At 34.5% G+C, this 144,179-nt stretch overlaps 6 protein-coding genes across 10 annotated transcripts; 2 read left to right on the plus strand and 4 right to left on the minus strand.

The window, feature by feature from the left end:
- Positions 1 to 6,449: 6,449 nt before the first annotated feature.
- LOC129901542 (SWI/SNF complex subunit SWI3C) lies at positions 6,450 to 22,826 on the minus strand. The gene is made up of 9 exons (XM_055976754.1): positions 22,629 to 22,826; positions 21,918 to 22,445; positions 19,547 to 20,082; positions 18,536 to 18,899; positions 18,378 to 18,451; positions 15,853 to 15,992; positions 11,187 to 11,260; positions 10,927 to 11,111; positions 6,450 to 7,375 (listed from the first exon to the last, which is right to left on the minus strand). The coding sequence occupies exons 1-9, from the start codon at positions 22,645 to 22,647 to the stop codon at positions 6,920 to 6,922; spliced, it is 2,376 nt and encodes a 791-aa protein (XP_055832729.1). The 5' UTR covers positions 22,648 to 22,826; the 3' UTR covers positions 6,450 to 6,919.
- An 8,583-nt stretch (positions 22,827 to 31,409) lies between these two features.
- On the plus strand, positions 31,410 to 34,987 carry LOC129899155 (aspartic proteinase Asp1-like). 2 transcript variants are annotated; one of them, XM_055973991.1, is made up of 9 exons: positions 31,410 to 31,742; positions 32,687 to 32,804; positions 32,957 to 33,183; positions 33,409 to 33,630; positions 33,709 to 33,847; positions 33,922 to 34,116; positions 34,200 to 34,272; positions 34,537 to 34,621; positions 34,715 to 34,987. In XM_055973991.1, exons 1-9 carry the CDS (start codon positions 31,531 to 31,533, stop codon positions 34,800 to 34,802), a joined length of 1,359 nt encoding a protein of 452 aa, XP_055829966.1. In that variant the 5' UTR covers positions 31,410 to 31,530; the 3' UTR covers positions 34,803 to 34,987. The 2 variants fall into 2 exon arrangements, with proteins under 2 accessions (XP_055829966.1, XP_055829965.1); XM_055973990.1 differs by having other exon boundaries at positions 31,411 to 31,742; positions 33,397 to 33,630.
- On the minus strand, positions 34,840 to 76,646 carry LOC129899154 (kinesin-like protein KIN-7C, mitochondrial). 4 transcript variants are annotated; one of them, XM_055973987.1, is made up of 26 exons: positions 76,298 to 76,646; positions 76,117 to 76,214; positions 74,906 to 74,995; positions 74,066 to 74,118; positions 70,208 to 70,273; positions 70,043 to 70,096; positions 64,815 to 64,874; positions 63,236 to 63,314; positions 57,942 to 58,009; positions 56,487 to 56,546; positions 56,185 to 56,289; positions 55,852 to 55,956; positions 55,578 to 55,685; positions 55,333 to 55,476; positions 54,707 to 54,889; positions 54,355 to 54,525; positions 51,722 to 51,958; positions 46,213 to 46,353; positions 45,984 to 46,109; positions 44,767 to 44,817; positions 44,613 to 44,660; positions 44,224 to 44,532; positions 43,409 to 44,131; positions 37,331 to 37,420; positions 35,820 to 35,879; positions 34,840 to 35,109 (listed from the first exon to the last, which is right to left on the minus strand). In XM_055973987.1, the coding sequence occupies exons 1-25, from the start codon at positions 76,534 to 76,536 to the stop codon at positions 35,859 to 35,861; spliced, it is 3,429 nt and encodes a 1,142-aa protein (XP_055829962.1). In that variant the 5' UTR covers positions 76,537 to 76,646; the 3' UTR covers positions 34,840 to 35,109; positions 35,820 to 35,858. The 4 variants fall into 4 exon arrangements, with proteins under 4 accessions (XP_055829962.1, XP_055829960.1, XP_055829961.1 ...); XM_055973985.1 differs by having other exon boundaries at positions 64,809 to 64,874; XM_055973986.1 differs by having other exon boundaries at positions 34,840 to 35,125; positions 64,809 to 64,874.
- A 23,336-nt stretch (positions 76,647 to 99,982) lies between these two features.
- LOC129899508 (replication factor C subunit 3) lies at positions 99,983 to 107,920 on the plus strand. Its single transcript, XM_055974502.1, has 9 exons — positions 99,983 to 100,240; positions 100,318 to 100,534; positions 100,841 to 100,920; positions 101,003 to 101,162; positions 105,397 to 105,478; positions 106,473 to 106,602; positions 106,707 to 106,770; positions 106,844 to 106,912; positions 107,601 to 107,920. Exons 1-9 carry the CDS (start codon positions 100,060 to 100,062, stop codon positions 107,698 to 107,700), a joined length of 1,083 nt encoding a protein of 360 aa, XP_055830477.1. The 5' UTR covers positions 99,983 to 100,059; the 3' UTR covers positions 107,701 to 107,920.
- Positions 107,921 to 108,394: 474 nt separating this feature from the next.
- LOC129899507 (protein CELLULOSE SYNTHASE INTERACTIVE 3-like) lies at positions 108,395 to 118,167 on the minus strand. Its single transcript, XM_055974501.1, has 6 exons — positions 118,100 to 118,167; positions 114,656 to 117,719; positions 110,736 to 113,274; positions 109,461 to 109,915; positions 109,012 to 109,128; positions 108,395 to 108,779 (listed from the first exon to the last, which is right to left on the minus strand). Exons 1-6 carry the CDS (start codon positions 118,165 to 118,167, stop codon positions 108,618 to 108,620), a joined length of 6,405 nt encoding a protein of 2,134 aa, XP_055830476.1. The 3' UTR covers positions 108,395 to 108,617.
- A 2,684-nt stretch (positions 118,168 to 120,851) lies between these two features.
- LOC129900835 (probable polygalacturonase) lies at positions 120,852 to 127,433 on the minus strand. The gene is made up of 5 exons (XM_055975908.1): positions 126,692 to 127,433; positions 125,741 to 125,861; positions 123,413 to 123,587; positions 122,843 to 122,913; positions 120,852 to 122,145 (listed from the first exon to the last, which is right to left on the minus strand). Exons 1-5 carry the CDS (start codon positions 127,151 to 127,153, stop codon positions 121,514 to 121,516), a joined length of 1,461 nt encoding a protein of 486 aa, XP_055831883.1. The 5' UTR covers positions 127,154 to 127,433; the 3' UTR covers positions 120,852 to 121,513.
- Between the last annotated feature and the right edge of the window lie 16,746 nt (positions 127,434 to 144,179).

A 144,179-nucleotide genomic window follows, 5' to 3' on the forward strand; every position in this document is an offset into this window, starting at 1 on the left:
GAAAAAAATTGGTAATTTTGAGGCCTTTTACTTTGGTAGGTAAAAAGTAAATTTAGGAATAAAAAAGAAGAAGATAATTGTTACAAAAAAGTTTTATTCACAAATAATTAAAGTAAGTAAAATGTGTTTAAACACATGAAATAAAATTTCCAATGCAAAATGTAGTTGAATCACATTTAACGATGCAAAACTTCCTAATTAAACATCGAACAAAAAATTCAACCACATTTAAAAAATTCTTTCACTTGCAAATATATGTGCTCATGGTAAACGAAAAATAGAAACATTGATCAGTAGAACTAAAGAAAATAGTCGTATGATAACTCGATATTTTCTATCGTTAAAGGTTATGATTGAATAGATAAGATTCTTCAATCGTTAATCAAATATACCATGTTTAAACTATAAAAATTAAAAAATCTTAAATAGAAAATATTGTTCAGACATCATCACATACTATATATTTTACAATTTTTTCTCTATTGATTGACTACCAATAAATTCTAATAAAATAAAATAAAAATTGTATGATGAACCAACTTGGTGTCTCAGATAATTAACATAAATAAGGCATCGAGACAACCATCCACTTGAAAGTCAAACACACATTGTCCATCTCAGTGACACACAAATATAATATTATACCTAACAGAAAAAATAAAAATAGAAAATATTACTTTAATATTGTCATTTCATTTATTAAAAAAAAAACCACTACAACTTCAGTTGATGAATGGTTCATGTGAATTTAGCAAAATGTGAAAGTCCAATTTTCCAATATCTTAATGAACCCTTTTTACGTTTTGTTTATATAAATTAAAAATAGAAATTTCAGTTGTCGATTGGAATTTGAAAACTTACCATCAAATTAAGGGAAATAATTTGTTAATTATCAGGACCGTCTCGATCATAAGGTCACTAAAGCAACTGCTTGGGCTTCAAATTTTTTAGGGCACCCAATTTTTCCTAAAGAATATATATAGTATTTGTTTATTTTATTTAATGTGGAGGTCGTTGTAATAATTGAGAAATTGAATATTATTTAATTAATTGTAGCATCTATTTTTTACGTGGCTACCTATTTTGTTAACTTATTTATATTTTGGTGATTATCATGAAACACGATACAATTCTTACATTTACCTTTTTTATTCCCCAACCAATTTTTATTATCTCATTATTGAATATTCTAACGTCTACCAAACGGTCAAACCTTTTGCATTATGAAAAATCTATTGTTTTGTGTTTATAAAAAGATCAAATTTATTTTTTGATGTATTCTTTAAATTTTAAGCACTGCAACAAATTCATACTAGTATCATTATATAAACTTTTTAAATTTTGAGTCAAATTCTATTATTCTAACTATATATTATATTTTTTGATTGAATATTTCTTGATTAAATGGGACCCGGTATTATTAAACAAAGAACCCCAGTATGAGGAGGAGCCAGTTGCAATTCGTGATTGTGATGTCCAAAAGTTAAGAACCAAAGAGAGCAACATGGTTAAAGTGCAATGAAAACATCGTTCGGTAGATGAAGCTACTTGGGAGACTAAGAAAGACATGCGACACAAGTATCCTCGACTGTTCGACGAAACAGGTACTACTCTATCTCTTTTTTAGCCTTGTTTTTCTTAATTAGTCACTCGAAGACGAGTGATGGGTATATTGGTATCTATTGTAACTACATGTCTCATTCGTTAGGAATAGGCCAATAGGGAAAGATTTCGGGCCAGAAAACTTCGAAAAAATTTAGCCTAGGCCAGACTTGGACGAATTCTGAATCAGATGAAATCTAGGGTGATCATGTGATGGGAGGTAAAATCTCTAATTTGATTGGACAGGCTGATAGCCAAGACGATACAAAGCATTTACGGTTTTGCGAAATTGCATTCGAACGAGTAAAACTCCTGCAATCAAAGTTGGCGTGAATGGTATATTTTAATACATCCTTGGAAGGGGGGGTGTTGTGAAATGGTGTCTTGGATCACAAACTTCGAGCTCACTATTTCCGCATATCCCGCCAGAGTGGAATTAGTCCTGCTAGAGCGGGATGGGTCCCGCCAGAGCAGGACAGTCGTGACTTAAGTCGTGATAAAGTCCAAAAATGGTCCTTTTCTGCAAAATCAATTTCTAAGACTTTGAGAGGCGACCTAGGGCGACTTCTATCAATTTCCCACGTATTTCCACGCATAAGATAAGGATTTTACTCCATAAATTCATCATTTGATTCCTAGAACTTAGAATTTATGGTTGGCAATCATTGGAGGAGGGTTTGAACTGAAAACTAATTGTGAGAAATAGCCTCAGGGTGGGGTTAGGATCATGTGTTTGGCCTAGGGTGTGAATTGTGTTATATTTCATAATAGTTAGGTCATGTGTTGATCCTTTATATGTGTTTACTATTTCTAGACCAAGAACGAGAAAAATAAATTCGGAAAGAAAAAGTTCTTGCATTGTAAGGTTGTTGAAGCGTGAATTTGAGGTAGGTGATGGTATAGTTTCCCGTATGTGTTTCATATACTTGTTAAATTGCTTCATGATATGCATGTGTGTATATGAATAGGGAAACCAGTTAGATTATGTGTGAAATAATCACTTGCTGGCCTGTTTTGTGATGAACCTGTACTTGGCGGTATAATGTTGTAAATACTGAATGTATTTGTGATTATAGTGTGTTTGGATCGGGTTTCATATTCCGACATATAATTGGATCGGATGTCACATTCCGATACATATTTGGATCGGGTTTCATGTTCCGACACAAAATTGATTGTTTGTAGGTCTCTTGAGAGGACCTTTGTATGAAGTTATAGCATGTGGAAAATATGGAGTTGTGATATTGCTGAATATGGTTGAACTTGAAATTAGTTGACTTATTTTGTATATGTATATGTCTGTTGTGTGGAATTTATTTGTCTATGATCCGCTTACTAGCTAACCGCGTGATCCTATTAGTACACCATTGTTTTTGTGTACTGATACTACTCTTGCTCTGCCATTTTATTGAGTACAGGGCATATTCAGCCGGCTGCGGAGAGACCACGGTTAGAAGAGTAAAGCTTGTTCGAGTTCAAGGGTGAGTTGTTTGTTTCAAGCTGTCGTGAACTCTTCTTTGTTCTAGTCCCTTTTTCAGGACTCAGATTTTCAAACACAGTTTAGTTGTATGACTTCTTTTGGGAGCGTTCTTCTTTTTCTTTACATTGACATTTGGTTAGAGTTTTGGTACGGATCACGACTTTCAGTTCCTAGGATATTTTGCATTTCGTTGTTATTAAAATCGTTAGCTGAATTTATGGAAACTCAGTATTATTTCTGGTTTTATTCCTGCTTCGCAAGTCTTTAATTGTTATCTCTTAAGTTTGACCAGTTGAGCTGTAAAAATGGTTCTCCCATTGGAGGGTTATTGTGGGTGTCAGTCACGGCGGAATGGAATCGTGACATTTTTAGTCATATATTACTCCCTCCGTTTTATTTCACTAGCCCCTATATCAAAAATAGATGTTTTAATTTAGTATTTATCTAGTTTAGCTAATTAAGAGTTTTATTACTATCCTTAATATTAAATAACTGCGTAAAGTAAGAGTAAGCAAATTTAGAATTTGAAGACACCATTGATATGGTTAGTTTACTAAAATGGACTTTTATTTAAATAAAAATTAAGAAATTTATCTGATCAAAATGGGTTAAGTAATATAAAACAGCTGGAGGGAGTAACATTTTAATGCTTCTAGCTACCCCTTAGAATTGTGAGAAACTCCAATCTTATCTTAAAAGATCTGAATAATATACTCCATTTATTTTAATTTATTTGACCTATTTTTATTTTTAGTTTATTTCAAAAAAAAATCTTTTCTTTTTATCAACTCTTTAATTTTAATTTTTCACGTAATGAAAGACATATTTACGTTAGCCTCTTCACATAATTCGAAAATGAAGTTTCACAGCTTGTTGATTGGAATTTGAAAACCTATAGTCAAAGGAAATAATAGTAGGTTTATTATTATTTACAGTAATTGGAATACTTTTTAGTTTACGTCAAATAAATGATAAACCAGAATCTTACTCCAAAAATGAATTTTGGAAAGAAAAAAATGGTCCAGATTACTAAATTAAATTGATGTCTACGAAAACCACAAAATATTCTCTTTTTTTTCGCCTTTTTATCTTCCCCTCGCATCGAATGTAAAAAGTATTTACATGAAATCAATAATGAAAGTAACATATATATTTTCATACACACACTTATATCGACTGTGGTTAAACTATATATATAGAGAGAGAGGGGGGGGGGGGGTAGGAATTACACAAGTCACATAGTATTATCTCTACTCTTTTTCAAATTACAAAAAAAATTCTTAAATTTGGTGGAATCCGGATACATCGTCAAAACGCCCCGATACATTGCGTCTCGATTTCGGATACATCCCTCAATGTTTCCATACATCACGTCTTGGTTCCGAATACATCACTCACGTCCCGATACATCACGTAAAGTGATGTATCCAATCGATATATCATGTAAAGTGATGTATCCAACCGATACATCGCGTAAAGTGATGTATCCGAGAATAAGAGATAGTAGGGATTTTTGTAATTTTTTCAAATGGTAGAAAATTTTAGAGAATATATAAAATAAGTTGTGTATTTAGGTATTTTTTTCATATATTGTGGGGATTATATATATATATTGCAATTTTAACTTCTAAAATTAAATTGCTTGATTTATTATACTTTTTGTATTACTTTTTAGCGACGGACAAATTATGTAGCTTAACACCAAAATTTGTTACTACACGAATTATCATAATTCAATTTTGTTAGCTACAAGTAATTTAGCAATGGATTAGTGTCAAAATTCGTAACTAATTCCAAATTTTTTTCTCAGAGTTAAATACTAATTTTGAAATGAATTGGATCATCCACTTTAAGTAATAATCACCAAAAGTTCTTTAATTTTGTCAAAGGCACGAGAAAGAGCTTAAAGTATGGAAAGAAGAATTTTGTTACGTTAATTAGTCTCCGAAGTGATTAGAATCCTATTAATATTCCTATTGATTTCAAGTGAGAAAAGATATAAAAAAGAATCAGATGATGACTTTCTAGACAAAATTACTTGTACTGTTTGGTTACGTATTTCTTTAATAAATTATGATTCATACTCGAAATGATTATTTTACAAACATAAGTAAATGCGACTAATTAATTAGACATTAATTCTTCATAGTAGTTGTAAAAATTAGTCCCACATTTTGGACTAATCCTTGAGATATTTTCAAAAATAATTTAAAATAATAAAAAAGGGTCAACTTAATATACCAATGATATTTTGAACCAAAAAGGAATATTTACTGTTCTGGCTGAAATATGTAAATAAGGTGTGTTTGGTAAGAAGAAAAAAATGTTTTTTGCAAAAATAATTCATTTTCTAGCCACCAAACACACACCAAAAAATATTTTCCTTCTTTTCTTATGTTTTTCTCCAATAGTTCATTCTAAATATTTTAGAGTTGAATACTGAGGCAAAGTTTCTTCTGAAAATTTCTCTGAGATAACTTTTTCGTTCATACCAAACACACCCACATGAATTGTTTAGCTAGACAATATTTTCTTAAAAAGGAAAAAAAAATTAACTCCTGATGGCACTATTTAATTACGACATATTATAAACTAAAAATAAAAGAAAGTAATTAAATACCCCTATCGTCCTAATTAACGTGATAGTGTTTAACTTGACACAAAATTGTAAGAAACAAAGATAATTTTTTTATATTACTTCTCTAAAATAAGTCATAAAACTTGTGTGACTATAAATCTCAGAAAATTTTATAATTGGATTGTCAACTAAATATAAAAATAAGGTAAATTCTTTTCAGACTTATTAATAACAAAAGGTGTAACGCAGTAGCAAACGTTATTCGTTATTCGTATAATAGTGGATCAAAGATATACAACGGACAGAAGTAATGAGCCGACATCAACCTTAATCATTAACTAAGGGGCAATGACTAAGATAAAAGTACGTAATAATGGACCCATTGTACAATACTCATTAGTCAACTAGTTGAACTTTAACCAGTAGAGCCTACAAAATGTTGACCATGGAGCAACAAACAAACTGAAATTCTTCTTGCTTATGTCACCTTTGAAAAAGAAATAATTGTTCTTTTATAGCAAAATAATTATATATATTATATTACATTACATACATTAACAACATAAACAATTTAATTTCTCAATAACAAATTATACTACAATTCAACAGATAATATTATAATAAAGGGATTCAATTATGATATTTGGTTATGAAAAGGCCAGAATTTCAGTTGGTGAGACTGCAGTAAAGCTTCTTAAAGTTGGACAAGTTTGTTTGTTTTAAGCTGAGGTGCCATTTAGCCGAACCAAACTTGTTTGGGACGGAAACATAGTTGTTGTCATAGGTGGGTTGACCCTCAAAGCTTTAGTTAAATTACTTGGGAAAGCGGTTACAAATGTAGGAATCGACACAACAATTTTGTTACACGACTTCTATGATCAAGAAATTGCCATACTCCATTGCCCTGTTTTCTCCATCTTAATTACCTGTACTGCACAAAACTACATTTCTAGATCCCTAGTCTCATACTTCTTGTTACCAAAAGAGTGTTATTTCACAGTAGAAACTGAAATATAGTACAAGTTGTTTCTACGAATAAGTTTAGCTGCATACAGCAGCAACTAATGTGAGTACACCTGCTTGGGTAATCAGGCCATTGCACTGTCAGTCCGAGCTGCATCTTCAGTCGATTGGCATCATTAATGTCTCAATCCGTCTGACAGAGCAATGCAACTTGTTCTCTCGCCTCAATAATTGCGGAAATGGAGAGAACCGATCACTAAAGTGAAGAAAATCCAAAGCTCAATCACTATCTTCACTCAACCTAAACCAGTTTTTGTCCCAGATACAGGTCTAAGCATTGAGTGACTGAGAGCAGGCTGGGAACTTGCTGGTGCATTAAACATACTGGGTGTTGAAGAGGATGGGTGTATTGCTGAGAGTGGCAGCCGAGGCCCAAATCCATACATTCCTTGTTGCGGAATAAATGACATTTGAGGATGCATTGGTTGGTTGTTTCCATATCCAGCAATAAAATTTTGTTGTGGAGGACCTGAAACTTGTTGCCTACTATTTCCTGTGTTACTGACCACTGCTGCACCAGCACTAGACACACCCATTGGTCGGGATACGTGAACTGAACCAGGTTGAGTTGTCATCATCCGAGCACGTTCTACAACAAAGCGTTGCCTTGTTCTTTCCAATTGTTCACATTCTTTCATTAACAAAGTCTCCACCTCAGCAAACTGCTTCAGCTTCAGCTCTAACCTCTTTAACTGTATGAACGGGGAAAGTAGTAGAAAAGTCAAAATTGTTGCAAAGCAAAGGTCAAGAGAGATGCATCCTTAACCAAACGCGGTTCAATGCAAACATAGAGATCCACAAAAGAAGCTCCCAAACCAACGATTTTCCTAAAAATGCAGAAATAAGATGCAAGGGGAAGAAATAGGACATAACTTACAAACATGACTAGTAGGAACTTGAAATTTTTCCTCTCTTTTCTTCAATATACAAAACTAAATCGGACTAGAATAAAATAGTGTTAGTACCATATTACTTATACCATTCTCAAAAAAGGAAGTGTTTAGTATCATACTACCATCCTTCCTTCCCCAGTAAAGGACAGCTGGGGAATAAAACAGACTCGAGATTGTCTGTCCATGGCATGGAAGCATACAATAGACATGAAATAAAACAATGATAAAAATAAAATTAATATTAAAAATTATAGTTAACTGGCAAGTAGAATGGCAAACTTCCTTGACTTACCATTTCATTTTTTCTTCAGGTTATTTCCATTTTGCACTCTTTTTGAATTTTATATCATTTGTTTCACTTGGGGCTAGAAGGGATGCGGGTGAGGAGTGGTTATTATTCAAGTTACTTACCATTGATGTCAAGTCTATAGTCTCAAAAATATCAAGCAAACACAAGAAAAACTATACTCCTTCCGTCCCAATTTATGTGGCACTATTTGACTTAGGAACAAAGTTTTAGAAAGAAAGGAACAACAACAATAACATATCCAGTGAAATCCCACAAGTGAGGTCTGGGGAGGGTAAAATATACGTGGACCTTAACACTACCTCGTGAGGTAGAGAGGTTGTTTCCGACAGACCCTTGGCTCAATTGCAACAAAACCAAGTACAAAGAATAAGGAAACGGTTAAGAGAATATTGCAAGTAACAAGGAAACAGTGCAAAGCCAAACAGAAAAAGGAGCCAAAAACAACAATAAAATAATGTGATATTAAAAACACAATAAACAACATAATAGGATAGATTATTGAAAACAATAATAAACAATATTGAAAATCAAAAACAAGAACTACGAAAAATCCAACTAGTACCATGGCAAACACCAGCCACCCTAAGCAAGACAACACTACACTACCTACTAACCTTCTATCCTAATACGTGTTCTCCAACCCTCCTATCTAAGATCATGTCCTCGGTAACCTGAAGTTGCATCATATCATGTCTTATCACCTCTCCAATACTTCTTTGGTCTACCTCTGTCTCTCCTCATACCCTCTACAACCAACCCCACACCTTACTGATGTGTCTATGCATCTCCTCTTACATATCCAAACCATCTCAATCTTGTTTCCCTCATCTTATCCACCACAAAAAGCACTCTCAACTTATCCCGGATATCCTCATTTCTAATCTTAAACTAAAAAGGAAGACTTTTGAAATTTGTGGTCTAAAAAAACCTTAGACATTTGTGTGGCTATAAATCATTTTATTATGGGTATAGGGGGAATAATAAAGTTAATTTGTTTCTAATTACATATACGTGACTTTCTGAGACAGACTAAAAAGGAAAGTATGTCACATAAATTGGGACGGAGGGAGTAGTATCCAAGGGTTACCTGCTCCAAGGAGAATCTGAAATTTATCAACGATTTATATTACTAGCATTACATTTCACCATCATAATGTTAGAACACCCCACATAAGGGAATGGGTTGTTGTCTCCTTATATGATCTTGAACAATCCTCAACTTCCACCTAGCTTTTGGATTGTGTTAGGCCCAAGATCTATATTCTTTAAATAGTCTAAGTGTCGAGACCCATCCCTATTATTGGTTTATCCCATGTTATGTTGTGCACACTCCAAATGTCCAAATCTAGAGTGTTAGAATGTCCGTGGAGGCCTGAAAACAAGACAGTCTCCAAGTGTGTAGGCCCCACATGTTGCTCATCTCCCCTTGTTGGTGGTGGTCTTACAGTAGCAATGGACGTAGAAGGAATTCTTTGCATGGCTTTTAACGTTTGGGTTCAATAACATTCACCATAGAAATAGAGAATGAAATAACTAGAAAGGTTGTTAGAATCCCCCTCTTCTAGAAGGATTGAACGTGTTTATTCATTTTGACTACTTTAGCATATTTTCTCATACTAATTTCTACTCTACCCTCTCAGAGTTCATTCTCCGGGTAACTCAATTTAAATTATTCTGGTGGATTCTTTCCAATCTACTTCCTTTAGGATTTCGTTTGAAATCATATAAAGACAATTCCTATTTGATAGCAAGTATTTTACGGTTAAAAAGCAACTGTCTCTTGTACAGATCGTGTATTAATCTACTATAACTATAGGATAGTCCCATATTTAATAATACCCGAACTCTTTCTTCTGTATCGAGGATCATCGAAATAAGCAAGAATACTATTTCGACGTAAAATACCATTTACAGGGAATTCAATCGAGATACCTGAACAAGACTTCTTTGTCCCCATACCCTTTTTAGTGTTTTACCCTCCGAAGTCAGTCTTCTCAATTACTATCCGAGACAGTCACATCAGGACCCGGAATGGGTGGAATATGTACATCAAGTACTAAGAACCACCCCCACTGTGTCTGCCAGCTATGAAGTCCTAGGGCGAGACTTACTTAATACAGAGTTTTGTTTTTCCACTAGGGACCAGATTTCCTCTCTCTATCAACTAATTTATTCTTCCCGACCTATTTGACTCTCTGGCCGTAGTTATTTAGGTGGTATTCCGAGATCGAATTCCTCCAAAGAACACACGAAACAAAGATATGAACAGGGTAAATAGAAATGGAAAAGAGATCTTTATATGGTCTTGGACCAACAGCACCTCATAAGCTAATTTTTTGGGTTGAAATAAGCCAGATGATCATTTTCTTCACATGGAAATTTTCATCTTTTTAACCAAATTCAAATCGAGAAGAAAACTGAATATAACAAACCATGTCCTATGCGGACCTTCCTATACACCAAACCTTAGGTCGCATAATATGATGATTGAAGGAGATAGAAGAGAAACGAGGTAAAGCCTAAAATCAAATGGAGAAACATTATATTATAAGTCCGAAAATCAAGATATAAGTGTGACAAGTTAAAGAAATCCTTGTGAGGTAAAATATTTAGTATTGAAATAAAATGTGCTTTGAACAGAGTGGAATGAATAAAGATTCATAAAGTTGATCTCAACTAGTTTGGGATTGAGGCATAATTGATTGATCCATACCATCCACATAAGGTATGTATTATGATGAACTCATCAGAACCTCAAACCACAACTCTCCAGTTACATCCCTCAAACCCAAATTCTTCTAACTTTTTTTAACCCAAGTGAATCCCATCACTACTAGCAACAAAAAACAAACTTCAGCAGCAGTTCTTCAAAGCCTTTGTAATGCATCTATAATGACCCTAATAGTTGGCAAAACCCAAATGCCCGAAAGTAAAAGATGTCAATAAAGAGCTCAACCAAGCACAACGCAAAAGAAAGAGGATGAAATAGATTCAACAGGAGGTAAATTGGAGATCAGTAACTACAGTATCAGCAGATCACCTGATGGTTGACTATGTTTGCAGATAAACGTTGAATCTCACGTTCTTCATGGTCAGCAAAAAGCTTTGATTTTATAGCTGCAGCTGCAAGACCAACTTTAGCAGCAGCTCTTACACTTTCAGTGGATAATGGAGCACCTCCAGTATCATGTTGACCCCATGGACCTTGTCCTCCTGACTTTTCATCTGAGAAGATTATATTAGAAAATATTTGAAGGATAAAACAAGAACAGTACAGTACCAGTTCAAATTTACATCCACCTTTTAGCTGATACGAATTTCCAACATCTCCATGAGGACTTCCATTCTTTCCAGGCCTTTTTATTACACTGGTCCTGCAAGATTAAAGTATGTACCTTGAGATCACTAAGACAATTAGAAATGTTTCATCCGTTGCTCCACAAGAACCTAACACATTATGGTATTATCAATTGCTGAATGCAACAAAATGCACGAAGCCAAACAGCATTAATTTTTTTCTCATAATATTTGCAAAAGGAAAAGATGCTTCCTTTATGTTAAACACAAAATCTAAACTTGTTGGTTTTAGTGAAGTCTCCCTTTTTTTTGAAATAGATTTTAGTGAAGTCTCCCTTTGATGTGTATTTGAGAGAATGACACCATTATAAACTTGACTACCTCAAAACATGAATAGTTAAGCTAAGTTTTCAAAAGGACATAATTGCAATATCAGAAATGTGCTTACCTTTTGCCTCATCAAAGGTGGATCACATTGCATTATGGTTTCAACTATCAAAACAGTGTATTTGAGTGAATTGAGAAGTGTGACTGCTTCTAGCTCACAGCTAATGTTTGACATATTATTTCTAGACTAAATGGCCAAAGAATTACTTTACTGAAAATGATAGGAGGTGAATCTCACATCGACAAAACACGGGAGAGATGTTGGGTATATAAGGAAGCAACTCTTAAAGCCGTGTAGATCCAAACCCAAAGTGGACAATATCGCTAGTGGGTTGGGTTGTTATAAAGGGAATATGCATTACCCAAGGTAGCAAGTGTATTGTGCCACGCTATGTTGCTCGGACTCGGGTGTGAGGGTCTAAAACAGATCCAGCCAGATCTAGAGGCTGGATCCTTTTACAACATCATAATCAGTTCAATCCCACAAGTGGGGTATGGGGGATAGGATGTACGCAGACTTTACCCTACCTTTGTGGGGTAGAGGTTGTTTCCGATAAACCCTCGGTTCATAAGAAATGTCATCGAAGCAAGATAGCAAGAAAAATATACAACCAAATAGCACGATACAGAGGTCGGATCCTTCATGATCTAAATTTTAAGATTCGTTTTAAGATTCGAGTATACAGATCTAAGCACAGACACAGGTGCAGCGATTAGGCTAAAAGTAAATAAAAGTATCAAAAAATAGAGTTAGAAAAATATTCCTAAATCATGGTGAACAAATTGGAAGAAACGTAATGCACAAATTTTTGAGTGCGAGTTCGAATCGGTAATTATTATTAGTGACTATTATTAAGTACATATTAAGTTCGAACCAGAAATTATTGTCTCTCAAATTTCTCTATTGATTTGGGTCAAAGTACCCAAAATCGTTTGACCATTATCCGGTACGAATCCCACACTTACACCATACCGTGTCGACACAAATGCGGCACCCAAAATGAAGAGCCCGCACAACTTAGGTGCCACTGAAGCATTCATGAGCATAGGCAAGCACATGAACAATAGAAAGCAACAAATTTTTCAGCATTAAACCAACTTAATATCTAAAATAGAGTTTAATAGGGGTAGTGCCATTTTGGCTTCAGAGTGTTGACTAAAGCTAATGAGCAGGACAGCTTTTGACCGGTTATTTCATCCATAAGAGTTCTGTTATTGACTCTTCCTTCCATGTTTGGAGATGATAACGCATACTGTTTTCACATCATCAGGTCCTTCAATTATTATATGAGAAGAAGCAGCTTCAGAAACAAAGAGAAACAGTTATAGAAAAATAGGGTGAATTCTGTCATCCAGACTTTCCTTCTTTTTTTTTGTCAATACGTAAACCAAACCAAACCAAAAGCTAGCTATGATTCGGCTTTTATCTTTTTTATTCAATTTTTTCAGTTTGCCTATCTGGGTTTGTGCATATTCCAAACTTGGAGTTTTGTTGGGCTTATAATCTTTATCAAAAAATATTTTTTTTCCTCTTGGGGTTGGGCCCTATTCTTTACTTCTGATCTTCTTTCAAGCTATTGATACCCAAAATGAAACGATGAAGAGGAATTCGAAACCAAGGAAAGGAATCTAAGTACCTCTTTATCATTAATTATCTTATGGCTTTTTGTTTCAGAGAGTTCATCAAGGGCGAAATATACATGTCTTATAAGTAAATTGATTTCTTCTATCGATCAAAAATAATCAAGTGAATTGATTTCTTCTTATTGATCAAAAAATATCAAGTGAATTGATTTCTTCTAGTTCAAGATATATTGTAATTATAATCATTTTTAAAATTTAAAGTCCATTAGATTTGTATGGAAGTGGAGCGAGTATGATCACTTATAGTAAATTATTTTTTTTCATGACAACACTAGTATTTCTATAGAATTAAACTTACAATGGCAAGTCCATATTGCACCCAAGGGTGTGGCCTAGTGGTCAATGAAGTGGTTGAGAGCCATGAGGTCTCAAGTTCAAATCCCAACGAAGACAAAAAACACTAGGTGATTCTTCTCATTTGTCCTAGCCTTGGTGGACAAAGTCACCTTGTAACTGTTGACTGCTGCTGGTAGGAGGTGGCAGGTATTCCGTGAAATTAGTCAAGGTGCGCAAAAGCTGACCCGAACACCACGGTCATAAAAAAAAATGGCAAGTCAATATTAATCACTTGGGAAAACACTACCCAAGTTAGACAACAGAAGTGCACTATCTTTTTAAGTCCTTGTGAAACCAATTAAGCCTAATTGCAAGGATAGTAATAAAAGTCAGGCAGTTACACATCCAGCAGCATAGATAGAAGAGTAATCATTTCTAAATTGATTTCCTTTTTTCCTAATAAATAACGCTGTTTATATATGCCTAAAAATTCGGTGTTTCTCTTTCTTCAAAAGATATGAAACCAAACCAAAGAACCAAATTTTAAAAATCACAAACTGAAACTGAACCGAAGAACCAAGAGAGTTTGAAGTTTCAAATGCTTTCCAGCTAGGCAAGACATATGCATACCCTAGAAAAGAGTAGTGCTTGAGGAATCACAAGTTTCCCGAAACATGCACATCAAAGTTTCCCCTACTCATCTTTTCTAAGGTTCTGGTTTACCTATATTACTTGTCCCAAAAAAAGGAGGTAAGGATTACAGTAATTGCAGATTTCATGAGAAAATATAACCTGTATCTAACAGAAACAACGAAGAAAATATAACCTGTATCTAACAGAAACAATGAATATCATATGGACGAACTTAACAAACCATTTGCACAAACAATGGGAGGACACCAACAATTTAAGAGTAGAATCCTGGAGCAGAGTCATTTACAAAGTCTGATCGGGCCCACTTACATATAACATTAGCCCATTTTGTGTTCAATCGATGGAAAGAAACGAAGGATAACGCAAAGCTGCACGTTCTGCCATTGTAGTATCTCTATCACAGGTGTGAGGTGACAGTGAGAAGCAAGGCATGCGACCCACCTTATACAGCTAGGGATGCAGTTGTGTCCAATTAGAAAATCATACATGTGTCAGCATGCAACCCAGTTTATTGCATCTCAGATATTGGTGATAAAAAGGCAAAGCAACATGTTCTGTCACCCAGTGTTTTCAAAAGCGAAGAGAGGAAAATAGCTCTAGGGTCCACTGGGTATATTCCAAGACTAATAAATATAAGCATAAATAACAAGTATATGGATAAAGAAAATGATTTTCTTTTACGATAAAGTGAAATACCAATAATTTAGGGTCACCTCTTCGGGAAATGCTTATTCGCAAGGAAAAAATTGTCTTTTAGCCTTAATGAAGACACTGAAGCGCACACTAAGCGAGTCGAAGTGCTCGACATGTTTTGAGCCTCGCTTCAGGGCTTAAGCGTGCCTTTGACAACAAAGCTGTCACCATAGTTTCTCTACCACAGGTGAAAGAAACATGGCTTGCAACCCAGTTCCATGCAGACAGGAATGTTATGTGGCAGAGCAAGCAGTGGCAACAGTCAACACAACTAATTATGCACTGAAAAATAGCCATCAGAGGTACTCTTTGCTTCCATTTAGCACTGCATACCTGTGAATATAGTGGACTGCTCGTATCTCTAAAACTGAAGATAATCCAGCATCCCCTTAGTTACTCCAAGTTGTAACTAGCTCGGTAATATCAGCCAAAATGGAGCTCATAGTTGCAGCAACAAGATTCTTACTTAAACTCTCCCAAAGCACAGGGGTTGTGCAAATAACAGAGATTTGTTTTGACAGGCAAAGAGATGACTAAAAGGGAATGAGCAGTTGAAATGGTGAAATACAGTATTTCATGTAGCACAAAATACCTAATGCACAAGGTAGAATGAGGAGAAACACTTGGGCAGTTGGAAACGAATAAGAGAAGGTTGTGAGGATGTCAAAAGAGGTGTCTGATTTGCTGGCCAAGGAAATGGACGGAGAGTCAAGAATTCAAGTTTTAGGTAAACATATACAACAAAAAATAGATGTTCCCCCTGTTTTGCTTTCTTTAAGAAGTTCTTTTGACAAGGAAAGATTATTTAAATGTCGTTAAGAAGTTTTACCGAGCAGTACACACTAACTTATTCTTATTCTTATATTTTACTATTACTTGTTATTTCCTTTATTTCGGTTATCATATTATTTGTTGTTGCTACTGTTCATTTCTCCTTTTGTTTTTAGCATATCTTCTTCACTTCTGTAATTTTTTTTGGATGCTTGATGAAGAAAAAACAGTAGAAAATACACACCCATTATTTGTTGTGGATCCATCCATCTGAGTCACGTTTCCTGATGTAGTTAAAGCATCATCCTTAGATAATGCTGCCAAGGATGCATGGGCACAAGCTGCAGCAACTCTTGGTCCAACAGCAGATGCCAGAAAAGCAACCTACAGATAACAACAGAGAGCTAAATAAAGAATCCTCTTTTTGTTGCTACCTCAGAATAAGGGTCATCAGCATTCAACTGTCCATATTTCAGATGGTATGGCATAGTCAATTTAAATGTAATCCAAACAGCTGTTAATAATGCACACACATCAAAAAATTTCTAATATATCACAAGTTATGCAAAAGATCAAGGAGAGGTGAGCAAGTATAAAAGCAAAAATGTTAATATCAGCAATTTCTACGCCACCAACTAGTGGAAAAGGACTCAGAATGAGATATACAAGTTAAAAAAATCAAGACACTAACCACTTCAAACTAAGCAAAATCTCATATTCTATATTCAGATAAAACTTGAACCTAAGAGCAGGTAGTTCCAGGTCCAGAGCCTCAATATTGACAGGGCTGCTAAGGCCTTCCCTTATTTAATTCTACGAAGCCATGTACAGTTGCATATGCAGCAATGCAACAAATGTGAAAAGGTATAAGTTTATGATTTGGGATCTGATGGATCATTCCAGGATGTTAAACGGAACAGTGAATAGATTACAGTAGATAGAATTTAAATAATTTGATTTTAAAAATTCATATGAAAGCTGCAATAGACGAAAAGACCAAACAAAATGGGTCAGTCATATCTGCAAATTATATCATTCAGTTTTGGAAAGTAAAAGGAATATACCTAGACATATTAGTTTTATCAAATTCAACTCTGAATCTTCTCTGTTATGAAGCATCATAAGGAATTCCTACGTGTTTCATTGCTTTAACATTTTTACCATGGTGAAAGATCTTTTTAAGAAACCAACTCACATGGAAGACCTGAATTAATGTTTCTCAGATATATTTCATCTGCTAACTCCTATTTTGACGATTATCTCACCATAAGGAGATTATGGGACCGTTCAGCAAGTTAGACAAACAAGAATAGCCTAGTTCTCTACCAACCTACCCCAATGAAATAACTAAACTGAAATGGTACGAAGAGCCCGTCTGTCATAGTTGATTAAACGTAGTTTTAAAAGTCGAAGACTTCAGGATAATTTTTGGCCTCGGAAACAGATCTGGGAAACTTATGCTTCTTACAAGGAGATACGTTCCTCATAGTCGGTGGCTCATAAAGCAAGCTAGACACTTACAAAAAAAGAGGATGCCGATTATGATCCAGGTGCTTTTTGTGTGGATCCAGTTCAGTAAGCACAGATCATTTGTTTTTACACTGCTACATCACTGATCAATTATGCAACTGCTCCTTAACATGGTGGGACTTAAATGGAGTGTGCCCAGAGAGACGACTGGGTTTCTGTAAAGCTGGAACATCAAGGGTGAGAACAAGAAGAAAAGGAAATGGTGCTACACTATGCCTTCTTGAATGTAGTCTATTTGGAGAGTAAGGAAAGTGCTTTGAAGACAAAGAAGGCTCTATTCAAAAGATCAAGATGAATTGTTTACTTTTTGTTTTATCTTTCGTGTAAACAAAATTTAACCAGTGAAAAGTGAACCAGGAACTGTTAGATCTGATAGGATCCCTCTAAAAGAGAAGGGACATACTTGTTCTATTGATCTGTAAATGCTTTTTCTTGCAGCCTTGCACCTTCTTGGTGCTTTTTATCAATACAATTACAGATTCTTACAAAAATTGTTGAAGCTGATTACAAAATATACTTCAGCACTAGTTGAGTAAGGATAGAACTGGTTAAATTGATAATAAGTTGTTGGTGTGTGTGGTAAAAAGTCTAATAAGCACCTTATTCTTATAAAGTGCCTGAAATGCCATAAAGCTATTTACAAAAATAAAAATATTAGAAGCACCTCTACATGGAAATGACAACAATGAAATGGAGAGGAAGGAGGTTTTGTTTTGGAAGGGAATTTCAGGGGTCACAAAAAGTAACAGGAACAATATAGCATAATTTTGGTAAAAGCAAAGTGCTTATAAGCTGAAAGTCATATATTGGGGGGGTGGGAGACAAGCTATATCTTTTGGCTGATTTTGCCTAATAAGTACTATGCATATAGGCACATTTGGTAGACACCAACAGAGTAGGGTAAGTCAAAAAGTGTTTATCAGTAGGTTTAACCGGCTTCTAAGCTTTTACCCAAACACCCTCTAAAGCTCAAATGGAAATGCATTGCCTTCCACAATTTCACGCAGGGAGAGATGAAACAAAGAGGAAAAGGATACTAAAAGAGAAACAAACTATAGAAAACAAATAACATATTTGCGTTCTTAACAAGTGACATGTATTTCCCCATCCGACAAAATGAAGGCAGCTTTTCTCAAGAATCAACAGATATCGTTGGAGAAACTAGGAACTAAAGTTTTTTCATATGAAAAAGAGGAATAAACATTTCATAAGAGCATGCTGACAACAACAAAGTCCTACCAGGGACATTACTGGATTTCCACAGTTCTCAAATGGAAATTTGCTATCAGAATCAAGGTTTTCAGTGCTTGGTCCTGCATCATAAAAGGATGAAGCAAGAATATTAAAGATTCAGTTTTTGTATCATAATAAAGACAAATGAGAGTTCACTGTCTCACCTGCAAGATTCCCATTCAAAATTGAATAGGATTTGTTACGATCTTCACCTGAGCTAGAACTAGAGGGACCAGATGCACCTGGAAGTTCAATATTGTCTAATGAGGCACCATCCAAAGGCAGGCGGACAAAATGAAGGATGCACTGTGCCTTTGACTTGGTGGCAACATGTTCTGCAATTTGATTCCAGTTTTCATTGTAGAGTTGCATTCCCTCAAGAAGCAATAGTGTTTCCTGGTCAGTCCAAGTATCTCCATCTAGATCTCCATAATCTTTCATAGAGCTCACTTTGACAAAATCCAAGCTAGAGTGACCAGCAATAAACCTACCCTCATGGAAGCAATCCAAACACAATAGAATATCAATCTGTCAAAGAAAATGTAAGTTAGTGTTGAAGGCACCCACCACTCGGCAATATTGATCAAAGTAAGTCATGTATTCAACGCCTATGTGTCAAGTAAAACACAAACTTTTTAGTCGCACATAAATTTCTGCCCCAAATGATGTTGCTGAGAAAAATTTCATAATCTCAAATATCCTTTTTTGCTAGCAAGAGGTTCTTAGATTAATGTTTTTCCTTCTTTTGTTAACCTTTTCACAACCTCTTTAGTAAAACTCTGGTAACAGCTAATTCTAATCCTGACACATATCAGTAAACAGCAGACAATCTAATGGAATCTCACATCTCTCTACCAGACAAGACGGCAAAGGGACTAAAAGCTGATATGGGTCTTCTTCTCGCCTGATCAACAAGGTAACTTATTGTGCATTGAAGCGATGAGAATTTTTTACTGCACGTACACTTCCTTTAACACCAAATGAACAATATATATGTCTATTACAGAGTACTTAAAGCTCTCAAAGCAACTACTCTCTTTATCTCCACAATAGCAAATAATGCCTTGAAAATTTGCTCCACTAAGAAATACCTGAAAGAACTTAACAAGCATTCACTGATTCTTCAATATAAGCCATAACCAGCAAATAAAGACAGAAGTAGATGTGTGATATACCTCCTTCTGTGACTGATAGTACGCCAGTGAAACCGGCCGAGAACAACAATTGCATCTAATTTCAGACAAGAGTTCTCGGATTGAGTTGTCAAAATCAGATTCATCATCGGAGTCACGCACAAGTTCGGGATAAACATCTTTTGCCTTCAGCCGACATTTAGGCTTGTCAAACTGGACTAAGCTGTCAATAGACTTCAAACCAGCTACTGGAACACAGAGATCGCTGTTTGAGTCCTCGTACAAATATGTGCCATCTTTTGGGGCCTCATCTTTAGGAGCAACAGCACAGTAGTTGATGATCCCCCAATGATCAAGAAATCTTGCAATTCGAGTTACATCATCAGCACTGATACCAGCTACTATCCCATGGCAATCATCAACTAACAAGTGCTTTACAGGAGACTCCATGTACTTTGCAACAATACAATTTCTACATTCCATGTATTTTTCGGGTGTATGTTCAGCTGACTTTCCAGAGAAAAAATGTGGCACTACTTGTCTTTCCAATCTGTGCACAGTATTAGGTGAAAACCAATCTGCTTGCACAGGAATAACAAAGGACCAATTAGACAGAGAGCAGAGAGCATAAACAAAAACACATAAACGAGACACCAGTACAAAGATCTCAAGCAGTAATTGACCTACACATGGATACCGTGAGCGGCACAGGCGACATTCATTTTAAGAAGAAATCAATGAGTAATCTAAAAAGTACTGCAATGGAGTACTAAGCCACCATGTAGTCTCAAGAGTAGAAGAGAACATAATCCAAATATAAATCCAAGAATGCTACTCAATACTAGAAATAAGCAGAGCAGATATCCTTGTATCCAGAAATACTTTGTACTGCACTCAAGTCAAGTGCACCATGAATGCCAAGCATAGCATGTCCAGTTTTTTTTTCATATCGAAAAAATTCCCTGTGGACTTCCGACCCGACTCTAGTTGTCGCATAGGTTCGAAACTTCGAGTATGAACCTGCCCCATCCACCTTCCTCCCAATTTAAATACTAGGCTTTGACTGTGGCAGAGTTCAAACCTAACTGCCTAATGCATATTGCGTCTTTACCACCGAACCAAAGTCCCAAGTGCCCTTTCCAAGTGATTTTAAGAATTCAGATTCCCAAAAATCCACATACCACCATTTTTACAAACTATGATTTTCTTTGAACCTAACCAAGAGACGGACTTCTTATTCTCAGACAAATACCCCTTGCAATCTAGACAACTTTGTCAAAGATTAAGGATCGTTGGAATTTAAGAAGACCTTAAGGCAAACTACTTTTATAGAATATTGGTGCCTGCCACTCACCTCTCGAGATAAATCGGGTGATTCAAGAGGTTATTGTTTTAACCTTTTAGGACAGCATATTTAATTTGGTAAAGCCCATGCAAAAAAAAAAAATTGATAGAAAATGGCAGATGTTAATCCTAGGATTCCAAGTAAAATGAGTTTACTCTGGTACTCAACACATGCAAATCTTAGAATTCACGTCTTTAGTTCAGTTGGACCAAAAAAAGTCTTTAGTTCAGTAAGTTTCCTCTAGCATTTATTTCACAAGTATGCCATCAACATTAGACTAGGACAGTAAAGTACAAAAGAGGATTCCAAGTTCTTGTTTGCTCAGCTAATAACTAATATAGATTCATATTTTCCTGTGAGATATCACATACACCTCTTCTGACCTATCAAATATTCTATAAAATACACTCCTGGTGAAGAACGTTATCTTTGAACTAGAAGGACAGCAATAATCAAAAGAAAGTGGAAAGGGATTCATATATTCACAACAGTGTCTATAACATACCTCTTTAAGGTCCCATTGCCAGAAGGCATACTGATTTGATAGAATCACCGGCAATTAACCTAGATACTAAGGTCAAAGATTGATTCATCTCTTAAATTTCAACAAATTAGGAAGTAATTAAATCCAATGATCATAATCGCTGTTCGAAATAATAATAATAATAATAATAATAATAATAATAATAATAATAATAATAATAATAATAATAATAATAATAATAATAATAATAATAATAATAATAATAATAATAATAATAATAATAATGATATCATTGGACTTTGCAACTACCTTATTTCCCAGAATTAGTTTAAGTCCTGACAGAAAATGCAGACTTCTACTGTACAATTAAGAAACTTCCAACAGTTGACCTTTTCAGAATGCCAAAAAGGAATGCATACTACAGATCTTACACATACCACTCTAACTCATAGTCTATCCTTTCTTGCTCAAAATCATTATTCACCAGCAAACACGTATTTTGCTACTTAAAAGCACACAAAGGCTCCATCAACTACGGAGATGATATGCCACAAAATATCTCTATAAGCACATTGTATGAGTACCTGCGTGCATTGGAACAACATGGATTCGACCTGCACTACCATAATGCTTAATGACACCGCGACCCGGTAATATCTGTGGAGGAGAAATGACATATGAACCACTCCCACTACCTTCTCCTCCTCTTTCCTCAGTCAACAAAGAGTGACTATCTGCGGGCACAGCTGAAAGCGCCTGAAGCTGCCCATACGATATGTTTTCCAAAACCACCCCATTTTGCCTGCTCTCCCCACTCAGCCCAGCCTTCTCTGTTGCTACAATATTGAGCACAGATGAATGAGGCCGGTTTACAGCTCGTCTCACTACCAAAGGAAACTCACTAATCCGTTCCCTACTTTCTGACACCAACTCAACAGAGTAACTTCGATCCAATGAATTGTTAGGGTTTTGATGGTCATCTTCCATCTCCTGCTGCTGGTCAATGTCTTCCTCATCCTCTTCATCTTCAAACCCGTCATCTTCATGTTGGGTCTTGGATTTCCTCGAAATTAAAGGCTCCCGTTTTCGCTTCCTCCATCTATTCCTCGTCTCTACAACAACAACAACAACAACAACTAGTTAGCTTCGTCTATTTCAATTCCCAACACATGGATCCATGAAATTCTACCACAAAAATCAACCATTTTTTTCAAATCAAATTCAAAAATTCATTCATAAAAAAAAATGAAACTAGACATATTTATGAACAAAATGAAAAGGTTTTTTGTGTGCACCTGAGGAGGAAGCTGGCATTGCTGAGAGAAATTGGGTTTTTGGGCTCCTGAGGAAGAGGGGTTTAAAGGAGAGATTTGTGGGGTCTGAGATTGGTTGTTTTAGAGAGAGAAACAGAGAGAGGGAGAGAGGAAAATGGGGAAAGGGGGATTGTCTCTCTGATGCTTCGATGATAATTTTGAGCTCTTTTTTTGGAATTTCGCAGCTGTGTTTTTCAACAATTAATTAATTTGTTTTTAAGGTAGCCGTGTCAATGCACGCGCTCAATCAGAGGGTGAGGAAAAAGAGAGTAACGTAAAGGTAATGTTATTTTTTCAGTCCTTAATACTTGGCAAAAAGACACTTGTACCTGCTTCAAATTCTGTTTCCGTCCCTCTAACTTTGCGAATTTTTATTCAAATACCAGAACTTATTCAAAATCTCAATTTACGAAGCGATCTCTAAAATCAAAGACTGTAAAAATAAAAATATGTATTTTTCATAATTTTTTCTTCTTATTTTTTTATAATTGAACAATGAAAAGCTTAAAATGATCTGATTTATCATTATAACTTCTTTCTGTCACAAATACCAATAAAGCCTTAACTATTTTTATCCAGTAGAATTAAATCAAAAAAAAGCATATCAACTCTTAACCAAACTCACTCATCTTAGCTTCCTTTTGGTGTCATCACAAAATAACATAACAAATACTCATTGATTTTGCATTACATAGCAACATGTACATAAATAAAACAACTTTTAAATATTATTTCATTATTTTCATAACCATCACAAAGCATTATCTTAACTGTAAGGTTTTTATTATTGAGTTATTTTTTATCATCTTTTATAATAGTAACGACTATCATTTTATGAGCATCAAGAAACGCTTTTCCACTAAATAATTATTCCATCACCCTGATTCATTCATTTACCATTGAACAACACTCTTTTACCATCTTTCTCCTTAAAAAACTTCTCTGATTATCATTAATATTAGTTTATCTACTTTCTTAGTACAATCTCCGATCCAAACAAGAACTCAATTGACGACATATGTTTCATTGACACTCACTTTGTTGCCTATAAAGCCTTCTCCCGTATTATTTGTAACTATTTTTATAAATATAATTTTAACTAGTACTATTTGTACATCAATTTCTCAGCACTATCATTGACGTCGTTATAGGTGGATGGTAGTGTGTTGGTAGTGGCAGTGAACAGTGACAGAATTTTCATTAAGAGGGTTCGAAGTCTGAAGATAGACACATAAATTAGTTGAAAGGGGTTCGACATCTACATATATAAGTAAAAAATTATTTTAATCACATATAAATAGTATAATTTTTCGACGAAAAAGGTTCAAATGAACCCCCGAACCCAAGGTGGTTATGCCTCTAATTGTGGGAGGAAGAAAAATAATGAGAATGGAGATGAATTTGAGATTCTACTAAGTGCATAATTTAATAAAAATAAATAATAACATGACATTCTTACATAATATTAATATCAATGTGTTTCACAACGTGATTGAGAGACATGTACGACCAATGATATTTAAAATAGTAATTTAGAATATGTTTTGACGTTTGGATGAAAATGAATTAAATTAGATGTCGAGAATAATATTTCGTGCAGGTATAAGTGTCTATCAACCAAACATTTTCTTCAAAAATCAGGCCTAATCTTACTTTTAACCCAAGTTTAGTAATGTCAACCTAAGCTTATATGCAATTTATATTTGAATCAATTTAAAACTTTTAATCTTATAAAATCATCTTATTTTTTGGGGGGAGGCCAGGCATTTTCTTCAAAAGTCAACTCTAAGCGTACTTTTAATTCAAATCTAGTAATGTCAACCTAAACTTGAGCAACTTTTTAAAATATAAATTATTTCATAATTTGTATTTGAATCAATTTAAAACTTTTAATCTTGTAAAAATCATCTTAGTTTTTGCACTACAAACTTTAATGACATTTGAATCATTTTGATAGAAAAGATCTGCTTGTCGATATTTTCTAACTAAACTCATTAGCTTATTTTTAATTTCAATATTTTGCATTTTTTTCTATAACTCCTGAATACTTATTTATAAAAAATCCTTATACCTATCTTTTAAAAAAAATCGTATTTAATGCTTAAAAGTACCCCATAAGTCAAAATGGATTTTGAATAACAATATTTTATTAAACGAATAGTCTATTAATTATAAATTCTATATATCCAAGTGAACATTCAATTTCTAATTACTCAGCTAGAAGTGGAAAATTAATGGTATATAGAACGCATTGACAACCTTTGGTAACTTTTGTTTAAACATTTGAAATTACAATTCATTGTGATTAACACATGAACATAATAAAGTGTTTTTATTAGCTATATATAAATAATGGCAGATTTAAAATTTTTATTCAGGGTGTTTGAAAAATAAAAAAAGGTTAAATGTAAAAAATAATGTAGTTGGTGAGATTCATACTCTGGACACAAAGATATGTTTGGAAAGTCTTATACAACTGAGTTGTGTTTCATTTATTTTTTAGGAGGTTCAAATCTAATATATGTACGTAAATACAAAAAATATATTATATGAATACAATATAATTTTTTGCCAAGGGCGTTCGGGTGAACCCCTCACGCCCCGTAGATCCTCTCTTGTACATAAACATTAGTCTCACAAAGCCTCAAACATGTTATGATTGAGGTTGATGCATATAATTAAATGAGATGAAATATTTTACATGATTAACTTACCTATATACTAGGCGATTGAAAACATGCACAATTTTTTTTTATTTGAGTCAAAAAATGTCCAATAGTAGCACTTAATCATATGTTAAAATGGTCAATTGGAAAAAATTATAAATTTAAGTATCTAAATAAAAATTACATCGATGTAGTTCATGAAAATTAATTGTAAACTTGATGACATCACTAGTAATATTCATATTCACCAGAGAATTTGCCCCTACTTCACATGATATAATAAATCTGTTGAATTTAATTAATAATTTATTTTTATAAATTTTGAACAGATAAAAAACTAATTTATTTTATTTCTATGCAGGTAAGAAATATTAGAACTTGAGCTTAACGAATCACATTGAGCATTATCATATTACTATAAAAAAAAAAAAAGTAGTACTTTTGTGTGATGGTAGGGTATACTGTAATTCTACTATATGACTCTTAGAGTGGTTATATATTAGCATAATATATAAATGTGCTTTTTAATTTAATTTTAACTGTTATTTATGCTCTTCAATTTCAAATATGTACATATATGCATTTAGATTCATATAAAGTTGAACAAGTACACATATACATCCTATATGAAATCCTACAAATCGATTCGAATGTATATCACACAAATTTTAACCATTGAATTGTCCATGAAATTCATTGTGCACATGATCGAATCGTGAGTATTTCCTCCATGCTAATAGACACTATATCTTGTTATACGTCCCTGTGAAAAAGGGTACTTTTCTGTTCATTTTTACTTGTCAAAAAATTTTTAATTTGATTTTTTTTTTTACTTATCAAATTTGACAAATCAAGAAAATATAATTTTTTTTTTACCTATTATACCCTCAATTTATTAGAAAGTTAATATCTTTGGAATATGTAGAATTTCTTGAAATCTTAAATGATCAATTCATTTATAGACTCAGAGTACCAAAATGTTTTGAAATTTTGATTATGACTTTAGTGATTAATAAGGGTGAAATAGTAAACTCACTATATCAATCATTGATTTCTTAATAGGTGTGTTAAGTTAAAATTTGACAAATAAAAGGGAACAGAAGAAGTACTATAGTATATTTGAAGACATTGTAAAATCAATCTAACAGAAAATATAATATATTAAAAGATGAAGGTAAGAAAAATAAAGAAAACAAGAAATGTGTGTTTCAAGTGTGTACAATGTGATATCATTGTCACTATTTCTAGAATGATATTGAGAGAGGAATAAATTTGATCGGATAATTTATATAACGATAAGGATAAATTTAGATAAATAATCATTGTCACTGATTATTACTTGTTGTTTTGGGATCTGGTTCGATTGGGGATCTGGTGGTGGAGCTCCAAATGGTGAAGGGGGTTTGGGTGGTGGTGTGGCGGTGGAGCATGCCGGAAAATATGAAGAGGGGAAAAAAAAGAACAGTAGAGGGTAGAAATGGTGAGGAAGGAAGGAGAAAGAAATTAGGGGGTGGATGCAGGGTTGGGAGGGGGGAATAAAAATGAATCCATATTTAAAATTTTTATTTTAGAAAATGTATTTTAATTAATTAGTTAGTGTATATTAATTTTATGAAGTATTAAAGAATAAATAAAAAAAATAATAAAATAATGATGTGGTACTGATATGGCTACATTTTGGCACCTACATCGAGATGACATGACAGGTGAGAATGATATAATAATTTTAGAGTAATATTTAATTCACTTGAAAATTATTAAAGATGATATTTAAACATCAGTATAATTAAAGTATTAAAGTAAGTTTTGCTCGGCAAGTTTGGAGGTTTTATGGTTGGAAAATGAAACAAATCATTTTTTGATTTGGCATGCCAATACTCCCTTAATAGTAGTAGGAAAAAAATTGCTTATACTACTTTCAAATTATTTTATTTAGCCCTTATATTAAAAATAATTTTTTTATTTTTTTATTTTAGTAAATTAAGAAAAAAATCATTATTTTCAATACTATTTTTATCACTAAATAACAACATAAATACTAGTCCCTCCATCAATTTTTACTTGTTTGTTGTACTAAAGTAGATGTTCACTTTTACTTATACTATTTAGAAAATTAAAAGATAATTTATCACTTAATTCCTAACACATTCTTGTTATTAACTACAGTAATTCTCCAAAACATTGAATTTATTATATACAAAGTTGAGCCATATCGGGGGGGGGGGGGGGGAGGGGGGGTCACCAAGTTTGCGTGAACATATGCTCTCCTCCTTAGAACATATACAATATTGTTATTTTTAATATATATATATAAATATAGATGTGTGAACTCATGCTTGAAGTGTCATATAAGGCGATGATGATTAGATGCACCTTTTTACGTGAGGTTAAAAATTTAAATCTTATATCTATCTTATTTTTATTTCTTTCTAAAATTGTAATGCCTTTTTAAATGGTTATTGATAGAACTTTTTGCGTTTTAATTGATGATGTTTTCTTTAATTCTTTTTCAAAATTTTCAAGTATGTCATATTGAAAATTTCTAATATTTTTTTACCACGGTAAAATTTTATAAAATTAAATCAAATGTGTGTATCAAAACTAGTAATAGTAGAAGATATAAGATACAATGAGTTCAATCGATCTCAATATTTTCGACCCAAAATATAAATACATACATATATTTTTTGAAAATGCTATTTTAAAAGATAAGAATTAATTTTGAACCTATAATTTTAAAAGTTTAACGAATTTAATAATAAAAACTTAAGTAAAACTTACATAAATCACATAGTGTAAAGGACTAATTACCATTTTTCCCTACTTTTTTTCAATTTACAGAAATTCCTTAAAAATAAGATAATCCAGATACATTAATTTAATAATCCAGAATTTCGGATGCATTAATTCAGTAATCCAGATACATTAATTAGGATTTTATGTATCAACAGGTAACATTTAAAGCATGATACATTGAACATAAAGATAATTTATGAATATATTCGGACTACTGAATTAATGTATCCGAATTACTGAATTAATGTATTCGAATGAAAATAAAAGATTTATGAATTTTTTTGAAATGGATGAAAGTAATGAAAAATATGATAAATAAAAGAGTGTAATTAGACAATTTTAGGTCAAATCGGTCAAATTTATATCTTAAATTCACTCTTTTATCATAATAAATTCATCGTCTCAAAATTTTTAAAACGCCTCTAATTTAAAAGATGATATAATAAAATTATCATTCAATTTATTATAATCGGTCGGAAAAAATATGAAGTCAAACAGATTAAGCAAAATGAAACGGCCGGAGAGAGCATTATCTAATTAAGAGTAGTCATAATTATGTAAATTTACAGCAAAAGCTGTAAGTTATGACCTTGCAAGCTTTTCTAGAGAGGATCCGTTTTCACGTTATAACAAACGGTGACTTCATTTTCATATTAATATCCAATAAAGGCTCTCTATCTTCGCAAAGTAAAAATTAATACATCTTAATTTTTTTTAGATCTCATTGATCAAGATTAGAATAAAGTATATAGAGTGCGAGTTTAGTATCACATCACAACAGATAAATGGGAAGGAGATGATTTATTACATTAGTGATATCAAAGAGAGGAAGCTTCAAATATCTTGCATCTATAATCCAAGAAAATGGAAAGATCAATAAGAATGTCACACATCCTATTGAAGCCAAATAGATGAAATAAAGAATAATGTGTCACCACGACTTAAAGACCGATAATTAATTAATTTCTATAGAGTGATTGTTAGACTGACTATATTATACGAGATGGAGTGTTGGTCAGTCAAGAATCCGTACATTCAAAAAATGAGGATAAATAGTGGAGACCAGGATGCTTAAATAATGGATGTGTGAACATACAAGGATCGGAGTGACAAGATTACGAACGAAGACGTACAAACAAGGTGATAGTAGCCTCCTTAGTGGACAAGTGCGGGAAGTGAGTTTGAGATGATTCGGACATGCAAATAGGATGAGCACATATGCCTTAGTGAAGAGGTTGACAATGAAAGGTTTGAGAAGAGTAGGAGGTAGATCGAAGAAAAATTAAAAAATGATAACTAGATAGAATTACATGCCATATCTTTAGCACACCGATGATATGATCTTCGATAGGAGAACATGAAATATTAAGGATTAAAATAGATGATTAATATATAGTCTAACGTTTTCTCTCTTTCCATCAATGATAGATCACGATTTCTAGTCAAGAACACCTATTTATCCCCTTACCATTATTATTATTATTATTGTGCTATCATTATGTTATTTTTCCATTTTATTTCTAATGTTGTTTATTTTATTTTGGTTATCTTCACTATTTTGTTATTTATATTTTCATCATAACTTTTTATTCTTACATTTTTTTTCAAACCTAGTATGAAAAAATTCTCTTATATAATAAGAGGGAGTTAAGCTGCTCAAGCAGGCAGTAGGTCGACATGCCTGCTTGAGCAGATTGAAGATATATTTGTAATTGTTTTGTGGTTTTTTTTGTTTTAATTTGTTTGTCTTATATTTCAATTTTTTATATATTTAAAAATTGCCAAAAAATACTATAGATCATGATAATTGGCAGCTTAAAATATTTTTAAAAACATAAAAAAATTCGATTGATTCTCGAAATTATCTATTGGTGTCACATAAAATGGGACAAACTAAGTAACATATATTATTCAATTTGAAAACGACAGAATTGTGCCTTCCGCTGCTCAAGCAGGCTGTAGGTTGACATGCTTGCTTGAGCAGCTTGAGGATATATCTATAATTTTCAGTGGTTCTTCCATTTTAATTTTTATCTTATTTAATCATGATAATTGATAACTTAAAATAATTTTAAAAATATTTAAAAAATCAAAGTGTATCTGTGCTACATTTATTGGGACAAATAGAGTAATATATATTATTTTAAAACTACGTAAAAAATACTATAAATCACGATAATTAACAACTTAAAATATTTAAAAATATATAAAAAGTTTGATTGACTCTCGAATAAGTGCCGCATAAATAGGGATAGATGAGTAACATATATTGTTCGAAAATATCGTAAAAATAATATAAATCACAATAATTAACAATTTAAAATATTTAAAAATCATATTAAAATTAATCAATTCTCTAAATTCTATATTGACTCTTTAAATTCTATTTATGCCACATAAATTAAAATAAAAAAATAACACATATTAAACCCATACTAACACAAGCACATATATATAATAACTTTTATAAATTGAGAATCTATCGAAAACAATCTTTTTTTCATACCCCACATACGATATTGAGCATGTTTGTTGTTTTTACGTAGATGGGAAAGTGACAAATTATCTGTGCCATCGTATAGCGTGAATACGAAGATGTTCACTCAGCCACAATTCACAAACCTCTCCAAGTTGAGGATGTGGCTCACCAATTAATATCACAAACATTAACCCAATCCTATTCAATATTATTGCAAACATGCTCCCTTTACCTTATTTTATTTTATTTTATTTATACTTCAATCATCTCAAATTAAGTATTTTTTTAAAATTTATTTCATGGTTTTTAAAAAATATTTAATATAATTTATTAAATTATCCTTATTTATTATACATTTTTGAGAATTAAGTAAATAAATTCATCCAAACTAAGTATCAATTTATCCTTTTATAATTAAAAACAATTATTATTTTTATCTTAAATTTTTGGAGTAATACTTTTTTGGGATAATTTTTCTTTTGCAAAAACTTATTTTGGACTGAGAGATTACTAATATAAAAAAACACAAAGAAAAATAATGTCAATTTACTATAATTAAAAATAATTTAATTTTAAAATTCTTCTTTTTTAAGAAATGATTTACAAAAATATAAATATATAAAAATTGTATTAAACCATAAGTTTAATTTTTTGTCTCTTAAATATCATATCAAATCAAATGAATTAAAATGACACCGAGGGAATATAAGAATAATATGCTACTTTCTTTGTCCAAATTCATAAGGCATATTTATATTTTTAGTTTTTATTTTATTTTATACTTAAGGAGATTATATATAATGAGACATATTTCCACTTTAAAATTTTTGAAGTGGTTGTGCAGTTAAATGAACTCTTTATACTTGGCATGAATTGAACTTTTTTCTTAGCTTTTGGAGATCAAGAAAGTGCCTTCTTATCTGGATTTTGTTCCAAAATCACCATGAAAGTGATGCTGTTGGATTTTGGTGCAACCCCTTTTGGATTTTCGTGCTCTTGTTCCAAAATGACCATCAAAGTGATGGTGTTGGTGTTTCACTTTTTGCTACTACTGGAAAGCTGTTTCTGTGCTTTTAATCTTCCAATATGGAAGAAGCAGTTAAAATATGGTTCCTCTCTTGTGTTCCCTTTAGCTGGAAATGTATATCCTAATGGGTATTCCTCTTTTTCTTTCTAAAATTTGATTAATTCTTGAAAGGTTGTGTTGTAATATCATTTTTTTCTTCTAAACTATCATCTATTGTGTTTTCATTAATTTGGGGATTTTGATTGTCAGTGAGCTTTGTTTATTCTTGATTGAAATTCACCAATTCTTGAAGGGTTCTATGTAGTACTAATTAGTGATGGATGTTTGTTTAGTGATAAGGTATCTAATTGTGCTTTTCAAAGGGAAGGGCCATTTAATCACTGGTTTTGTTTTGTACTGCTTTAGTTAACTCTTTTTGTTTCCTCCTCCTTTCGATAATTGGCAGGTCAATTAACATGCTTTTATGGTTTGCTGATAGGGTAGAAATTGTGTGTGTGTGTGGATCTGGGAATTGGGGTTAGAGAAGAAGAGGATTCTGATATCATTCAAATGGTATTATTATCTAGTACAATGTCCTACTTCGCAATAAGAGTTCTAAATCTTAGCTATATGAAAGGAAATTAAAGGAAAGTACAAGAGCTGCAGGGATAGTTGTGAGTCTTGTGACTGATTTGAAGCTTCCAGAAGAGTGCTAAGTGTGGGCATTTTTCTTGTTTACATGACCAAGTAACTTTATCAACATGTAATTTTATAAGGTCTTACTAGCAGAGGGTGCAAATTCTAAATTAAGGAAGATATTATTATCTATAAGCACCAATCTACCATGGAACACCAAGGTTCAAATCTCAAATAAGGAAAAAAAAGAAGGCTAAAGTCATTTATTCTCCGTGTTTAAGTGTTGGTGCATATTAGCTGCCCAGACACCTCCATCATAAAAAGACCAAAAAAGAGGATTATCTGTATGTTTCAAGATCAGACGTTTATTTTTTTTCTCTATTCAAAACTTTGAAATACTCTCAAATTTTCTATACCTGTTCTTTCTTGTAAATCAAGGTGGTCTCTTTACGTGCAGGTATTATCAGGTGACCCTTGAGGTTGGCCAACCCCCCAAACCTTACTTTCTTGATATAGACACTGGTAGTGACCTAACTTGGCTGCAGTGTGATGCACCTTGTGCAAAATGCACCCCGGTAAATTACTCCCTTTTCCTTGTCTATAACTTAAATCTTTGCCTGAAAGATCATCAATTTATCTGATCTTTGTATACCATGATATCAAATCATGTTCAACCCTGAAGCATTAGTCTATGTTTGTCTTAATATCTAGAATATGCACCTTGCAGGCCCCTCACCATCTTTACAAACCACATAACAATGTTGTCACATGTAAGGATCCTGTATGCACATCCCTTCACTGGCCCGAGAACCATCCTTGTCATGACCCTAATGAGCAATGCGACTATGAGGTTGCGTATGCAGATAATGGTTCATCCTTGGGAGTGCTGGTCAAAGACACATTTCCACTAACATTCACCAATGGTAGCATTGTTGCTCCTCATCTAATATTTGGGTGAGAAACATATAATTACAGTACTTGTAGTTGACCTTAAAAATTGACTCGAGAGGCCTTTCTGTTTCTTTCACTTGTTCATTATTAAATATCCGATGCTTTTAATTTATGAGCTCCTGATTGAGTCGTCTTACGTACCCTTTGACACCAAGTTGGTGTTAATCAGTGACTTTTTGACTTGCCAAAAAAACTGAATTAAGTGATATTCTACAGTTGTGGTTACAGTCAAGAAGTGCCAGCTTCTACTCATACACCTTTTACGGATGGAATTCTTGGTCTTGGCAATGGAAAATCAAGCATCGTATCACAATTGAGTGGCTTGGGTCTTATCAGAAATGTAGTGGGTCACTGTTTAAGTGGGCAAGGTGGAGGGTATCTTTTCTTCGGTGATGATGTTCTTCCCTCTTCTGGAATTGCTTGGAGACCAATAGAGAAAACATATTCGGAGTATGTCCTCCACTATGTTATAGTATCCCAAGCTTTGGAACTTCTGAATAAAATGTTGATGCGTTTCTATTATTTCAGAAAGCACTACTCTTTGGGACCAGCAGAGCTCTTATTTGACCGGCAGGCCACAGGAGTCAAGGGTCTTCCAATTATTTTTGACAGTGGAAGTACCTTCAGTTACTTTAGTTCAAAAGCTTATGATATTTTGCTATCTTCAGTAAGTTGGGGAAGTGTTGTTATAGTCCTAAATGCTTGATTTTTTCCAGTTCTCTAATAATAATCTGTCTTCAGATAAAGAAAAACATAAATGCAAAGCAGCTGACTGATGCAGCGGATGACAAAAGCCTTCCCGTCTGCTGGAGTGGCTCCAAATCCTTCAAATCTGTTAATGACGCCACAATCTACTTCAAGCCATTTACACTGAGTTTCATGAAAGCCAAGAATGTTGAGTTTCAGCTTCTGCCTGAGGCTTATCTTATTCTTACTGTAAGTACCTTTTCAACTGTTCCCTAGGCATTAAACTATGGTTGGACGATATCAAAGACTGATTTTTGCTGGTGTTCTCTCAGGAGCATGGTAATGTATGCCTGGGCATACTGAATGGTGCAGAAGTTGGATTAGGAAATTATAATCTGATTGGAGGTACGAAAGTGCTGCTTAAAATAATACATTCACAAAATCAGTCAGTCCTAGAGACAGTGGCCTGTTAAAAGTACTTGCTTGCAGGGTTGCTTTGTCATAATGTTTAAAAATAATGATGGAGAAGTATTTGACAAAATGAAGAGAAACTTCAGTTCTTAATCTGCACAAATAATCAAGGAGAGCACTAGTTTTTGAGAAGAATTTTGTGTCCAAGTTGTTTGTGCACTTGATCTTTCTAATTCTGTTCGTTCTTTTCACTGACAGATATTTCTCTACTAGACAAAATGGTGATATACGATAATGAGAGAAAACAGATTGGATGGCTTCCAACAAACTGCAACAAACTACCGTAGACTTCATAAACTCTATTGTACATTTTCTTGCTATTCACATTACGGGGATAGTACGCTACTCAGCATAACCTTTTTCTTTTCATGAACAGCACCAGTCATGATTATGGGGAGGAATATTATGATGCATACCCTACCAACATAGGCATATACGAAAGGGATATGTCCTGCAAAGTTTGACTCTTTGAAGCAGAAGGCCAGAAATAAGGTGACGAAGTGAGATGCTAATGTGGCTTTGATGCCATTTTCTGTAAATGTTTAGAGTAACAAGTATAATTGACCAGTCATTGAGAATACAAATATATTACTGAAATGTTCCTTATGACCTACACCAAAGTAATCGAGTTTATCCCAAATACATACAATAGTACAGGATTAGCGCACGTCAAAAGATCATCTCCTAGCTTTGAATCTTTCAGTTAGATATACACTTTGGGCCCCCGGTTGTATCTGCTGCTACTACGAGTTGATGCAATTGGCGTAATACCTGTCAGAAATGGAAACTACATAGTAGATATATTTGAAACAATTTCTTGAGGGTAACATTAACATATAATAAAATGAAGTTGTACACTCAAAACGGCAATTTGGAAATTTAACAATGAAATCACAGAGTGAGGTATTAGAGTAGTGTTGAAACACAGAATTCATCTTTTAAATAAATAATACTAGTGTTGTCTTCCACATTTTTGGCTTCTCGAGATCCTTACAAAGTAAATTTTCATTTTCATTTAATATGTTTTCTTTTGCCATTTTGATATAAAGAAAATTGCAATTTTTAGTACACTTGATCTAGTTGAGTAGTTTTTGGATATCTGAATTTTACTTTTTATAAAATATCAGAGAGATTCACGCACAAGGGAAGAATGCATTTCTGAACAGCCCAGAGATGAAGATAATCTTTCCGGTCTACTATATTCGGTACTCTGGAAATAAAAGCTGGAGACCAACCTTAGCTAAGCACATTTAAGGGTTATGTTAACAAAGAATCGAAAAAGAAATCAAACTTCCATAGATTAAAAAAGCAATTCATTTTCATGAATAGAGGGTTTTAAATTATGTTATTATCTTTACCTATGCATTTACTCAATTAATCATAGGGACCAAATGACATATCTATCTCCAGAGTAAGAGCATCAGCCCGTTGGAGAATAATACTCTAAGAAAGTATATTTGCTTGAGCTGTGGCAAGCTCACCTTAGATGTCAGAGAGTTCAGGAACTCCTAAGTGAAATGCTATAAAACATCAATCAAGCACTGCATATTCAAAGATAAATGTCAATGTGAGTCCCAGGTGCAAAAATATAAAAAAATTAATAATAATTAAATTGTTTTAAAAGGTTTTTTCAGTTACAGCAAAATATTCCATGTAAAATATTTGACCCCCCTTTCAGATCCTGAGGGGAAAACAAGAGTTAAGCCAATGTACTTGGAGAAGGCCATTTGAATATGCTGAGAAGAAAATACTAATTGTCTCAACAACCTAAGACAACATGCCAATTCATCTACCCCTAATACCACACACCAATAAAGACCAATCGGACATCCTCGATATAAATGCGTACTAAGTTCTATTATATTGCTCATGGAAGGCTGAACCAATAAAGACAATCGGACATTCTCGATATAAATGCGTAGTAAGTTCTATTATATTGCTCATGGAAGGCCGAACTTTCTAGGACATGTATATCATAAGAAAATTTGATACCCTCATCTGAAGCAACTGTAGCTTCAATGATTCCAACTTCCTGGAAAGATGATGGATCAGCTGGCCAAGTTCCACGACATAATAATCTAATGAATGTAGACTTCTGCTCAATGCGATCAAACCCTCACAGAAAGATAAAAAATAAAAGGAACTACAAATCCTTGCACATTCTTGAGCCGAAGGTCTTCCGAAAACAACCTCTCTACTTTCACAAGGTAGGGAGGGTAAGGTTGTGTTTATACCACCCTCCCTAGACCCTACTTGTGGAATTACATTGGGTATATTGTTGTTGAGTTACTGCACAATAACACATTTTTCTAGACAACAATAACCATTAAGTAGTGAAATAAATAAGTTTTAACCTTCAGTTAAACAGTAAAAACACATGAATCAATGTATTCTGCACAACATTTCAACAGTCAAGCTGAAACCATCTTAAGTAATGAACAAATTAGCTCCCAGCTACACTGCAAATCTACAAGCCAAGTCTTGGAGAGAACTTTCAAAGATGGATTATGAGGATGCCAAAAACTGCATTAATCTTTCAACCCTGAAAATCACATTTTATGTAGAACTGTTCATGTATCCTACAGATGTCAATCCATGAGGTTGTTCCACAGGCATGCAGACAGTTCTCACTTAGTTATTTATTGAACTTTCACATATTTGACTTGCTGAGGAGGTTCCTATCTAAAGAACCTAATACTGAGAGTATCAAAGTAGTGTCCCTGAAGTGTAGTTCACTAAATAACCATATAATCATTAGACAGATTATCTACGACTGTCTTTTTTGATAGAGCATATATTCCTACGACTCAAAAGCATCCTCTATACTTCCCAGTAGATGCAAGTTTAGATGGTAATGCTTGCAAGACAGCATGAGTAACATAGAGGAATAATTGATCTAAAGATTCTTAAAAGAACCACAAATAAAGTGGAAAACAGAAGATTTCCTATTCAGCCTGTCAATTAATAAATTTAGTGCAGGGAGCGCTCTAACCTTTGCACGACAAATCTTGGTGATGGCCTCAACATGAAGGCTTTGCAGCTCTTCGAGTGCATTAATATCCAAGCCACCCAAATCATCACCCTAAATTTCAGTAAAAATGTAGTTAATCTTGTAAGGTCCAAATAAATGCCAGATTGATGAAATCATGTCTTGGGGGGAGAGTACAATACACGACAAGACTCCTGAGTCTTTAGCAGTCCTAGTTCTTCAAAGTAAAGCGCACAATTTACAGAAAATAGAAGTTATCATCATACTATTCAAAAAGTGGAACCCTAAGTTGAATTACCAAAAAGTCCATTAAATATTGAACGACCATTTTACCCTCCACCTAAAATTAAAATTACAATGCATTTTTGCTAATTCTAATACAGATAAATATGCCTATACATAGTGTGGTACAATGAATCAACATACTGGTAATTAAGTAGGTCACATAGCTAGATGACAAGATATGATGCTTAGGCTTCTTCTAATTATTGATCATGTAAAGGTCAAATCTCATAATAATGTAGAAGAATGTGAAAGGTATTATGCTTTTAAGTTTCTTAGTCTTAATAACGGCTATTTGGGATCACAAGGGTCTATTAGTTAGGACTATAAATACTAGTTATATCTGATCCTTCTTGGAAGTGAGAAACAATGCTCCTTTAATAATATTTTTCAATGTCTTGGAGTTGCTTAGTTGCGTATGATGTTACTTCTTGAAATCACTTCTTCAAAAAGTAATCATGGTATTTAGATAACTTTTATTACGTTTTTAATATCTTTTAACAAATCTGAAATAGTGTATCACTTTTTAAATAATAAGATGTCTCTTCATATCACGTGGAAGATCATTACTTGTATAGCAATGACCTTTTTTAATGTGGAGGACATTTTGGGAAATAATGAGTTTCTCATTTATGTTCTTTCAGAGAATATCATTTCCTCCTTACATTTTTTTTATTAGAACTTGATATTTCTTCTACAAGATGTTTATCCAGGACAATTCATAAACACTATCAGAATAACAAAGTTACAATTATAAAGTTTGAACTCTTCGGGGTGGCTCAGATGATTTGGCTAGGAACTTCCATAATGGAGGTCTCAAGTTCGAAACCCCTTGCCATCGCAAGGGGTTAGTCTTCACAGTCAAACTCGTCGCACGGGGCTTGTCTAATGCAGTTTACGTCTCTTGTGTGACTTGAGAGTTATTGCACAAGAGTGGAGTTTAACATGTGCACATCCAAAGGGTAGCGGCTGTGGGTTCCCTTGTCATAAAAAATAATAATTATAAAGTTCGATGGAGTTTTGGCAATCAAAGGTTCCTTTTCATTTTTAATAGAATACTTATTTTGTAAGATAATTAAATTTATTTTTCTTTCTTAATGTTTAGTTGGTCTATTTTAACATTCAATCCACCTGTAACTTGATTTATTAGATTGATAAATTATAACAGTAATCTATTTCTCTAGCAAATCAATTGAGTAACTTTCTACAGAGGAAAACGACAATATTTCTGTTACACAGAGCTTTATAAAATGAACACTAAATTATTAATACTAATAATCAAGCTTCCCTTTTTTTGCAAGGAATTGTTATTTTGTTAGTGGTAAGTGCACTTGAAGGGGCCTATAAGGTTTGATATAGTGACCGCTGCAATAAATTTTGCCTCGGTGATTTTTAGGGTCATTGAAACAATGCCGAAAGAGAGATTTATGTCAAATGTTTGTGCTAAGATGTTGATTGGAAGTTGAATAGCAATGGCCATTACAATTGAATTAAGCAAGTTGATAAAACTTTATTAGACTTCTGATGTGATTCTTGAAGATTAAGTGCTTCATTTTTCATTGTTTTATTTCTTAATTCTGTTATACTCTTACTTCTTTTGTATTCTTGTAAATTTAGAGCATTACTTAAATTATTTTCTTTGTAAAACGGAATGCAAGAATGCGTTTTTTGCAGAGCATAATAGTTAGATGATTAGTTTCACTTTCTCTTTGATTGTTGATTTAATTTTAAAAGATTGCTGCGGAAAAAAAAACCGTGTCTAATGAATCTATTTTGTTTTACTCAACGTTACCTTTAAGATAAATATATAACTAATATAGAAAGAAGCTCTTCCTTTGAATTAGCTACATAAGATCAGCATTCACCATCCTTACTTTTTAAAGTCTTAATCTATTACTCAGCTACAAATTTTTTAGGACTCTTATACAATCTTTTTAATTTTTATCCATCAACATATTACACGTGAGAAAAGGAAAAACGTTGAATGATCTTATTGTCCATGAAAAGTTGAACAATTTTTTTACCCTTTAAGCGAAAATTACTACCATAAAATTTTTGTACAAAGATGGAATCATACATTCTGATAAAACTAAGGGGAAAAAATTAGCATATTAATGTAGGCACATTAAAAGCAATTCTCTCCACTACTTCTATAATAAATCGAGTCATTAATTTTCTTATACTCTTTATATGAAAATATAAAATGTTATAATGCATGAAGTTTCTTTACCACTGGTAAAATCTTTTTGTATTCTCAATTGAAGTCTTATAATAATGCAGTTAGCTCTTTCACCTTTTGTCAGTTTCATACTCTTCTAGAAGTAAGTAGATTTGAACGGTATGCTTATTCACATTTGTGAAAGAGTATGAGACTGATAATGGAACAAGTCCCTTGATCTTAACAATATGCTTATTCATATAGTTTAATTCTTTAACTTTTGTGTATGCTAAATTGAGATCAATCGAATTGGATTCAAGAATTAGGATTCTAGGTAGAGTTTATCTATGTAATTTTATGTTGTTTTGGTAGCTTTTTTTATTCGCTATCATGTTTAATTTTTGAATGCATAGCATCAGACGCTTAGAAAATAATTCAATGAACACTTGTTTTCTCAGCTTAAGGTTCTTACTGGTCCAATAAAAATTACTGCTTTCATAGGTTAACTAATTTTATTCTCTTCAATATCAGAATTCATGCCAAAAGCCTTAATTTTCTCTCCTAGCTAAGATGTAGGAATACAAAAAGGACGGCTCTTATATTTAGAATTGGAGAAGAAAGATCAAAGTTCTAGGCAAGCAATTATCACCGTTATATCATTTTTTGAATGAAAATTATCACAGTTATATTATTACTTTGTTTAAAATTATAATCATCAATATCTATATGTCCCTTTATTAGCACAAATGTCATCCAACTATATAATTTTAGTTAATAGATTATGATGGAATAAAAAAGGGCAGCCCGGTGCACTTAAGCTCCCGCTATGCGCAGGGTCCGGAGAAGGGCCCGACTAGATTATGATGGAATATATATCAATTTATATTATTTCATATTTTGCTAATTGCACCTGCACAGTTTAACCCTCAAATATTATTTCATAAGTATATCACACTTTTAGGAACATACAGGGAGGCGTCACGATTTTGGGTGTTGCAGGAGTATTACAGTCGAGGAGGTTAAGGGTGTTGTTCGTAGGATGCGCTGGGGAAGAGCGACTGGACCTGACGAGATTCTTGTGGAATTTTGGAAGAGCGCGAGCTCGGTAGGTTTGGAGTGGCTGACTAGGTTATTTAATGTCATCTTTAAGACGACAACGATGCCCGAAGAATAGAGGTCGAGCGTAATGATCCCTCTATCAAAAATAAGGGGGATATCCAGAGTTGCAACAACTATAGAGGTATCAAGCTTCTAAGTCATACTATGAAAGTATGGGAAAGAGTAGTGGAGATGAGGGTGAGGAGAGACGTGTCTATTTCAGAGAACCAGTTCAGATTTATGCCGGGACGCTCAACTACAAAAGCCATCCATCTTATGAGGAGACTGGTGGAGCAGTATAGGGAGAGGAAGAGGGACTTGCATATGGTATTCATCGACCTAGAAAAGGCCTACGATAAAGTGCCACGAGAGATACTATGGAGATGTTTGGAGGCTAAAGGAGTACCTGTGCCATACATTAGGGTGATCAAGGACATGTATGAGGGCGCCAAAACCAGGTTAAGGACAGTCGGAGGTGACTCAGAGCACTTCCCAGTTGTGATGGGGTTGCATCAAGGATCAGCTCTTAGTCCATTTTTATTTGTCTTGGTGATGGATGGATTGACGTGACAAATTCAGGGTGAGGTGCCATGGTGTATGCTTTTCGTGGACGACATAGTCTTGATCGATGAGACTCGTAGCGGAGTTGACACTAAGTTGGAGGATTGGAGACATATCTTGGAGTCTAAAGGGTTTACGCTGAGTAGGTCCAAGACAGAGTACTTGGAGTGCAAGTTCAGTGAGACACCTCAGGAGGTTGGCGCGGGAGTTAGGCTTGATGACTAGGCCATCCAAAAGAAAAGTAGTTTCAAGTACCTTAGGTCTATCATGCAAGGCAGCGGGGAGATTGACGATGATGTCACACATCGTATAGGGGCAGGGTGGATGAAATGGAGGCTCGCTTCTGGTGTGCTATGTGATAAGAAGGTGCCACCACAACTTAAGGGCAAGTTCTACAAAGTGGTGGTTAGACCGGCTATGTTATATGGGGCGGAGTGTTGGCCAGTTAAGGTCTCTCACATCCAAAAGATGAAAGTTGTCGAGATGAGAATGTTGAGATAGATGTGTGGGTATACCAGGAGCGACAAGATTAGAAATGAGGCTATTCGAGACAAGGTAGAAGTGGCCTCGGTGGAAGACAAGATGCGGAAAATGCGACTGAGATGGTTTGGGCATGTGAAGAGGAGAGACACAGATGCCTCAGTGCGGAGGTTTGAGAGGTTGGCCATGGATGGTTTCAGAAGAGGTAGGGGTAGGCCGAAGAAATATTGGGGAGAGGTGATTAAACAGGACATGACGCAGTTACAACTTACCGAGGACATGACCTTAGATAGGAGGGTATGGAGGACCCACATTAGGGTAGAAGGCTAGTTCATAGTCTCATTATTCTTCCTTATTAGTAGGCCATTAGCGCACCATAATTTCTTGTGGTCTGATTTATGTTATTAGCTATTACTTTCTGTACTTTGATTGCTCTATTTTATCTGTATTGCTTTCGTTATTTGCTTTCCCATATCGCTTTGAACTTTTTATCCTTATCTGACCTTTTTTTATGCTTTTACTGAGCCGGGGGTCTTTCGAAAACAGTCGTCCTACCTTGGTAGGAGTAAGGTCTGCGTACACTTTATCCTCCCCAGACCTCACGTTGTGGGATTTCACTGGGTTGTTGTTGTTGTTGTTGTTGTTTATCACACTTTTACTGGTTTAAAAATTTGCAGTAAATAGCATGGTATATACATGCAACGCACGTATCCAAAACTAGGCTAACAAATAAATAATTAGTTCTTATAACATGAAAGTTGATATTCAAATTATTAATTTCGGCATCCAATAAACAATAATGACAATATTAAACTTAACAACTCAAATCAAACACCATTAAAATGTAACTGCAACATGCCTACAAAAAGATAACCTCAACTAAGAAATTGATTATTACTTCTCAATCAATCAGCCAAATAAAGAACTAGGTTAATGCATTTAATTTCATATTTAATTGCTTTTGTAATTCTACTTAATTAGCTTCAGTTGCAAGGGTCAGTTTTTGTTTTCAAAACATCAGCCTATAAATCAAGAGCAAGAATCACTAAATGAAGAATGGGACAGATGAGAAAGGAAAAGGAAACTATTGACATCAAGAAAGAGTAGAAGAAACAAAAAGCAGAGAAGCAAAAGAAAGCTGAATAATAGTCATTTGATGAAAGTGTCTATAGTTCACAGAATTTGTTAGCTGCAATGTTCACAGAGTTGGTTAGTTGCATTCCTGATTTCAGTTAGAATCAGTTGTGAAATTGTGCAACTCATGGATGGATCTCTTTAATCTTTCATTTAATGTGAAAAATCCACCCCTTCTCTCTCTCTCTCTCTCTCCACTCTTGCAAAGTTTGTTAAGCAGTTCTTTATTTGAGTTCATTAGAACTCTCAATTCCATACTTTGCTCTACAGACACAGTGAGGTAATAGCAAGACAGTAGCTACTGGAAAAATGTATATTAATCAGAGGCACCAACTTAAATAAAGCGTGGAAATGAGAAAAGAAAATACCTTTAATCTTGAAACTAAATCATCTAGTTCCTTGCACCTTTTCCTTTCCTTATGGTAACGAATCTTCAATTCTTCTGATGTATCCACAGAAGGAATGTTTTCAAATGTTTCACTAACTTTTTTATCTTTGGACAAGGAAATGTCATTTCTTGATTTTGCTTCCAAGATATTAGACACATCTGACCCCTCAAATGAGACAGTCTGGGAAACAGGACCAGATTTCCTCATCTTTCCAACAAGTACCCACATATTGGCAAGCTCATTCTCCATATCTTCTTCTCGCCTCTTTGTTTCATCAAGTTGTTTACGCAGTTCACTTTCTATTTTATCTCTCTCATACAGTGCAGCAACCAAAGAAGCTTCTCTTTGGTGTCGCGCATTCAGTTCTTGCTCCAACTCATCCACTGATAAACAATCTTCTGTCTTCCTAACATGTGCATCAGGCTGACCTCCACCATCACCATTTTGCTTCATATCAAATGAAACAGATCTCTGACAGAAGCTATTTTTGCAAGGTGCATCTTTTTCAGCAGCAAGTTTGGCATTTAGGTAGGAGAGCTTAGTTACCTCTTCAGCTAAGTTCCGGAGTTCTACTGCTGCCGCCGCCGCCAACTCTTTTGCATACGAAGCTTCCTCAGCTAGCTTTTGATGGTGAATTTCTAAGGCTTCCTTCTCCTCAATAATTTGCTCTTTCTCTTGTTTCAGGGACTCTATCTCAGCAGTCTAAGAGGAAGAAAACATGATTATATATATGAATATATATTATATTACATTATGAAATTTACATCAAAAGCATATCAATTGAAGAAGATTACCTGTGACAGAAGCTGAGAGTTCAAAAGTGTATCAACACTAGAGTCATTGGAGACTTCATGCACAAATCTTTTATTTGATCTCATATTACTAGTTTGTGTATTTTCATTCGTAATTCTCTCTTCATATGAATGAGCCCCAGCCTCCCTTTCAAATTTAGCTTCTATAGATCCCTCCGAATATGCTGCAAGTGTGGCAGCTTCATGGTCTGCATCCTGCTGCTGGCATGTAATTTTTTTTTCTGATAATAAGGAATCAAGTTGTTGCCTCAGCAGAAGGATAGTTTCTTGCATCTCAGAATTCTCCATCATCTTCAGGACCAACGATTTTCATTAGAGTTTAGAAGAATGTAACATCTGAATAGCGGACCATAGAAAGACTACAAATCTACCTTCAATTTTAGTTGCTCTTGCAGTACCCTGTTGTCTGCAGATTTAATCTTATCATGACAAAAAACTAAATTGAGTTAGTCCAGCAGCATTTAACTAGGTAGTTAATATCAAATGATTGAGTCTAATACAGCTCAAAGAGCTGACCATACATACCTCCAGCTCGAAAGCCTTTTCATTTAGTTGAGTAGCTAGCTTGGATAACGCCTACATTTGAGTGAAGATCAGAATTCAAATGTCATTATGTGATAAGAAGTTACTCATAGTAAGAAACTAGACATGGACTTGGGATGCATCCTGCAACAGATGGCACTAACATAACCTTTTGTTATTACATCCCTCTAACTCTCCTGTTTGGTCTAGGAGTTGGACACCTCAATAAATTGGGATTTCCAAAGGGGTTTCAATGATCATGAGCTACTCCATCCATTGCCTTCAAATTTCGGGTTGGAGTTCAAATTCTTTACATGAAATCAAAACCAAACACTGGTAAGCACGCTTGAACAACTGCTTTCTCTCTTTCACTTTAGGCTTCTCTCTCTCAACTTAGCCCATCAAGCTATTAATAATGCTTTAGGCCCAATCATTAGCTTGTTGAGCTTGATTTGTCTCCTTTATTTCTGCTTCTGTTGAGCCTCTTCTCGCTACTTAAAAACAAAATCATCCACGTGGAAACCCTACAACGGGATTACACGCATAGGAGTGTATTAAAGAATGCAGCATCTGTTTCTAATCGGTTGCTTAGAGGTTTCTGAAGGGGTTTAAATGGTCCTAGACTACTCCCATCCACAAGCACTCCAAAGTCTTCATTACATAAACATCCATGTATCAAATTCCGCCATTTCTCTCAAAAGCATAAAGCTGTTGCCTTAAGGTCTTGGGTTGGATGCTCAGATTCTTTTGATCCAAGGAGTTACACGATCATTAGGGATTTTATCTCTGACGAATTTCTTTGACCTAGGTTAAGGGTTATGGTCAATTTAGAAACTGCAAGATTCTTTAAGAATATGGTATAAGAAGAGTAGTAGCGAAGAGGGAAGTGAAAGATGACAAGAAATGAGCCCAAGAAGATCAAACAAGCCTTCAGAAAGGGATAAGTTCTCTCTCAAATTTGGAGACCTACTCATTATGAACCAAACCAACAGGTGCAAGAAAAGTGAAAGAGCAAAGGTTTTACTGGACTTGGCCCAATTCCAAGTGAATCGCATTGGTCATACATCCATCACAACATCACTCGATGATTCTGGACTTTATCAATTTAGCCCATTCTGGTTAGGTTCAGAGGTTCATTACAAGTATGTCTGCTCCTATTAAAATCCCTAAATTTTCTAAATAGATTACAAGTATTTCCGCATAACTTTTTTGTTCAATACCTGAGAAATCTCAATATTGGTTGAGCCCTGTGGCATCCTTTCCACTGATCCAACCATGCGTTGCTCCAGAATACGTATCTGAAGCTTTTTTCCTCTTATTTCATCCTTTAAGTTTCGCATTTGCTCCTAATCATGAGACAAATATATAGGCATGACTACTAATATACAAATTCAGTATCCATTATATCTGGAAAAATAATATAAAGTTCAATGTTAAAAAATGGCTAACCTGAAGTTGCAAGTCCCCAGGACTCTTAACTGCTTGCTCTGATACTCGTTTAAGAGAACTAACACATAATGCAACCTCACCAGCTAGCATCTTCACTTGCTCGTGAAGAAGATCCATTTGATCAGTTATAGTGGTCCCAGTCTGCAAAAGAAGATTGAGCATCCTAGCAGAGTTATAAGGAGAGGACGACTGTAAAATCATTATCCAGAAATTGCATACAAGCTGATGGTTTATTTAGCATAAATTAACCTGACAGAGTGCACAAAAACATGATTGGGGAAATCATGGCACACTCAAACCTGGAAGGCATTGTACATTTCTAGGCATCTTTAACCTAAAGTGAAATTTTGATATCACCTTATAGGCACCATAATAAGTTCATCAAATCAATTACTTCTGACGAAAAAAATAAGCAGTTCTCTGAACACAGCCTTCCATCTCTACCTATTTTTAAAAATCACCTTTAAATCCAACTGAAAATTGACCATATGGAAAATGCATTCGTAACCATGTAATCTAACTCTTGCATAGAATATAGATACTGGAGAAAATTTAGTGGGAGGTGACAAATAAGTTTCCAATTGAGAAAAGGTGAAAATTTGACCAAGCCCAAGTCAAACCTTCTATTAATTAGGAGATAAAGTTAAGTGGGTGTAAAATGTAATTTTTAAAACTTCTTAATCTTTTATAAAATACAAAATATCCCGAACTCTCATTATTGGACCTCCAACTGACCCAATTCAAATCAAAAACTTCCGTCTTTTCACTCTCTTCTTCAATTCTTCTGCAGCAACCGTCCGTTCTTCAAGTTCTCCGCTTCGCTCTTCATCTTCTTCGTCATTCGTTTCCTTCTCACGCCGTTATTGTCATTGTGAACAGAGGTAAAAAAACTTCTTAAATAGTTAGGGTTTCGAGTTTTCTTAAACAGTTAGGGTGTGATGATTTAAAAAGAAGAATAGGGATTTTCTTGTTTTCACATATTTTATTATTTTGTGCCTTAAATGAACATTGTATTTGTATTTATTGTGGTGCGAAATTGATGAAAATCTGAAGATATCACAAAAATCTAAATATGAAATAAATGATATATGAATGAAATAGGAGAAAAAATAAGAGTAAAAAAAGGTAAGTAGTTGTTGCAACAACCTCAAAAAGTTGTCTGATTTTTTTCAACAGACGAAGTACTTACTGAGCCACTCTCTCAATTGTTAAAAGAAAATCATTAGTTGTTGAATTTGTCGCAACAACTTAAGCAGTTGATGTAATCATTTAAGTTGCTGTTGCAACCTTAAGTAGTTGATGAAACAACTGATTAAGTTGCTACAGTAAATCCCTTGAGTTGCAACGTTAAGGTGTTGCAAACTGAAAATCCCTTAAGTTTCAATCTTAAGGTGTTGCAACAGTAACTACTTAAGTTGCTGCAATAAATTCTTTAAGTTGTTGCAGCAACTTAAGTAGTTCGTAAAGCAACTGCTTAAGTAGCTGTAGTTTTAATTTCTTAAGTTACAACAACTTAAGTTGTTGCACTCACTTGTTTGAAAAAATACAATTTGTGTACTATAGTAGTTGTTTTCCTATTTATTAAAGAATTAGTTATATTAATATATGATTTATGCTTTGTCTCATGTGTGTAGATAAAATGGCTCCAAGAAAGAGAAACATTAATTCAAGCACTGCTCCTCAAAAATCTAAAAGAATCAGTACATAAGCCCAAAGAGAAAAAGAAGCAGCAAACACTACTAATAAATTGGCACTACTTGTTGATCATGCCATGATGGCAGATAGTCAGGCAACTTCTAGCCCTAGACATACGGATGATAGTTATGAGTCCCAACATCAATCAACAATGGAGAAGTCTGCACAAGAAGAAGAAAATGTAGATGATTCTTCTTCAAAACAGGCAAGCGAATCAGAACACCAAAAAGATTCTGAAAATAGAAATTCCATTGACGTTGGAGATGGTGATTTTGATGTTGTGTTGCTTGAAAGAAGAACATAAGAGCTTCATGATAGACTTGTTCCTTCATCGTCTGTTGTCAAGTCTCCTCCTGACAGTCCTTCAATAGATGTTATCGTCAAGACTATTTTCAGATTGCGACTTGCATACATTGATGGACAATCAACGTCCTGATTTGAAGGGTAGTATTGTTGTTCGGTCAGGTATGGGAAAATCATTCAGTGAATTTAAAAAGATTCTTAAGGAAAAAAAATTAGAAAGATTTTTCCAGTGTAGTATATTTGGAAAGTATCGAGACCTATCTGATAAAATAACTCCATTTCATATGAAGTTGGTATATCAACTTCTTCGACGAAAAATTATTAGCGATGAAACAAATATACTTTGGATCAACTATTATGGAATGTCGGTTTGTTTTGGCATGAAAGAATTTGCAATTATGACAGCCTTAAACTGTCATAGTACTCTTACTGTTGCCCAATTGGAAAAGTCATCCAAGTCAACTAAGATTGCCGAGAGACGTAGCAAATTGCTTAAGTTGGTTGGAAAGAGTTTCAAAGAGAAGGATTTGATTGCCCATCTAAATTCAAGTTCTGAAAAGGTTGAAAAACTTACAAGAAGTCATTGTGCTTACTTTGATTTGTGCACAGTATTCTTTGTGCACGCGATCCAAGCACAAAAATTCCTTCCAACTGGATTGAGCTCTCCGCTAACCGCGCGCACAAAGAATATTGTTTCCAATCCCACTCAATTTTTACGGTTGGCGCAGAGCTCAATCCAGTTGGAAGGAAAATAAGCACAGTGACTTCTTGTAAGTTTTTTCAACCTTTCAGAACTTGAATTTAGAAGGGAAATCAAATCCTTCTCTCTCAAGCTCTTTCTAACCAACTTAAGCAATTTGCTATGTCTCTCAACAATCTTAGTTGACTTGGATGACTTTTCCAATTAGGCAACACTAAGAGTAATATGACAGTTTAAGTTTGTCATAATTGCAAATTCTTTCATGCCAAAACAAACCGGCATGCCTTAATAGTTGATCCAGAGTACATTTGTGTCATCACTAATAATTTTTCATCGAAGAAGTTGATGTGCCAACTTCATATGAAATGGAGTAATTTTATCGGACAGGTCTAGATACTTTCCAAATATACTAGACCAGAAAAAAAATCTAATTTTTTTCCTTAAAAATCTTTTTAAACTTATTGAATGATTTTTCCATACCTGACCGAACAACAATACCACCCTTCAAATCAGGAAGCTGATTGTCCATCAATGTATGCAAGTCATAATCTGGAAATTTAATAGTCTTGACGATAGCATCCATTGAAGGACTGTAAGGAGACTCGGCAATAGAAGATGAAGGAATAGGTCTATCATGAAGGTGTTTTGTTCTTCTTTCAAGAGCAACACAACATCATCCTAATCCTCAAGATCATCCTCAACATCACCAACCTGATCACCATCTCCGACATCAATGGAAACTCTATTTTTAGAATCTTTTTGGTGTTCTGATTCGCTTGCCTGTTTTGAAGAAGAATCATCTTTATCATCTACATTTTCTTCTCTTTGTATAGACTTCTTCATTGATGATTGATGTTGGGACTCAAAACCCTCATCCGTATGCCTAGAAGCTGCCTGACTATCTGCCATCGTGGCATGATCAGCAAATAGTGCCAATTTATTAGTAGATGTTGTTGCTTCTGCTTCTTTTTCTCTTTGGGCTTCTGTACTGATTCTTTTAGATTTTCGAAGAGTAGTGCTTAAATTAATGTTTCTCTTTCTTGGAGCCATTTTATCTACACACATGAGACAAAACATAAATCATATATTAATATAACTAATTCTTCAATAAAATAGGAAAACAAACTACCATAATTGATCAAACAGTACACAAATTATATTATTTTTCAAACAAGTGAGTGCAACAACTTAAGTTGTTGTTGCAGCAACTACTTAAGTTGCTGCAGTAATTTAAGCAGTTGTTGCAACAATTTAAGGTTGCAACTTAAGAAATTAAAACTACAGCTACTTAATCAGTTGCTTTACGAACTACTTAAGTTGCTGCAACAACTTAAGATTGCAACTTAAAGAATTTATTGCAACAACTTAAGTAGTTGATGTTGCAACACCTTAAGATTGAAACTTGAGGGATTTTCAATAGCAACTTAAGTAGTTGCTTCATTAACTACTTAAGTTAATGTAATAACTTGTTGCAGCAACTTAAATAGTTGCAACACCTTAACGTTGCAACTCAAGGGATATGATGCAACAACTTAAGCAGTTGTTTTATCAACTACTACTTAAGTTGTTGCATCAACTTAAGGCATTTGGTAAAGCAATTACTGCATCAGCTACTTAAGGTTGCAAGTTAAGAAATTTGTTGTCGTAACTTAAGTGATTCCTACATCAACTGCTTAAGTTGTTGCGACAAATTCAACAACTAATGATTTTTTTACAACAATTGAGAGTGGTTGCAGCAAGTACCTCGTCTATTTAAAAAAATCAGACAAATTTTGAGGTTGTTGCAGCAACTACTCACCTTTTTTTCTCTCCTATTTCATTCATATATCATTTATTTCATAATTAGATTTTTGTGATATCTTCAGATTTCATCAATGTCACACCACCACCACAACAAATACAAGTACAATGTTCATTTAAGGCATAAAACAATAAAATATGTGTAAACAACAAAATCCATGTTCTTCTTCTTTTTAAATCATCACACCCTAACTGTTTAAGAAAACTCGAAACCCTAACTATTTAAGAAGTTTTTTTTACCTCTGTTCACATTGACGATAACGGTGTGAGAAGGAGACGAATGACGAAGAAGATGAAGAGCAAAGTGGAGAACTTGAAGCAAAAGAACTTGAAGAATGGACGGTTGTTGCAGAAGAACTGAAGAATTTGAAGAAGAAAAAATGAGAGAGAAGAGAAAGTGAAAAGACGGAAGTTTTTGATTTGAATTGGGTCAGTTGGGGGTCCAATAATGAGAGTTTGGGATATATTGTATTTTATAAAAGATTAAGAAGTTTTAAAAATTACATTTTACACCCACTTAACTTAATCTCCTAATTAATAGAAGGTTTGACTTGGGCTTGGTCAAGTTGTCACCTTTTCTTAATTGGAAACTTATTTGTCACCTCTCACTCAATTTTCACCAACACCGAGTTTGATGCCTTGTGTCACAGATAAAATGTCTGATATGTCCTTACAGTTAATGAAGACACTAAGGAGGACCAGAGAACACACCTTTTGTCATAGCACAATAAGTAAAGAAATCACGGGTTAAGATAAGTAGCATAAGAATGGGCAAGAATCATCTTTAAAATTTATAAAGTCATAAGTTGTATTGAAATAAATTCTTTTAAATAATAAGAGGAAAAACTCAAATTGAAGGGGTGGATGCAGAGCAGAAACCAGGTGGGACATGTCATCTAATTACATCAAGTATCCAAGACAAACTAATTTGGACAAAAAGATTTCCAATGTGCTTTTCTTCATTCTTTATGTCAAATCACCAGAAATTAAAACAACAAAGGAAGAACTTACTGGTGGAAGCCGACCTCCAGTAGCTGCACTAAACAAATCGCCTGCTTGGGTTCTATCTGGAACAAAATCTACTGCTGGAGCATCATCCCCTCGCTTACTAACAGATCTTCTCCGCCCTTCCTTCACGTCACTGAATGTAACTCTACTTTGCAATGACTTCAATGAAGATGCAGGGGAAGCACTTGCAGAGCTTTCAGAATCAGCAGTTGATGATGATCCAATCAGATTTTCGGGCTTCTGCACCATCAACTATTCATTAGTATGTTGTTCTATGAGTCAAATGTCTTCTGTTGATATCATACCAAGACAGTAAATCATTAGTATTTTAGAACAGAGTATTTCTAGAGAAAGGAATTATCATCATAAATTGGCAGAGTTTTTAAAAGATAACTTCTGAGTAAGAATCATTCTTTGCACAGATCATAGTTGAAGGACAAACACAGAGGATAAAATTCTGATACTTAGGAGACAAATATTACAGTGCTATTATTGTGTTTTTCTCTTTTCCTCTTTTCCTCTTTTAATCCTCATCTAACTTGTTCAACTCATGCATGACAAGTGGAGATGGCAGTTCTCAGTCAAATCATACTAGCACATACTAATGGTAAGGAATGCAGTGGATTTTCTGCATCTTTCGATTTGGATACCAAGAGGGCCCAGAAAAGTATGCTTATTTGTGCGCTTTGACTGCTAGGGAGCAATATTGACTGCAGAGAATATGAGGATAATCTCACATGTTTTTTTTATTGTTGTAAGAGGATAATCTTACATGTTAGTTGGTGCTATACGTTGTAGATGTTTTGAAGAAGATGTAGATATCCTCTTATTACATTGTCAAGTGGTTATGCACTTGTGGTGGGAGATTTTGAGTTGGATTTAAAGTACAACAGGTCATGCTGAAAATAGTAAAGGAGACATGTATAGCTAGGCTTTCAGAGGAAGGAAGAGAAGACTCAAGGCATGGGATCAATGTAGCTCCACTATCTCTTATATGGGTAGTGTGGAGGGAGAGGACTATGAGAATTTTGAAGGGGTTGAGAACAATGTTGTACATGCAAGGAGCAGCCTCGTGTCCCTAGTTTCTGTTTGATGCAACCATGAGATTCTTGATTGTATAGATGATAGGGTGATCTTTGTAGAGAACCATATTTTTGGTCTAGGATTCTCTACTTTTTAGCATACTTTTGTATGCCGGGATTTCTCCAACATTAATAAAATAATTTACCTTACCAAAAAACTTAGCTTGTTCAATGTACCTTTCTTGTAGGACACTACATAAATGTATTATTTTGCCCTCCATCTTCATCTCAGCTCTCCTTCTTGTTTCCACATATTGTTTGTTTTTATTTTTTTGTTTTTTCATTTAGTACTATACAATCTACATTTTAGTTTTGACAATAATATTCCAGTCCATGCAATAACAAATTTATTCTTCTATCCTAAGTCTTGGCATGGGAAACACATTACCAACCCGCCAAAGTGAAATGATGGATCTTCTTGTTATCTGAAAAGTATGCCAACCAGAAAAGACGCATCCACCTGTTGTCCATCAATCTCATACTCTTATTATATGCATTAATAATTCTTAAGAGTTGAATTTTTTGCGCCCAACAATACATACGCCAAATTCTTGTATTCTTAAACTTGTTTACGTTGATTTCCGAATAGGAAACATTCACCTTTTATATTACCAGCTGAAAATCAATGACTGAGATTCACTGTTGCAGTGTCATTAGAAACTTTTAAGGCGCACTTATGACTTGTCATTTTCTAACAAGGTCGTAGACCATCTGTAACCCATCTCTATTTTACTCTCTATACTCTATATTTGGATAGTAAAATAGAGGATATGGTCTCCAACCACACTTCAAAAGACCCTCTATTCTCTATTTATAGAGAGGTGAATAGTAGTTCTCTAAATTTGGAGAACTACTATTCATCCTCTCTATTTCACCTTTTGGTTGTTTCAATATTATTTATATTATATAACATTTGTAATTAACATATTATAAATCATATAAGACCATTAATTAAGTGTCTAATATTCGTAATTATTTTCTAATGTAATATATTTATTATACTAATTTTAATTTTATATTAATTTATAAATTTTATTAATGAGGTTCCGTAAAAAAAATTGAGATATAAGTTAGTTTTATTATAATGTATAATTGTATTAAAAAAATAACCATCACAAAAATGAAAAATGCACGTGCCAAACAAGTAATTAAATCAAAAACATCTAAAAATATATTATTGACAAGTATACTACTTCCATCCCGAATTAACAATTTTTCTAATTTAATTTTTTTTTTAAAAATCGTCACTTTAGATATTACATAAAAAATTTGAAAAGAATGAAATTTTATATTACATGAAGATTATATAGGGTGATTATTTGAAAAAAGAAGAAAGGATTTATATTATGAAATAAGAAAATAAAATAATGTAATATAATATTGAGGAGAGAAAAGAAGGTTATTTTTTAGAGTCTAAAAATAAAGAATTGGGTTGGAGTTGGTTGTCTCCAAATATAGAGATTCTCTATATTTAGAGAGTAAAATAGAGAAAAGGTTGGAGATGCCCTTATACCACACATCTATGAAGAGTATGGAGAAATATTAGAAATTTACTTTTAACTTGAACCAGCCAAGCATCCCTCTCTTTCTGTTTCTTCTGAAATCTTTGACCAATTCATCAAGGTTTATGACACCCTCTCTTCCATCGGCTGATATTTCAGAATCAATGCTTCCAGCATCCTCATCAATCATGTATTCTCGTTTTCTATCCGGTAAGTAAGCTAGCTGCATGATCAATGAAGATAAACATGAAAATGATGAGAAAACTTTATCATTATATGAACACATTCATGCAGCAAAGTAAAGTGCTCCATATCTGGTAATATGTCTTCAATACTTGTGTAACACAAAGTATTATCAGTTGGATTATAAGTCAGCACATCAAGTATTAGAAGCTAGCTGCTACCTCATCTTCTCCAAAAGAATGTCTGCGTCTGTGGCCATACTTTTCATGGATATTAGGTTGCATCGTACTTTTTGTGGAAACTAAGATCAGTTTGGTTAATCTTTGAATCCTTCCCATCAATGCTGCTTTCGCTTGTTCCTCCTCTTCCAATCGTGATTGTAACTTCACCTGCCCAGCTTCCAACTGCATCACACATAGAAATAATGACAAATATAAACCACTTAAATGGGCATGTGAAATAAGCCATAATATCCTGGGAAGCTGCCTTTTAGTTTCTGTGTATATTTTAAACTGATCGCTGCATTTTATTTTCTGTGTTTATCTGTTTGGGATTTCATATAGCTTCCTAACAATTTATACAAAAAAGATGTTTCCCCTGCGAATTGGTGTACCATCTCTTGCTGCATAATGCACACCCTATGAAGAAAGACGAATCAGAGCAAGTCTTTCTCCAATAAGCAAGCAAAAATATTATTGACGAGCTCCATGAGTTCTAGGTCCACAGGAGTCTCTGTTGATACAGACGTGGATCAGTTGGACAAATAGATACTGGCACCATTTCTATACAATGGGTTTTCTGGAGCTTCAGATTAACAAGTAAGCTGGTGTGTAATGTCACGATGTACCTGGAGCTTCAGATTAACCAGATCATCTTGACTGGGTCCCACTTTCTGATTTTCCATAATGCCACGCTTTAGAAGATCAAGCTCTTCTTTCAAACAGGATATTTCTCTCTGATACTTTTTGATGAGAGACTTCTCGTCTATAATCTGAAATGGTTCAAAAAACATAAGAGATATACTTGCAACGCTTGGATGGTTCTGTTATAGCAACAGAACTTTGCTCCTTATACAAACCCTCAGAATCTCACCTTATTTTGTGATGCTTTTATTTCCACATGCTTACTTCGATATGCAAATTTCAAGGTGTTGTGTGTCTCCTCTGTGTTGCTGGAGGCTGGTGTTACTGTGCAAATGAGCTTTAGAAAAATCCAAAAGAGTGAATCAGTGCTTAGGTTCTTTTTTCCTTCTTTTGCTGGGTAATTGGGGGGTGGGGGAGCCATGCAACTCAAACTCAGAGGAGAACATTTAAAACATCATAAACAGATGATCAACAGCTGGCAGGGCTGATTTACTAAAACTTACAGAAACTCGACCATGTCCACTGAGTGATGATTGCAACAGACGTGTAAGCTTTGAATCTCGATATGGGATATGAGTGGATTTTTCATCAGTTAATTTAGATATAACCTACACCATCCGTTGTTGTAAGTCAATATGCAAATTCCAGCATAATACTCCATAAGTAACAGCTAATCAATTATCTTGCACATTCTGACAAAGAATTCAGCATTCAATCTGGGTAAAATGAGAGGGACTGTTGATGCTCAAGAATAGTTTTGACCTAAGAAGAAGTGAAGGAGATCAATCTAGACAAAGGAAGCCCTCATGAGTAAAAATATGAAAGAAATATCTTACAGTGCCAAGAGTGAGTAAGCTTTTGTTTATGAATGAACCTTCCCTCCTCCTCAACCCAGTTGTCTCAGTCTTGGAACTTTCAGAGCCTGCCAAGTCAATTAGATGCTACAAACAAGATTTGTGTACAGCATGCATGATCAGCATAGTGAAAACAGAACGAAAATATAAATGATAATGCCCGAACAACATAATGATAACATTAGTAAGAAAAATTGTAGTTTTACTAATTTATAGAACAATAACATCAAATAGCCAACAGGTAAATTTCAAAAACAGGATTAGACAAAAGTAACACAAGGTACCAGTTGTGATAGTGCCACTTCCTCCCCTTGATTTCCTCCTCGTGGACTGCTTTCAATTGTCTGGCACAGAAAAACACTCGTTAGAACTCCATATCTACAAAACCATGCAGATGTGCAACAGCAATTCAGGATTTCTTCATCAATACCAAATAATAAAAGCAAATTGGAGATAGTGGACAATACTAGGTCTAAATTTAGTAGTGGCTCTTGCAATTTTGGCTTCACCAATCCTATCGAAATTTCTGAAATATAGAAAGCCTTTCTTGTACTCCCCTTCCCTCATTACATCTAACAAGTGATTTGCTCTTTGAGAATCAAACAAGTGTATGTTTGACCAGAATTTTCTCAAGAGTTTTGATGTTATTACCATCGTATGGCACTTCTAACAATGTTCATGTGTTTATACTAATTTAAATATCAAACCAACGACTGCCCCGCTGTCTCCGACATGGACCCGGTGAAATTGAATTCTCCGTGAAGATGCGGAGTACCAACGGCAAAAGGAGAGCAACTTCAACTAGCTCACAGAAAAAGAGGAGAAGTCCTCTCATCCTGAGGTGAGGGTGGGATGCCTATCGAAAGCAGAAAAGTAACGATGAACTCATTCAACATCAGGAACAGCTGGAAGGGCTCTCGAGTGCCAGAAGACCTTCTCGGAGATGATTTCAAGTCAGTGTGCCGCGAGTGGCTTCTCGATGAATAAGCTGCGTCGCTACGCTGTTCCCAAGGACTAGCAAAATCGAAGTAGCAAAATTCTTGGGTCATCTCAATGGGTTCAGAAATCACACGTTTCTCTGGATCATCATAGCGTACTGATGGTGCAAATTTGATTCAAGGAAAATCATTATGTAACATCAAATGGGACAAAAGGAATATATATAATCTATTCAGCATCCGTGTTGTAGTCGGCAAAATAATCAACTTTATTCTCAAAATCAAACAGAAGATGATTTTATACATTTTCCTTTTTGAGTCAACGACACAGCAATCAAATATCATAGTACACTCCATAATTACTGGCTGGGAATCCAAATCTGGTAGCTTTAGTCAACTTGCATCTCGATCTTAAGTAAGACAATACATTGAATTAATTACTTATTTTGTCATTGCCCCCAATTTTTAAGTTCCAAAAGATATTATTGGAGTACATAGGTGGGAACTTCATTGTACTTTCCTAAAATCTGTGCCAGAATTATTCACTTTGAGTTTTGCACTATTATGTACAAAATGTTTTCCTTGCCTCCCTCATTTACTTAGACTGCACTAGCCTTACACAAAAGTGCACTCAAACAGAGATAATAATCATTAGCTATTGAATATCCAACAACAAATCATTAGCAACAGGTAAATTGCTTGTCAGTTAGAACACGACACAGAAGACATCCTTGGCCTTTTACTGAACGCAAAGAAAACACTAGAATATAGTTTTAAAAGATTAAATGAGATGGCTACTACCAGAGTGAATATTGTGTGGCTCCGACTGCTCAGTAAATTAAAGTTGTTGGATCCCACATGTCTGTGCTCTGTCTCAATGTGCCATCAAATCAAAGATACATGTTAAGAAGTTTGCCTTGGAATCGAGCAAAATGGTAACATATCAGTACTTGGTATAAAGCAAGAATATCAAGGTCATGTAAATGCTTAAGATGTCTTTAAAAAGACAAACCAAGCTAATTGATTAGCAAATGAAAGAGACTGCACAATTTGCTTTTGTTGGAGCTGGCTTGTGTGATGGGCACAATCTTTTGGGGAGAGATCATTACTTGTCAGTACATGTTAAGATAAATGTAGATGAAACTACAACTAAGATAATGTTACCAATTGTTTAGTAAAACATAGCCCAAAATACCCTGTACTATACATGAGATGGTTCCAACATTGGTTAGAGTAGATTAAACTACAGAAGTGGATATTTTTCTGAACAGCCTAAAAGCTAAAGGACAAGTCAAGTTAAAACCATAAAACATAGACAGACGGAAATAACCAAAAATAGCAGAAGGAACCCAGGTTTCACTTTAGCTAACAAGTGATAATTGGTGAAAGGTCTTTAAAAACGGAACTAAAGTCTTTGGAAAGATAAAGCCCAAAAAAGTGGAGGTGGTGGAGACATTTTTTTTTTTGACATAAGGTACTGTTGTATTCCTCAGCATTAAGGAATGCTGGCCACCTCCAAAACATGTTACAGAAACAGAAGATAGAATCTCGATTTACAAAGCTCCTAAGAAATCTACAAAGTCATCTACTTCCTCCAGTTCTCTTTACACCAAAAAAATAGGGAGACTAGGCAGTTCCATTTTACATCATGAATGGACTTTGATTTATCTTTAAAGTATCTCCCATTTCTTTCTCTCCATATTGTCCACCAAATACATGAAGGTATCATCTTCTGCCACTTTTTTTGGCTCTTGCGTCCTCCCTTCTGATCCAGCAGCTTAGTAGATCAGCTGTGTGCTCAGACATTGTCCACTATCTTTGTAAGAGTGAAGAACAGTTGCCAGAGTTGAGCTGTGAATTTGCAGTGCAAGAATAGGTGGTTGTTAGTTTCCCCAGTTTCATTGCACAAAAAACATCTAGGAACTAAAGTTCTTCCTTTCTTTTGGAGGACTTCCTGAGTGAGGCATGCGTTTTTAGCCACCAACCAAGTGAAACACTTTATTTTGTGAGGGACCTGATCTTTCCAAAGGTGTTTCCAGTGCTTTGGAGTTTCACCCAATGCTGAGTTGTTCTCCTTCTTGTAACATCTGTTGACTGATAAGATGCCATTCTCTGAGTGCTTTCATTTCAGGGAATCACAATCAGTGATATGCCATTGAAAGTCTCCAGCAAGCTTAGCAAACTAGTTAACCTTTCCACTTCCTAGTCATTGAGGTGTCTTCTAAAGGTTATGTTCCATCCCTGGGGGACCAACAATCACCTACAGTGGATGTAGGGTTGTTGCTTAAAGATGCCAGATCAAGAAAGGCCTCCTGGAGAGAGGAATGGCCTATCCAGATGTCTCCCCAGAATGAGGTTCTGAGCCCATTCCTGTAACACCCCCTAAAATGTTGTATTTGGTGTTTCAATTCTCGACGAAAATGATACTGCTTCTGTATTTTGGCATAACTTTTTATAGAATAGTCCAAATTAGGTGATTCAAATTTCTGAAGAACCCCAACGGCATTACCTACAACTTTCATGAATACCATATCTTACGATTCGGAGGATACGTAGGTCAAATAAATTATTTTTTGCAAGACATGGTGTTGTGACGAAATGGAGTGTTTGTAGAAGAAAATCATATCTCACGGTAGGATGCTCCAAATCGGTTGATTCTTGAACGACATGAAAGTATACTTCTAGATCTACAATTCATATGAAGACATCAAATCCTAATTAGGAAGTATCTTGTTCAAACGCAACTCCGAAAAAGGGTATTCCGTTAAAAGAAGGTTCATCTCACCAAACATGGAAAGATCTAGGTCTATTTGACATCACCCATGACATCAATAGTCCTCCATTTGACATCATCCATGAGATCACAATACTCCATTGAATGTTCAAGATTATCCTTTGTAATTATTTTTATTTATTGCTAGGTCCCTCCTCCACACTTATATTACCCACCTTATTTCCTCATTTTATTCATCAAACTTTCTCAAGCAACTCTTTTCTCTATACACTTCTTTACTCATTTTCAACTATAGTTTTAGTTTTTAGTAGTGTAGAAATACTATTCCGGTGATTCTTATACTCCGGGTAGTACACAAAATGTTCCGACGAGGAGAAAAGGCTAGGGGTTCAAGAGTGGTCATTGAGTTCTTCAATTCGGAGTAAAGCTTCGAATTCCAGGTATGTAAGGCTATTCATAGCATTGGATTGAGTTCGTCCATGCACCCAATATTTAAATTCATCGTAATTGAGTTATAGTTGAGTTTTACCCAAATCTTGGATTCTAAATGAATTAATTCTTCTTCTATTGAGTTAGATATATTTATGCATTGAGATTATTATTATTTTTATCTCTCATATTATTGAAATTATTGTTCATGCTACTTTTCCATGAACCCTAATTGATTTGATGTTCATGAATATTTTTACACGTGTTTTAAGTAAAGATGTTGGTTTTTAATATTTATTGACAAAAAGAATAATTTGAATTAATACTATATATGTATTTTATTGAGTTTTGAAAGAGCAAAAGAATTGAGTTTAAATGAATTTGAGTAAATGATGTTTTGAGCAAGATATTTTGATGAGATGTAAATAATGCTTTGAAGTGTAATGATTGATGAAAAGGTAATAAGATGAGTTTGATGTTTTTCCAATAAGACTAGATGATGATGTTAATATGAGAACATATTTTGGGAGTAGTATTGAGCACCGAGTTGGGTAAGAGTTTAATTGACTCAAACCCCAGAACTACATAGTCAGCGTAGGATAGAGGCTATACTTCTTAAGTCCCAAAAAGAGGACTTTGATGATTGGATCCAAGATGGTAATGTCCTTTACCCTAGCAAGGTATTGGATGGATGTGACAACGACATCGCTTCGTTGTATCATCACTAGCTCATAAGTGATGATTGTCGGTTAGAGAAACTCCCAACTGAGTAAGCATTGCTTATTATTATTATTTTTAAACTTGCATTACATATTAATGTTGAAATGATGTTGAGTTCTGAGCCGAGTCTTCCTGAGAGAAACTTTTTGATATATGTCCTTACTTTCCTACCATTTTACATGCTCGTACATTTCATGTACTGACGTCATTCGACCTGCATCATTTTATGATACAGATACAGGTGTTAGAGATCCTCAACAGTCACATCGTTGAAGATCATTACTTTCCAGCTATTTGGTGAGTCCTTGTATTCGGAGGAACTCTTTATCCTTTTATTATTGTTGAGTATTATGTTTCTTTTGAGGTAGCCATGGACATGTCATTGGCACCGTCTGATAGTGTTAGAGGCTTCATAGACAGAGTTTGATGATGTAATTAGAATAGTTCTCCTTTGAAACTACTTCTTCTAAGGATTATTTCTTTCATTTGATGTTGATGATGGCGAGGCCACATAAGTATTCTTATTTTCACTTAAGTCTTCCGCTGATGAACGAATGAGTGATGAGACCAAGTGGTTCTCTCGGAGGCCAGAGATGGTTTCTGAGTGCCGGCCACACCTAAGATACCCTCTCGGGGCGTGACAATTCCCTACTCGGATCCTGGTGTTGACGTGTAGTTTGGTCTATAAGGACCTGATTGATCCAGACACCAACCCCATAGGTACTGTTCACCTCATTAGAGACCCATGGGCTCTCTTGGCCATGCTTGTGAGAGATGACCTCCTTCCAGAGAGTTGTTTCCTCCTAGCTGAACCTCCATGGCCACGTCATCATAAGACAGGTGTTATGAAGCTCTAGGTTTCTGATGCCCAAGCCACCATGTGTCTTACTCAGTTGAGCCACTTCCCATTTCACTAGGTTGTAGCCACCCATTTCCTTGTTCCCTTTCCATAGGAAGTCCCTTCTAAGTCTGTTTAATTTTGTGGTCACACTAGATGAGATGGGAAAAGAGATATCACATAGGTAGGGAGTGAGTCTCAAACAGAGTTGATAAGAGTCACTTCCCCCTAGAGATAGATATTGGGCTTTCCACTGTGAAGTCTCTTAGTTGCCTTCTCTATAATGCAATCCCAGATCTCCACCTCTTTGTGTTTGTTGCCTAAGGGCATACCTATAAGACAGTGGGGAGGTTGTCTATGCCACACCCAAGGATGTCAGCTAAGGTTTGGATGTTGGCCGCCTCTTTGATAGGGAAGAGGTTGTTTTTCCTCCAATTTACTTTCAGGCCAGAGACAGCTTCAAATACAACTAGCATTACCCTGATAAATCTGACCTGATCTTCTTATGCTTCACAAGAGATCAGGGTGTCATCTGCATAAAGTAGGTGGCATATCTCCAATCCATGGTGGGCTAATTACGGCTCATGGGGACTTTTCCTACTCTTATTTGGGTACACCACTTGGACAAACCATAAATCAAGATGGTCTGGGATGCAGTTGGGGAATTTTAAGAATAAATTAAATTCATGTAAGAAGCAATGTGCATCTACTAGAGGACGCCTTACACTGATGAATAGCTCTTAGCAATACACTGACCTACTTTCTATCTTTGATTCTATTAAGAATCAAGTTAACAACAGTGAGAATGTATAAATATGATATCTATTTTTGTAATTATGGTAAAGATTGGTAAGAATCTGTATATATGACATCTGTCTATCTATTTGTGGCTTATAGTAGTTACATATTCTTCTGTATCAATTAGGAAAACTGTATTATCAATGTTTTCTTAATTTACACTGTTTAAACCCTCAAAGGTTGAGACAAGATAAGAATCAAGCTAAGCATTCTCAAAGTCTTGTCTATCTCTTTTGTTTTTCTGTATGGAATCAGAGCTTGGTTAGTAAGTCCCGCCTTTGTACTTTTTGATCTCTTCTTCTCCATTTCAAAATAGTCATTCCTACTTACGATGACAGACATATCTTCCACACTTCTATGCATCTCCTAGACTGTGCCTAAGGTATTCTCTAGTGAAACATTTTTATGGTTGCAAATATAACCATGACCTCCTGATCAATAGAATATGATTACTTATAACAAAAAGTATCATAAATTGTTAACTGCATTGAGAAAAGAAACACGGACTTGCTACATGCAAGTAAAGATAGCAATGTCTTCTTTAGTATAAAGAGGCAAGAATAAATGTCTACAAACCTTCACCAGATGCTATTAAGGAAAGTGCATGAGCAGGAGACAAAACAACTTCCTCCTTGATCCCTTCAACGTAGGTCCCCTGCAATTTTCATCAAATAAATAGTTAGAACTTTGAATAATAAGCAGTTTTCCAGAAAACTAATCGCATCAAACAGTAAAAAAGGCTCTCCAATCTCTTAGTAATTAATGAACTGACTTCATAAAAGAAAGCTCCCCTCCTCCCCACCGCCCTTCTGAATAGAAACCAGATCATAAAAAAGTAAGTCCACATGGAAACAAAAGAAAAGAGAATAAACATGAGTCCAAAGACAAATTTGGATCCAAACAACTGAATCCTAGAAAGTCACCGGAAATTGACGCACAGTGAGCTACTGAGTTTTCTTTCCATGAATATGGGGTTCATGTATATATCATTGGCCATACTTTTGTTAACATAACCATTGGCCAAATGGGCGGCTATATGAGTTATAACCGCCCGCCGGTTGCGGAAGCTTTTTTATTGTTATTATTCTCTACCAAGATCATAGATGCTCTGATACCATGTGAGAAATATTGGAGAAGAATATTATTGAATTGTTCTCTACATTATTACAAAGAGGCCCTATTTATAGACACTACAATACAATCCTTTACTAAGTAGGATACTACAAACTATTCCTATTCCTATACTAAGTAGGATTGTATATTCCTATTTATATTCTAACAGCTGGCATCTCTAGTACAAAACAACATAGACATGATTGGATATACTGTTGGTGAACTCCCCTTCAGATACTTGGGAGTTCCACTGAATTCCAAGAAGCTATCTACTAGCCACTACCCACCCCTGATTGAAAAGATTACAGCAAATATACAATGTTGGTCATCTAAGCTAATGTCCTATGTTGGTAGGTTGCAAATGATCAAATCAGTGTTGTTTTGAATTCAGACCTATTGGGCACAAATATTCCTCTTACCCAAGAGGATTCTGAAATTGATTGAAGCCATATGCAGATCGTATCTTTGGACTTTCAGTGCAACTATCTCAATTCTCAAATAAGGTTTTAATAGTGTGGGAAAAGGTTTGTCAACTAAAAGTTGCAAGAGGAATGAATGTTCTCGATATGTGTTTATGGAATAAAGTTGCTATCATCAAAACGTTTTGGGCCATAGCCAGAAAGAAGGACTGCCGCTGGATAGAATGGGTACACAGCTTCTATATAAAAAGAGGCAGCCTGGAAAGCTTTCCCTTACCCAAAAATCTGCAGCATGGGTGATTCAAAAGATTCTGGACGAATTCGTGGACTTGATCTTAGGCTTTTGTTGTTGATTGGAAAACTATAATTTGTAATTAGTGATTATCTCCTAATTTGTCTTGCACAAGTTAGTTTGAGTAGGAAATATTACTAGGTATAGCTGATAGTCAGCGTCAGCTTTGTTTTGAAATTGCTTTTTTGGATGAAATAAAGTTCAACTTTCTACCCAAAAAAAAAAAAGCAAAAAGCCACTAACGACAACATAAAAAAAGCTTATTATATGATAAAACAATTTGAAGTAAACTTGTACAAAAGACCATGAACATGCACTCACTCACACGAACCTGAGCGTCTTCTCGTACTCTTAGATTCTGCCCTGTTGGATCAAGCAAATCATTGATGACCTAAAATAAGTATAAAGTCAATTCCAATGCATTGGTATTCAACCCTAAAATAAGAAATGAGTGCAGCATCATATTCCAATATCCTGAGTTTTCAATGTTAATTTGCTAATTGGTTCAAAGTGCAGCATGGAACCCTTTAACAAGTGCCTATTTGAGCAGCTTATCACCTTGATGTTTGATCATTTATACCCTTTTGCTGCAGCTTATACCACTTGGATGCATTAAGCTTATTAACTTACAGAATCATAAGCTACAAGCGAGTCGAATGCTGCTTCTCTTTTCAGCTCATAGCTAGGATAAACCAGCTAATCTTGTGGCAATTTTGACAAGGATAAACATTGAAGTGTCCTATTCAACTAGCATGCTGATCACGTAAATGCAGTTTATTAAAACTAAAACCAGTTTTGGAGAACATAAAACTAGAACTCGCTCAAATAGTAATTGGGCTGATTACATTTGTAAACTTGACAAGTTTAAAGAAGTTATGAAGGCAGTAATTAAGGACATGAATTTAAATAAATAAATAAAGCAAAACACATACACTATTTGATAAATGTTTGTGTTTGTGTGTTGAAGAAGCAAGATTCAGAGATATGCAAGCTTCTCATCAAGCCTTTAGGCTCAATGAAAGTTTTTGTAAAGAAAATGGATATTGGACATAACTCAACCCAAGAACGAGCTCATGAGGTGAGGATTGTCCAAAACCATATAAGGGGACAACAATGAATTCCTCCAACCAATGTAAGACACTTAACGCGCTTTCGCATGCCCAGTTATGGGCATGTGAAGGGTAGACAACATTTACATGGGGGCTCTACATTGTGTAAACCAAAATTTGGATGAATCTAACTTTGGTATGTAATGAAAATGGAGATTGATCCTAACTTCTTAGCCCTAAAAGCTTAGCTCTTGGGTTGAGGATTGTCTAGACCATATAAGGAGAAAATCGCCTATTCTCTCAACCAATGTGGGTCACCTAGAAATTTCAATGCAACTAGGGATTTTAATTAATGTTAACAAAATTGAGAGAAGTGAGAACATTTGATTCATTTGGATTTTGACGCTGTTTTCTACTTCGGATCATTTTCAAATAGCAACATATACTAGTTCAACATTTTAATGATTGATATGCAAGTAGATGAGACTCAATGAGCTTGCCGACCTTTGCTGATTATGTTCTAAAATTTTTAAACGAGTTCTATTTTCAAAACACAAAAAAGAGTTCAGATGATTAGGGTAAAAGGCTAGAGAGTAGTTGAGCATTGTTGCACTTTATTATTTTTTGACAAAAGTAGTGTTGTATACCTCAGCATCAAGGGATGCTGGCCACCTTCAAAAAAAAAATACAAAAAGAGAAAATAGAGTCTAGATTTACAAAGCTCCTAAGAAATCTACAAATTCAGGCATTGTCGCATTGTTGCACTTTATGTGAGAGAAGTTGGGGGCTTTTTAGTAGTCGTGTAGTCTCTTATTCTTTATTGCATATTACTACATGTTGCTTCATTTGCTTTGTATCTTGCTATCTTGTTGTCATATTATTCTTGCAATTTTGTTTCGAAAACATCTCTTTTGAGCTAGGGATCATTGGAAACCCCACTTGTTGGATTACATTGGGTATGTTGTTGTAAAGAAGAGGATAAACCAAAGTCGTGGATTTCCTTTCTAAGAAATAGGGTAAGTAGAGTTTTCCTCACAAATTAATGGTCAGCAAAGCTAGCTCAAAAACTCATTGCTTAGACATTAAACTATTATGGAAAGACAAACTGCCAACAGCATCCTACTCAACTATCTCTTTCATTAGATACCATTAGTTGTTGCAGAGCAAAGGTCCCAAGCAACTGTAGAGTCCAATCCAACTCCTCGTGCTGAAAAGAAAAGAAATTTCATCGAAAAGGCATGGCATCTCTATTTATGTGTTTCCGCACTATTTTTAGTTTTTTTTGATAGCCATGGTGTTTGAGCCAATTTGCGCACACCTAGACTAATTCCATGGGATACCTACCACCTCCCACCAACAACAAGTAACTCTATCCACCAAGACTAGACAAATGGAAAAAAATCACCTAGTGTTTTTTTTGTCTCTGATGGGGTTTGAATGTGAGACCTCATGGTTCTCAACCCACTTCATTAACCATTAAGCCACACCCTTGGTGTGTTTCCACACTATTGCCTAAGGGGGTAAACTGTTATTCACCTACTAGACAATTTCTTAGAGCTACTTTTTTATAATTGAAGCTTGAGGTCGCCTAAACATTCAATTCACAAATTCAAAGTTCTACACATGGTGGTTGCAATGTGAAGAATTTTAATCACTTCAAATCACTTATTCAAAGTTCTACACATGTTGCTCGCAACGGGAAAGAGGTTTTTTCTTTTATCCTAAATTGAATCCCCCTGGGCCCAAAAGAAGATCTTATAATACCCGTGAGAAATAGTGGAGAAGAATATAATTGAATTGCGTATTTACATTATTACACGGAGACCCTATTTATAGACACTACAATACAATCCTTTACCAAGTAGAATACTATTTCTATTACTATTCATATTCTTAATCCTATTCCTATTCTAAGTAGAATTGTATATACCTATTCCTATTCTAACACTCCTCCTCGAGCTAGTGCATACAAGTCATATGTACTTAGCTTGTTACAAATGTAATTAATAAAAGGACCGATCAGGGGTTTGGTGAGATATCTGCAAGTTGATCACTCGACTTCGCAAAATTGGCATTCAATCTCAATGTGCTTAGTCTTATCATGAAATACTGGATTTGAGGCATAATGTCAGTCAATCTCACTGTGTTTGGTCTTCTCCTGAAATACTGAATTTGATGCATAATGTTGATAAAACACAATGATAAATTTCTTGAATTGCACTGTTGAACTTTCCAAACCAAGCTTGAGAAGACTGTTTCAGACCATAGAGTGACTTACACTATCGACATACAAGACTACTAGATTCCCCTTGAGCAACAAAATCAGGTGGTTGCTCCATATAGACTTCTTTCTCGAGATCATTGTGGAGAAAAACATTATTAATGTCGAATTGATTAAAAGGCCAATGGAGAATGACAATCTTAGATAGATAAAGGGACATGCTATTTTAGCCACAAGAGAGAAAACATCACTCTAATCCAGCCCAAAAATCTGAGTATATCCTCTCTCTTTTTTTGGCAAAAGTAATCTGAAATAGAAAGAAAATAATGTAGAAAAACTCAGATCTGTCGGAAACAATGCAATGGTCGCTGGAAAGTGCTCAAAATCTGGTATAAAATATATGGATCGTCTCAAAATCAACAGATGAGTAGATCATAAGCAAGAAAGTCACCGTAAAATTGGTCGGAACATGCTCATGCGCCGAATTATTAGATTTGATGGCTGAAAGTGGTCACAATTTGAGAAATAAAATTATATAGATAGGGGTTAGAATGATGGCACAACCCTACTGAGAAAGAGAATTATATGGATAAGGTAGGATTGACAGCACAACCCAATTGAAAAAGAAAATTATATGGGTAGGGTCGAAATGATGGCACGACCCTACACAAATCAGATTTGAGGAGTCATCGAAAAAAGTCAAAGACGCATGGAACGATGCAACGCAGATATGAGAAAGTAGTTTGGAAAAATTCACGGTGCTACGCAAATTAATTATGAGAAGTAGTTCGAAAAGAAGCGCGGGGTTACACAAATAGAATATGAGAAAATAGTTACAGGAAAGATGGCACGGTGCTACACAAATTAAATATGAAAAAGTAGTCACCGTAAAGATGGCACAGTGCTACACAAATTAGATATAAGAAAATAGTCACCGGAAAGATAGCACAGTGCTACCTTTCCAAACGGTTATGAAGTTGACATAACATAGCCCTAGAAAGTCACCGAAAATTGACACATAGTGATCTGTCTGACTGAGTTTTCTTCTCTTGAATATGAGATTCATACATATATCATTGGCCCTACTTTTGTTAACATAACTATTGGCCAGACGGGCGGCATATATGGGTAATAGCCGTCCGCCAGCAGCGGAAGCTCTTTGATTCTATACCAAGATCTTAGAAGCTCTGGTACCATGTGAGAAACATTAAAGAAAACAACATACCCAGTGAAATCACACAAGTGGGGTCTGGAAAACATTGAAGAAGAATATTATTGAATTGCGTATCTACATTATTATACAAAAACCCTATTTATAAACACTACAGTACAATCATTTATCAAGTAAGATACTATTTACTATTTTTATTCCTATTACTATTTCAATTCTAAGAAGGATTGTATATACTTATTCTTATTCTAACAATACTTAAATTCATTCAGCAATTTTGTCCAGCAATCGCAAAAAAAAGAACTTCCTAATCGGGACATCAATTTGAGTCAAAACTGATGGATGCCCACATGCCTAAACTCATTCAAGTTGGATATGGTGATGGAAAAGGGTAGCAATGTTGTCAAAGGCGCGCTTAAGTCCTAAAGCGAGGCTCAAAATGTGTTGAGCGCTTCGCCTTGCTTAATGTGCGCTTCTGTCGTCATCAAGGTTCTAAGCCATACTTTTCTTCGTAAGTGAGCCTCTTCTGAAAGGCAACACTAAGCAATTGATATTTCACTTTATCGTAAAAAAGGTTCAATTTCTTTGTTCATATATTCGTCATTCATGCTTATAATCATTAATCTTGGACTAAACATTTGTATTTGTGTTTTTTCTCCCTTTGCACCTTTTTTCATTGAAGCCCACGCTTTATTTGCGCTTAAAGCTCCAATGGAACTTCGAGTTTTTTTGCACTTTTGGCTTTTGATAACACTGGAGGGTAGGATACAAAATAGAGATATATACCTGGAGCAGGTACAGTCAGAGCACAAATTTAACAGTATAACCTGCTTTTCAGCATATGTCGTTCATACTTGAGAATATAACACCTACATTTCACACCTTTGAAATACAAAAAGATGAGCCAACTAGTATTAGAGCAGCTCTACGTCACAAGACATGAAATTAAACCACACAGAGCTCCTCAAGGTCTGCATTTATTCATCTTACCTCAATTTTATCTCCCTCTTAGAGTAAGTGTGTTAAGGTTGTTTTGATCAGAACAAAAAATATTGGAATGTAAGCTACACTAAAAATCAAATTAATGACTTAGAGTAAAAATGTCAAATCATGGTTACCTCATTGTATATTTCAAGATAGGAGACGCGAAGGAGATACTCCCGTCCAGGTGTCTGATACAAACACATTTGAAAGTCAGCTATAAACTATGAAATGTTCTCAAAATAGTTTAAAGTTCATGAAACTACAGAACCAAGTTTTGCTAAGCCGTGAAAACTGGGTACCTCTTGTATAATGCCAAAGACATCCTTCACCGCTAGTGGAATAATACCAGGAGACTTTTGCTCTCCCTATAAAATATGACGAAAACTTAGCAGAATGTTTCAGATGGAAAGGGATAATTCTGCCCAACTTGACCAGAGCTAACAAATAACTCTTACAATCAAGAACCAGCACATAAAATCAACATCAAGAATTAAAGTGTGTATTAACACCATTTGATCGGAAACCCCTCCCGTGTGTTCAAATAAACAAGCATTCTGCATGAAAATAATAAACCTCTTGTCCAGCAAAATTCTTCTTTAATATTTCTTCTAGATATGGCTTTGAAAGTGTCCACTCATCATAAATTAAGCACTCACCTCTCACCAAAGAAATCGCTTTGATAGTTTATGCTGACGATAATGATTACAGGCAATCTTAATAAAAATTATCAGAACTTCCTATTTAGCTAAGCAGTTTAAGACAAAAATCTAGGCCTTCGAAATAATTTCTTTGAATCACGGTGGCAAGATGAAAAGAGTAGTTTATCTTCTTTAGGTGCTGCTTGCTAGCTTTTCTTTTTAGCTGCTAGAAGTTTTTCATGAGTTATGCCACCCCCAGTTGAGTTCCCCCAAAAGCTTTGGATGCTGTATGGTAGCTTTTCTTTTTTAACAACTTCCAGCAATTACATTTCTTTCCGGCGACATCTCTGATAATTTCTTGCACTCTGGGGTTCAGTTGGAGTCTGCAGTGCACCAGTTCAGTTTTGACGGAATTTTTCAGGCAAAATCTCATTATATTCTCTGAAATATACTCTCTGGACAGATTTTTTGGTTATATTTTGCACTTATTTCCTAATATTTGGTTAGAGCTCTCTTCAATCTAACAATGTATTTTGGGTTTGATGTATTTGGTTACAAAAATGCGAGATTTAGAAATTCAAGTCTCTTGATTACTTTGGAACCCTTAATGGGAAGTTCAAACTATTTAGCTTGTGCTTCCTCAGTTGAGTTAAGAGAAGGAACCTAGCTATCAATGACCTAAATGGCACAATTTCTGTTGGAAGAAAACGCCTATGGGCATCTCAAGGCATGCTAAATGTATTTTCTTGAGGTTCTCCTGTGTCAAAAAGGGTTGCATTAGTGCATTACAAGTCTATTATCCCATTACAAAAAGTACTTTGTCTTGGCAAATGTAATTTTTTCAATACATCTCCATACTTCTCACCAGATTCAAAGAATAGTCATACTCATTGATCTTCTCATTCCTACTTTTCCTAATCCAGCTCTTCCCCGCCACTTCAGGTATTACTTTAAAAGACCTCAACCAAAATCATTCACCATGCTAAGCCAATTGACAATTCTTCTCATGATACAGGTCCACATACTACGCATGACCCATCACCTACTCCAACATCATCCCCTACTTCAATCGAGCACTCATCAAATCAAGTTAATCTTTCTAATTGTTCTTCATGAAGGTAATGAACTGCTCGCAACTCTCACCTTGATTTAAGTTATCACCATCTGTCACCTTCCTATCATGCATATGTACACGTTTATCTCCTGTCAAAATAAATTCCTAAGACTGTGGTAGAGGCTATGGCTCACCCAAGTTGGTGTCAGGCTAGATTGGAAAAAAAGACAGCTCTTCATAGCAATGGTACTTGAAAGATAATTCCTCTACGACATGGAAAAATAACAGTGGAATGTCGCTAGATGTTTACTGTTAAAGGGGACCAGCTGGCAAAGTTGGTCGTCTGAAAGATAGATTGACACCTAAGGGATATACTCAGAGTTATGGTCTTAATCATGGTAATACCATCTTCTGTGGCCAAAATTGCATCTGTTCGTCTCTCTATCTCTATGCCAGTCATGTTTCATTGGTATCTCATCAATAATAATAGTAGTGTCCGGGAACCTGCGTTGCACATTTGTCTTAAAATACTTAATTCAAATTTTGTATTGTAAATGATAAATTTTAAATGAAAAATATATTATTGGACTTTCTTTGTGCTATAAAATAAAATCAAAACATACAAAAAAAAAAAAAAAGTAACAACTCATAAATTGAGGTTACAAAATTTTGCAAATTTGATACTACTTTAGTGACATAAATAGTACTTTAATTTAAATAAATACATGCTAATAATGCTATAATAGAAGTGTTTGTCTCCTAAGATTAACCATGATGCATGACAACTAAAAACTAAATAGATACATATTTCGAATCGCATCATGATCAATCCAAATGCAGTTAGAAGTCATTGAACTTTGTTGTGACTCAAACACTTGAATATTAAAAATGTGTAGAAAAAAATCGGGGAGATGATAAGTATCTGAAAGTGAAGATGGTGGAGAAGAAGACTCAAAAAGTTTTGAGCATTTTAACCAAATGAAATAGTAGAAATGACTTGCTTATAATTAGATATTAAGAATGGTAGAAAAGACTCATTTTATTACGAGTAATAGAAAATACCCAATTAATTTGAGATGTTTTTACTTTTTAAAAAAAAAATATTATAGAAATGATAATCCTATATTAGATGGCAGTAAGCAAAAATATATTTGTATAACAAGAAAAGAAATATACCTGAGCAAAATATCCGAAGCTAGAAGATCAATTAGGTTTTTATGGAAAATAAAAAATTTAGCAGAAAGAAAAGAAAAGGAATACAGTGGTAACATGATTTGACTCTTTCATTATGTACTTTTATAAAGTACTCTATAACAAAGAATATGAAAAGACTATACATTAATATAGCATTTTAATGGTGGAAGCTCAAAAGACCAAATAAATGATAGTTATATATATATATATATATATTTTGCACAATAACTACCCACAGTTATGAAAGGAAGATGAAGCTATTTCTGCAAATAACTGCCAACAGTAATAAAAGGCAGATGAACAATTGTTTCCACTTACCGGGTTATTCAATGAATATTTAATTATTCATTAGTAGAAGGCTTTCTTAAGGATAAAATGGTCCACTAAATTTAATGAGCATTTTAGTACAGTATTATAATTAATATTTAAGTAATAGTATAGGGGCAAAATGGTAATCCAACTTTGGAGTTAGGCTCTTTCCACTTTTAGTAATATATTATATTATATTATATCAAGAATGCATTCCTTCAAAGCAAACTTCATGAAGAGTTTACATGAAGCAACCACCTAGGTTTGCTGCTCTGGAGGAGTCTGAATTAGTATGTCAATCCTTCCATGGTCTTATGCAAACACCAAGGGCATGGTTTGGACATTTTAGCACTGTTATAAAACTTGGCATGCTTTGAGGTCCAACTGATCATTATGCGTTTTACAAGCATTTTCTAAGGATTTGGGTAAACTGAAAGACTTCCAAGAGATTAAGGTGGCACAATCTAGAAATATTGTCATTTCGAAAAGGAAGTATACTTCGGCTATATTGGAAGAAACCTGTATGTTAGATTGCAAACTAGTTGATACTCTAATTATCAAAATGTTAAGCTAGTTATACTGTTACAGTACAAGGTGAGCTTTCGAAGGTCTCGGGTCAATATTGAAGGCTTATTGACGAGCTCAATTATAAAGCTATTGTGCACTAACCTTTTTCATACTTCCTGTAAACACTATTTAAATATCCAATTGCTCCTTAAATCTTTTCTTTCTCCTTTTTCACATTCTTCATATCAACAAATGGCCTCTACAACTTAGCAGAGATCAGTTCTTTTGACGGCTGGATGTTTCATTTTTCACTGCCAGCTAATTAACTACAATGTTGGATCTATAATCATTTTCAAAATGCCTGTAGTGTTGGATGTATAATCTTGTTCCAATTGAATACACCAAAAAGCACGGCAAGATTAAAAGATTAATGAAAGCTTGACTTAATGGCTTACATGCATTGTATGAGTCTTTCCGCTGCTAGTTACACCATAAGCAAATACAGTTCCTGCAAAATGTGGAGGAGTGAGTGATGTCTTTTAGTCTAAATAACTGTCTCTTCTATCCATATATACCATAGCGCACTTAGTGTACGATACTAATGCCTAAACAGAATTCTCCGTTTTCACTTAGTTGGCCCCAATACCATGTCAATTGATGCCTCACGTGTTCAGTCTGAAACTTAAAAGCATATACTGATACAACAATTTATGGCTTCTAATGATAATGACGAAATTATCCTTCTCATTTAAAGCAAGAAAATATAGAACCGAAATCTAAAGAGTCGTAACTTTAGTTTCCACATTCCTCTAACAAGAGATGGAAGTCAAAATCTTACAAATTATGCAAACAAGTAAAAGACCTTGTTCAATTAATTTGTTGCAGTATGAAGCACAACGATACTATTTCCGAATGGTCTGCATCCCAAAGAATTAATGCACAAAGGAGTACCAAGGGATGAATTGATACATTTATGGAAAAGAAGGGAAGAAGGAAATTGCTTTGGTAGAAAAAGCCTAAGTCAGGATATAAAGGTTGTGTTTCTCCAAAACTGACATATTACTGTATGATATAAAAGAACCTGTAATAAGTAAACTGATCTTGTATCCATGGTTTGCAGTTAAAGAATATTGATATCGAGTTAATTCAGCAGGTGGAACCCCGGGGAAAAAATGAGCCATCATTCTCTTCAATTTCTATTAAAAATACCTAAATTAAAGATGGAAAATGTATTATGGCTCCATTCTAGTTATAACGCTGCAAGTTAAATTCAATATATATGTAGAAATAAATACCATTGATTCCTTCCATGGCACCACCCACCACATGTTGAGCTGCAACATCATAAACATGACGTGTAGTTGTTGCAGGACCAAAAACTCTATCTGTATGAAAGAAATGGCATTTCCATATTTTTAATAAATAAAATAAACGGCATGTCCATGGAAACTGGAAAGTGAAAAACAAGTTAATCTACGAATAGGCGAACAAAAAGAGAAACAACACCAAACAATCTAGCAGCGGAACTCCATTAAAACTGTGACAACTAGATGGAGAAATCTATTACACAACCCCCAAGCCGATTTGCAGAATAACAAATGCCACATGGAGGTTCAAAATACAGAGTTATTCTTCTCCTTGGCAAGTCTTTCTAAAAGTAATAGACACCATAAAATGAAATAGATACTCTAATTCTGTGAATTTTCTCCATAAATATCCCCTGAATCATAGGATAAGAGGAGCACAACAGAGGGACAATAACACACATCGAAACTCAAGCCCTGAAATGAGTAACATGTTAGTGGCCTTACAAGTTAAATGAACAATGTAAGACACTTTAAGCTGGAGGAAGAAAAAATGAGGGAACAGAAAAGATAATTCATTAGTCAAAGACAACCCATTTTGGTAGTATCCATACCCTGAGTATATGTTACCCATGATCAAGGAAATGCAGTTCCATTCACAGTCAAAGGAAAGATTTGTCTAGATGTTTCTTATTAAGAATTGAAGGAGAAGGAAAAGGGACAATGACAAAGAACAAACGGAAAGATGGAGGAACATAACAATGGAAAAGCACACAACATGATACATAAGTTCTTTGATTGCATCTCCTTTTTGTTCCTTTAGTATTTAAACATGATAGAAACAAAAGTTGCAGCCCTTGTTTTCCTTCTCTTCGTCCAAACCTGTTTCTTATTTCCTTCATTCCTTCCCAATGAAGCTTTCAGCAAATATAAGCTTCGAACCTATGCAATTAATTTAACTCATATAGCAACATGGACTGAATTTTTTAAACAGACAGATATGCCAACAAAGAAAGGTTTTTCGGCCAAAAAAAAGAGCGGGGAACTGTCAGACAGCAGCCCTGCATGAATGAGTTGTACCTCCTGCAGCATCAGTTGTATTTTTCGACGAATGAACTACTACATTATTTTTATAAATACGCACACTTCCATACATACAGATAGAAAAAGATAGCTAACAGTCCAAGTCTTAAAACACTAACCAAAACTATATGCAATTTTGGAATTGTTCTCATTGCGGACTGTACAATCTCCGTCGGCATACCAAGCTAACTCGTCTCCTTTTCTAATCTCTCGAGCGCTAAAAAAAGATGAAAAATCCACCGGTCGTCATCAGCAACAGCTCACTTAAAAGACCAATTTAAAAGTCGAGAAATTACTCACTTGAGCGGACGAAACCTAACAGTAACAGTGACATTCTCCTTATTCGTTCCAGAAGAATCCAGTGGACAGTCAGAGCTAGGAATCGACGGAGAAAGAGGTGATTTTGCCGGTGGAGCGGGAACCTTCGATGAAATAGTGGAGGAAGGAGTAGTAGGACGCTTGGACGAGGAAGAAGACGACGATGGCTTCCGTGAACGGAACGGCGAGATTGATGATCGGAGAGACCTTGAAGAAGACATCGGAAGAGAGAGACTGTGTAGGTCGCGTGCAGGCCGGCGAAATTTGCCGCCCTTTGTGTATCCCTCCAAAATACGAGCTTTGATATGATTTTATTTAAGCGGGTCTTCGAAATTTTTGGATCTTCAGTGGGAGAGTAGTGACAAAAATAGTCTAGTGACTAAGTGTTTGTTTGGTTTAACTAAATAAGTTGTAGTAGCTTGTTACTAATGGTATGTTTGGTATTAAAAAAAATTTAGAAAATGCTTTTCAATTTTTTTGTGTTTGGTTGGCTTAAATGTTTTGGAAGATTTTTTTCAAATCAACTTATTTTCCTCAAATTCAAAAGAAAATGATTTTCCTTACAAAATTAAGAAAAATATTTTCCAAACTTATTTTAAACTTCACACCTCAACTTTTCATCCTAACTTAAGTCTCATGTATCTATTCACAATGCTAATGCTAGAACTGACTCCTGATTCTTAATTTGAGATCCAACTCTCGACCTCGATTCAAGACCCAACTCCTGAGTTCTGAATTGAATCGGGATCAAGTCTCAAGTTAGGATTAAAGGTTGAATTTTGGGTTGAGTGTCGGAGTCAGATCTCAGTTTGGGAGTGAGGATCAGGTCTCGAATCAGGATCGGGTGTCGACTCTTAGGTCAGGGTTGGGGTAGGGTCTCGAGTCAAGGTTGGGGTCAAGTCTCCGGTATTCGATTGAAAGTCAGGGTAAAGTGTTGGGGTCGGATATCGGGATCGGATCTCGGGTCAAGTATTGGGTTGGGTCGGGTCTTGGGTTGAGATTCGAGATGTGATGTTGGGGTCAAAATTTGGGTCGGTCTCAAGTGGGGGTCGGGGCCGAATCTCAAGTTGGAGTCGGGGTTGGTGTCTCAAGTCGAGGTCGGATTTTGAGTTAGGTGTTGGGGTCATGTATTGTTATCAAGGTCGAGGTCGGGGTCGGGCTCTCGAATCAAGGTTAAGGTCAGGTCTCGGGTCTGGGTCAAGGTTTGGGTCTCGAGGTCAGGATCGGATCTCGGGATCAAGATTGGGATCAAGGTTGGGTTCGGGTCTCTAGTTGAGGTCGAGGTCGAGGTCGGATCTCGAATCGGGGTAGAATCTCGTGTTCGAATTGGGATCTAGTCTAAGGGTCGGGTTCGAGTCTCGGATTGAGGTCGAAGTTGAGTCTCGAGTCGGGTTCAGGTGTTTTGTTGGGGTCGAGGTCGAATTTTGGGTTGGGGTCGGGGTCAAATGTAGGGTATGTGGTCCGTAGTTGAGGTCGAGTGTGGGGGTTGGGGTCAAGGTCAAGTATCGAGGTCGGGGTCAGGTTTTAAGTTGGGATCGAGGTCAGGTTCGAGTCAGGCTTTGGTCGAGTGTCAGGGTCAAGATCAAGGTCGAGGTGGGGTCGGGATCGGGGTCGAGTCTCAAGTTGGGATCGGATCTCAAGTCGCATGTCAGAGTCGGATTTTATAAATGATGTTTTCTAAAACATATTTTTCATTCACTAGAAAGTATTTTTCAAAAAATATTTTCCACTCATTAACCAAATATGAGAAAATAAGTTAGAAACCAACTTATTTTTCAAGAAAACATTTTCCTTCATACCAAACACACATTGAGTGCCTGTTTGGCTTAACATATTTTAAGTAGCTTATAAGCTGCTTTAGATAAGTAAGCCAAGCAAACCTAATTTTTTTTTTGAGTTTATTTTAAGAACAAAATGACTTTAAGTTAGCCAGTCAAACACTCAAAAATGTTGAAAACAGCTCATAAGCAACTTATAAGTCAATCCAAACAGGCTGAGGCTATTCTAAATAGAATCGAAATCAATAACTTGAACCAAGAAAAAGTTATTGGCTTATTGATAGTGGATTACTAGTTTAGTGGTTTCGATAACAATTTTGATTTTTTTTATTATCGGATTATCGAATCTTAACGATTTGAGGACTTTTCTTTACGGGTTGGTCGATAATTCGATAGTAAATTAATAAATTCGATATATAAAATCCTTGACTTAGAGTTTAGTTCCATACTAATATTTTTGATTGTTGCAAACTTACGATTATTCTACAGTGTGCTAGTGTTGTTTTTTAGCAAGATGCAATTTGTCAACTTATATGCATAATTCATTTGGTTTGTCACCTTGTTTCTTAGTGATTTTCAATGATTCTTTTGGTGTCAAATTTTAACCGTTAAATAGATAACGATCAATAACCGATAAGTCAATATCTTAATGATTCTATAACGATTTAGCATGTCTACAAATCGATAATTGATAAGTCGAACCGACAAACTTCAAAATTAAAACGAACCGACCAATACGTAGCTCTACTCGTGGTGCATGATCTGACCTGAGATTGGGTAATTTTTAGGTAGCATTTTCTCATAAATTTCTAAAAAAAGTTGGCAAGTCACTTATGGGTGTGAAGTTTCACCTTGCTTTGATCATAGTTTTTAGAAAAAAATATTTGTTTTTTTTTTAAAAAAATGATTTTATTTGTAAGTCCTAAAAACTATTAAGAATATTTATAAATTTATAATAAACATATTTCATGAAAAATCATGATAGTGAACACAACTAAGACGGATCTAAAAAAAGAGGAAGAAAACAAAAGAAAAATACTATTGATTCAAATGCGAAAAAATTACCATTATCGCTTGTAATCGGAAGTGACTTCGGAGAGTAACCTCGGATACAAACTATATAAAATATGTATATAACTGTATAAATTTTGTTCAACGAACTAGGAATGAAATTCAATCCAAAATTATAAATGATGGGTGTTCCATAAAATATAAAGGTGATTTTTAAAAGTTCCCAAATAATATAATTTGATCCAAAAAATAGTTTTTTCTAGTATTGAAACTTTTGCTAAACAATAACAAGTTGTATGGCCAAACAATATATGCAATGTTTTTTTCAAATATTTTTGACAATTTGTATGGCCAAACATGTTCTTAATAACTCAAAATGGAGGAATCTTTTTTTGTCTCTTTAACTTTGTCATATCATTTTCGTTTTGGAAAGTTAAGAAATTAGTGCACGTTGAATTTTTTTGTTTTTTTCTGAAATTATAGCAGGACCGTGAATAATGTGGAGGAAAACGCTAAAGAGTGTTTTGGTGGGTTAAAAGACTTCTTCGAGATATTATTAGCAATTGTTTGATTATAATTAAAATGATACAAAGATAACAATCTCATGACAAAATATAAATTATTTTATTGTATAATTTATCAATTTGTTTATTACAATAAAAGCAATCTCGAGAGTGTTTATATCGTAAATATAATGTTACTTTATATAACATTTTATGTGAAATATTCATTTGTTTGAGAAATAAGTTATTTCAAAATTAATTATCTCATAATTATTATTTCATTCTCAATTTTGGAGTAACGAATCCCAAGATAGTTATACCATAATTTTATCACAACCACTCTTAAATAAATTCATCCTAAAATTAATTTTGAGATAATTTATTCCTTATTCCTTGTATCAAACGAGTCGTATTTGGTATATCATTAATGATGTTTATACGCTTTTAATCGATTAAACACATTCTCTTACCTGTTAAATTTAGTATTTATCACTTAACAATAAAATGACACGTTATTTTGAAAGACAGTTAAAATTGATAAAAAAAATTATCAAATTTATTTAGTGTAAAACTTATATTATACTTTGCATATTTGCTTTTAGGCATGAATTCAGAATTTAAAGTAATATTAAATTGGTATATAATAATAATTAGATCTGTAATCAATTTTATTGGTATTTGGCGATTGTTTAAATGCAAATAGCTCTTGAATTCACATGATTGTTAAAAATTTGGGCTTATATTCTTTAAAACATTTTCTTTATTATTTAGGCTTGTATGATAGTAGGGGTAGGTATTTCATACACATGAACCCAATTAGTTGTGCACTTTATTTGCTTAGCATATTTGGTAGGGAGATAGTATAGGCTTGACCCAATTAGGTCCATAATGGGTGGCCCATTAAAATTTCAATAAATAGAAACTTTCAAAAATGGTTATAATTTAAGGGAGAGTTGATATGTAAGTACAAACTTTAAATAAAATTGACGATTTTTAACCCAAAATATATTAACAAATATCAATCGTGAAAGTACTGGCAAAAATTAGCCAAAGAGTTTTAAAAATGACAGTTTTTACAGTAATAAAAAATTTCAACCTACATAGTTTAGGGATTTAATATTCCAATCGCTACGGTAACTTGCACTTATAAAAATATCAACTGTTTTTATACTCTTTTTAATTAAGAAGGAAATTTTATAGATACATATAGCATTTTAATTTTTTTTTAATGTATACGTTAACAATATTGCATTTATCGTTGTATATATTTTTTAATTATTTTTGATTGTTTGATTCAAAATTTATTATATATTGATTGTAACACGGTAAATGCAGTATGTATACATTATTTATATTTTGTTTATATACATCATTAGTATACATATGTAGGGGGGTTAATGAATAAAAATTGGCTAAACTACTTTATTAGGCATACATCACTATCACATATAATAATCTTACCTCTAGTTTCAAACAATTACATATAATCATATGTTACCAATTTTAATATTATATATTATTGAAGATACAATCAGACATCCACATTCCTTAAAATTGGGATTTGATTAATTATACATTTAAACTCCATAGTTAACGTATTACTAACAATCAAATATCTTTCTCTCTCATCAACCTCCCCCAATCTCCAACTCCATCAGTATCTCTCCCCCCACCCCACATCCTCCCTCAACCTCCGATGATGAGCTGCTACCGACAACTCGCCACACTAATGACATCTAGTCACCATTAGGATCTTTCGGGGAAAAAGTACACGATGAATGTGAGCTTAATCAGGTATCGATGTATCCCATATTAATTTGGGGCCGCACTATGACAAGACTCAAATTTCATCTCGACGACTTGAGGGCCTTTTTCTACAACCTTTATTAGTGAGAGGGATGAAAAAATGAATTTTTTCTGTGGCTCTGGCGCAAGTCCGTTGAATTTAGACGCAACAAAAAACATCGACAAATTAAAAGGTGAAGCAAACACCGCCGCGGTGAGATATCCTGACCAATCATGAACGTAATCGAAAAAATTTAATAAGAGAAAAATTATGCATGTATTTTTATTGAGATACGATTATATATATCTAGTTTATATCATTGTATCTGATTAAGTGAGTATGTATCTAATAAATATATTGGAAATTTACACTATTGGATATTTACGTATGTATCAGACACAATTTGTTCTTTCATGTATCCAAGTCTTGTTATATGTATCCGGCCTTCTATCATGTATCTTAATAATATCATATATATTTGTTATGTTATTACAATATGTATCTGATCTGCATGTATACATTGTATTTACCTTAGATGCATCGTTAGTTTTGTATATATAGATTTATGGAATGCATATTAGCTCTTATGATTATTTTCTCAAGTTTTATTTATCTCGGATATATTGTGTTTATTTTGAGATACATTTTTATTTAAATTTTGATAGAAACATGAAATGTACATTGTTTTAGTCAATTTCTCACAAAAAGGAAGAAAAAGATTTTGAGATTTTTGATTTTTTTTAAAGAAGTTGTTATGATGCAGATTATCAAAAGCTGTTAAAGGGGTGATTTACTCCCCTAATTGAGCAATTATTTTATGCTGCATAAATCGACATACGTTTGTAATGTATCTAACTATCGATATCTCGGATACATGTATTTGAAAGAGGGAACTCGAAATTAAGAGAAACAAATTTGAATTTCTTAAAAGAAAAGTTATTCACTTTGTTGTTGCTCGAAAATAAATGGAAAAAATTAAAATGTTTTTTATTTTTCTTAGAAGTTATTAGACTAGATATTTTCAAAAGCGGTTAAAGGAGTGGTTTTCTCCTTAAATCAAGCATTTTAGTTACAGTCCTTAATTAAACTTGCATCATGTTTTGTCAATTCTTCGAATACATGTATCTGTTGAGTTAAGATACATATATCCAATCAAAGAAATATGGTACAGGAAAAAATATTCGAAACTATCGTGAGTGCTAGTAATTAGGACCTAAACTAATGGATTTATGTTGTTTGCCCAATAAATTTTTATGAATACATGTAGCATATTAATTTTTTTAGGCTTAAAAGTCATCAACTGCCCTTAAAGTTGTTCGCATTATTTATTTAGACACCTCAACTCAATCTTATACCTATTGAACACCTTTATTCTCCCGAATTTGAACCATTTGAGTATTTTTTACCTGGATGGCACATTATTTGTGACTCATGGCGGATAGGCGAGTGATGGGGTATTTAATTAGATATTTTTCATTAAAAAAAATCTTCATCCTCACCTCTTTGCCTACACTTCCTTCAACCCACCACCAGTTCGTCGTTGCTGCCGCCATACACCGTTCTTCTTCCTTTTTTTTGGACGCTTGACTTTCTCTTTTTCCATCGTTTTTTTAGTCTCATTGTCGTTGATATTAGAATTATCAACGCCGCTACAATCGTTCTTGTTTTGTCCACTACCGTCATTTGTGTTGGGGGAGAAAGCACCACAATTAAAGTTTGATATGATGAAAATAATGAAAATAAATTGGATACGAGAATTTTACGTGGAAACCCCTCTAAATGATAGAAGGGAAAAAACACGGGGTAGAAGGATCTCACTATAAAAATATGGAGTACACAGCTCTCAAATACAAGGAGAAAACAATAATTAACATTTCTCTCTTGTAAGAGGAACAACTACTAAAGAGGACACTCAAGACTACAATATTTATCTTGATGTATAACTCTCTTTGTATTCTTACTCTCTCTTTCTGGGATAATTTCAATTGAGGGCAAGAGACCCTATTTATAGGAGAAAGAAAACGCGTATACGCGTTTTCTTACCGTGTAAGTTTGCAGCCAACTTTTCCCAAATCTGCAACCAACTTTGTCAAACAAAGTTGCTGCCTCTTGGCCCCTTTTTTGACAATTTCATAAGGTAGCTGTGCCTCCCTTTTTGACATTAGGCAGCCCCTTTTTTGACCTTCTGCATTCTCCCACTTGAAGATTTAATTGAGAATCAATTAACTCTTCACACCATCCTTTCTACCCAACTACTGCAATGTTACCTTTCTGCTAGGCCAATAGAAGATCGACACCATATGAACTTATTACTGTTGATCGGCTTCGTAAACATATCTGCTAGGTTGTCATTAGTGTGAATTTTCTGAATATCCACACTGCCTTCTTCCACCTTCTCACGAACAAAGTGATACTAAACTCGTATGTGCTTTGTCCTTGAATGAAATGCCGGATTCTTTGCAAGATGCAAAGCGCTCTGACTGTCACAAAATAGAGCAATCTTCTCTTGTTTGTGCCCGAGCTCCTCCAGTAACATCTGTATCCATATTGCCTCTTTGCTAGTTTGTGTAGCTGCTACATATTCTGCTTCCGTCGTAGATGTAGCCACGATAAACTGCAGTTTTGAAATCCAGCTTACAGCTCCTCCAGCAAGAGTAAACATATAACCTGTGGTGGACTTGCTTTTATCAAGATCACCTGCATAATCTGAATCAACATAACCTTTAACAGTAAAGTCTGATCCTCCATAACACATTGTAACATCAGAGGTACCCTTGATGTATCTTAGGATCCTCTTAACAGTATTCCAATGCTCTCTACCAGGATTAGCCATGTATCGACTAACCACTCCCACTGCTTGTGCAATGTCAGGTCTTGTACATACCATGGCAAACATTAAACTTCCCACTGCTGATGCATACGGTACTCGAGACATCTCCATTATCTCTGCTTCATTGCTAGGACACATACTTGAGGATAACTTGAAATTAATAGGAAGTGGGGTAGAAATTGACTTACAGTTTTGCATCTTGAAACGTCTCAAGATTTTCTTCAAGTAGTTCTTTTGAGAAAGCCAAATCTTCCTATTATTTCTGTCTCGGTGAATTTGCATCCCTAGAATCTTGTTTGTTGGTCCCAAGTCCTTTATTTCAAACTCCCTAGCCAACTGTGCCTTTAAATTTGTGAGACGATCTTTGTTGGGGCCTGCTACCAACATGTCGTCAACATACAACAACAAAATAACAAAGTTTTCATCACCAAATCTCTTGTAATAAACACAAGGATCTGAACTATGTCTGTTGTATCCAAGGCTTATAATGAAGGAATCAAATCTCTTATACCAACATCTCGGCGCCTGTTTGAGACCGTATAGAGATTTGTTCAACCTGCAAACCAAGTTCTTTTTTCCCTGTTCTTCAAAACCTTCTGGTTGGAGCATATAAATTTCTTCTTCAAGTTCTCTATGAAGAAATGCAGTTTTGACATCTAACTGCTCCAAGTACAAGTCAAATATAGCACACATCGCTAGGACCACTCGAATTGTTGTGAGTCAAACCACTGGAGAAAATATCTCATTGAAGTCGATACCTTCTTTCTGAGCGAATCCTTTCACAACCAATCTTGCACGATACCTCTCCACTTGATCATTACCATTGCGTTTGATCTTGTAGACCCATTTGTTTCCAATGGCCTTCCTTCCTTGTGGTAATTGAACAAGATCCCATGTTTTATTTTTATGAAGAGCTTCAATTTCTTCTTGCATTGCTGCCACCCACAGAGATGATTCTTGGCCTTTCATAGCTTCTTGAAAAATTGAAGGCTCTCCATCTTCTGTTAATAGACAGTATGCAATATTACTCTCCATAGAATAATCTGAGTGCCAAGCTGGTTCTCTTATCTCCCTAGTTGACCGTCGAACTCCTGGAGTTTCGATCTCAGCTTGCTCTTGTTCTTCTTGCTCTCGTGCTGCTTCAGAAGAAACTGGAACTTCTTCTATTTCTTTAACTTCAACTGTAGTAGTCTCTGATTTTTCTTTTGAAGTGCTACCTTCTTTTGCTTGTATCTTGTTTTCAACAAATACAACATCCCTGCTGATTACCACCTTGCGGGCTGTGGGATCCCACAAGCGATACCCCTTGACTCCATCAGCATACCCTAAGAAAATGCATTCCCTGGATTTTAGATCCAACTTCGATTTTTCTTGGGTGTTGTACATAACATAAGCAGGACTTCCGAATATATGTAAGCGAGAATAATCAGCTGGTTTTCCTGTCCACATCTCCATTGGCGTTTTCAGATTAATTGCGGTTGATGGTGACCGATTGATCACATAACAGGCGGTTTTGACTGCTTCTGCCCAGAATAGTTTTTCCAACCCTGCAGTTGCCAACATAGCTCTTGTCCGTTCCAACAAGGTTCTATTCATCCGCTCTGCTACTCCATTTTGTTGTAGAGTATATGCCACCGTGAACTGCCGTTTAATACCTTCTTGTTTACAGAAGTTATTAAATTCATCACCAGTGTATTCTCCTTCATTATCTGTCCTCAAACACTTGATCTTTTTCTCAGATTCAAGTTCCACCCGCGCTTTGAATTCTTTGAAAACTGAAAAAACATTTACTTTTCTTTTGATTGGATACACCCAACTTCTCCTGGAGTAATTGTCGATAAATGACACAAAATATTTCGCTCCTCTTAGAGACTCCACCGGTGCTTGCCAGACATCAGAGTGAACCAGATCTAGTATTTCCTTGCTTTTAGCAGAGGAACTGTTAAACTTCAGTCTATTTTGCTTACTGGTAACACAATGCTCACAAAAGGGTAGTGAAACCTTTTTGAGCCCTGGAAGAAGTTTTTGCTCAGCAAGAATCTTCAAACCTCGTTCCGACATATGTCCAAGTTTACGATGCCACATCATCGTTGATTCTTCAAATGAACTTGCTGACGCGGTTGATGCTTCTCCTTCTTGGTGTGTTTCACCTTTAAGCACATATAGATTTGCCGCAAGTTTTTCCGCTTTCATTATTACAAGCGCTCATTTGGATATTCTCATGACTCCACCATGAGTCTTATATGAACATCCATTTTCATCTAGTTGTCCTAAAGACAATAGATTCTTCTTCAAATCTTTTACATGTCGTACCTCCTGGATGGTGCGAACCATGCCATCATACATCTTTATTTTGATGGACCCAATACTAATAACATCCAAAGCATGATCGTTTCCCATGAACACAGACCCTCCTGAGATAGGATTATATTGATGGAACCATTCTCTCCTGGAAGTCATGTGCCATGTTGCTCCTGTGTCCATGATCCAGACATCAGCGAAACGTTTTCTGCCTTCATTATTTGATATTACCTCACTACATAAAATATCGCCATCATCCGAGGTACATGCAACATTCCCTTGAGCATTTGATGACTCAGGGTTTTCACTCTTCTTCTTGAACCGCCAATCTTTCTTGAAGTGCCCTTTCTTGCCACAGTTGTAGCACTTGATATTCTTCTTACTTCTTGATTGAGATCTGCCATGATTGTGACTCCCACTGGGGCCACATTTCGTTGGTCTTTCTCTCACCATCATCAAAGCTTCAGCTTGCTGCGAACTTGCTTGTTTGTCTTCCTTATTTTTGCGCCGATTTTCTTCTTCCAAGACAGCGGCTGCAATTTCATCGAAAAATAGACTGTCAGTATTGTTCGTCAGGTTGATGATGAGTTGATCATACGAGTCAGGCAGACTTTGAAGTAGAAGCTCCGCACGTTCAGTCCACTCTATTTTGCAACCCATTGTTGTAAGTTGCGAAAACAGAGTATTCAAAGTATTGATATGTTCAGTAACTGACATGGACTCTGCCATTCGAAGAGTATACAATCTTCTTTTTAAGAAGATTTTATTATGTAAAGACTTGGCTTCATACAACCCCGTAAGATTATCTCATATTTCCTTCGCCATCCGCTTTTCCGCTACACTAGACAATACTTGATCAGCTAGTGCCAAGTGTAAATCAGCAACTGCATTGCTGTCTATGTCAATCCACTTGCTGTCATCAACAAAGTCTGTGGGCCTGCCTTCAATTGCAGCTAAGCAATTGTCTTTTCTCAGTATTGCTTTTATTTTCATTTTCCACAATGAGAAATTAGTCCCATTGAATTTCTCAACGTCAAACTTTGTTGTACTTGACATTGTTATTTGCTTCACACCCTTCTAGATCGTTTCTGAATATTTTTGCGAACAATCGTGACAAACTGTACCGTCACCGAAATTTACTATTCACGTGAATAGTACTATTCACTGAATTTTACTATTCACGAAAAGTTACTATTTACAGATAGTATCTTCGCATAAAATAGACAGAATAACCGAGGGCTCTGATACCACTGTTGGGGAGAAAGCACCACAACTAAAGTTTGATATGATGAAAATAATGAAAATAAATTGGACACGAGAATTTTACGTGGAAACCCCTCTAAATGATAGAAGGGAAAAACCACGGGGTAGAAGGATCTCACTATAAAAATATGGAGTACACAGCTCTCAAATACAAGGAGAAAACAATAATTAATACTTCTCTCTTGTAAGAGGAACAACTACTAAAGAGGACACTCAAGACTACAATATTTATCTTGGTGTATAACTCTCTTTGTATTCTTACTCTCTCTTTCTGGGATAATTTCAATTGAGGGCAAGAGACCCTATTTATAGGAGAAAGCGTGTAAGTTTGCAGCCAACTTTTCCCAAATCTGCAGCCAACTTTGTCAAACAAAGTTGGTGCCTCTTGGCCCCTTTTTTTGACAATTTCATAAGGTAGCTGTGCCTCTCTTTTTGACATTAGGCAGCCCCTTTTTTTGACCTTCTGCAATTTGGCCGCCCTTTGCCATTTTTACCATCTTTTTGAGCTTATTCCCGTTTTAATTATATCATTATTTTCATTATCATCATCTTTCTTATCATTGTTATTTCAGTCCAAGTTAATTTATACAGGGACGTTTCCACCACAATGATCAGCACTATTGTCATCATTATTATCGTCATTTCCATCTTGTTAATTTGTACAGGACTTGAAGTTTGAAATTTGTCTCTTTATTGTTAATATGGTGGTTTGGTGTTAGATTGATGTAAATTTGTGTTAATTTTGTGGGAGAAATTTTTTGTTCATTTTTTGCTTTTCTGAAACTTTTACAGAATTTTGATTGCTACACATGAATGTGTTGTTTTGACATTAAATTGATCGACAATGTGAGGGCTTTCAGTTGGACTTTTTTTTCTTTGTCGAAGGATTTTCATGTTTATATCTGAATTCGATTATTGTGATAAAGAAGAGAAAAAAATGGAGGAAGAAGATGGAGGGTTGTCAATGTCTAAATGAATAATGCGGACAACTTTAAAGAGTCGTAGATGACTTAAAGCCAATTTTTTATATATACATTAAACTATATTGTAATTATTATTGTATATATTTAGTCAATGTGTTATTTAATAATGTATATCTTTGATCCAAAGTTTATTATGTACATTGATATGACATCGTAAATATAATATGCATACATTATTTGTATTTTATTTGTATACATTATTAGTATACATTATTGTGTACTTCGTCAAAACATGTTGATACATATAATAAGGCTTGTATACATATTGAAAACTATTTATACATAATACTTATTGTGTATATGTAACGACCATTAGGTCGTTTTGAGAACTAGAACTTTTTATTTCATAAAAGACTCACCCCGTAAATTTTTAATGGGTACTTTGGACTAATTGATAACTAAGGTTATTTAATTGAGGGGTAACTTTAGATATTTAATTTAATTGGTGGGTTAAATTTATAATTTAATTAATATCATGTACCACTTATTCCATATTTATTAAAATAAGTTAGTAGGGTTATAACTTTTAAATACCTAATTAATAAGAAAGGAAAAGAAAAAGAAAGAGAACTTTACCTGCGGTGGAAGAGGGCAAACGGAGAGGAACACCATGTAAGAATACTTTTATTCTTTCATTAAGTACTTAGCATTAAATGATAGTAGGTATACGTGGTTTAAAGAGTTGTAATATATTATAATATATAGATTAGATATGAAGAATTGACTTGGGAGGTGATAGTGTGTGCAGGTGGTGATTTTAGGATATATATATAAGCATAAACAGTTATTATATGTTGGTGTGTAAATAATTGGTTTTGTGTTTTAAGTACTGGTTTCTGTTTCAGATTTATTTCTATAATTATTGCAATTCAAATTGATATATTAGTTTAGGTAATTAAATAATATGTGTATTGTATTATGTGAATATAATTAGACCTATGTTATTGGAAGAAATTGAGGCTTAACTCTTAGCTTGAGATTGAGGAAATTAATTATAGATTTAGGTGAATTTTTGGGTCTAAACTAGACATATAGTAATATGGGTGTCTACAAACTCATGTACTTATGAATATTATATATTTGATAGATTGAAAACATTTTGAGGCATTGAGGAAAGCAAAAGCATTGGAGAATTAGCTTGTTTGATTTCGGTTCTTTGATTGAGGTAAGTTATGGTTTTTATTCTTTATCATGAATAGACTCTTAATAGTGATTGATATTCATTGAGTAAAATGTGTGAAGTTTACTACGCATTTAATTGTTGTGGTTTGGATGGTTGATATGTTGTTGTGATTGGTCTAAAATCCCGAGGTCATGAAATCCATAATCTTGAACTTGCCCTAACAAAAATGGTGCATTGAATAAAGAAGGCTTGGTGAAATATTGTTAATGAAGTGAAATGTAATCATGAAGAATGATAAATTAATTATATTTGGATCGGGTATCACATTCCGACACGGTATATTTAGATCGGGTGTCATGTTCCGACACGATATATTTAGATCGGGTGTCATGTTCCGACACGGTATATTTGGATCGGGTGTCACGTTCCGGCACGGTAATATTAAAGAAAAATAAATTAAAATGACTTAATACTACCCAATCTCCATAACTCATTTTCCAAAAGAGTGTGATGTGGAGGCTTGAGTCATCATGTGTGATCTTGACATTGTTGACTGGTTATGTAATTGTTCATTGGTTGCCTCCTGTTAAGTGTTATTGTTGATTTCCCGCTATTACTTTATGTATATTGATTTTTATTTTGAGTCGGCCGATGATACCTACTCAGTACGTGTTGTCCTGTACTGACCCCTACTTGTATCTTTCTTTTTTTATTTTGTGGAGTGCAGCGAGTCTTCCATCGGCTTCGACTCGACCTCAGCTCTAGTCCGTCTCAAGTTCATCGGATTTAAGGGTGAGCTATCCTTCTAGCTCGTGATGAATTCTCTTAGTCATGACATGATGTCCTTAGTGTTCGGACATGAACTATGTCACTTATTTTATTTTAGTGTTTGACATTCTGGACTTAGTATTTTAGAATTATATGTCCTTGATGTGATGACTTTCAGATTTTGGGGAACGTTATGTAGTAAACTCTTGTGGATTGTTAATTCTTACTTTATAAGTTTGAGCTTCCTCGTTGTTGTTATACTTTATAAGTTGGGGTTCACATCGTTGGTTCTCCCACCTTGGAGGTTAAGGGTGGGTGCCACTCATGACCCATTTTGTGTCGTGATAGTATACATTCAATTTAAAAATGTATACATTAGACTATTATAGAATCATACATCAATATGTACGAATTCAGTTTCACATTAAATAAGACTCGCTCATTTCTTCGACTTGAATATCAAAGTGAGTTTGCATGTGTTAAAATTAATGCTATAGATACAGAATCTTTAAACTTAAAATTATTATCCCAATTCTTGATAGATTTTTAAGAAAAAAACACTCCAACCCATTGAGTCGAGAGAAAGAAAAAGGACAAAACGTTGTAGAAGCAGTTACTCAAAACTGAAAAGTATATACCCAAAATTCTAATTCTTTTTAAAACAAATAACGTTGAATCATATTTTAGTTTTAAGTTTTTCGTCGTATTCGAATTGCATTAAAAAAATTGTATAATGAATTTCCAAAAGAAAGAAGAATAGAGCTGCAATGAGAGAGAAGAAAGTGACACACAAATTAATGAAAAAATCTAAATATTGAGAATAAAAAGAAATATATATATATACAAGAAAACAAATTAAAACACAATAATTAGACTTTTGATTAGCCCAAGAAGTGTAATACATTTTTTTTTGTAAAAATATAAAATACAATGGGGCTATTTAATGCCAATTTTATTTATAAGTTCATATCTTGTACTAATTTTTTTAGATTGAGCTTAATTAGAGATTTATAGCTATAGTTTACTTAGTTACAATTTGTAGCTATGTGTTAAAAGGGAGAGAGAGACGAGCGAAATTGGAAGAGGAGGGAAAGAGGTGAACGAGATATGAGAGAGAGAAGCGAGAGATATAATTGTATATATTATATTTAATATATATGATCGATCATTGTATATTTGATCAATAATTTTATCACAAATACAATTGAATCAAAAACTATTATACTCGTTGATACAAATCAATTGTATCAAGTGTACGATTACAATCATATCAAGTTGTATCATGTTCAGGTGTTTTAACAAATACAGTTTGTATCAATGAATTTAGTTGTATCAACGAATATAATTGCATCAATATTGTATTTCGTAATAAATTATAGTTGTATTCAACTGTATTTATATTTATGTGTTATCGTGTGTATTTATATTTGTAGATGTATTTGTATTTGTATTTATTGCTTTGTTTGTTTGTATTTATATATGTATATGTTGCTTTGAAAAAGTTATCACTTGTATTTGTTTCATTGAAAAATACCATAAGTATTTTGAATTTTAGATAATAATTTACATCATTAAAATATCTCGTTTGTATTTTATATCACTAAAAAAGATATCGATAGTTAACAGTTATCATTTGTATTTTATATTTTTGTCAATTATCATTTATATTTGCATTATTGTCATATAATTCACATTTATATAAAGAAATACATATATGATACAATTGTATTCTGACAATTTAAGAGAGAGAGGGGGAGAAGGCATGCGAAACAGGACAAAGAGGCGGGAGAGAGAGAGAAAGGAAAGGGGATATTGCTATAAAATTTTAACTATAGCTATAAATTATAATTTCTTAAAATTACAATTATGCACATCACATGTTTGTCTTACTATTTATTTATTTTCAACTGATCTTTGTTCATTTTAGACATCTATTGTTGAATTTCGATGTGTCATTTAACACCTTTTAAATAATTGACAGCTCGCATGTTTTTCACCCATCCAAAATGCGTAGAATGTGTTTTTTCATGTGATGTGATATTCAACTTGACTTTAACGATAATATTAACTCCTCCCCATTTATTTATACCCTTTCTTTTTCAATTTTGCCCCAATTGAACAAAAAAAAAATCTTTGCAATTCTTTCAATTTCTCTCTTCTTCTTTATCTCTCTTTCAATTATACTCTGCAATTTACTTGTAAAAGTTCAAAGGTATAATTCTTTCAATTTTTGCTCTGTAATTTTTCCATGTCGAGCTTCTCCAACTCGGTTGATATTATAAATGTGATAATGAAGCACTATTAAAAACTTATTGGACCTAACTAAATCCAAATTGTAGGTTTTTTAATTGTAAAAGTTCAAAGGTAAAATTCTTTGTTTTTTTTCTCTTTAAGTTAATGATTAATTGTTGGCTTTTAATTTTTATGATTTGATTTTGTAGAAAATGGATGGTTTTGATTATTTTTATTGGTATGAAGATTGACACACTCCTCAAGCAAATAGAGTGATGTGGAATTTGTTGAAGAAAGTCAAGCATTTGATGAAAAAATCAGCTGAGCAAGAAATATATTTATTGTTGGTATCATTACTACTGAGTTGGTGATGTTTGGAATATATACATTGAAGCCTAATTGTTAGTGTTCTTAAAGTCTAGTAGTATTTTGATGTTAGTGCTGTAAATTTTTGGGCAAAATTTTATTCTATATTTGAAATGAAATTCTATGTCATTGTTGCTGTAAAGTTATTATTTTGGCTATATACAATTCTCAACTTTGTTGTCACACAATTGTAAACAAAAAATATTCTTGAAATGTAGTCATATTTGTCACAATGTAATACCAAAAATAATTAGCAAATTCATCAATGTAACACCAAAATTATCTCAAAACATAAAGATCAATATTGGCATGCTCATAATGAGCTCAACGTTAGCATTATGCTACATACCAAGATCAGTTTAATTAGAATACAACCTTCAAAAAATGTTTACATAATTCAAAAATAATAGGCAACAAGCCAATTGTTTGGTAATCCACATTACATAGCAAAATCAAATTAATCTGAGATGGTGTTGCTTCTTCTTCTTGTTTGCCATTTGCTGCAACTGGGAGATAGTGACAACATCTTTATTTTTTTCCATCATAAGCCTCTAGGCTTAAAACCAAGGTCTATGCACATTGAACATACATCTTTATAACTTAAACTTGTTGGTAGAATTCTTTGACTTGAAGTCCCTGATTGTTTTTCGGAAAACAAAATGAACCAAAAATAGTAAGTAAACTTGCATTTATTTAAGAAATAAAGTTTGAATGAACGTACATTCAATATTTGGGTTTCACTTACACTTATGTAGATGCCAAAATCAACATTACTTGATCCTCCATTTGTTGGCTTCTTTGGCCTTCCTTTTGTATAATCTTCTCCAGTTGCAAGTTTTTCTCTCTTTTGATCAATGGTTTCTCTTCTCCTTAGAGGTAGTTGACTAGTTATTCCTCATGTAACAGGAATATGTGTATCCACAAATGGTGGTGGTTTGCTTGAGCTTGCAATTTTATTCACACTTCTAACTCTAGTTGTATCACCACAAACTATTATTGAAGAAACATGCTTGCTTGGTGTTGTTGATGTAGGTTGGCTGGAGTTTCTAGGTTTAGATTGGCTGGAGCTTTTTGATTTAGGTTGGCTACTTCCTTGTGAATTTTGACCGATAAATTATGAACTTTGGCTAGTTGCCTGTAAAGTTTGGACACCAACCTGAATATTTAAACACAAAAGTTTGTTCATTAAAAATTCAACAAGAAATTAAAAAAGGCACAAGCAAGTGATAAATTATCTTATTTTGTAATATATCTTGTTATGATCTTATTATTTACACTTGAAACAGTTATATTTCACCCCTTGTTTGGAAATCTTTCCATACTTTTTTGGGGCTTCATCTTTGCCCTTTATTCTATTTTTGGAGGTCTGCCAGACATTGGTTTAGGTTCAGGAGGTTCAATCCTTATAGTGTTAGTTTTAGGCCACATCTTCATATTTGGAATTGATTGGATGAAATGAGTATAAGCTTTTAAGAAGATATCCTTCCTATACCAATGCTCCACAAGAGGTTTAGGTTTTTGTTCTATGTGGCCCAGAGCAGAAATAACATGTTGGCGTGGAATGCCTCTCAATTGCCAAGCTCTACAACTACAAACTCTATCATTCAAGTTAACTATATGCCTATACTCACCTTCTACAATCTCAAATCCAACATCAACATTCCAAATCACCTTGGACGCCCTAGAATTGTATTTGTTCTCCATCAAGATAAGTCTAGTCATAGATACAATATCAGATATCCAAGTATTGACAAACGTAATCATGTCCACAATACTAGTCATTATTTTTCTCCTAATTTCCTCCAATATTGTTATTATAGATTTTTGTCTACATGATAAGATTCACGAGTTAAAGGTTTCACACATTTTATTTTCAACTACATCACACTTGAAATATTTTTGAAAGAATGTTCTAACTCGTGAGACTTGTGGATAATGCAATAAACGAGCACAAATATCCTTACCAAGTTTGCTCATTTTATTAAGCTTCCCTTTGAACTTCACTTTAAAACTTGCCTTGGAACATCTCCAGAATTGTTTTCTCCTTTCTTCCCTCTTTCATGTTTGATTCTAATTAGACTAGATGTGTCTAGCATGCCTTCTAACTTCGGCATTTGATATTACTTCATCAACAACTGCAAGAAAATCCTACAAAGAAAACAAAATGCAATTTAATACTTAAAATTTAATAATTTTAGCAAATGTAATAGATAATTATCTTCTGCATAGCTGCCATCACAGTAAGACCTTGTTCAGTACCCAACTGTAGATTCTCTTTCAAGTAGTTGACAAAGAAACTCCAACTATACTCAGTCTCCTTATCTACAACTGCCCATCCATCAAATTCTATTATTCTTTTACATTCTTCCTTCCATTCCATCTTCAATGCATCTAAGCACACATAAAAGAACACAAATAATTTTTTTTCTGGTGATGTTTCTCTATCCATCCTTACCCAAACAAAACTATCAGGATTGGTCTATTTTATAACCTCAGCATAATCACATAATTTTGCAAATTTCATAGCCCAATCACCCATGTTTTCACTTAGAATCATCAGCATTGCCTTGTAACAGATCGTTCTACCCACATACAATCCTAACTTTAATCTGCATAATTTTGTATTTTCCAAATCTTCAAAGATGATTGTTGAGTTATTTCATCCTTGAATTTTTCTGTTAGGAATTTACTTATACACATTTTGTTCGTATTTGATGGAGAACACTTATGTACAAGGTAGTAGTTCTTAATCATGAAGTTACCAGAATTCTATCAATTGAACATTAACACAATCATTTGCATTTTTCTTTGAATTTACATTTAGCCCTCACACTATGAGCTTCATTAAGCCTTAACTTAATCTGACAGTTGTATTTCACTGCATATTTTGCCAAAGCCCTTCTAAATTCCTTAACATTCTCAAAAATCATTTCAAGTTTAAAAAGGACAACTTCACATATCATCATACTTGGCCATTTTACTCTTTCTTCTTCCTGGTTGATCAACACCCTTAACAACTTCTTCATTTAGTACATCTGTGCTATCATCACTATCACATTTTGAGCTATCAATATATTACTCATCTCCTTCTAATCTGCCAACATATCTATCCTTCTTATTTCTTCCAATATATTCAAATCCTTTGTCAATACCAACTTCACCTACTTATATTTCTTTTGGCACTTTTTTCTTCTTCCTAGGATTAGGATTTCCCCCTTCTTTTAGCCCTAAAGGATCTCAATTTTTCATCAACATCTGAACCATCTTCATCTGGAATGACATTTTCATCTTCATTTGAGTCACTACTAAGCAGATCTGTATCAGCTTCATTTAGATTTGAATCAATTTTATTCTACACAGCTCTATTAGGATTTAAACCCACAAATTCATCAACATGGTCTGACCATGCTAATAGATTAGCTGGAATTGACAATGCCTCCAACTCATCAATTTTATGGACCACATACACATGAAGCTCATTACTATTTATTAAGTCTTTCACAAAGTCTAACAATTGAATATCAGAAGTAAGGTCTTTAGAGTATGAAAGAAACTCGACAAGAATGAAGTAATCTTTATCAATAGAAACAAAAAATATATCAACTTTCCCTTTGTAAGTAGTGTTAGGGTCTCCGACGAGATGACCCCCATGATGAAAACATCAAAATATAGTTGTTCATATCCCCAAAAAAGGCCCTCAACACAAGAAAATATCCCCAAAGCCGCTTACTTTATCAGTGAAATTGCCGAAAATCCTAATTGCAATATGAAAATAAAGAAAGTGTAAACAACAAATAAAATACACCTCCTTCAAAAATAAAACACACAAACAAAAGAAAAGTTTGATAGATCCTTCAATTTCTCTAACGTCGTAAACTCAACAAAAAGCCAATGCTTGATTTCAACCTTTAAACTTGAAAAATGTAACATCCCCTAAAAATGTTGTATAAGATGTTTCAATTTTCGCCTAAAAATGATATAACCTCTGTATTTTAGTCATAACATTTCATAAGATGATCCAAATTAGGTGATTCAAATTTCTGAGTAACCACAATATCAATACCTACAACTTTTGTGGCATATTTTATATTTCGGAGTTTAAGTAGGTCAAATAAATTAATTGTTGTAAGATAGGATGTCGTGATGGAATGGAGTGTTTATAGAAGAAAAATCATATCTCACTTTAGGATTATCCAAATGGGTTGATTCTTAAATGATATGAAACTAGACTTCCATATCTACAATTCTTATGAAGACATCAAATCCTAATAAGAAATTTATCTTGTTCAAACGCAGCTTCAAAAAAGAGTATTCTGTTAAAAAGAACCCATCTCACCTACCATTGAAAGATCTAGATACATTTGACATCACCCATGACATCCCAATTTTCCATTAAATTTTTAGATTTTTTTCTTTATAATTATTTTATTTATTGTTAGGTCTCTCTCCTACACCTATAGATACCCACCTTATTTCCTCATTTTATTCATCAAGCTTTCTCAAACAATTCTTCTCTCTATACACTTTTTTACTCATTCTCAAATATAGTTTTAGTTTTTAGTAGTGAAGAAATACTATTTCGGTGATTCATATACTCTGGGTAATAAACAAAACGTTCCGGCGAGGAGAAAAGCTAGGACTCAAGAGTGTTCATTAAGTCCTTCGATTCCGACTAAAGCTTCGAATTTCAGGTATGTAAGGCTTCAATGAGAGCATTTCTTCCACTCTCATGCCTGAAGTATTTTAATTATATGATAAATTATGTTTATTTTCGTTAAGCTTTACTCTAAGTTATGTGGGTGTTTATCCATGGGTTTTTCCACCCATGTAGTCTAAAAAACTCTTTTAATTGAATCTCTTGATTTCAAGTAATATTTTCTTATGGAAAATTCTTATTTATTCTTAATAGCATGAATCATGGTTAAACTAATGATTATTGGTCTATTTTGATGCAACATGATTTCATATGTATAAATTGATGGATTGCAAGTAATTTATCTATTTATCTCTTTAAAGATTCTTGAAATTCATGGTAGATTGATTAAAACATGATTTTTAATTAATGAATTTCAATGTATTTATGCATATTTATTTACATACATGTTTGCAAGTTGAAGTATTTGAACCCACCTAGTTTTACTATATTTTCAATGAAGTTTGACTTAAAATCTTTGACTCCAAATGAATATTTATGAAAGCAATATCTATAATCAAAAGGGAGTCTTATGAAAAAAAAGAATGATGAAATGATATGAATAATGTATTCTTTATGCAATAAGGACAATTCTGTCATACTTGAATTATCAAATGTTTTAATGAGCTATTCTACCGAATATGATGTTTTGAATTCTCAAGCTATATGCTATGACTATTTTGAAGTATTAAACTATTCCGTGGGATTGACTTAGCACCGAATGGGTCATTGAGATGGAATTCAGTAAGAGAATCCTAATAGCAACCCCCTGTCTCATTAACTATGTGCCAACATAGGAGCCCTTGTAGGCTTAGGCTAATGGATCCATGAAAGCCCTTAAAGTTAAAGTTAAAGAAATGAATGAAGTTGACGGAGTTCTACCTGGCAAGTAGTCTCACCGGCCAACGTAGGGGGTTATGTTGGATTCCATGTAATAGCTCGCATGGTCTTAAATGTTGTTATGATTATTTTCCCATAAAATAAATATTTTAAAAGATATCTATATGATTTATTATGCATGCATTACATTATGTTCCATATTACATTAATATTTTAATGTTTCCTCAATGTTTATGCATCCTTACATACTTAGTACATTCAAAGTACTAACGCATACTCTTTTGCCTACATAATATCATCATGTAAGGACGAGTGCTTCTCCTCGTTTTCCTCCACGTGGCTAGTTGAGATTCCGTTGAAGACTACTTTTGGTGAGTTCCCAACGTTCCAGGAACAATACTCCTTTATCTTTCTAGCTTATGATATGTTGAGATATTTTACTATGACATTTCTTCTATTATGATTGAGGGTGAGCTAGGGACTTGTCTTAGCCCCATTAAATCTAAAAGTTAGAGGTATTGTTGGACATATATAAGTTGAAGATTTACTATTATGATTTTCGCTTGTTTATTTATCATCATTGCCTATGAAAGGCTAAAAGAATGCTAAGAGACTTGTTTGAGGTACTTTCGGGTTCTTCATTCGCCATGTCACGTCTAGGCCCTAGGCTTGGATCATGACAAAAAATGGCGACATAAATTACAAGAACAGTTAGTACTAACTACGAATTGAATGAAAAATAAGGTAAAATTGAAAGAGTTACAAGAGAAATCTACCGAAGGTTTTGATCGGTTGAAGTCGAACAAGAGAGAAAAATAAGAACCGAAAGGTTGAGATCAAAATGACTCTTTAAATTTGGAGCCAATATGACGTGAAAAGATTTTGAGAGTTGGCCTGATATAATTGATCAATTAGTCCATGTGGACACGATTGGGTCACACACGCTTGTGGTCAACAAACAATTGTTTAAAATGTGCTAAAATGACACATTAAAACCCGATAATAGGTGTCTAAAATGAATAAAAACTAAATGAGATGTCTTAGTGAAAGTTGATGCTAATTTTAAGAGGCCACCGACGACTTCTGCCTTATACTAACTCTTTTAAGTAGATTTTACACATGAAAATAAAAAAAAAAAAATATATGAATAAAAACTCATTGGCGCCAATAACTTGACCCGACTGTCCAAATATCGCCATTGTTCATTTGTTCTTGAAATACCCACTCCTAGGGTTTAAGGAAGAGAGAGAATTGAGTAAAGCTGAAAATGGCGGAGACAATCTCGTTAATGGATATTGACGATGACAAAATTGACACGAAACTAAACAAGGGTAAAAACATAGTCTTTTCAAGCTCCAGTGCAGAACCGAAATCAGTTCCTTGGGTCGAAAAGTTTCGTCCTCAGTCTCTATCTGACGTTGCTGCTCATCGCGATATTGTTGAAACAAGTATGTTTCTTGATCTCTGTATATTATTAGTGGTTTCTGACCGAGCGATGTATATAATTGACGTTTCTGGGCAAAAGTTGATAGGCTTGCAAGTAGTAATCGGTTGCCGCATTTGCTGCTTTATGGACCTCCTGGAACTGGAAAGACTTCTACAATTCTTGCTCTTGCTCGGAAGTTATATGGGTCTCAGATGCACAATATGGTTTTAGAGCTGAATGCCTCTGATGATCGTGGTATTGACGTGGTGCGCCAGCAGATTCAGGACTTTGCTAGTACTCAGAGCATCTCATTTGGGTAACTTTTTCCTTAATCTCTTATCTTCTATGTGTTCGAATGGTGGTGCATATTCAGGACTTTTCTATATAAAGTATGCCAGTGAACAATGTAACATTCAGCTCAGTTCCTCTATACATTTATATGCACATTACTTTACGAAATTGTCCTCTCCTCAGACTTGTAATGTTATCATATTATTCCTCATTCTGTCTCTGGTTTTCCGAGACTAAAAAATGGCCAATGGAACTATACACCAGATGAGTCAAGGTGTCATTTTTACTTACTTAGGGAAGTAAATTGAAGCTTAATTTTGTTGTTATTTAGTGCAAAGTCAGCGGTGAAGTTAGTATTATTGGATGAAGCAGATGCAATGACAAAGGATGCACAGTTTGCTCTGCGTCGAGGCAAGAAATTACCCCTTCCTCATGCTACACTTAATATCTATGCTATACTTGCAAAGCTGATTGTGGGGTTATTCCTCTGCAGTGATTGAGAAATATACAAGAAACACTAGGTTTGCCTTGATATGTAACAATGTCAACAAGGTTATTCCTGCCCTACAATCACGATGTACACGATTTAGGTTTGCTCCACTCGATGCAGTTCATGTTTCTGAGCGGCTGAAACATGTTATTGAGGCTGAACTGTGAGTTCCATTTTATCTTTGAAGTTAACTCTTTGCTGTACTATATGTGTGTACTTCATGTTGCTCAGTCCCTTGGAAAAATTTGGTAATGCAAAAGAGACCATGTACTCTTCTGTGGTGGATGACTGGTGTAGTGATTGGAAATATTAATTTCATTTCTTTCTTCATTCCTCTTATTTTCCTTTTTTTTTATCCGTTTGGTTCAGGCATTGTCACAACTTAAGTCCACTGGCCCATGAGGCTAATGGAGTTCATAGAGCACTAATAGAGTACTAATAAGGAAAAAGAAATAACTAAATGTAGCAATTGATGTGCATTTACCTATGTGTTTCCCTTGGTTGCTTAATTAAAACTTTTTCAGCAGACTATCATTTGTCCGAATGTATTGGTCAGGCCCATGCTACTAGTCAAATACATAGATCTAGTGAGTAAGATATAGAGAAGACGACCAAACTTCTGTTGACATGCCACAGAAGTTCAAGGTATCTTGAAATGCGAACCGGTAAATGTGACTGTAGTCATACTTGTATGGTGCTTATGGCTCAGTAAGAAATAAATGTTCCTAGGTTCAGGTTTTAGAGTTTTTTCTTCAGTCCAATCGGACATGTTTGAAGACAGTTAAAGTAATAACCACTTCTTTGTTGTCATAGTACGACATTGAGAAGTCAATATGACCTCATGACATTGTCCTTCAGTTCAGGTAAGATTGCATCTTTTTTTTTTGGTTAATTCTATTCATTCGGGATATTTACTCTCGGAGTGGTGGGGGTTTGGCTTGGACCCATACCCTATATATTGATTAACATATAATTCAATGAGGGGGCCATAAACCAAAACCTTAGGGAACAACATCAAACATTATTCACAAAAGATGTGCAAGCACATGAAGGTATTGAAAGAACTACTTTTACTACACAGGGCAACAAACAAGTAGCTCTTTTATTGAAAATCTAAGGGGGTTTGAAGATCCAATTAGACTGTTTCTTCGGCTTGATTTTGAGGATTGCATCTCGGACCTATCCATTCTTATTGGCGCTTTAGCTTCACGAGGGAGATCATTTTCAGACAGAAAGATCTCACTGTTGGTTATGGTAGTAGCATATTTGGCAAGAGATTCAGTTACCTCATCGCCTTCTCTGATGCAGTATTGGATTGTGATGCTATGTGTTTCCATCTTCCTTTAAATCTTTTCAATGTCGTCTTGTAGCTTCCATGGAATTTTATACACTCCTAGTATCATATTGACAACTAGTGGTGAATCAAGCTCCAATAGGAAGTTGTGAGAGTTTTGATTGCATCACCATAAGGTCCTTTGTAAAGATGCCTATACTTCAGAGTAATTGCTAGTCTTGAAATAGATCAATGGAAACAACCTCTCTATCTCCATGAGGTAGTGGTAAGATCTATGTACATTCTACCCTCCCCAGACCCCACTTGTGGGATTTCACTGGGTATGTTGCTGTTGTTGTTGAAATAGATCGATGAGGCAAAAGCCATGACCAATTGCCTATTACCTTTTCTAACAACCCTTCCAACAGTTGCCTTGCATACATTAGGGATGTAGCTTCCATCTGTGTTCAGTTTTCATGTATTACCTTTCGGACAAATCCATTTAACCATAATGCTTCTTAGTATTTTGTAATTTTCAACCACTTGACAGACTTTGTCCAGTTCCATTTCCAATCCATGGTGCTCAAGTTCTGTCCAATGAAGATTTTAACCTGATATAGCACAGATTCTAGAGATAGTGGTGGTCTTCTTGTCATACTTTTTGTTACATCTTGCTTTCCACGACTCCTAACTTACAATCAGAGGGGTGACTTGAAGCAAAAACACGTGAGATGTATTTCTTACTTGAATTGCTTAATGTGTGCTTCAGTGTCATCACCAAGTCTCTAAGACATACTTTTCCTTGTGAATGAGCATTTCCTGAAGAGGCAACTCTAAACCATTGACATTCAACTTTATCGTAAAAACAGTAAATTTCTTTGCCCATATAGTTGAAGGAGATCCATGTTCCAATTTTGATTGACAATATTTTGCTTGAAGGAACCTGGTCCAGAGATTAGCTTCTGTCTTCACCATCTTTTAGTTGTGAAAGAATTGCTAATGTGCATGATCTTTTAAAAATCAATTCCTTCTTCTTCTTTGGGAAAACTCATATTCTCCAGGGAGCACCAATAGTAGCTCATTCCCTCCTGTTTTTCTTCCCAGAAGAAGTTAGAAAGGTATATTTCAATTTGTTCTATGATTGTCTTGGGAGGAACCATGGCTTTTAAAAGATACATAGTCTGAGATTGTAGCACATTGTTGATTATAACATCCTTTCCTCCAAAAGACAATAACTTTCTCTGCCAAGCTCCAGCTTTGTTGATCACCTTGGTGGCAAGGTCTGAGAAAGGATTGATTCTCTTCCGTCTAGAGTAGATTGGACACCCTAAGCAAGTGATTGGAAACTCAGTCTGTTTGAAGCCAATCCACTTCCTCATTCCCTTTTTGACTCTTTTGTTATTAATATCTGAAGAATTGAGTGAGGATGTGACTTTTGTCTTTGTTAATCTCTTGTCTAGCGGCATTTTGGTAATCTTGAAGAACCTTCATAATAGTCTTCACTAGTCTCCTATCACATGAGGTAAAAAGGAATCAAATCATCAACATAGCTAAGATGGTTTATTCTTGGGCCTTTATTACTCACTGCAAAGCCATTAAATTGGTTGTTCTCATGCAGTTTGTTTAAGGCTAGATAGTACATAAACAACTAATATAAAGAGTGAGGGGGATAAAAGGTCTCTCTGTTTTAGTCCTCTTGTTGATTTGAAGAAACAATATCTGGTTCCATTAATCAACACATAGTACCAGTTCTTGTCCAAGAGCCTGTGAATCATTTCATTAGCAGCTTCGGAGAAGTTCAGCTTCCTGACTACATTGGAGAGAAATTCCCAAGATAGTTTGTTATATTCCTTGGACATGTCTAATTTCATGACAATGTTGCCATGTTTATTATCATTGTTGATCACATGGACTCTTTCTTGAGCAAGAAGGACGTTCTCTGTAATGAGTCTGTTTTTCACAAAACCAAATTGGTTATCTAAAATCAACTTGGGTAGAATGAGAGTCACTCTGAGATCATCTAAGATATAATTTTGTTGGAGAAGTTACACAGACTGATGGGTCTAAGTTGGCTGAGGTCAGTGGGGGGATTTCACCTTGGGATTAGCACCATGTTAGTATGTGTAAAGAACTTGGAAAGACTGGCACAAGTGAGAAATGTTCCAGGTGGTATGATAGAAGTGACCATTGAAGCCATCTGGTCCTGCTGAACTGTTAGGGTCCATGGAGAGAATGGTTTGATGAATCTCTTCTTCCTCAGGTATTATGGTAATGTAATTGTTGTCCTCATCAGTGATCAAAGGATCCACATTGTCAAGAATGGAAGGTCATTATCACTGGGTGAATGAGTGAATAGACAAGAGAAGTGATCAATAGCAGCTTCTGAGATGACCTGGTTACTCTCAACCCAATTGCTCTAAGAGTTTTTGATTCTGTGGATTTGAGTTCTTCTCCTTTTCTCTTTGACAACACTATAGAAATACTTGGTACTGGAGTCACCCTCCTCAGCCCAAGTAATTTTGGTTTTCTGTTTGAGAATAGCATCTTGCATCTTCAACCACTTGGTGTATTCTGCTAGGGCTTATCTGTTTTCATCAGTGTGTTATGAGACTCATAAGTGAGTTCAACTCGCCCTCTTATAACAACCAATCTTGAGTCCGATGTGCTATCTTCTTAACTAGATAAGAAAGTCATCTTAGTACGAATATACTGATTTAAACAATTTTGGGAAATCAATTTGATAAATACTGAAGTATTATATTTATACTGAAATTGTTTCTCTATGGATTGTTTGATATATTTACCAGATCTATATTTTCTGGTACTTTTATTGAATTACAAATGATATTTCTACTTGGCATACTGGTGTTTCTTGGACATTGACAACTAAAAGTATATGTCCTCAAAACCACCTTGAAAACCAAATAAAGTTATGGATACTTGCTAATATATTTATGGACCTTGCAAAGGTACACAATCCCACTGTTCAATTATTTTCTTAGCTTTCTTTCCGGAAAAAAGCGAATATGATATGACAATTGTTAAATATGTCATAGTTACTCTCTGCTCTATTTAGTCTACGCTATCATTTCTTTTCTCGGTCCATCACATTGTTTTGTTGTAGGCTTGATGTCCCTGAGGGTGGTTTAAAGGCACTTGTACGATTGAGCAATGGTGACATGCGAAAAGCTTTAAACATTTTGCAGGTTCAAACTCCTCATTTTTTTTATCCTCATTTAGATTATATGTAGATTTCAATTATTGTGGTCAGAGATTTCACATCATGAATCAGTTAAATCCCTTTCTTATTACAATGTGCTGGTAGAGATCTTGCTCTCTTCTCTAGCTTGACCACCCACTTCCCACTGCAGTAAGAAAAATAAGAAAGGAAAAGAAAAGGAAAAGTTGTTTAAGGAGCTATCAATCTTCATGGCTGCAGTTAAAATGAGAGATTTATTGGCCACAATTCACCAAGCTCACAATTTGTTTTATGGAGAACTCTAAGGGCCTAAAGTAACTCATTCTACCTTATTCATTTATGGAAAAAGTGAAATTCTATAGTTACTTAGGCCCGTTGCTTAAGCATTTTCCTTGAGAACTAGCTTGTTATGTTGTGCCTGACGCTAGTTTTGGATGACTCGTTAGGCCATGGTAGAGTCTACAGGGTGACGCCTGCAGAGAGCTGATTATTGTGATTGGGGGTTAATTTCCAGGGTTGCTATGCTTGTTCAGGGTCCTTTTAGTAAATGTAATGTTTTGATATGCTTTTTTTTAATCAGTTGGTTTCTATGAGGAGGACATTACTCTCTGTTAATTGTCAGGAGGACCATTCTTGGTGATAGAAAAAAGTTAAACTTATTAGATAGTTTCAGGCATGCATGAAAACACTGGTACTTAGATTAACTGCAATTACATCGTTGAACTAATAATCATATCAGTCCTTTTTTTTTTTGGTTTTGATCTGTCGTAGCTGTCTAGTTCTTGTTTGGCATTAATATATCAATATATACATTGGTGGAGGGGTTTGTTTTACTAGCTAAGAAAAAAACGAAACCATTGTTGGAAAACTATAAGTTGCTTATTGTGCTATAAATGCCATGCAAGAAAAAAATTAAGCTGCTGTTTAGTTCGTTTATCTTCAGGCAGGTAGACTATTATTCTTTTTAGGATTCACTATCATTAACTTTTAGCTTTATGCAGTCAACACACATGGCTTCTCAGCAGATTACAGAAGATGCTGTCTATCTGTGCACTGGAAACCCATTGCCCAAGGACATTGAGCAGATTTCTTACTGGCTTCTGAATGAACCCTTTGCTATTAGTTGCAAACGTATCTCAATGAGTCCTCCTCTCCTGTACTTTGGCCCATTTTATCTATCTGTGCTTGTACTCCATTTTACTCTCTTACCCTTTTTTGTACATAATTGTTAATAGGAATATCGGAAATCAAGACACGAAAAGGGTTGGCTATGGTTGATATCGTGAGAGAAGTAACCATGTAAGTGCACACATTTTTGGATCTTCATGTAACAGTTATTTTTGTAACTCACCTTTGCTCATCTAAACATCAGGTTTGTCTTCAAGATTAAGATGCCAGCAGATGTTCGAGTTCAGCTGATCAATGAGATGGCCGATATTGAGTATGTATCCCATGTCTTTCTTTTTGATTGTTTATTTTCTTTGCCTTGTGCTAGACTAGCATTTCTGGTTCGATGCCAGAGAATCGAAGGCTGGCTTACGGTCAATTTTCTCATTTACTTGTTAAATCATTGACCAATATTATCTACTGAACTTGTGGCTAGGTAATTACGCTACATAAGATGAGATCACATATTTCTTTAACCAGCTGATCTCCAAGTATGGATTCTCTGGCTTCTGAATGGTGCATCGAACGTCTGTAAACCCCCCCCCCCCTACTTGCAGCAGAAGAGGAACGAAATACCACTTTGCTTCTAGAAAGAATTTTTTGCGTCATAAAAAAAGATGGTCATCAATGTTTTTATATTTTTTATAAATAAAAAGGGAATTCATGATAAATTTAATAAAAGCAATATGAACGGTTTTTTGTCCGTCTTCTTGGTCGAGAATTTAGTCAAATTTCTTTCATCAATGTTTTTATATTTTTTATAAATAAAAAGGGAATACATGATAAATTTAATAAAAGCAATATGAACGGTTTTTTTGTCCGTCTTCTTGGTCGAGAATTTAGTCAAATTTCTTTGTCATAAAATTCAATTGCATTAGCTTTGCCAAAAAAAACAAATTGAATTATGGTCTCTAGGTTTTCCTAGAGTATGTTTTTTAAGTTATGGATTTTCTGTCTCACAGGTATAGGTTGACTTTTGGTTGCAATGATAAGTTGCAGCTTGGATCACTGATTGCTGCTTTTACACGAACAAGATCCGCACTTGTTGCAGCTGCAAATTAATCATGTTGGACAACCTGGTGGCTTGCCCCCCCAGCTGAAAAATTTGCAATGTTTTAAGATTCTGCGCTTGAATCTAGGTTTTAAAGCTTCTTGATGTAGTATTGTAGAAAAGATCTCCCAAATGTAAAGTGCAATATTGTTCCAAGTGCTTTGCCGTTCTTGCACATTGTAGCTAAATTTTATTTAAAAGCTTTGCTCTGTTTTGAGGTTTGTTTTTCCATTTAAATTGTACATTCAAGCATGTTGTGTTATGCTGCCTGGATAATTCGTGCTTTGGTCGAGCTGCTAACTTGACATGGGGGACATGTCCATATTCCATTTTGTTGCTGACCCTACACGGAAAATGATCATATTTCATATTGGCTGTGGGCGTGTATTAATGGTGAAGGTTGAAAGATTTATAAGGTAGAGGAAACAAATGAAACCTACGAACAATTTTGGAGATCTACGCCCTCATGCTTTGGGACCCATCCATTTGCTCTTGCAGTTGGTTTGCGTTTGTAAAGACGGTGCTCATATGTACAATGATGAATGGCCATTTGCAAAGCCATGGATGGGACAATCTTCTCAAAGAGATCTCTATTTTATATTTATATACTGCTAAGAGCTACAGAAGAATCTATACAGTGTTGTGGTTCTTGAATAGCCAAGACTAACATTCTAGCATGGGAAATCTCCCCTAGACTTTGGGCCTCATAAATCTGGAAGTTTTCAGCACCAGAGGCAGTAATGCTTTCAATACTACAAACCTGAGCCTTCAGCAGATGTTGATGTGCTCTTGCATTAGCCTGGGATGTGAACAGATTGTTGCTCGTTAGGGGATTCATATAACTTTTCTTAATGCTCTGTTGATTGGTTGCCAGATCCAGCACCGAAATGGGGACTCAAGTTGCATCATATCAGTCTTGGTTCACACTTCACTTAACACTTTCATTAGACGTCCTATTGGACCAGGTGATCTCAACCTCTAAAGTCTGGGATGAGCCATTGTAGCGTTCATGACTGAGGCTGAAAATATCACTGTGTATGCCTTCATTTACCACTTTATCAATTTGGATCGTTACACTCCCAAGCGTACTCTGAAACACAGCAATTTACGTATCAACATTGTGTGAACAACTGACTACACTCTTCTCATCCTATTGAAAGTTGCAACATTTACATACAGAGTATTTGTCCCTGCTTTTTATATATCTTCTTTTCAGACTATTAGTAGCAGTACAAACAGTAAACCTTATTGCACATTGTAGTTGGAGTTGAATTGGATATTCTAAATTTAGCATCAGGCACTCCAAAAATGAAACTAGTTACCTTTCCAAAAGTAGTTCTGCCTTTGCATGTGATCTGCAACTTTTGTCCCTTCGGTGGAACATCAAAAGCCCATGTGAATCCTTCATTCCATTCTGGGGATGTATTGCGATTAACAACCTGATAATAAACCAGACTGTTAATATAGATCGGATTAGAAAAAAATACTGATGTATCATGTATGTGTTTTTGGTGCATCACGTAACACAAATTAGTATCTCAGTAAGTGGATCAAATTAGTGAGGATAAAATTGGAAAAAAGTTAATTAAATTCTTCCTTCCTTTATTTTTTGAAACGACAAGTATTTTGGAATAACTATTTTTAACAAAAGTGACAATTGTAAATAGGAACAGCGGGAGTAGTTAGGATGTGAAATTCAGCCATAAGAAAGTAAACATTTGTGAATTAGAAGTCTTTTATTTCATCAACAATTACAATGCTGACTCATTACCTTAGTTTGTCGTGCTGGACCATTGCCGATAGTCAATCGACAAAAAGGATTTGTTCCTCCCATGACATGTCTTAGATTGTCCGCACGCTTAATGGTGACAGTCAAACAACCTGGTAAGTAATGCAGCAGGCTCTCTGCTCTATCACGGAAACCTGGGGGACAAGTTTTTATCAGCATTTGTAGGATGGGAATGGCTTCAGCTGCAACCATTGCTTGAGATTTTGACACATCAATTGGCATGGTTGACCAGGATTGTTGGATTAAGCATAATGTGGTCAATGCTGAATCCTGAGCAGCCTCGCTGCCAGATTTCAGTGCTGTCACCAGATGAGGGATACAAAGGGTCCCAGCTTCAGAAATTTGGAGCTTGGGAAAATTGGAGAATATAATAAAAATGCTCTTCAAGATCTCTTCATTAGCAGTTGCTGTGGCGCACAATTCCTTCTCTAGCGCCACTGCATGACAATGTATTAGAAATGTTTTAGGTAGACAAGTAGGGAAAGAAACACTTATACCACTGTCCATGACTGAACTAGAGGATATGTAAGGATAGGAACATAACAAAACGCAAACAAGAAGATCTGTACTTTTGTAGCTTAAATTATCTGGACAATTAAACTTGGAAATTGATGTGTCAAATACATGAATCAGAAGGATTTACTGCTTCAGTTGAAATATTAAATGTTGAAGGATAGCATGGGAACAAATACAGTGCCTAGGAAAACATCATACGTCTAGCTGTCTTCATTTACTAGTTTATTTTATCCTGAAGCTTTAGGTTTCAGGTCTATTTTTCCTGTTTTCCTTTTTGGAACTTCTGCTGTTTTTTTTTGTAGCAGTAAAAAGGGTTAGGCAGAGTGAGTTATTGTGTCAGTTTCTGTCTTTCACTCTCCGACAATTTCATGACAGTCCTTGATCTCGAAGCCAACTTATTATGACCAATTGACCTAGCTTCCTAAGTTAATTCAGAGAAGCATTGGCTTTCTTTAAGGGCGTGAATGGAACTTTAACTTGTAAAGGACACTTAGATCAAAAGAATAAAAACTTTCAACATTCCTGGGAAAAATATCGGAACACAGATTAGGTCTATAGACTCTTTCTGGGTTCAAGCACCCTCATATGATGTTCTCTTTAAGTAGGTAACGATTGGTTTTCTGTGCAATTCTATTTATTATGTTAATATATTTGACACAACTAGTGGCATCTAGTTTGACATTTTTCAAATAATCATCGACTGAAAGAAGGAACGGTTATTTTATTTAATAAGCAACACACCTGTCAAAGATCTGATAAGTTCATTTGATGCATAATCCTTAAGCGTGTGATTCGAGAACAAAAACCTTATGAGCAGAGCTGCCTGGACTGTAATATCTGAATTAGGGGATAGAAGCAGTTCTTGAACTAATAGTATTCCACCTGCTTCTGCGACACCTCTCCTGTTGGTTCGACTGTGCATGACAAAATTTTGTAATGCACAAATTGCCACCATTTTCATTTCTTCCGTTGGTTGATCTTCAAGCAAAGTTATCAGTGCTCGACAGGCACAGACAGAATCGCTTGCTCTAGCAAGTCCTTCATGCTGGGAGAGATCACCAAGTGCAAGAGCAGCAAGAAGCCTTGCGGGCTGCAATGTAGTCTGTGGATCTAGTAAATATTGTGCCAGAGGTGCTATTGCATACTTAGATACCTTCAATTCTCTTATTCGGACGTTGTTGAATAGAGCTTCAATCAGACCTGCTGATGCTTCTTCAAACTGGTGAGATCTTAGCAGATCTAGAAGAGCATCTACAGCACCGGCTTCAGCCATCAGTTCACCATTTGATAGATCAGTCTTTTCATGAACTATTAGAGCATTAAGTGCAAGAGTAACAGTGCTCTCAACTGTTGAATACAACATCTTTACAAGAACCACCAGTGGAACCTTGAGGTAATAATCAGCATTAGATTGTATGACGTTGCAGAGAATCATAGCTGCTGACTCCCATAATGTATCAGGAGGTAAGGGATCATCTTGAACGATAACCTTTGAAAGCTCAAAAATGCCACCGGCATCAGCAACTTCCTTTGGCCATCTTAATGATATATTTTCCAAAGCACTAATTGCTGTCTGTTGCAAATTCAAAATACCAATGCCTGCGAGCTGCACTAGGGGCACTACTGCATTTTTTGATGTTATATCTTGCTTGAAATGCTCTTGTGCAAGGAGGTGAGACAGCAGTTCGGTACCAAGCTGCTGGATAGATTGAGCTGGGGATTCAAGAAAGGAAATCAGAGGCTCAATGACCTGGCTAGGAGTAAGTTTTAGAGTGGCAAGACATTGTGGCTTCTCTAGAATATTTACAAGAGATTGCAACGCACTGTGCTGTCCCCACAATCCAAAATCTGACCGCTGCAAAACCGTGAAAAGAGGTTCTACGATTTTTGCAGCAGATGGACTTCTTGAAATAGCACTACTATTTGTCAAGACACGGAAGAGTTCTGCAATTGTGGAGCACAAGGAACTGGATGCAGTGGGGAGTAGCTCAAGACAATTTTCTAATAGTCCGGCTTTCACCATATCCAACTTGCGTGGAGTTCGGTCTTTACCCAGCTTAATAAGTGCGAAAATAGTCGCTTCAATGAGCCGATGGTTTGATCCAGACACCAGATGAACCAGAATACGAACAATCTCATCAGCTGATGCAAGGTCTACTGGATTCTCATCATCTAAGAACCTCTCGAAAGCACAAATAGCTGATTCCATTGCTCTTTCCTCATCTGATTGCATAAGCAGTACAAGGGGATCTAAGCATTCAGAAGCAATAGGCAATGCTCTGATTTTATGATCACCAAAAAGTACAAAGCATAATTCAGCAGCATCGCTTTTCAGTTCCATCGAAGAAGATGATGACAGAATTTTGTATAAACTCTCAAGAGGATTCCCATCTAAATCAGCCATCACTTCTGCTTTTGTATCATTCCCTGAAGTCAACTTGACCAAGGAACTAAGGGCAGCATATTGTTCACTTTCTGATGCAGTATCAAGCATGTCCGCTAATGGCTGAACTGCTTGATTTGATGCTTCAGAATTTCTAATTCTCTCATTATCAAAGAGTTCATTTAAAGCCCTAGCAGCACTCAGCCTTGCATTCTTTGAGCCCAAACGAAGGACAGCAATCAGTTGAACAGAGCAACTAACTGCAGCTTCATGTTGAATAAGAATAGAATTACTAAATATAATTCTCAGTAGTTCAGAGATAATTGCCTCAGTCAAGTCTTGAGGGCTCAAAGATAGATACTTCGCTAGACCATCCAGTGCGCCAGCTTCAGCCATGATTAATTTATTTTCGTCATTACCATCAGCAATTTGAGTCAAGAAACGAACAGCTAATGGGGGCGCACCTGCTCTATCTGGAAGTGGTTTTAACAGATCTACCAATAAAGGGATGGTCCTGCGTGCAGTGGAACCAATTCTCACTTCTTCAATTTCAAAGAGAACTTCCAGAGAAACCTGATCTGGATATCTTACTAATGAAAATTCTTCAGATAGAGCAACAAGATTTGGCATATCTATTTCAATGTGACCAATCAAGCTTATCAGACCAGTGATTGCACCAGAATTTACAACAGTAAGATTTATTCCCTTTTTCCGATGACAGACAAGACTGGCTATTGCCTGAGCAGCAAAAAATCTGACAATCATTTCATCTGATTTCAGAAGAAGTGCAAGCGAAGGTATAATGCGCATGGTTGTTGGAGAGGATATAATGTTGGGATTCTGGAATAAAATAGCTAATAGCAGTGCACTGATCCACATGCCCTCTGCATCTTCTGCCTGCCATGACAAATACCTCTTCAGCACAATGACCAAATATAACCTTTAAGCAAATCATGAGAACCAACATTACTTCCAGAGGATTAAATTGAATAAAGGTGACACTGGAAATGCGACTGAGATGGTTTGGGCATGTGAAGAGGAGAGACACAGATGACCCAGTGAGGAGGTGTGAGAGGTTGGCCATGGATGGTTACAGAAGAGGTAGGGGTAGGCCGAAGAAGTATTGGGGAGAGTTGATTAGACATGACATGGCTCAGTTACAGCTTACCGAGGACATGACCTTAGATAGGAGGGTGTGGAGGACCCACATTAGGGTAGAAGGCTAGTACATAGTCTCGTTATTCTTCCCTATTCGTAGGCACATTAGCACATTACAATTCCTTGTGCTCTCATTTCTGCTATTTCTGTTACTATTTATTACTTTCAGTACTTGTGATTACTCTATTTTATCTGTGATGCCTTCGTTATTTATTTTCCTATAGCGCTTTGAATTTCTTAACCTTATCTGACCCCCTTTTTATGTCTTTTTTGAGCCGAGGGTCTCTCGGAAACAACCGTCCTACCTTGATAGGAGTAAGGTCTGCGTACACTCTACCCTCCCCAGACCCCACGTTGTGGGATTTCACTGGGTTGTTGTTGTTGTTGTATTGTCCATCTTTTAGTCACTTTATTAACTGAGGTTTCAGTGATATATCTCTGTCCCATAAGAGAGGGTAACTTACACATTCAGAGGTTCTGGGAAAGTCTTACCATTTCACCAACTCCAATTGTGTTGTTAAAGATAGCATACACCATTGACCATGAGTATATTGACTAAACAGTGCCACAATGTAATCCGAAAACAGAAAAAGGACAGAGAAGCTAGTAGAAAGAAGAAGAAAATCTGCACTTCAGATATTCTCGCTCTTGTAATGATTCTCAAAATTGCAACTCAGTGAAAATATATCCAGGACTACTTCCTCCATGTACATTTATTATATGAATGATATGGCAGGCGACTAGAAATAGTAAAATAAATGATTTTTGTTTGATAAAGTAAGGTGTTTCATTAAAGGGCATTAAGGAGATGCAAAGTTACAAAAGAGAAAAAGTAAACAAAACTTCTAGCTGTGAATAAATGGATTATTAACTTGTTTAAACAAGTTTTACTGCACTGACTACAGACAGGCAACCAGTCTGTTATCAAAAGCCAACCTACAGAATAAATAAACAGGCCTAAAGCTCGAAAATTGAAAGGACAAAATGATTGACACCAATGAACGACTTATTTTCTTCAGGTGGAAACCCAACTCTAGTTCTCCTTATGAAGAGGCATTCACACAGCATAAATGGGCCAAAAAAAGAGAAAAGCAAACACCAAGGATGATATAAAATTTACCTGTGGATTGGAGCCATGTCTTGCAAGCTTGACAGCAAGGGACTCAAGTCCCCCAGCTTCCACTACAGTGGATGTGTTCTTGACATGAAATGATGAAATTATTGAGAGCAACCAAAGGGCAACTGTACTACCCAAAACTGTTGCTGGATCAGGAACTTCAAACTCATTTCCTTCTCCAAATGGAGTTCTTTCTGTGAAGCCTCTAGGGGTTCTGACGTCAATTTCTAGGGAAGAACAAGAGCAGTTTGGCTTCATCATGTCAACTAATGCATATATAAGAGGTTTCAGGTAACCAGATGCATCAAGTGCATCCATTGACTGAAGTTTATGCTCCTTGGCAGCACAAATGCTCAATGCGGTTCCACCAACTCTTACTTCTAGAGTGCAAGAATTAATTATTCTATCAGCCAATGCGCCGATAGACCTTGATTTTGATAATAACAGATTCCCTAGAAAAACTGGTTGATCTCCACAAAGCCTTGATAGAATTTCTATTGCCTTATCTTGGACAAGGGAAGATCCCTCGCAAAGGCAATGTACAAGAGGCTCTAAACTAGATGGAACTTCAGCAAGTGCAGTGCATGAACTGTAAGTGGAATCTGCGCCTTGCTTTGTCCTCGTCAAAAGTGCAATAAAGTCTAAAGCATCTGCCGCATCAGTACCATCAATATTCATTACATTTAATGATTCCACCATAGCAAGAACAGCAAATCGACATTGAGCACTTCCATTGAATACATCTTCCACTGGAAAGTGCCTCAATAGTCGATGAAGTGCACGTGCTGCATTTCTCCTACCATCTGATGATCCTTCTCCTAAAACTCTTGTCAAAGCTGAAACAACATCTTCACGCAGCGCTTCCGCAGCTATCTCTGGATCAGACAACAGATTGGCTAAAGTAGCCACTGCAGTAGCTGCAGAATCAATGGATGCTGTTTTGGCCAGCTTGATTAAAGGCTTTACATGCCCTTCAGCAATATGAGGCATCTTGTTTGTAGATTTTTGTTTTGATGCACGGGATAAAGCATGCAAGACTCGAGCTGCCTCTGTTGCAACAGCTGGAGAATTGCTACCCAAAAGTTTCATGCAAGGATTGACCACTTCATCTGTTGCGAGAGTCTCACAAATATCATGCCGCGTGCTAAATACATCTGCCAGGACAGAGGCAGCATATACTTGAGTCTTTTCATTTGAAGAATTAAGAACATGGACTAGCGACATTATTCCTTGGTTAGCAGCAGCACCTTTATTCACAAGGTCAGTGTGAGATGCCAAGGTAAGCACATGACCTAACACCTCAGTTACATGGGCCTTTGAGCTTGGTAAATCTCCCAGGAGCAACACTAACAATTGATTAGTGGTAGCTGGATCAGCCACTGTGATTAGCTTTTTTAAAGCCCTAGCTGATGTTTCTTGCCCCTTTGATTCACCATTTTTGAGGAGCCACAATAATGCCTGTATAGCTCCAGCACTTTCGACGCAGGCACGATTCTCTTCACTATGACAGCAAAGGTTATGAATAATAAGTGCTGCGTCTTCCCTAGCCTTCTGAGACCCCATTTCTAGTAACTGGACTAGTGGTGGAATCCCACCAGCAGCAGTGATTGCCCACTTGCTCTCGTCAATTTGGTCAGTTAGGATTGCAAGCATTTCAACAGCATACTCTTGATGCTGTTCACTGGATAAACCCAGCAGTGATATCATTAACTGAATTCCTTCCCTCTTTCCAATAGCTTCCCAAACAGTCATTCCATCACAGCATAAACGTAACAGGGACAGTATTAAATACTCCAGTGCATCACCACTTGCCATTGTTGTGAGCCCAGTAAGAGCCTTCTTAGATTCGGATTGTTGGACAAGTTTTGACAGATAAGCATTGCCATAAAGGCTTCTCATAGCCTCAAGAAGACGCTCCTGAACCAACTTATTATCCCGTGGCTTTAGGAGCATTGCAAGAATACTCTCAATCTTTGTCGCATCAAATATTTCTTCTTCTGCTTTGTGCTCAAAGACCATAAGAGCATATGCAAATGTTCCAATTATATCAGCCACCGGAGCAGCTAACCTTGGGGACTGCGCAAGCTCACCCAGATATAGTAACAGAGGAGACATTCCGCCACATATATTGGCTAAAGCTTGTATTGCATGCCGCTGAAGTTTCTCTTTTCCCTCACTTTGCAGTTTTTCTTTAGAAGGAGCAATGACAGCTCCTATAAGTGCTGTGACACCCTGTGAGTCAACAACAGCTTGCTTTGCTTTGGCAGATTCTGAAGTAAGAACCTCTAAAGCCTCAGCTGCATTGGCACGTACAGAAACATCATCTTGCTGAGCTAACAGGCTAAAGAGAGCTTTGATTCCTCCAGAATCAATTACTTTTGGGATGCTATCGCTGAATGCCAACATCATACGGGCCAATAAAGAAGCTGCATTTGATTGAGTGGAAGCACTACTAGAAGAAAGAAGTCTAACAATGATGTCCACTCCCCCACCCTCTAGTGTTGTCCTCCAATGTCCATCTTTATCACCACAGAGATTTCTCAAAGCCCCAACAACAAATCCTTCCACTGCTTTGTCCGGCTTCTGTTTTGGATTCAGCTGCTCCCACAAAGTTGGTACGACACCTTCCGTAATGAATATTTTCATGCCAATAGGATCATCTGAAACTCCACTAGATGACACTGCAAAAATTGCTTCCGCAGCTGCTTTCCTTGCTTCAGCTGAATCTGACTTCAAAAGTGAAAGTAGAGGTGGAATACATCCACCTAGAAGTACCTTTAACCGCATGTCTTCATCTCTGCACAATACAGTTAAGGTTGAAGCTACATTGACTTTTGCGAAAAGAGTAGCATTTCTGAGAATTGATATGAACAGTGGCATTGCTTGGCCATGTGAACCAATAAGACGTCGCGCTTCTTTTCTAGCTTTGGCAATGCCTAGAAGACGTGCTGTGGTAAGTTCTTTTTCGTGTGCAGATGATTGATTCAAATGCAGCTGATCAATAAGTTGAGCAAGCTGTGGCAGTGTCTTTTCCGAGTCATCCATTTCTGCAGTGTCATTGGACTCCCTGAAAGTAAATATATAACACCTTTGAATTATCTGGATAAATCTTTTTTAATAGGTTGTCTAGATAAATCATATTATGCCTCATGAATTCATGAAAAAGGACAAATAAAATCAAGCAATGTGGAGTTGAAATTTTCTTTCAGAAATTAATTGAGAGGTCACAATATTTTGGCTCCTATACATACCATATGCCCAAAGTTTCTCTACATTAGGTGTCTCTAAGCACAAGGAAACAAAAGATGGATTTAGAAAGCACAGTTACGAGATACTAATATGTTCTATCTCTCAAGCAAAAGTATAGAATATAGAAACTTCTTTTAGCTAAATCTATAAAATAGTACATAAATGCAGCTAGAATGCAGAGTAACGAGAGGAAGAAACCTGCTCTTCTGAGAAGAAGAGGATGCCACTTCCTTGTCCCTTAATTTAAGGGAAGAAACGTCTGACATTGGCAACAAGCCTCCACTATCTTGCGTTAACGAAGCATTCTAGTTAGCTTGGTTACTATATGCTCAAACACTAAGTAGTAAAATTCAGGAAATAATAGAAAGTATGGATACATTTTTCTCCATAGTCCTTCGTGAGAAACATAAAGCAGAAGAGCAATAGAAAAAGGGAAAAGAAAGAAGAATAACACGAAACTCAAACAAGGTTCACAATCATGCTTGCCCCAAATATTTTCACATTCTTCAAACCATTAAAATCTCAATTCCATGGTACTAGGTAACTCTGTCCACTAAGGCACCCTAGGTGCTTAAAATCTCATTTTCTTTTATGCATACAGAAATATTTAAATTTCCCACAGTCAAGTTAATCGCGAAAAAAACATTTCACTGACAAGTCTTAATTTGCCATTGCACAAAATGTTCAACAAGAAAGATTTTTTTTGCATATTTACCTTGCCTCCAAAATTTGTTAGAATCCTGCAAAATTCAGCTCCTCTTGCTCTCCAGGGTTAGAAACCAGAAGAAACCCGGAATTTCTCCCAATTTAAGAAGTGCATATAAATAATATGTACAAAATATACGTGTAGAGGTATATATAATTTTTTTTTACATATATGTATAGTATTAGATGAGATTTGAACCAATGGTACAACAAGTCTTTACCCAGAAAATCTGCATAACCCAAAAACAAAACAAAAGGATCAAAAGCAATTCATCCCCATTAACGCAAATACACATGCAGGTAACGAATATATATACATACATTAATGTTTAGATGTAACTATATAAATTTTATCATATGTCGGATTGAATGAGAAGAGCATTTGTAGAATCTACAATCTAGAAATGATCATTCTATATATATTGTATTTAATAAATTCTCCTCAAGACATGAAATTTAAAAAAAGATTAAAAATTGAAGCAAGAAAAAGAGGGGTTGGGGGGTTCCAAAAAGGTACCTTGGAGAATTGTAGAGTTGAAGAAGAAGAAGATGGAGAATGGAGTGAAACAGGAAGGTGTAGAGAGAGAAAGAAACATAGAAAAAAATGGGTGAGAGAGAGACTGCCCATATTTCCCTCCTCATTTTTCATTTCCGCATGCAATTATATCTACGTAGTAACTTTCATATTGGTATCAGCCAAAAGTAGCTCCTGTACGTGGCAGAATAAAGAGCGGACATGTTGAATCAACTCGTATCCGAAGATAGAGAAACAAAAAAGACAAAAAGGACATGAATGTCAAATAGAAGAATATTAGCTGACATAATTAACAATATTTCCATGTAGACGACAATCATTGATCATAGTACTTTAAGGCTTGAGTGAAATTTTTCTATTGGCTGATATATTATCTTTGTAGCCTATAAATAGTAATTTCAACATAATTGTAAGGATTTTGGAACAATACAAAAACAAAACACTTATATTTTTGTGCAACAATTTTTTCGTATTTTCTATGCTAAGTCTATACTTCATAACATTTACTCACTGCAACAATCCTGGATGTGAAATCATTGCTTTAATGTCATCAAATACAGTGCAGAATCAGAGCTCTATTGCTTCATACAATTTTCTATACTTAATTTTATTATTGTCATTGTTTAATTTTTTTATACATTTACATACCTATTTAACTGCTAATAATTGAATCTAATGAGTTGAATTATAATGCGTGTTTTTTACCTCATTACAAATTCAATTGTACCATTTTTCTAGTAAACAATTTGACGCCCACCACGGGCCAGACAGTGGTTTATTGGTTTTACTCACTAAATTTAGGTTGACTGATTTATTTGATCATTAATAGGAAAAATGTTTGGGATTTGAGCCTCACTTAGAAAGAGAGATGATGAACGTCAGCTTTATTTTTCAATATTAACATTTGTGATGAAATGGTGTTGAATGACATCCTTTTGTCATAAGATGCATGTGTCCGCCTCTTCGTGCCACACTAGTGTAAAATTAAGAAAACCTGCAGAATTTTAATTCTATGAAGTATTGACTTGGAGCGATGCATGGATTGTCAAGTGACACCTCACATCAAGCTACTTTTCGATCGATCCAAATCAGTTTTGAACTCGACCCAAGGTTAATTTTACATGATGTTGATACATCTCCATACATATTTTTAGACGAAAATCGCAAGGAGTGTTAATTATTTCTTCTTTCTTCTATTTTAGAAATAACGAATCACATTGATAAACAAAATACTTATTTAAAATAACATTGAAAAAATGACTAAAATGACGTTTGTACTATAGCTAAATTGCAGTAACACACTACCAATTTGCACACGCACTTAACAAAAGAAAAAAAGATACATGGATACAATCATTATCACTTATTAGACTCAAGACAATCGCCAACGGAGAAGAAAATGAAAATTTTGAGCTTCAGTCACTTTTGTTTATCAATCATGACTATTACACACTAAGAATGTCTGATTGTGGGATTGCCAAATTTTCTGGAGAATGTCTGATGTTGGCTTGCATGATATTTGAGAAAATAAAATAGACTTATAAATTTTATGGTCTTAAACTAAAAATAGATAGAATATATCAAAATGCCGTTTAATTTTGTAACACGTGAAAAGTTAGAATTAAAAAATTGTTAAAAAAAAACATACTTCTTAAAATGGACCAAAAAAATAATGAAATAATACAAATAAATTAAAACGGAAAGAATATATTTTTAAGTCTAAAATAATGATATTAAACTTGGGATTCATATGTCCATCTATTTAAATAAAAACTTTAGGAGACAAGGGGAAATAAAAAAGGAGCCAAATCCGTCCCTTAGTAAATGATATGCACTCACTATATGCTAGTTAGACCTCATAACTTGTGTGTTCAATTAGGAATTAACAAGAACAGCATTTAGCCATAGAGTTTGGGAGTAGATTTTAAAAATTTATCTCCAAATATCTGTTTCTTCAAATATTTTCAAGTTTGTAAAAATTGGCTCAGGCTGAGCCAACTTTTGAGACTTCCACTCGCAAAACTTCAATTTTTTCCCAAGTAAAATGCATGTCCAAAGACAACTTCAAATTCAAAAATCCGCAACTTCAAAAACTCAAATTTTCAAATTTCAAGTTCAAAATCTATGGCCAAACGAGAGCTTAGATTCGATCCGGGGCAGTATTGCATGCAGATGTTTGGAGCAACAGGGATCGTCAGGCATGATGTGCTCCAGAAGTTCATTGAGATTCATGCTGATGCACGAAAGAAAAACATCTCAATTGTAACTTGATTCAAGTGGCTCTGCGAGACGTCTAGTAGTCTTCAAATTCTTTTCAAGTTGGAAATTCCGACGATCCAAGCTTGTTGCGAAGGAAGGAATGCTAAGCTTCATCAATTTGGGCACTGAATTATTGATTCATTCTTCAGCAACTGAGAACATGGTGCAGGGAAAACACTGCAGCTAGAACCAGAGATAAATTCACAGTTCCACCTCATAGATGGGGCTAGCCCAAATAAACTGATGTTTTTCATGTGTATGTCCTCAAATGGTGCTTCCTCTATGCCTACTAGCAAAGGAGGTCTCTTCGATTCTAGACTGACCACATTACTGATAAAAATACCTCTTACTTTAGGTAGTGCTTTAGGATCCCATTTCTCATCAGGGTGGTCATTTGCTCCCCTGCTAAATCTAATTGGCACCTTCACTCTTTCCATTCTCATGTTATTTATCGTAATATTGACGATGTATCCACCTCTTCCAATATCAGTTTTAATCCGCACACCAGCTGCGGAATCTCTAACATATAGGTCTTCTATGATGACATTAGAAACACCTCCAGACATCTCACTGCCGATACCAACCCCTGAGCATGTTGGGGTTGTGCCTTTCACTCTCTTTACAATGATGTTTGAGCTTGGACGAGCCATTTTCATACCATACTGATCCCACCCACTTTTCACTGATATAAGGTCATCACCACTCTCAATGTAACAATCTTCAATGCAGACATTCAAGCTGGAGTCTGCTCACAAAACAATTACGCATATAAAATAGATATTCTAGATATTCTTAATCTTACAATCTGGTTTGACATAAGTAATAAAACAGAGCGGACAGTTTTGTATGCCTGAGATAGATGGTAAGATGGAAGGAAAGAGAAGTTTCTCTGATTCAAATTGAGGGTGTGTTTGTTATGTAGATGTTTTTCATTTTTCCCATGTTTGATTGGTTATAAGTTTTGTTTTTTTCTAGAAAAGCAAGTTCCCTAAAGATAAGAAAAATGACTTACCTATACAAAGTAGGAAAAACAAATCTTATAAGTGACATTGCACCTTTATTGGCTCCTCACCACTCGTCAACACACTCTCCATAGTCTACATCCCTACAACACACACCCTATGCTCCACCACATCCTCTATAGTGTTTGTCTAGATTATATACAAATGCTTTTGGGACAATATTTTCTACTTACTTATCAAACACGAGAAATTAAGTAAGAAACCACTTATTTTCTAATAAAACATTTTCCGTCATACCAAACACACCCTGAAAGTGGAGGTGAAAGAGATGTGATAATTTTTCCCTTCGTTTTAGTTTTAGTGTGGCTTTTTAATTGAATACGGGAGATACACTAGATAATTGAATTTCAAAATCATTCTTCTTTCTCCTGGTAAAAGATTTCAAGTATTACATCAGAGCTTAATGGTATTGTGATATACCTGCGTCAATGCCATCTGTGTTGGGGGCATTGAGAGGAGCCAAAATAGTCATGTTTCTGATTACAATATTCCTGAAACAAATGCAACATCAGGTGTTACTCTACCAGCTAACATGGATAATTTGGCGAATAAAAATAGTTCTCGTGAAGGAAAACTAATGGAAGGAGGAAAGAACATGTTTATTTAACAAGAATTTCCTGATTGAGCTCTGCGTCTTAAGATTTTGCCTTGTCCTCACCTCAACATTCAAGACAAGCAGGAAAAAAGACTACTTTGGCAACATTGAATCCTTCTAATCTATTGGTTGGTTCTTGTAAAAAACAACGAGGATTGGTTACAACACATTTAACAGTAGTAACCAATATCACCAACTCAGTTGTTCTTTGAGCAAGGTTTGTGCTGCTATAACATTAGACGTATAGTTATTTGATTGATTAATTGAATCGAATATCAATTTTTCAAAAATATTATGCATCAATGAAGAGCAATTTCCTCGAGCCAAAGTAATTAGTACTCCATTCATAAGTACCATGCAAAAATAGATAGAGCAGTTATCAAGAGAGCAAGAACCTGCAATAGACAGGATGAATTGTCCAAAACGGGGAGTTCAGGAGTGTAAGATTTTGGATCAGGATATTCTGAGAGTTAATCAGTTCAACAAGGTGGCCTCTGGTGTGTACCAGAGTTCTATTCCTCCAAAGCTCCCACCACATCTTTCCCTGACCATCTACAGTCCCATTTTCCCCTGAAATTAAGCAGGGAAAAATGATCAGATGCACAGGCACAGAAAAAGTCACAGCAAAGTTCCATTCTCATTCGAAAGGAAAAAGGGGAATAGCGGGGAAGTGTTGATATATATATTTATCAAAAAAGAGAATAAAAGAGTGATCACTGAGATAAATAGTAACTACAAAAGCATAAAAATATTGCACTCTCATCAGAATCCATTTTGGTAAAGTTTGTGTCTATTGAACTCTTACTTTTAATATACTTTGAACATGTTTATGGATTATGGTAAAGGGGTAGTGGTCCAGAAGCTTAGCTACCATTATTTATGAGGCAGTAGTACTTAAAATTAAATATTCGCAGTAGTATAGAGGTCATTGTTTGCAAGAATGTATACAAAGCGCTCGTGCAAGAAATAATTAAAAGAAACCCTTCTCAAATAAAATTCTCTATTTGAAAAATAGATTGATTCCTGAATCAAGATTATCACTTACAAAATCTTTAATAAATATTGTAGACATAAACACAAGGATTAAGGTGGAAACTACTCTTGTAACTTTTGTGTTGAGATGTTTAATCTATGCCCCATTTACCAAACTGTTTAGCTGAATCAAAAATTATCCAGCAAGGACCTTATAACACACTGCTTATCTGCAAATCTGAGTATGTATTCTTCATATTACTACACAATCTTTAGAATTCTGGTCAAATAAATTTTTGAAGTTGCATGTCCGCAGTTCTAACACAGGGAATGAGGGGAGGGGAGACTGTTTCTCTTTCTCTCTCTCTGTGTGTACGAGAGAGGGGGAGAGGGAGGGATAGGGAGAGGGGTGGAGGGATTTAGGAAACACTTTAAACAAAATCTGAATGTTTTCTCCATGTTCTTACCGCTAACAAAGATCAAGGATCAGTTAAACAGCCTATACCTAGTTGGAAGCATATGGCTTAGAATTTTGTGCATGGGCAGATATTGTTAATCTTACAAAGAAGTTTCAGCACACTCTGAATTTGCTGTTGCTTCAAGTGGAGCTAGAGTTACCGACAGGTACTAGCCAGTTTTAACGGTTAACATCCATCAAGAGATTCTTGATTAAAGTAATGCTCCACATTAAATGTGGATAACAATCATCATGGCTTCTACTCTTTTTTTTTTTTAGTGTATCAGCTGGCTTAGTCTATCAACTAATCACATGTCAATGCAACAACCCAGTAGGAACTAGAGTTACATTCTATATTCTGTAACCGTTCTTTCAAATCAAAATGTAAAGAGATCTTGTCAACTAGGAATTTGATGTATTAGACATTACATACACCATATTCAAGAAGAACTTTCAACACTAGAATACAATTTAACCTTTCGCTATGGTCCGGGTCCCTGAATCCTGATAGCATCCAAGAAAGTTTAATTTCATTGAATACCAAGAAATTTCAAGACAAGCTCAATTGGCAACTAATAAATATCTGAGGGTGGAAAAAGATCTCAAGCCCAATGAAGAAATTTTAGCCAAGTCTTACAACTATTTGAAGGCCCAAATTGAAGTCCAAAAGAATGTGGATTTTGGGGCCCAAAGTTGGGCCCAGTGTTTTGGAAAACGAGAAGCAAAAAAAAAACGACGAGGACTCACTTTATCGAAGCGTAAAGCAAAGTGCACATTTTTTTCAACTAAAGCGCAATTTAGTACAAAGATAAAAATTATTAAATTTGCATAGATAAATAACCAAGAACTCAATAAAAATAACATATTAAACAAAAATTTTAGCTGTTACATTAAAAAGTAAATAATAGATACTAGATAGTCAATAATTCTCGTAACATATTAAGCAAATATGTGCTCAAAGTTGGACAACAGGAGAAAATATATCAAAAAGTATAACTAAGACAAATATAACTTTTTGTCGAAGAATAAAGGGGCAAATCTGACCTTTTCCCGTTAATTTAATGCACTAAGTCTTCATAATGCCATGTTTCTAGTGGGGGACAACTATTATGATGACTCCAGTCTCTAATATTAAACAAATCAGTATCATCTTAATGCAGAACATCTAGGTGCTTTTTTAATCAATACATATTATCATTACGGAATATTTTCTAAGCTCAAGTGCAACTACTCAGTTGTGACTTACTTGGCAAAGAGCAATAATGACTTGTTAACATATAGGGGCAGAAATTACCTGTAATTACAACATTGGTGAGACCATTTCCATGAATGAGGCTAATATGTCTCGCTCCCAGTCTTTCTCTCCCTCTTCCATATGAAGGCAGAGCGTCGATTAACGGCCATTCATTTGGATCCTTTTAACAACACAAAAGAAATTCACATTTTACAATGGTAACTTAAGTTTTGGGAATTGCCGATTAAAATCACTTTTTATTTCTTTTTAGAACGACAAGATCATTTAACTATTACTATTTTCTTCTTGAAACATTTTTATTAGTGGAATGCTATGTGAGACAAAGTAAACAAAGGAGGAGAAACCCTTATTCATCTGGGGATAAAATAATATTCCAACTAGATCTAGGCCAGAACTTGGAATCAGATTCACTGGACGGAAATTGTAAAACCAACACTTGGCTTTATTGACTTTATCGAAACTACCAAATACACACACATTGACAAACATTTATTTAATTCACATGTGACCATGTAATTTCCATGTGAATCCCAATATAATTCGCTAGACAAAGAACTCAAGTCATAAACTAATACTCTTCCTTGTGAGGATTTGGTTCCCTTTTCTTACCTACTGAAATTCACCATCTTTTACCCCAATTAAAATATGTTACACTAGTATTATTTTTCGTGTGGTTTCCAATATTTTTCTTTTATATAATTTTTAAGAATGTACTGTATCCGAATCCATACTCGTACTTAAATTTTTGGACCCATACACATAAAATTGGGATAGAGGGTGTGTGCGCTTTCTCCGTCCCAATTTATATGAATATGTACCCGAATTCATGTTCAAAATTAAATGTTTTGACGCTCAAACATCTTTCCCATAAATGGGTATAAAGGAATATGACTTAAAAATACGAAACCTATATATGAAGAATCTTAATAGCTGAGAATTACTTTTCTTACGCCTAATTTTTTATAGAAGGTTATGAAGGTAATGAATCACCTGAGAACCGAGGATAACAGCGCCATATTCAAGGAAGAGCGTGAAATTGCTGGTAAGATTGAAACTACCTGTAAGCCATCGACCTTTAGGGACAACAAGTTGGGACCCACCACTATCCCTGAAACGGGTCATAAACTCCATGGCCCGTTGAAACGCTTTCGTGTTTGAGGTTTTTCCATCCCCAATTCCACCGAAATCCCTGATCGATTTCACCACCTTCCTCGCTGTTACCTGCTTGAAGAAATCAGAGCAGCTCCTCTGTTGAGAACCCGACATTAATCCTACCCGACCCGAAATGAAATCCAAGGGGATCGAGAAGATTGAATATTCCCTATTGATGTGAAAGCTAAACAGAGCAATTACAGTAAACAGAAGCAGCACAGATACCCATAAAGGTCTCCTTAATCCTCCTCCTCCTCCTCCTCCCTTGATTGTATTCATAATCGGGGTTTGTTCTTCCATAATTTCTCTGCATGTAGACACAACCTATGTCTACATGCAGAGAAAAAAATAAAAAAATCTATTATCACAGATTGGGCTATTCATGCGTCATCAAAACTTGTAAAATAAGGACGTTGATTGGGTTTTGTTTTTTGTCTTCTGTGTTGATGAATTGATGGAGAAGAGGCTGAAGGAAGGTGCCTATCGATCGCACAAAGTGCGTAATATTTAAATAGTCTTGGTTTTAGTGGGCATGTGACAAAGTGTTGTATACGACGACTATGACAAAGAACAAAAGGAAAAAGAAGAATATGCATGATCTACCATCTTCCTCCTATTTTTTTAAAAAATATATTGAAGTTCGACTAAATATAAGTCTACCTCTGATATCACACTTTTTTAGAAAATATATTTTCTTTTTGTCCATTTTAACAAATTAAAATAGTTTTGTTACCATTTTTTCATACCACCTTTTATAAATAACTATATAAACTAACAGTGTCAAATTTAAAGTTCTAAAGCACTACTGATAAAATTAATTTAGTAAAATACACATTTAGTTAATATGAGCCAAATAAAATAGGAATAATTATTGTTATACCTAAAAAATAAAATTATTTATTATTGGATACCCCATTACTTTTATACCCCTTATTTTTAATTATTTCACTTATTTGATACCACGAGGGTATATAATATATTCTTATGGTATCAAACAGTTTCGCTGAAACATTATTTCTTTCTTCTTGATACCATCAGAGTATAATATACTCTGATGGTATCAAGAAGAAACTGCTTGATAAATTGCTTGATACCATCAAAGTATAATATATTCTGATGTTATCAAATAGGAATAAGGGAAGATGCACTGACATAAATACGTGTTTGATATCATGAGAGTATATATATACTCTGATTGTAATTAAGAAGAAAGAGACAGTGCTTCAGCGAAACTGCTTGATACCATCAGAGTATATTATACTCTGATGATATCAAAGAGAAGGGGTAAATAGTTTGAATCATGAATCTATATTTAAGGATAAATAATTTGAGTTGAATTCAATTTAAATAAATAGTTTGATCTATAATTTTTCCAATAAAATATAGAGTACAAAGTACTTATTGAGGTACCTCTATTTGTTTTAGTCGATTGTTTTTCTTTTTTGGAAACTGAGCAGTATTATTAAGAAAAACAGTTCTTTAATATTAAAACATAGTTGGTAATAATTAATATTTTGATTTTGAATTTCTAAAGCGATTAATATTTTCAAATTCTTTTTTATAATTAAAACAATACTTATTTTGATACAAGATGAAATATAATTTTGGTTTTTATCTCTTCCGTAGAAAAGGTCTTCCCCAAGTTGTTTCCAAGAAATTAGGTAAATGGTAGTTTGTAATTCACCGTTGCGTAACCGTTAATGAGTTGGCATCATAAAATGGTGCTTTTTCTGATTGATGATGACGACACTATAAAGGTCATTTCTAGGTCACATGAATGGATTGAATTAAATTTGCCTGATCGAAATGAATTGAGTTACTCCATTCGTTTTTATTTACTTATTAAATATGTTTTAATTTAATTTTTTTATTTCTTAATTTTAACAAATCAAAAAGGATAATTTTTTTCTTTTCATTATACCTTCAATTTATTAACATTGAGTTAATGTCATTAAAAAATATACTTTCTTTGTCCCATTTTAACTGTCATGATAAAATTTTGCACAGCCTTTAAGAAAACATTAATTAAGAGCGTTATTTGACTAATATATTTCTCATTAATTCTTTAATCTTTATCCATTTACGTACATCTTAATTTTAGAATAATTAATATTAAGGGCAAAGTTGGAAAAAAATAATTAATTCTCTCTTAATTATTTCAATTGACAACTATTTTGGGACAAATATTTTTTAGTATACATGATAACTAATATGGGACGGAGGGAGCAGTGAGTAAATATGTTTAAAACTCTATCGATTAATATGAATAAAATGGTAAACTCACAATATCAATTATTATTTTCTTAATAAGTATGCCAAGTCAAAATTTGACAAATAAAAAGGGACGGAGGAAATATTTTTTCTATCTCAAAACCAGTATAGCTTATCAAAAAAAAATTTGTTTCATAATAAAAAACTATATCTTTTTAATAGTGTTCAACTCTCAAGAAATATCTACTAATAAAAATAATTTAGTAAATTATCCCTTATATTTATTGTTTTTCTTAATAAACATGAAATAAATCAACATTTATGTTGAAGTGGAGAAAGTATTAAACAAACGGGTTATTGATATGTTCAATTACTTGAACTAGAATAAAAAATGAGTCTAAACTCAACCTGCCTAATTTCTACTAATTTTAATTACTTTTTTTGGGTAATTAATAATTTTTTAAAAATTTGTAAGTAGTTGTCTCTTGTAATTCAAATCTTTATCTTTATTTTTTAGATTGATTTGTAGTCTTTTTTTTAATAATAATTCAAAATTTTATTTTTATATTCAAGGTTATTTGTGTTTGAATCCTTTAACTATTCATTATTTAATGGTCAATTACGACATATTACTGCTAGATAGATGCTTTAGAGATGAGGTCAATTACAATTTACAAGTTAGAAGTAAAAAGAACACAAACTAATTACTCTAATTTGTCTCCTTCTCCGATGTGGACTTTTGGACGCGAATTCAAATTTAGTCAGACTTCAATATGAATATTGAACATCGAACGGGAAACAAAAAAAAAATTCTCCTTCATTGCTTAATTTATCAATATTCATGCGCTGGGAAATATTTACCCGAAGTTTCCTTCTTTTTTATTTTATTTTCTTAATTCTTTTTTTTTTGTTAGTTTATTTTCTTTTTAATGTTTAGTCCCTTTTTATATTTTTTTCCTTTTTAAGAAAAATACAAAAATAAAATATTAACTAACTATTTCTGTCATTATTTGTGCTGAAATAACACTTGAATCTGAATCAAGAAAGGGTTGTCTCCAATCTCAATCAATGCTGTTCTTCCTCTATTTTCTTTTTCCGATGGTTGAGCGAGTCCGTTCTTCATCCTTTTCAGATGTTAGCGCTAATAATTTTCGCTTAAAAACAAAGGGTAGTAAAGTTTTTGTCCTATTTTTTATATTTGGCAAAAATTATGGTGAAAATACACGTGTAAGTAAAAAAATAGTAAGTGAGAAAAGAAAGCAATGCTAACTTTTCCTTAAAAATATTATTCCTTTTGTCCCATTTCACATGACACAATTAGCTATACATAATTAAACTATATAGTTAATTTTTGGTTTAAATTCGAAAATAAAATTTTCTAATTTTAAAAAATAAAATTTACACATTTAATAACTACATACAAAATATTATATACAAGAAATTTACTATTAATATTGTGATGGAAAATCTATCTTGAAAATCTATTTATATTAGAAAAAGAGTTCCTCCTATTTCTCATTTATTCTTTGCCAACGACATCATTATAGCGTCTAAATTAACTACTGATAGTTATCATGCATTATCGATTATTTAAATTAGTTCATGGCTCAAAAAATAAAATTTCAAAAGTCAAAAGTTTCTTTCATGAACAATGTTTCAACATTGACAAGTCTTTTGTACTTCACTCTGCCTTAAATACCACCTCTAATCACATCATCCAAATCATGAAGATTCCTAAAAATATCATCCATCATTTAGAGCGTTATCAACGTTAGTTTTCTTGGGGAGTTTACAATTACCAAACGCAAATTTCATTTGATAAATTAAAATCAAGTGACAATTCCATTCCAACAAAGAGGTCTTGATATTCAGAAACTCAGCCAAAAAAATCGTCCTCTACTTGCAAGCACTGCTTAGTGACTATTCCAAAATTCCAACACACTTTGGGCATCTCTACTTTTACAAAAAAAAATCTGCCTTTATTTGAGGGACCAAAGATACCTCGTTCAACAACTTGGAAACATTTGTTTTCTCTTTTGGACTTTCTGTCAATCTGGTAGAGTTTGAAAAATTGCTACAGGTCAACATAATAATATCTGGAAACAACCTTCGATGGCACCGAATACACTTCTTCGACATCTCAACTAAGGCCCTCTAAACAAAGGAGAGGAAGAAACAATAATTTCCTCCGTTGTAACTAGTAACTCTTGGTCTTTCATCTTTATATTTTGTACTTTCGATTCATATTCACAGATAAATTATTGAAACTTACTTACCTCTTTACTCGAAGGATTATGATTATTTAACCTGGTGACTTATTTCTAATGGTGTGTTAACTGGTAAATCGTGGTACTCCTCATTGAAGGAGAAGCAACTCACAAATTTCAATTACAACTGGACCTGGCAGCTTCACATTCCGCCTAAAATCAAGACTTTTCTCTGGTTGTGCGCATACAATAAACTTTCCACAAATCAATATCTTACTCAAATTCAAATTATTCCTTCAAATTTATGTAAATTTGCAATTTAGGTAAGCCAAAATCTATTCATAATAATTTTTTTCCCGATGTTTGAATGTTGTTTATTGTTGAACAGATTTAAAAATACATCACAACCTCTCACATACTGATTTTGGCATCAATAATCCCCACTGTTTCCTCAAACATCTCTTCACTAAGAGTGCTCAAACTCATTACAATGTTATGCCTACCTGAATCATAATTTCTTTCACTTTATGGCATATTTAAAAATCTTGAAATGACAAAATCTTTTCACACAGACATTCCCCACCCAACGTCTCTGTCCCACCTAGAAATGGTACCCTAGGCGTGGCCGACACTCGGACATCATCGTTGGCTTCAAGCGAACCACTTGATATGATCACTTATTCAATCACTCAGTGGAAGACTTGACTTAATAAATAATTAACTCAAGTGGACATTTAAAAACATCATCATCAATAAAAATATAATAGATTAAAAATACTCAAAGTATAATGTAACTCAATGTCATAAGCTCAATAACAAAATTATGGTTTAAAAACAAACTTTGAAAGAATCCTTCTACTCAACTCTACTCTGTCTATGAAGCCTCTAATTGACTCATAAGAAGGTGCCAAGAGAAGTCCACGGCTACCTCAAAGAACAACTAAATAATAAATGAATGACTGGAAAGAAAGGAGCTCCCCCGACTGTAAAGAGGTCTCACCAAAGCTGGAGAAGTAGATCCTCAACAATACGCCTCTTGATGGTCTCTAATACTGTGTCTGCATCATAAAACAATGCAGGCAAAGTAGCGTCAGCACATGAAATTTACGAGTATGTAAAATAACTGAAAGGAAACTTACTCAAGAATACTCAACTCAACTCAACTCTAAAAATAACTCAACTCAATAAAACATGCAATATGTGTAAAAGAATGCTTTAAAAGATATGAATAAGTAAATGTAACTCAGTATATAAAAATATAATATTCTACTTCTTAGGGAGTTTCTCTAACCGACAACCATCACTTATGAGCTAGTGATGATACAATGAAGCGATGTCGTTGCCGCATCCGTCCAATAATTTGCCAGGGTAAAAGACGTCACATCTCTGGATCCACATCAAAAGTCCTCTTATTTGGGACAAGAGAGGTTTTGTCTCTATCCTACGCTGGCTACGTAATTTATGGGGTTTGAGTTGCCTCTACTCTTACCCAAATCGATACTCAATACTGCTCCCAAAATAATTTATTATGATCACATATATCAAGTGAGTACAATACTCAAAATATATCCCATCTAGTCTCATTGGACTATCATCAATTTGCTCAACTCTTGTCAACTCATCTCTTCTCTTTAAAATGGATACAATCTCAACTCAATGAATGCATTTAAAGCATAACTTAACTCCTCATCTCAAGCTCAAAATAGATGTTTTAATGTAATAATGCTCAACTCATTTATATTCAAAATACTCATGCTCAAAATAATAATTAAGAGATTTTTCAAACTCAACTCATGCTTATTTAAGATGTTCACAAATCATGCTTTAAGACTTAATAAAATCATGAATGACTCAAGAATTCAGTTTATATGAAACTCAAACTCATTTAAAATCAATGTTGATGCTCAAATCATCAAATTTCTTTTAGTAAAATGTGCTTTCACAATCATTCACATCTTGTCAAAACTCTTTCTCGATTTTAATCTATCATGTTCGACCGTCGTACTCATTTAGACTATATATATATATATTAGTTCAAATCACTGTTATATCGAAAAAAGACGGTTTAAAATTAATTTCAACTTTTTAAAGAAAAAATCAATTTTAGAAAAAAGGAGTCGCCACTTAATTTTTTAAAGAAATTAAGAAAACTTAATTTAAAAGACCCTAACAGATTTAAGTCTTAAAAATTTAGAGAAAAAAGGTACGAGGTTCTTATTTCCACTTTGAGAAGGTGTTAAGCATTCAAAGTGGCCGCTAACGCGCGGTTATCCGACGATTTGAAAATTATTTGACTAACTTTTGAAAATATTAATTTAAAATGAAATGAAGACTTTAGAATTATTTTTTTAAAAAAATAAATAAATAAATTAAACTTAAACATTGAAAATAATATAGATGTATATATATAAAAAAGTAAAAGTTTATCAAATAAATAAGTAAAGATAGAAAATCATTTAAAGAGTAAACTTAACATGAATTGGTTTATCTTTAGGGGAATCTAGTTAGGTTAAAATAAATTAAAATTAATATCTAGGAAAGTATAACTAACATAAGTAACTAAATTATTACAACCCGAATCAATATAAATACAATAAATAATACATGAACAACAATAATAATAACAACAATAATAATAATAAGAACAACAATAATAAGAACAACAATAATAATAACAAGAAAAACAATAACAATAATAAGAACAATAATAATAATAAGAACAATAATAATAATAAGAACAACAACAACAATAATAATAACAATAATAATAATAATAATAAGAACAATAATAATAATAAGAATAATAACAATAATAATAACAATAATAATAACAACAACAACAATAATAATAATAATAATAATAATAATAATAATAACAACAAGAACAACAACAATAATAATAACAACAACAACAATAATAACAAGAACAACAACAATAATAATAATAATAATAAGAAGAACAACAACAATAATAATAATAATAATAATAAGAACAACAACAATAATAATAATAGTAATCAACAACAACAATAATAAAAAAAAAAATAATAATAATAATAATAGTAATCAACAACAATAATAATAACAACAACAATAAGAAGAACAACAATAATAATAACAACAACAATAATAACAAGAACAAACAATAATAATAATAATAGTTAATAATAATAATATCAAACTATTTGGAAAAATAATGAACAAAACTAATGCTTTCATGAAATAATCCTAACATATTCTAGCTAATTAACTCTAACACATGCTAGCTAATTAATCCTAACACATACTAACTATAACAAATTTTATATCATTAATTTTAATTATTCTTATATACATACTAACTAAAAAAATAAGACTATGAATCAACTAAATATAAAACGTGAAACAATTAAGTAAAATAAAACTGAAAAAATATTTTACCTCTTTCCGGGCCAAGATTGAAAACGATGAACGGAAGACAACTTCACCACCATCCAATAGCTTGATGGAACTCCAATCTACAAAAACAAAGAAAAAGATTTAAAAAAAAAAAAAAAAAAAAGTTTAGACTCGAACCTTCGTGGGTTCTTAGCCTAAATTTCAACTTCAATCTCCTATTTTCCGTGAAGAAAATATAAATTGAAAGCTAGAAATTTTCACAACTTTTAGACTGGGGACAAAAGTCCAAAATCCTAGCCAAGTTAAGAAAATTTCTAACTTTGGGGTGGTTAAAAAACCTCCTCCTTCTTCTCTTTCTTAATGAAAATATGAGCCTTTATATAGGCTCCAAAAACCCCAAATTTTCCATGTATTTTCGATGTGGGAGTTTTTTTTTTTTTTTTTTTTTTTTTTTTTTTAGAAAAAACTAAAATTTTCAAAAATGCAAACTATAATTAAACTAACCTAACTAACATTGTATTTAGTAAAAATAAAATCTTTTAAGGTGATTTTTGAATAATCACATAAATATTAATCAAATATATAGTTATATAGAAATATGTATATTATATACTAAAATTTATAAAAAGATAAAAATAGTTAAGAATAATATGAAAATATTTTTTTTTTATTTTTTTTATAAAAGCTAATTATTTCAAAAATGTTTGAATTGAAAGAAACTCGATAGCTAATTTGCGTTATGGATGGTCAAAATTGGGTGTCAACAGCTGTCCCTTTCTTTGGATATGATTGATAAAAGAGATCGTGGACAAAGAAAATTGACAAATCCAATTTTGGCCGATCACATTTCATCTTTTTAAAAGGAGTTGATACGGATTTTAGGATTATGGTTAGACCCCGAAATAACCACACGCCTTCCGATAGAAATGTGGTTTACTGTGGTGGAAGTCGTTCCTCAGCTCATGCCCTATGAGCCTGATATTCCTTTTCGGATTGTGTCCAGTTCGTAGCTACAGAAAGATTCCACATTGGGCTGCATCCTTTTTGATGTCGTTTGCACACTTTCATTCTTTTGTATGTTGAAAATCTCAATTGATCCATTGGTAGGATACAAAATGCGTGTCCATCGATAGGATGAATGAAGCTGATCCATCGATAGGATATGATGCATGTCCATTGGTAGGACGAATAAAGATGATCCATCGGCAGGATATTTGCATGTCCATTGATAGGACGAATGAAGATCCATTGGTAGGATATGTTGGTCCATCGATAGGATGGATGATGATCCATTGAAAGGATACTAGGCAAAATAAATGCATGTCCATCGGTAGGACGAATGAAGATCCATTGGTAGGATATGTTGGTCCATCGATAGGACGGATGATGATCCATTGAAAGGATACTAGGCAAACTAAATGCAAGTCCATCGGTAGGACGAATGAAGATCCATTGGTAGGATATGTTGGTCCATCGATAGGACGGATGATGATCCATTGAAAGGATACTAGGCAAACTAAATGCAAGTCCATCGGTAGGACGAATGAAGATCCATTGGTAGGATATGTTGGTCCATCGATAGGACGGATGATGATCCATTGAAAGGATACTAGGCAAAATAAATGCAAGTCCATCGGTAGGACGAATGAAGATCCATTGGTAGGATATGTTGGTCCATCGATAGGACAAATGAAGATCCATTGGTAGGATATATGCAATGACCTTCTTGGCAATGAATATGTATTGACCCTCTTAGCAATGAATATACAATGGCCATTTTGGCAAATGAAAATGCAATGCCCTTTTGGTAATGAATATGCAATGGCCCTCTTAGCAAATGAAAATGCAATGGCCCTCTTAGCAAATGAAAATGCAATGGCCCTCTTGGCAATGATATGCAATGACCCTTTTGGCAATGAATATGCAATGGCCCTCTTGGCGAATGAATGCAATGGCCCTCTTGGCAAATGAAAATGCAATGGCCCTCTTGGCAATGATATGCAATGACCCTTTTGGCAATGAATATGCAATGGCCTTCTTGGCAAATGAAAATGCAATGCCCTTTTGGTAATGAATATGCAATGGCCCTCTTAGCAAATGAAAATGCAATGGCCCTCTTAGCAAATGAAAATGCAATGGCCCTCTTGGCAATGATATGCAATGACCCTTTTGGCAATGAATATGCAATGGCCCTCTTGGCAAATGAAAATGCAATGGCCCTCTTGGCAAATGATATTACCACCTCCGGTAATATAATACGAATAATGAAATATGAATGGCCCTTTTGGCAAATGATATTACCATCTCCGGTAATATAATATGAATAAAATAAAATATGAATGGCCCTCTTGGCAATGATATGCAATGGCCCTCTTGACAAATGAATGCAATGGCCCTTTTGGCAAATGAATGCAATGTCATCCTCTTGGATGATTTGACAACTTTTTTTTTTTTTTTTTGAAGAACTCGTGTTCATGGGAACTCATGTCTTTGATAGAAGTTATACGAGGCCTCGGTGGCTCGCATCTTGAATTCGAGTTCGCTCCATTCTAGCAATGTTGGAGATCATTTGAAGTTGACTTCGAACTTTTGACAATTCTTGATGGAATTTTTGAAATCTTCCTCAAAAATTCTTTTCAGTTAGATCTCTTGATAAATCTCGAGCTGCTGAAAAAAGAATTTTTACATTCTTGTGGAATTTTTGAGATCTTCTCAAAAATTCTGTCCCAGTTGCATATATTGACATGATCTCCAATCTTAACTTGCTAGAGATAGTATCTTTTTCTGAATTTTTGAGATCTTCTCAAAAATTCTGTCCCAGTTTTCATTATAAGAGAGAAATGAAAATCTTACAAGGAACATGACCGAGCCATTGTGGCGCCTACATATCCTGTTGGTGCAGGAATCAGGTCAAATGTAGTTCCAATTCTCTGGATGATGAATGCTGCAAAATCTGAGACAAGATAATCAGTAGACACATGTGTAATATGAGCATAATGACATGGAAGACTGTATTGCTTACAATATTTTCAGCTTAAAAACACGAGATATTCCACCCGTTTGATATGGACGATCCAATGAAGTAAAATAGGCATCTCATAATGTAAAGAGATAGTCAAATTTTGACTACAATTGGTATCAACAGTTAGGAATACATGGAATATTTCTCATTTCTTATCTTATAACTGAAATTGACTTCAAGGTAATTCCTATAGCTTCAAGTAGTACCTCAAACATACTTAAGTGTCTACAAGATTTTTTTTCATCCTGCTTCCAACAAAGGTTTAGAATTATACCAATCATCATGTTTCAAGTGCCCTCACAATAAAGAAAGTTCTATTTCGCACATATATGAAGTGTTTGATTTGAGAACATTTTACAAAGTGCACTCACACTCTCAAGAAAGTTCAACGCATGCAACTGTGATACCATATGCTTGGCCTGCATGTAAGTCTCCACTAATGTGAGAATATTTGGAATGAGATCATGTAGGGCTTGTAATTGGGTTGTAATGTGGGTTTGGGAACATGTAGGATATTTATTTAGGATAAAAGTAACTTTATTCCTCCTTGAATGTCGCACTGAATATGTGCCTTTGACGATTGATACACCTTTGATGTCTGATCCTCTTTCTTTTTTATCGACTTCTTCGAGTACTTATTTGATAGAGTTTTTTCTCTTTTCACCTTTTTCTTTTGTTTTGACTTCTTTGAGTCCTTAGCTGTTAGAGCTTTTCTCTTTTTGCTCCTTTTTGAGGTTTCTCCTCTTTTATTGGAGTAGTTTCCTTTTTGTCTTACATCGACCTTGTAGGAGGTTTTTTTTTTTTTTTTTTATTTTTTTTTATGAGAAAGTCGTCTTTGCTTTCTTGACTTTGGAGACTTTACGTCTTTTGCCTTTGGAAATTTCAAAGTTGGATCTTCTTCTATAATTTGCACGTCTTTGGTGCGCTCAAGGAGGTTGGGCCAAGAGAGAGATAGTGCATGTAAGCACTCAGAAGGGAAAGAGCTAAGATGTGGTTGTCCAAAGAAAAAGTTTCAGGCTCAAAGTGGGAAAACTAGGGATTAATGTTATTTGGTAGGCTTTGAAAGGCACAAACGGGTCAAAAAAGGCCTACAATCCTTTCTCACACCAAATATAACTCACGATTTCGCCTCAACAAACATATCAGGCCAAGTTCTAGATCAACAGTGCGATGCAATTGAATTTTAATCTAAAGCTCACCACACAATGCACATGAAGCCATGAGATTGGTTATATTCTTACCTTGAATGCCCGCAAGAGAATTTTCAAGCATCACAAAAGTACGAATGAAAGATACCAACAGAAGCTATGGTTTACCACAAAGCCAATCATTTTCATCATATCAAATATTTTGCGTGCTCCTAACTGTATTCGTTCCAATCAAGAAGATATGACACTTAACATATGTACACAATTTATTATTTTATTTATTTTCTATTATTTTTTTTAATCATTTTTTTTTATGAAAAAAGAAATACCGAACCCAAGAAGGGCTGCCTACGTATCTCATCGAGATGAGAATCAGGTGTGCGTAGTTCTTGCAGATATGATATATAAAATAATTTAGAGCTTTAGACAAACTTGGTGTGGTCTTCCAATGTTAATATTTTCTGTAGAGATGCTGCAGCGTGCTTTATAACCTTTCTTGGTCGGAATGTTGTGGCTTCCAACTTCATTACTCCTGATTCGACTTATATCTTTCTTCCTCAAATTGATACTTCTCCAATAAATTCATTTTTTTTTGAGCTTTGGTTATTGTTGATGTGTTTTTCTTGAGGATTGTCTTTTATGTTTTGAATTCTTCCAATTATTCAAAGAATCATATATTGTTATAACCATCCCCGACTATTGTCGGGGACAGTTTTCCTGCAAAGATATGAAAAAAGTATAAAAGCGGCGCCATTATAAAAAAATAAGTAACAAGATATAGGAGTAAGATTTAATAGTCAAAGACTCCCCCGATTTATCTTTCAGGCTGTGTATTGGTTTCTTGTGAAATTTAATGTCATCGTTATTTCCCATGAAATCTTTATCCCGTGATCCCCTCTTTTGAAATAATGTCGTCTCTTCTGTGTACAAAGAAAACTTCTTAGTTAGGGAGAGAGAATTGACCTCAAAATTGAGATCCTTTCATTTATCGCATGATGTCCTTTGATAACAGCCCCTACAAAGAAAGAAACAACTTTGTTGAACCCTCGATCTTTGAGAAGTAAGCAAGTTTGTTTTCCGACATAAATTAGTCTTTCCCTGAAAAAGAAAAATAACTCAAAAGCCAAAGTATTAGTTTGTGCTTATAATAATTAATGCAAAATATCACATAAAGAATTAAACACATAAATGTTGCTTTGTTTTAAGACAAACTAATCTATGGGTGAAGAAAGAGTAAACGGACAAAAATTAATTTTATGATAAATGTGTGAGAAAAGTTGACTTGTGAATCACAGATTTTTTTTTTTTGCGTTTCAACTTTTGTACCCTTGTTTTTCTTAGATGCAGAAAAAGTTCTCAATTTCTTTGAAAGAATGAGGAAAACTGAAAACTTCAAAAAAACAGGGACCGAGCCTTGAAAAACTGCCTACGTATCTCACAAAGGAGAATTCAGGTCCTACGTAGTTCGACCACTTGATTTTTTTTTTATTTTTTTTTTGTGGAGATGAGAAAGCAAAGTTTATGATTTGAGTGTAAAGTTCGAATTTTGTTGGGAAATTAAAGACTCATTGAATATTTGGATGCACTATCGATAGTGACTCGATATTTATGCCTATGAGGCTCTAAAAAAAATCTAAAAGAGTGGACTAGCATGTCTCCAAATAAAGCAACATATTCACAAAACAGTTATAACATATAACACACAAACAATTATTGCGCATCCTAAACAGATATGTGACCTTTTTGTGCCAAAGGTAGGCCTAACGATTTGAAGGATGTATTACGTCATTTGAAACATTCCATTGTCCCCAAACTTATATTTATACAAATATTATGAATAATTTGAATGGGGATACATAAATGGAAAAAAGGGATATAAATAGTCAGTCCCACGCAGGGGTACAATCCTAACTAAGCCTTCGTGGAAAATCCTTCTTTCTTGATTTCTTGACATCTTCGAACGCAACGCCTTTTGGATGAAGTGTCATTTACTGAAGGTCCTTCTTTGACTAGACTAAGCTAAAAAAAAACTCCCAGCCCCGAGGGACAATGGTTTGCCAAACCGCGTATAAAACCTTCAAATTTAAACATATATGTATGCTTGTCCATTTAGGCCGAGGGCCGTTTTGAACTCAAGGTGGTCATTCTAATGGGCCCAATACGCCTTGGGTATTGGGTCGTCTTAGGCCAATGCACTAAATTAGGGATTTGGCTTTGCTCTACGCTAGGTTGACTAAGAGTGGCTTTTGCAAGACTGGTAACTCAAGCGGACAACTCAGGCTGGAACTTACGACAACCATTGGACGCATGGCGTATCAATAAATTGTCGATCGTTTCCGAAAAGGGTTAAGTATAAAAAGCCCGACTGCGGTACCGCAAAATCGTTCTTTCATATACTATACATTAAATAGAAAAAATGCTATGAAATGCAAATAACAATTTAATATATAAATTAAACACATAATTGCACAATTAAAAAAAACAAGAATTACTAATTATTACAAACCCAAATAGTTAGTCAAATAAATAATCAAATCTAATGGTTAGAACCTATTTAGTCCCCAGCGGAGTCGCCATTTCTGTTATATCGAAAAAAGACGGTTTAAAATTAATTTCAACTTTTTAGAGAAAAAATCAATTTTAGAAAAAAGGAGTCGCCACTTAATTTTTTAAAGAAATTAAGAAAACTTAATTTAAAAGACCCTAACAGATTTAAGTCTTAAAAATTTAGAGAAAAAAGGTACGAGGTTCTTATTTCCACGCGCGGTTATCCGACGATTTGAAAATTATTTGACTAACTTTTGAAAATATTAATTTAAAATGAAATGAAGACTTTAGAATTATTTTTTTTAAAAAATAAATAAATAAATTAAACTTAAACATTGAAAATAATATAGATGTATATATAAAAAAAAGTAAAAGTTTATCAAATAAATAAGTAAAGATAGAAAAAATCATTTAAAGAGTAAACTTAACATGAATTGGTTTATCTTTAGGGGAATCTAGTTAGGTTAAAATAAATTAAAATTAATATCTAGGAAAGTATAACTAACATAAGTAACTAAATTATTACAACCCGAATCAATATAAATACAATAAATAATACATGAACAACAATAATAATAACAACAATAATAATAATAAGAACAACAATAATAAGAACAACAATAATAATAACAAGAAAAACAATAACAATAATAAGAACAATAATAATAATAAGAACAATAATAATAATAAGAACAACAACAACAATAATAATAACAAGAACAACAACAATAATAATAATAATAATAAGAAGAACAACAACAATAATAATAATAATAATAATAAGAACAACAACAATAATAATAATAGTAATCAACAACAACAATAATAAAAAAAAAAATAATAATAATAATAATAGTTAATAATAATAATATCAAACTATTTGGAAAAATAATGAACAAAACTAATGCTTTCATGAAATAATCCTAACATATTCTAGCTAATTAACTCTAACACATGCTAGCTAATTAATCCTAACACATACTAACTATAACAAATTTTATATCATTAATTTTAATTATTCTTATATACATACTAACTAAAAAAATAAGACTATGAATCAACTAAATATAAAACGTGAAACAATTAAGTAAAATAAAACTGAAAAAAATATTTTACCTCTTTCCGGGCCAAGATTGAAAACGATGAACGGAAGACAACTTCACCACCATCCAATAGCTTGATGGAACTCCAATCTACAAAAACAAAGAAAAAGATTTTAAAAAAAAAAAAAAAAAAGTTTAGACTCGAACCTTCGTGGGTTCTTAGCCTAAATTTCAACTTCAATCTCCTATTTTCCGTGAAGAAAATATAGATTGAAAGCTAGAAATTTTCACAACTTTTAGACTGGGGACAAAAGTCCAAAATCCTAGCCAAGTTAAGAAAATTTCTAACTTTGGGGTGGTTAAAAAACCTCCTCCTTCTTCTCTTTCTTAATGAAAATATGAGCCTTTATATAGGCTCCAAAAACCCCAAATTTTCCATGTATTTTCGATGTGGGAGTTTTTTTTTTTTTTTTTTTTTTTTTTTTTTTTTTTTTTTAGAAAAAACTAAAATTTTCAAAAATGCAAACTATAATTAAACTAACCTAACTAACATTGTATTTAGTAAAAATAAAATCTTTTAAGGTGATTTTTGAATAATCACATAAATATTAATCAAATATATAGTTATATAGAAATATGTATATTATACTAAAATTTATAAAAAGATAAAAATAGTTAAGAATAATATGAAAATATTTTTTTTTTTATTTTTTTTATAAAAGCTAATTATTTCAAAAATGTTTGAATTCAAAGAAACTCGATAGCTAATTTGCGTTATGGATGGTCAAAATTGGGTGTCAACAATCACTCTTTTCATCAATGCATAAAAGTCATCATCTTAACTAAAAAATAGGTATGTAAAAATCATGATTATCAAATCAATTAGGGTTCACGAGAAAGTAGCCACGAGCAACAATTCCAATCAAGCGAGAGATAAAAAACAACAATAATCTCAATAAATAATTATACGAAACTCAATAGAAGAAGAATTAACTCATTTAGAATTTAAAAAATTAGGTTAGACTCAACTCATTCTCAACAATCGATAGAATTAGATGTAGGGCGCGTGGATGAACTCAATCCAATGCTATGATTAGCCTTACATACTTAGGATGAAGATTGAACAATCAAACGTTGAAGATTTGACTTGATTTCTTTGAACCCTAGCCTTCTATTTTCTCCTCAAACCTAGTGCTCAAAGTCTAAGAGCGTGATTGATAAGAAAATCACGCTTAGAAACTGATATTGGGTCAAAAATAGTCTCAAAACGATGTGAGTTACGTATAGGATGGGCGGGAAAAGACTGAAATGCCCCTCATTGAAGCTGAAAAACGTGCGAACAAATACACATAAAACTCATTCAGTGAATGGGTTTTATGAAGAAAGAGTAAATCGCATTCAATGAATGCGTTTTATGAAGAAAGGATAAAAATGAACTTTGTTGGGGCAGGTCCGCGACACGGACTGGTCGCGCACTTCTCTGGAACTGCAATTTTGCCCTAAAAAATTATCTTTTGATACGGTTGACCCAAAATTCAATCGAGACCAGTTTCTCACATGATTTTCCTCCGACCTCGGATTAGCCAAAAAAGTTAGAGATGGTACGTTATGCGAGCACGTTATCCTCTAGGGTATTTGGTAATTCCTAGGGTATAACAACCTCTATAATTCACAACTTGGCACTACAATACTACTATCTAGGAATTAGTTGCTATAGCAAAACTAATATGACACTAAAATACTACCATCTAGGAATTAGGACAGGTTCAA

This window comes from Solanum dulcamara, chromosome 8 (assembly GCF_947179165.1).
Source record: "Solanum dulcamara chromosome 8, daSolDulc1.2, whole genome shotgun sequence".
In the NCBI taxonomy this organism is placed as follows: Eukaryota; Viridiplantae; Streptophyta; class Magnoliopsida; order Solanales; family Solanaceae; genus Solanum; species Solanum dulcamara.

What these genes read in the sequence shown, in the direction of transcription:
- LOC129901542 (XM_055976754.1), bottom strand. An exon ending in TGTTGTTCCAATGCACGCAG is followed by an intron (nt 20,083 to 21,917) that starts GTACTCATACAA and finishes CTGTGCAAGCAG; the next exon opens with ATTGGTTTTCACCTAATACT. An exon ending in TTTGAATGGGAATCTTGCAG is followed by an intron (nt 18,452 to 18,535) that starts GTGAGACAGTGA and finishes TTTATGATGCAG; the next exon opens with GACCAAGCACTGAAAACCTT.
- LOC129899155 (XM_055973990.1), top strand. Translation starts at nt 31,531, where the DNA reads ATGAAAGTGATGCTGTTGGATTTTGGTGCAACCCCTTTTGGATTTTCG. An exon ending in ATAGAGAAAACATATTCGGA is followed by an intron (nt 33,631 to 33,708) that starts GTATGTCCTCCA and finishes CTATTATTTCAG; the next exon opens with AAAGCACTACTCTTTGGGAC. An exon ending in AAATTATAATCTGATTGGAG is followed by an intron (nt 34,273 to 34,536) that starts GTACGAAAGTGC and finishes TTTCACTGACAG; the next exon opens with ATATTTCTCTACTAGACAAA.
- LOC129899154 (XM_055973985.1), bottom strand. Translation starts at nt 76,536, where the DNA reads ATGTCTTCTTCAAGGTCTCTCCGATCATCAATCTCGCCGTTCCGTTCA. An exon ending in AAGTGGCACTATCACAACTG is followed by an intron (nt 56,290 to 56,486) that starts GTACCTTGTGTT and finishes TCTTGTTTGTAG; the next exon opens with CATCTAATTGACTTGGCAGG. An exon ending in GCTTACTCACTCTTGGCACT is followed by an intron (nt 55,957 to 56,184) that starts GTAAGATATTTC and finishes CGGATGGTGTAG; the next exon opens with GTTATATCTAAATTAACTGA.
- LOC129899508 (XM_055974502.1), top strand. Translation starts at nt 100,060, where the DNA reads ATGGCGGAGACAATCTCGTTAATGGATATTGACGATGACAAAATTGAC. An exon ending in ACAGTTTGCTCTGCGTCGAG is followed by an intron (nt 100,921 to 101,002) that starts GCAAGAAATTAC and finishes ATTCCTCTGCAG; the next exon opens with TGATTGAGAAATATACAAGA. An exon ending in AAGCTTTAAACATTTTGCAG is followed by an intron (nt 105,479 to 106,472) that starts GTTCAAACTCCT and finishes AGCTTTATGCAG; the next exon opens with TCAACACACATGGCTTCTCA.
- LOC129899507 (XM_055974501.1), bottom strand. Translation starts at nt 118,167, where the DNA reads ATGTCAGACGTTTCTTCCCTTAAATTAAGGGACAAGGAAGTGGCATCC. An exon ending in TCTTCTTCTCAGAAGAGCAG is followed by an intron (nt 117,720 to 118,099) that starts GTTTCTTCCTCT and finishes ATTTACTTTCAG; the next exon opens with GGAGTCCAATGACACTGCAG. An exon ending in GTCCAGCACGACAAACTAAG is followed by an intron (nt 109,129 to 109,460) that starts GTAATGAGTCAG and finishes GTTTATTATCAG; the next exon opens with GTTGTTAATCGCAATACATC.
- LOC129900835 (XM_055975908.1), bottom strand. Translation starts at nt 127,153, where the DNA reads ATGGAAGAACAAACCCCGATTATGAATACAATCAAGGGAGGAGGAGGA. An exon ending in CACCAATGTTGTAATTACAG is followed by an intron (nt 123,588 to 125,740) that starts GTAATTTCTGCC and finishes GCTTAATTTCAG; the next exon opens with GGGAAAATGGGACTGTAGAT. An exon ending in CACAGATGGCATTGACGCAG is followed by an intron (nt 122,146 to 122,842) that starts GTATATCACAAT and finishes TTTTGTGAGCAG; the next exon opens with ACTCCAGCTTGAATGTCTGC.